Source organism: Tasmannia lanceolata, unplaced genomic scaffold (genome assembly GCF_043159265.1).
Source record: "Tasmannia lanceolata isolate RefF3 unplaced genomic scaffold, GAP_Taslan_0.1 ptg000016l, whole genome shotgun sequence".
Lineage (NCBI taxonomy): Eukaryota > Viridiplantae > Streptophyta > Magnoliopsida > Canellales > Winteraceae > Tasmannia > Tasmannia lanceolata.
The window spans coordinates 3,175,626-3,319,804 of NW_027518693.1; the positions used below are offsets into that span (position 1 = coordinate 3,175,626).

The window sequence follows — 144,179 nt, forward strand, 5'->3', positions numbered from 1 at the left end:
AACACGGCACTGCACGTTTTAATAATTGCCGAAGTCAGCTTGTCTTTTCCTTTTAATTTGGCTTCCAAGAGCTTCTTGGGAACTGTAATAACCTATGACTGCTGTTTAAATAATGGGATTTGCTAGCATCCATGCTAAAAGCATTTCGCGGATGGACTGTTGCATGTGAGCTGCCACCTCATGAATGAACACAAAATCTGCTTAAAAGCGACCCCATGTGGCTGCTCTAACATGCAATAGCCCATCCGAGAAATGCCCATCCACAAAATGCCTTTTGCGATGGATGCTAGCAAATCCCAAATCCTGTAAACAATAAAGGACAAAATTAGTGCAATTCTCAAAACATGGTAGTGCCAATATCAGCAGCCAATGTAAATTTTCAAAAGTAAATAAGGCCACGTTTGGATACCTCATGTATTTGTATTTGGATTTGGATTTGAGTTTTGGATACAAAACACATCAATCATGCTAATGCTCATGTAGAGAGAGAGAGAGAGAGAGAGAGAGGGACGTCTGGCTGTTGCTGCAGCAAGGTCGAGGAGCAATGAGGATGAAGGTAATTGCCACAATCATTGATTTCCAAATAATGTCTTGCAGAACAGATTTGAAAATCAGAATTTTTTTCACTGTCGTAGCCGATTTGGAAATATAAGGATCGATCTAGTACCAATCTCATATCCAAATGTGAGAAATCCAAATCTAAATCTTGTGGGTATCCAAACGTGGCCTAATGGAAGGGAGGTGATTTTTTTCACCCCTATGTTAACATGATTTGACGTCAAAAACCGTTAAAGTCTTCCAACAATTCATGTTAAAAGAGGGGTGCATTATCCTACAAGGGGGGACGAAAAAATCATCTCCCTAATGGCAATGTAAATAATGAGAATTTAAATAAACGAAATAAAGAATTTAAATGAAAAGAAAAAGTAAATAAAGGTAAAACAAAACGTTAGCGGTTGTAACTAGTAACGTGGGAAGGAGTCAGGAAGTTGCCCCTGAGCTTTTATAAGACACTATAATAGGCAGTTTTGCAGACTCATTTGGATCACTATTGGATAATATTGAAGAAATTGTTGCATAGTTTCGAATTGATAATGACAAGTATTTAGCGAAATTTTGACAGGGTTTTGCTTGATTATACATGAATAAAAATTAACAAAGATAAAATATGAGTATATGGACTATGGTAAATCCGCTATGTTAGACACTAACAAAAGTTTGTTAGCAAGTCTTCTAAATCTAATGAGAGAATAGAAAAACATGGGGATGGTTAGATAAGGATGGTCTTAAGGCCAATAGATGTAGGGGTAGGACTAATTATAAAGTCGGGGTCAGATGTTGTCTCCATTAACGAGGTGGGTGGTCTGACATGCGACAGACCAGCCGCGAAATGCCTTTTGTGATGGACCCTAGCAAATCCCACTTTATAATTAGCCATACCCCTTACTCCCTACATCTATTGGCCTTAAAGTTAATGGGTTTAAGACAAATCCTAAAACTATTTAGATGTAAGAGTACGCATTTAAGAATGGTCCTAAAGTTAATATTGATAAATTCAAAGTTAATCTTAAGCAAGACAATAGTCTAAGCCATAGGGTTAATATTACTAGGGTTTCCTTTAAATATAAATTTGAGTTTCTTTCCCGCCCAAAGGGATGAATTATATGTAGTAGGTGAGAGATATTTTGGGATTAGTTTGGAAAGAGGTGACGTGACAATGTGACATGCTGCTGCTATTGATTAGGATTTAGGAGCATGCGTGTGCTTCTAACTTGCTTAGGGGATGATAAAGAAGAGTAGAGATTTATTGCGAGTGACGTTTTGGGGGGGGGGGGGGGGGCGGGGGGGCGCGGCGGCCTTAACAACTTTTTTCATTAATAAAGAGAATAGAGAGTAAGGCGTATAGATTTTGGTTCTTTGGTTAGATATAAGGGGTGTGTCCCAAGGGTTCTTAATCTCGAAGTTGAGATATTGGCTTTTGGACTATATGGTGAATTTGTATAGACTAAGGCCATGTTCGTTTAAGATTATGCCAACTGATTGCGGGTCCAAAATCAATTATTGGACTCAAATTTTCAATTAATTTTGAGTCCAATAATTGGTTTTAGACTCACAATCGGTTGGCATAATCTCAAACGAACAGAGCCTAAGGTGGATTGTCTATGTTTTGCGTCTTTTAATATGGAATTTCAAGAGGATGTCTTGTCGATCGGGGGGCCGCCAGCTTTAGAAGGAAAAAAAATGAATAGGAACTCCAAGCTAATTTGTGTGAGCTCCATGTATTTTTGTTTCTTACTGTGTGCCAGTCTTTGCTTATCGTCGAACCTTTCCTCGATTGATTTTTTCTTTGAGTTTCGTCCAATTAGACACTTTCGGTGTTCTTGTTGTGTTTCTCAACCTCTCGATTAAGGACTTGTCTCTCTGGATTAGGGGTCGTTAGTCTTGATATTTGTGTTCGAGGATGGTCACATATGCATATAATTGAACGCAGTCGGGGTTTTTGGGTCTCCTGCAACTTCTTCATCTTATATATAGTTTTGGTCTTGATGGAGAGTGGGACCATGATTGATTTTATTTGAGCATGATGATTAGTGTGGGTCCTACTTTTTGAAGGGACATGTTTTAGCTTACAAAACAAGCTAGGCCACCGGGGTAAAATGAGTGGTGTCTACAGTTGCCCCTCTAAGGTACGAAGTGTTCATCAAAGTAAAAAATTATAACTCCTATTTTATTTGACCATACTGCTTACCGGAAGGAAATGATCTAAGAATGTGTATATACTACATGCAGAGATTTGGGGGTCTAGCTAAGACAAGATTGATGCATCTCCCAACGATTGCCAGCTCTTTACTGGAAGGAAAAGAGCCATGATTTTTGTATGTGATGTATGCTAAAATTCTAAATGGCAGAAACTGGGAGGTGAAGTGGATGGAGAGCTAAATATATTTTTGAGAAATGTAAGAAGATTCTTACTAAGGTCTTGAGTTACTTTCCCCAGATAGAGGCTCAAAAGATTGTTTATGTTTATGAAGGACAACGCAATCCATAAGTTTTCACTGACTACAATACAAAGGCTACTTAATGCCCTACGAGAGCGGTTGATTAGGCCCAGGGTTTTAGATTTCGACCGAAATCTGAAATTTCGGGTTTCGGTGGATACCAAAATCGAAATCGGCAAAACCCGAAATGGTAGTTTATTTCGGCCGAAATTTTGAAATTTCGACGTTTATCCTGAAATTTCGTCTGAAAATTAAGGGATTCCATCTAGAAATCTCGATTTATGATAACAATTTAATATTATCCCAAAATTTTGGTAATTTCGGTCGAAATTCTGTACGAGATAAAATAGCCGTTATTTGATTTCGTCCGAAATTTCAAATTTTCGTCTTCGTCCGAAATTTCAAAATTCCGTCCAAAATTTCAGTTTCGGTGAGGACCAAAACTGACATTTGAAACCATGATTAGGCCAACTTGAAGGTATGTTAAATACCCGTACCTGGAATTTTTATGAGTTAAGGGTATTTTCATCAAAAATAGAAAATCTGGATTAGGGCTTCCTAATCCCTAATATAAATATATGTTTCCTGCAGATTTTCTCTAGAGGATATTCTAAACACACACAGAGAGAGAGAGAGAGAGAGAGAGAGAGAGAGAGAGAGAGAGAGAGAGAGAGAGAGAGAGAGAGAGAGAGAGAGAGAGAGAGAGAGAGAGAGAGAGAGAGAGAGAGAGAGAGGAGAAGAGAATGGAGCCGAAAGAGGTTATGATCCCCTGGAGATTTCCTACATCGTAAGAATCATATTTAGATTATGGATTTGGTGTTAACTTTTTTATTATTTTGATTTCATAAAGATTATGGTTAAGAAAGTGGGATTTTTCCTTTATTTCATCTTTCCGGTATAGTTCCGGCGGATTCCGGCGAGTTTGTCTGCCTCTTTGGAATCTTTTTCACTCTTAGTTTTTCCGAGTAAAATCAGGTCGGCATTTGGGATGATTCCAATTCATTTTTAACAAAAGCTCAACCCGACCCAACCCAAATTGCACCCCTAATGTAATACTTCATTTCACTCTATCAAACTCAAAGACTCATTAAAAACCCACATAAATAGCATTCATTTCATAACTTAATGGCAAGGTCCCAACAACTTATTGTGCTCAAATGCTTATAGAATTTTTTGCTTGTTTCATCTAGAAAGAGAAAGAGAAAGAGCGAGAGAGAGAGGGATGCGGGAGGCTAAGATTTAAACCGTAGTAGAGTGTAGAGGTAGTGGAAAGTAGAGATAAACTGGTCGATGATTGGTTGGCTGTATCGGTCTCGCGTTCAACTTTGAATCCTATACAAAGCAGCAATGCAAAACATAAGAAGTCATGCAAAACTGCCCATATAGCATGTCAATACCCACAAAAAAAAATGTTAGCCGACGGATTTTCAAACTATTAGAAATCTTCTTATACAAAATGCATGTTTTAAGGGATGGGTCTACTCACGTCATTGACGGCGACCCTGAGGTCTACCACCTGCTCCAAAGAGACACTCTTCACCTGATAGTAATCAGAAAATTAAGTTATATTATACGAATATAAAGAAGTCGGACTCATATAAGATCCATCTATCTAGATATCATTATATACATTGTGCACTTTGGAAGAAGCTTGTAGAGTTATTGATAAAAAAGAAAAAGCTACTTCAACCGATAGGCCCTTACGCACGGCCATACATAACATAGAAATCAGGCCGAAGAAAATATATATTAAAAGGATTTGCGAGACAATTTCACCGGAAGCCATTTTGCAGCGCATTTTTGCAGGAGACAAGAGCCACCTCAGATGAATTAAATGAATATGACAAAATCTTCTAAAAAGTGAACATGTGTGGCTGTTGTCTCCTGCAAAAGGTGAGCCGCGAAATGTATTTCCAAAAACTTGGTAGCAAATTCACATATAAATGTTGATCAATAACAGTATATATTCATGGTAATGTATCAACAGGTCCCTTCTCTTTGAAACGGCAGCTCCTACTTTTATCAACCACTTCTCTAATTAGCTATGTGAGTATCTTTGGAAATGTTACAGCCTTTTTAAGCAAATTAGAAAGCTAGGGTAGAGTTATTTTGTCAAAACTAAAACGCGCTGGGGGGTGCCAAAAGAAGTCTTCTACTTTGCTTTATTTGAAAAAACAGTCTTCTAGTTTGATAATTTGTGAAGCTCATACCATTAATTTGTTATCACATTTGAGTGAATTTTGCAAATCGGATCAACCATCAATTTGTGACTAAAATACCCACGGTCCATTGTTCGACTCATAAAAGACTAAAGGGCAGTGATAAATCGACTCTCAAATATCTTAAATCGACTCCCCATGTGTCGATCTCTCTCCTCTTTCTCTCTCTAACCCAGAGGTGAGAGAAAGGCACATGGAGAGTAGATTTATCACTCTCCAAGACTAAAATGTCAAATGAAAAGGACTAAAATTACCTAGCTATAAATGCAAAAAATACCCGTGATGCTCGTAATATGTTTTGATAGGGTGGGTCCCACCAACTTAACTCAAATTCATGCATCGGGTGGGACCGTGCATCGGGTGGGACAGTGGGACCCACCATTTTACCTTTTGATTTCGTAAGTCCCACGATCTCCACCTGAGCTCATGTACAACTCGGGGCCCTCAAAACAAACAGGCCTAAATCTACCAAGATGAGATCCAAACGTACCTGTTTCACGATTGTCCAAAGAACGCCCTCGGTGCAAGGAGGAGCTGTTAGAGAGCCCTCATACCGATAATATTTATTGTTAACCATACTTACATGCATTGGATTTGGATCAACCATGCCCACCACTATCTCACCACCGTTTTTGTTGGCAATGGCCTTCATAGAACTCATCAACTGAACGTACACATAATATGGTTATTAGAATTTTATTAACCCTAAACTCAATCAGTGCAATATTGCATAATTTTTTACTAGTAATTTCTTGCAATCTGACCTTGGAGAGAAATGGATCTGGAAGGCCAATGCTGTACAAGATCCCGACCACAGCTATCTTTCCATCGATGCTCTGGTGAACCATATGCAATTCTAGATCGTACCTAAACAAGAATTAAATTAACTGTACATGATTACATGAATATTGGTGAACCATATGCAACTCTAGAGCATCGTTGAACGAGGTTTATATATATATATATATATATATATATATATATATGTTAATTATACATGATTATGTTAATGTTATAAAAACATCGGGGTTTAGAGTTTAGGGTTTGATGCTTCTTACACTTAATGTTAATTAAGTTTAACAACTTATATTACATGGGGTTGTGGAAGAGACAGAGAGAACATAGATTAGCCACCTTGTACCGTTGATGGTATGCTCCGATGGTGAGTGCCAATGACACTGTATGAGGTTGTATTTGTTTCCATTCACATAAAACTCTCCAGCCTGACCTGCCCATTTGAGCTGCAAAGTAATGAAAACAAATAAAAGTTTAGCAAAGAATAATCAATACATAGAGACGAGGTAACGACTGGATTACCTCTTTATTAACATCGACTTAGAGATGGGATTTCTGCATATTAGTTCCTAATTTGCAAAGGATATTCTAATTAGCTGTCGAAAATTGAAATTTCACTATAAGAAAAACCCATTATAGCGACAGACGAGAAAGCTATTCTAAATCATGGTTTTATTCCTAAATATCTACTTAAGTCATTATATTTTCCATATTCAAAATGATTGAAGTTTCAATGATGAATATAAAAACATAAAATTTAAAGGTGATTTTAGAGTTACACAAATGGCATTTTTACCAGGAAATATTCATTCTCTAGTGCAAGTTAAAATTAGTAATTCATTGGTTAAAACCCCATTAAAGAACCCATCAAGTATATAAGCATAATTTGGGTGGTTAAAAAGAAAAAGAAAAAGAAAAAAACTGGTGTTACCTTTATTGTATGACCTTCATTCACAAGAGATGCATTCAAAGGCTTGTAGCCCAATTGGCCTCCGTCCTTGACATCATTGTCGGAAAAACCAATGGGAGATTGCATATTCCCCTTACTACAAGTGGCCCATTTGTGGTCAAGTTCACCCCAGTGTTCAGGACCCTTAGGATCCCCTTCAATGTAATTATACTCAATCTCATTCTCTGTATGATAGTACAAAAAAATAAAATCAATTGACAAATAAACATCTATAAATAAGTAGACAAATAAAGTTTGAGATTTAGTTTCTCACTTTCTTTCTGGGATCTCACTTGCATCGAATGAAAGAGAAAGATAACAAGAAAAGAAGCAAGGATTATGGTGTTTTTAATCTCCATTTTTCACCCAAAAATGATATGTGTGAAGAAACACTTAAACATATAGAGATAAAAGAAACTCAAGAACACACAGAGATCACTCTCAATTTTGGGATATGAGAGTAAATCGTGTTTTATACATATTTGATAGATTACATAATTTTTCTTACTTGGAGGAAACTGATGAAAAATGAATGGAAAGAAAATATTATAATTAGGATGGTAAATATGTAAAAATATAAAACAGTTGATAAACTGAGGCAATCTTCTCACAGTTTTACCTTGGTCTACTTGCTATTTTGCTGAGAAGCTCCCCTTCTCTCCTTATTAGTTTCACTTGCTAGTCTGTCACCCCAAGAAATATAGAAACTGGTGAGGGATCACTAAAATCAGTTGCTAAAAACATGATTTTTTAATCTTTAAAATATTATTAGAGACAGATTTTAAAAAGGAATATGATTTGAGCACTCCAATGTTTTGATAAACATTCGCTCACTTGTTTGTCTTGTAGTATTTAAAGGGCTTTAAGAGCTTTTTGAGAACCGTAATATCCTCTGACATCCCTTTAAATACTACACGACAAACAAGTGGAGCGCTTGTTTATCAAAACACTGGAGCGCATAAATCATTTCCCTTTAAAAACCGTCGCTAAAAACATTATTTTTTAATATTAAAAAAATTATTAAACCATTATAGATTTTAAAATCCGTAACTTAAAATATAATTTTTGCTTATACAGATATTTTAAAAACATAGAAAATTATTATTAGCAAAGAAATTTGAAAAATTGTCTTATACTTTTTCAGTATTAGAGAAAAAACCAAATTCCATCACGAAAAATCTTTTTTTTGAGACGGATTTTGCAGTGGGGGGGGGGGGGGGGGGTTGGGGTTGGGTGGGTTTATAAATCCATTACTAAAAGGGGCTTTTGGATGCTTGAATATGATGGGATATTATGAGGGACTGAATTTCTTTACTTGAGTACCTTTTCCATTGATTAGGTCTATAAGGTCCTTACTAGCTGATTATACTAACATGTTTCTCAACTTGCATGTTGAGTTTGACCTCCATGCATCTCAGACACTTCAGTATTATGTTGGAAATTCTTTGTTCCAAATATGAGATTCTCGATTGATCTGGTACGTCCATTGCGGGACCTCTCCATCGGATGTCTAATCTCAAACCATCAAGAGAAGTATTGATGTTGAGTTGGAGCTACCAGTAGGCTTGCATGGTTTCCTAAATCACATTCACCAATTGAGCACTATTATAGCATTGGCTCAATTTTTATAGAAGATAGGATGTGTTTGTGTAAATATTAAAACATGGTTGTGTTGATAACATTTCCCAAAATCTAATGCGTTAAAATGAAAGCTGCCTACAGTCGCCCCTCTTTAGGTAGAGAGAGGCAAAGGTTGCAGAGCAACTGAATGGCAAAGAAAAAGCAAGAGAACTCCCATTTTATTTTGGCCAACAAGTCAATCAAATACCAATATTTTAAAAACCAGAACGAACCAACTAACCAACTGGTCCAACCGGGTTGGACCGGTATCAACCTAGCATGAGTGTTTGTGAAATTGGGATCCCAAGAATGAATTGAACACAAAAAATAACAAAAATATGGATACAAACACTATTCTGGTGATTTGAAACAAGTGGTTCTTTACGCGGTATCTTTAAGATCATTCCCTCTTATCCTCTTCCAGGTCCTCTTCTAAACTGAAAACATCTGTACCCCCAAGACTATATCTTTCTTCATTTGCTTGACAAAGCTCAAAACACCTTCGGAATATCACTATCTCTAAGATCATTCTCTCTTATCCTCTTCCAGGTCTTCTTCTAAATTGAAAACATTTGTACTCCCAAGACTCTTATCTTTCCTCTCTTGCTTGACTAAGCTCAAATCACCTTCTGATATTCCTCTAGTTAGAGATTGAGCTTCTTCATCGTCAAGCTCTTCTCCCACTTCATCTGAGTAGGCATACCTGGTTTGAAATGCAACCCAAAGTTATTGAACAGACAACCAAGGATTTTTATTTTATTTTTTACAATTCAAGTGCTTCAATTGTTAGAAAATCATTAAAGCTCTGTTTCTTTCAACGTAAAAAGGGCGGAAAACAAATTTTACATCCAAATTTAAGTGGAAAATGGGCATAAAATTTATTTTACAGCGTCTAAAGAAACGAGGCCAAAGTGATCATACCGTTGTGAGTTTTGAGATGGCGCCCAAAGATAGCAGATAACACAAAGCACCCCAAAGGCAAGCAAGTCCCAGAATGCAGTCACTATCCAAGCACTCTGCCATCGTTCACTGAATGGATCTGTTGCTTTAAAGTATACCTGCAATAAGAAGGATTGATTAAGATTGAGTTGCCTTGCATTTAACATTTGTGTCAGTCATCATATTGAGTAAATCTAAAGTATCTTCTAGATGCTTTATGAATATGATTTCAGCATGCACATATTTTTTTATTTTTTTTTAAGGGTATGGTGTGTCGTGATTGTCTCCACTAAAACACCACTGATTAACATGCTTTTTTTGGATAACATATTGACAACCACTCCAGTTGCACCTACTGTCTAAGGGATTCTGACCAATGGTTTGAGCTCCTCTTGGCTGGGCCAGACTACCCGATCCCGTCAAGAGGCCCTCTAAAGAAATATAAAGTATACTTGTGTTACTACCACTACCATCAGGTCACCCCACAAGTTATTGCCGTTCCCTTCAACACATCATCCAACAACAAAGTTGTAACAATGACTGATTGATGACTCCAAGCTACCAGTACACATGTACCCCCTGCCCAATCAATCCAGAGGCAATGTATTTGTTCATATGTTCACTTACATGCCAGTTATCCTGAACAAAATCAAAGCTGCTGACAATCTTTCAGTCAAAGTGATTGCATTGCAAATGTGGTGAAATGCCCCCGGCTAAACAGAGATGATTCATACCCTCAAAGCTTCGCCAGGAACCTTCCTTCCCCAGAGGGGCTCATATTATGTTGTGAGCCACATGAAGAAAATTTCAACCCTCATCTGCATGTTTGACATTGTGCACTTCCCATCCATATGGCGATATGCCAACAAGCAAGCTTTAGCTAAAATTGCCTTCCTCTACGACGATGTATGGGCCTTCAACATTCAGACTGATTCTCTTGATCATATATCTAGCAGCGTTTGAGTACGAATATATTTTGTTTTGGAAACTCAACTAGTCCGTTGGGATATATTCATCAACTTTAACAGGTTGTCCAAACTAACTCCTCATGGTGAAGCAACCTTTGTTATAAGTATCTTGAACACAATCACCTACGGTACTCAGACTTCAAGTTGCATGGGAAGGAGTCCACTGTGTTATAAGTATCCATGCCTCCAGGGGCTTCCATCAATCTCGTCCCACAATCCGTGGGAATCCATTATCTAAAGTTTTTTATATTTTTGAATGATAAACCATTATCTAAAGTGTGCACTAAACATGTTAATCACAGGAGTTTTATTTCTCTGAGCTTTATTTATGTTATGAGTTCTTATTGGAGTTAAGCTTTATGGGTAACTGAAGTATTAAAATAAGATGAAGATTGATCTAGAGGTTTTTACTTTTTAGTAAATCTCTGAATCTGGAAAAAATTGGCCATGAAAGAATGTGAATCTGGCTATGAAAGCATTCCTCAAAATCAGACAATCCAGTAACATGAACTTGGCTAAAGATAAATTTTTAACAATAGTGGTGGACTTTGAAGCATCAAAAGTATCTTTAGATGGTAAACAAGACAACTGTTCAAGGATTAAGTAAATTTAGAAAGAAGCAATCAGTGAAACGCTAACTCTAATAATGTCATCATCATGTCCCTTTTACAACAGCTTAGTTCTTTTTTCTAACCATTTTTTATGAAGCAGCAAGGAATTTATTAACAGAAAAGGAAGAAAACAGACATCACAGCAGAGCTCGCCCTATATAATCCATTTTTTAATAGCAATAAACTTTATGAAAAAGATCTCCGATTACACCCCCGATCGAGATGATAAGGCACCAAGCTATGAGTACTGGAAAAAAAAAACTGAAATAGATATAGATCAGAAAAAACATAGCACGGAAAGATGCTACAAAACAGCTGCTACTCCGACATAAAGTCCCCGATAATCAAATCGGCAGAAGATGTTCCTTTTGGTAATTTGTCAGCCTCCCAATTAGCTTTTCTTTTCACATGACTGAAATGGATTCAGTGATTTCAAAGGCTAACACTTACTCAAATATATCCACCAGTCTCCATGGGTATCCGCTCTTCTTCTTACAACATCTGATGACCTTCTAAGAGTCTCCCCATGACAGATTGTTCATCCAATAGCAGCAATATCAGTTTCATCCTCTGCCCAAGAGCTTGAGTTTTAGTCTCCAAGGTGTTTTTAATTCCAATTGGAGCAGCAAAAGTAAAGTCTAATGATGCCATTGCTGTCACTAACAACACCTTCAATACCGAAACCGTGTGCAACAGGAGACGAGTTCACTCATCCTGGTACGTTTTTTTTTTTTAATGGCACTCTCATCCTAGTACTACTCACACCCAAGCATACTTGGAAGTTTTGATGGGATCCAGTGCATTTGTACTTGTATGATTGCACCCTAAAAGTTTTCCCCGAAGGTATCTATCTAGTCTTCTTTAGATCCCAAAAAAGTTTCACCGAAAAGATAGCCCCCTCTCAGCTAAGTCATTAGCCACTCAAGGATACACGCATCACAATAAGCAATCTCCATAATCTCATTTTAAAAATTTCAAGGATCACTGCCATCCCCTTTAGCCCAGCCAACAGCATTCTTTGAGTGGCCCCTTCCACACAAAGATCCCATAAGTCCTTTATTGAACGAGTAAATTCCCATAAGCTTAGGTTGTTTTGCATGAATACGATGGCCCAAATATTGAGAATGAAGTTTTGATTGGAAATTTATTGTTGGACTTTATAAAATATTTTGCGCCCCTGACTTTGTATCTGGCCAGTACACAAGGTTTCCAATCAAAAGAGGACTTCTTGAGGACTATGTTCAATGTTTGTGGAAAGGAAATTGAAGAGTCGTTCATGACTTACCTACTGATCTCCTCAAGATTCTTGAAAATGATCAACTGTAGAGAATATGAAATAATGAATCTGGCAAGGGTCCTGCTGAACCACGAGCTACCCCCAAAAGTAAAAAAGATCAATAAGTACTAAAGGAATTTGTGAAGGTACCCTGCCTGCCTTGGTCCTCGGTGAACAAGATCGGGGACTGGATGTCTATAACTAAGGAATTTTTGAACTTCTTACCTCTTGGAACTTTAGACGTTCCTTATTACATATATATTACTACTTGGTTATTTCCTTGGGGTCAGCCAGTGTCCCTTGGTTAGTAGGATGTAAGGTTTGCAACACTGAAATCCTGTGTTCAGTTGGAGCACAGCCACCAAAAGGTCAGTTTCTTCAGGCCGCTGAAGAGTTGTCACATAACACCATCAATGAGGATAGACTCAACTTTCAAATATTGACATAAGAAACCCTCAAAATATTCCCAACAAAAATGCCCATGAATGTGAAGTTATTAAACAAGATCAAAGTACATATCAAATTTTTAAAAACAACGTAAGTGAAGGAAAATGCAATGAGCGTGTTCTCCTCTGGTGTGCGAAATAATAAATCCATGTGTCACAAGTTACATGAGGACAAACACAGCAAACATGAACTAAATGAATATGAAAAGAAGGAATCATGGACATACAGGGGTTATGACATCAAATTTGACCAAACCAAATCTATAAAGAAACATAAGTAAATACATACCTCATAGCAAATCCAAGCAACTGAAGCAATCACAGCCACGGCCAATGCATTAGTAAATTTTCTATAAATATCCAACTTGACAGAACTCTTTCTTGCCTGGAAGTTGCAAAATAAAATCAGCATTGAACCCTAAAAATAAATTATACAACAAAAAAAGAACTAATCTATTTATTTATTTTTTGAAATGGCAAGAACTAATCTATATTATCATTGAAAGTTAGAAACATGAAGAAAATAGTTACAAGTTTCTAGTTTCCTTTAGAAAATAGTTACTATTATTCACAAATCTCTTCACTAAGAGAACTTAAGGTACCTGCAGTTTCTCCAGTGTCTTAGAAAGAGAAGTAAAAATCCACAAAATCAGAAAGGCATCAAGGAATGAAACGGGAAGGACGAGGAAAAGTCGGGCTTTCCCTGAAATGTCATTGATGGTTCCCACATTCTCTGCAATATCCAGTAACTCAGATGCTAAGAAATATGTCACACCAAGAAGAAGCACCTTGGAGGTCAGACCACCAAGTGTAGGCCGTACAACACCATACCCCATAGATACACACAGTATAAGAAGACGAGAAACTGTTTTTCTCACTGCTCCAATTGTAACTACCCAAGTTGTAATTCCAACAGGCCTCTTTCCAGTTGTATTGAAGTTTGAATACTCAAAGTACCAAAGGGTCATTTCAAACAAACCAAGCGCAATAACAAGGGTGATGCAGTGCTGAATCTGCAATATATCCCTCCAAAATCTCATATACTGTGAAAACCAAACAACACTGAGCAGCACATAGGCAAGTGACATGAATATGTAAAATGTCATTAATGGGGCCATCCTTCCAGGCAAATAACCAGTAGGGTTCTTCCAGAGTGTCTTTCCACTCATCACTAGTCCCTTGAGTTTTGGATCACAGGAGATAAAGAACAAGCTATACATTCCGGTCTTCGTAATATAGACATCTTTAGGGTCCATTTTAGTAGACGAAAAATTCCCACTAAACTGTGTACTTATTATAAGAGGCCAATTGGGATCCTCAGCAGAAGGTCTCCTAAGGATTTCACCCTGTTTGCAGCCTTCAAGCTTTGCTAGATCCGGGGTGCAGCATATAGACCTTTGTCCACCATAAGCAGACCCGCCAATATTATCCCGATCAGCTGCCTCAAAAATAATAGCTTGGATCAACCCGGTACTGTGTCCCATACTTGAATGCAGGGCAGAAGCTTCTTTACTCCTCCAAAATGTAACATTCTCAAACCTGTTCATGCCACTATTAAATTAGCATTCGATCACTTAATAGTAAAATAAAAGCAAATCGGGAAGTTAAATGATTTGTTAAGAGTTATATACATAGCAAGAAGAAAGTACCCACAGTTAAAATCACATTTCATGGAGATTTATAGAAATCTCTAAAACAAGTGTCAATAATTGCAGAAAAAAAAAGAGATGAAGAGAGGCTTGAATTGAACCGACACTGGGTTTACCAGTTTCATATTGCCAAATGGTTTAAATCTAAAAAGTTGATTCTGTAACTCTTTTCATTAAGAAAAGTTGCCGTGAAAACTACTCAGTAGTTATGAACATAAATTCCCACAACCAAATAAGAAAAGTCGACGAATCCACGCCCAGTTTAGCAGTATGATTTCAATCACACTTGCCTATTTACAATACACGGTTACTTCGGCACTCCACCAAAAAAATACAAGGATAGAGTACATATCACATATGGACAACAATAAATGATATAATTGGGGTGAGTTTGAATGTTCCCAAAATCCCAAAATCATGATTTGACAGCAAAGTTTAGCCTTGTTCTTATTTATTGTTTCATGTTTGGAACTCATTTATTTTCCATATTTAACCGTTCTGTCTCTTTAAAGCCTCCAAAAATCAGGGTCTTATACTCTTATTATTCCTCGTCTTTTCTAGTTGGGCTTTTGATGAAGCTTGGTTCTTGATTTTGCATATACTTCCAGTGCATGCAAACGACCACTTCCATGGTCACACATAGGGATAAAGCACCAGTGGAATTTTTTTTTCTCTTTTTACTTGATTTTTTTATGGATGTGAAATTTGCATAATAATTTGTGGAGTTTTCTTGATTTAGGGTCTTTGACTGTGCCTTATTTTTTTCGTTCTTTTCAGAGGCCGTTCTTCTGTTGTGTTGTTTTTTTTTGTATAAAAAGGAAAGCTGTTGTTTCTTTAGTATAAAAAAGGAGAGCGCAAAGCCCCACATGTCTTCTCTTCCAACTATAAACTTGAATTCCTCTGTTGCTACTTATATCAGTGTTATTTTTGTTCTTGTTAATGGCTTATCTGCTCACTATGGTTATTCATGAAGGCTCGGAAATTCTTCTAATTGAAATAAGATTTATTGTTTGAATTGACATGATTCCCATCATTTCTCATTTGTTAGTTTTCCAGAAAGAAGGGAAAAAATATGACGCAATAAGATCCAGTACAGTCAAAATCATAAGCGGCACAATCAACTCCAGAATTGGCGATGTTATCAACCTTGTAGTTTGCTTCCAGCTCGAAGACGAAAATCTGATCTAACGAAGGTCAAGTGATGGATAAGAACTCTGTGTTATACACATGCATATTCAGTATATTTTCTTCAACAAGTTTTAGAAAAACTTTATCCAGAAAGAAGGAACAAAAAATATGACGCAACAAGATCCAGTACAGTCAAAATCATAAGCGGCACAATCAACTCCAGAATTGGTGACGTTATCAACCTTGTAGTTTGCTTCCAGCTCAAAGGCGAAAATCTGATCTAACGAAGGTCAAGTGATGGATAAGAAATCTGTGCTATACACATGGATATTCAGTATATTTTCTTCAACAAGGTTTAGAAAAACTTTATCCAAAAAGAAGGAAAAAAAATATGACGCAACAAGATCCAGTACAGTCAAAATCATAAGCGGCACAATCAACTCCAGAATTGGCGACGTTATCAACCTTATAGTTTGCTTCCAGCTCGAAGACGAAAATCTGATCTAACAAAGGTCAAGTGATGGATAAGAACTCTGTGTTATACACATGCATGAAAACTTCCACAGTTACATAGACACGCGTATCCAAGCATGGATATCAGGATCAAATAGTTTGAAAATCACATTTTGGTGAAATTGAATTGGCGTCAGTTTAGATTGAAAAGGGGGAAAGTATAAATATTCTTTTATTTTGGATGTGTGTGGTGGGTAAATGAGTGGCGTGGGGGCGGGGGATTGTGTTGAGAGTGATTAGTCGCATTAATGAGACTATCATCTTTGTCGAACTACCAGTCACTCCAAAAGCTTAAGGTTGTTGGAGAAGGCGTTATTTAATCTTTAATACTTTAACACTCCCCCTCATGGGTGGCCCCTTTTTTTAGGGTTGGCCTACCCGTGGCACATGTGGTCCCTCTTTTGGAGCAGGCCATTTCATGTGGAATTTTTAATAACAGGGAGTTACGAGATCTGAACCCAGGACATGGGCTCTGATACCATTTGAAACAACCAATTACTGCAAAAGCTTAAGCTCTTGGAGTAACTGGTAGTTCGACATGGTATCAGAGCCCATGTCCTGGGTCCAAAAGCTTAAGCTTTTGGAGTAACTAGTAGTTTCACATTGAATCAGAGCAAAGGTTCAGAGTTCAAACCTCCTTGAGCAAAAAAATCCACATGCAATGGCCAAACCCAAAAGAGGGGCCACACTTGAGGGAGAGTGCTAAAGTATAAAAGATTAAATAAAGCCTTCTCCAACAGCTTAAACTTTTGGAGCAACTGGTTGTTTCAAAGTCTTCATTATTTTAATGTAAGACTCAATACACCAGATGACAAGAATGCCTTAGAGAGACATACAAAAAAAAAACAGAAAAGAAAAAAAATATATGAAAAGATAATACTACCTTTACACCAAGTATGCAAGATTGTGCCTGTTAAGAGATAGAGCAGTTTAAGTAGTTACTCTACAATTCAAACCTTTTGTAAAACTACTTACTAGTACAAGAGGATAACATAGGGGCGGACCTTATCATTTTTGTGGATGCTGTTAAAAGGGTGCCAATATAAATATTGACATAGACCTAACAAGTACTTATGACAGAGTGACATATGTCACTTAAGCCGGAAAGAGGGCCCATTCAAATTTCGTGTGGATTGACTTGTTAGTTTCCTTGCTACAAAGGAAATCCTAGTACAACTAGATTTGTTAGTCTTAGTGTTGATGGGAGTCGATTGCTAGTCCTAGTTGAGTTAGGAGTTTTATATCAAGAAGGATGAGTAGTTCATCAATAGCAAGAGATTGAGGGTCCATTTAATGTTAGGGGTCTTAGTTGTAGTGTGAATTGTCCTTGAAAGAGTATCAATCTCACTTTGTGTTGACAAAGTGAGTGTGATCAGTCGCACTAATCAGACTCTATCGTCTTCACTGTTTTAATTTAAGCGTCAATACACCAAATAACTTAGCACACCCCAACTAGTTTGGGACAAAGGCTTAGTTGAGTTGAGTTGAGTTGAGTTGAGTCAGTACACCAAATGACTAGAATGCCTTAGAGGCCTGGGAGTCTCGAACCCACGATTTTGCTCTGATACCACCTATAGGATCGTAGAGCTACCAACTATCCCAAAATCAATTGGTGATGGGAAAGGCCCAACCATTATCTTTATAGAGTAGCACCATCAAGATGTCGGGGCCATGGTTCTGGTTTAGAAATCATGGGTCTTGGGTTGGGTCGGATTTGAAGTTGAAAAACCCGACCCGACACTTATAGGTGTGATATGATCTTCTTAAATATCTCTTAAATGACATTCCCAATTATTTTCAAGTATATTTGATATAATTGTTTCCACTGAGGTGATCAGGTTTGTGATGTGAATAAGTAGTTTTCTTCCTTAATTCAAAACAAGTGTAAGGTAACTTGCAATAGGCATTAACCCTTCCTATCTATTTAAAAAAGGTATAGTCATTCAAGGCTGCATACGCGTTCTCATTCGTAACGAATCTCTTCTCCTGTTGTATTCACTTCATACAATGATCTTTCAACAGTTATTTTTTTCAAATTCAATTCACAAAGTGACCATTCTCTCACATTTCATATACGATATCCTCTTTTTCTCCATAACTCTGTCATGAACTCTATATCTATCACAAATAATCCGGTTCCAATTCTCTCCCAGTTTCTAATTTTCAATCAACAAAACCAGTTTTCAATGTCAGTATAACCGATTTGCAATTTGGAACCCTAAGACAGAATTTAGCACTTCAGAAGCTGAATTCATCTCAAATCTACTTGAAATTGTTCGGATCTACTTCTAAACAAATCACGCAACATACATTTCATCCAATTCAATGAAAAAAAAAACACACACACCAAAACCCTAAAAAACAACGTAAACAACAGAAAATAAAACAGACAGAATGTAGAACGAAATTTTGGATCAAGAATTACCGGATAAACGAACGGCCATCACTGGTTTCGGATCCGATCTTGTCGTGAGCGGAAACACTGTCGGCAAGGATGCCCTCACTGCCGCCGGAGAGTAGGTAGGCATTGCCGATTTCTCTGAAGGTTTCTCGATCGTATATGTGGACTGAACATTCAACCCTAAAAACAACGACAAGGAAAAAGAGATATGAGGAGAAGAGCAGAGGGAGAGCAGATCTGGGGGCTAAATCCATGGGCTTGAAGAAAAGAAAGGAAAAGAACGGAAAAGAAAAGAAAAGGAGTCTCTCAATCAGAACTGAGAAGAGAGGACTTTATGGTGGTTTCTTTTTTCTTTTTTTTTTTACTGGTAAGATGGGGTTAGGCAGGACCCCCCACCAGATATCATTTTATGGTGGTTTGTTATGGAGAAAAGTGAGGGGGCGGGGGGGGGAGGGATGTCATTGTTGAGTGGGTTGGGATTTGGGAGTTACTGAGTTAGGGCCTTAGGGGAGGGCGATTTTGTGTGACTTTAATCATAGGGACTTTTTCACTTGGGAGGAACATATTTTGTCTTATTCATTTGATTCATGTGTGGTGGCTGTTCTCTCGTGCAAAAGTCAGCCTCGAAATTCCTTTCTTCGGATTTTCCTAGGAAATTCCTTGCATTTAACTTTTTGAGGAGTGCTAAAGTAAAGGACACCCTAGTAAAGACCAGCCATAAGGTGCCTCCATTGGATCCATGTCATCAAAGTTTATTGATAATAGCAGTCAAACATATTTGGTAGAGGAATGCTAGATTCGCATGCGCCCTTGTAAAAATACAGGGTAAAATGGCCCATTGCTCAATATCCATTTACTGTAGCATAAAATATTACAATCATAGCTGTCTTGAATGGATATTGACGAATGTGGGCGCCCTTATACCCTTTTTTGCAAGAGAGCTTGTGAGTCTGGCATTCCTCTAGTGTTATTATAAAGTTTAGAGGAATGCAAAACTCAAGGTCGCCTTGCAAAAAATACAGTTACATGATGCCTAAGGGACGCCGCGTTCGACCATCTCACCAAAGTGCTGTTATTATTCTTCCTAATAAATGCACTCTGGTGAGATGGTCTTATGAGGGTGCTGTAAGAACCGGTAAAATATATATATATATAAATATAAAAATGGCCTCATAGGTGGGTAATCATCGGCCATTACTCATTTTCCCCAAGTTAATCGGGCATGAGGACATCTGGCATAATGGGGCGTACACGATTCGAACCCAAGTCTAAGCTAAGATTGAACGGCTTCCTACCACTAAGCCACCGCCCCAGATGTCAACAAAAACGGAATAGATATATATATATGTTAAAAATTTCCAATAGTCACTATTCACAATTACTATTCACAATAGTCACTATGCGAGATTACTATGCAGAAATACTATGCAAGTTCACTATTGAGATACACTATTTAAAAGTATTATTCACAGTAGGACCCACCGAGTACTATTCATAAGCGGGTCCCACATCAGCGGGCCCCATACAAGCAGGCCCCACATAAGCGGATCCAACACCAGTGGGTCCCACATCAGCGGGTCCCACACGAGCGGGCCCCACGACCAGCGGGTCCTACCACCAGCGGGACCCATCCCTAGTGGAAACGAAAATATCATCGCACCGACGAAAATAATAATAAAAAAATGCAAAAATACTATTGACCGACAAAATTAATAATAAAAAAATATTATTAACTATGCAAAATACTGTTAACCGACGAAAATAATAATTTAAAATAGTAAATAGTTTTTACTATGCAAAAGTACTATGCAAAAATACTATTGACCGACAGAAATAATAATTTAAAATAGTAAATAGTCTTTACTATGCAAAAAAATGTCTATAAATAGAGGAGGAGGAGGAGAAGAAAAGGAGAAGAGAAGAGAAGAGAAGAGAAGAGAGAGAGAGAGAGAGAGAGGAAGAGAAGAGAAGAAAGAGAAAGAGGAAGAGAGAGAGAGAAGAAGGAAAAAGAAAATCCACTACCAAGTAAGTCTTTTATAATAGTCTCTCTTTCATGGTTGGTTCTACCACCTAAATTATTTAATGATCTCTTTCAATGGTTGGTTCTACCACCTAAATTATTTAATGATCTCTTTCATGGTTGGTTCTACCACCTACCTATATTTTATTTGAAGTAATGGTTGGTTTTACCACCTATATGGATAAAGTAATGGTTGGTTCTACCACCTATATACTTAACGGTGAAATACTAGCATAGTAACCGTAAAGTAAACTTTATCAACTTATGGTGAAATGAATAGTGACATGATGGGGCCCACATAAATAGTGACATGATGGGGCCCACATAAATAGTGACATGATGGGGCCCACATAAATAGTGACATGCGGGGCCCACATAAATAGTGACATGATGGGGCCCACATGAATAGTAGCATGTGGGGCCCACATGAATAGTGAACACAGGGAACCTTATTTTAGGACATAAATGGACACAAAAAGGACAAGTGTTGTCTGTGTGATATTAAAAGGACCTAGACTAAAATAAGTTGACCTATTTCACTTATTTGCCTACAGGAGCCATCTCGTCCTACTGCGACTATAAGAAAAGGCAGGTGACAGCTAGACCTTGTCTTGTAATGGTGTTCAATATAATTGTCTATGCAATGTAGCTCTGCTTATAAATTGCCTGATAAATACCTGCTTAGTGAATTTATACTCGCTTGCCTGGAATCAAATGAATTGAAATGAATGCTGGAATCAAATGAATTGAAATGAATGCAGGAAGAAAGGCAAAGGTAAGTAATTGCATACATGTTGCATACATGGGGGAAAGTGAAGGGGAACTTAAGGGTGTGGTGGAATCATCCTGGGACCTAAGGTCCAAAGGCCAACGCGAGAAGCGTGTACTGCCTTTCGTTGGCAAACCAACCAAAAAGGGAAAGTATCCCCGAGGGATAGTATCCCCGGCTCGGCAAATGCGAGACCGTAATCCAAGTCCATAACGTCACTACCTTCAGACAGGGGTAGTGGTTAGCCGTGCGGCAAGGACACCGGCAGAAAAAAATAAAAGAAAATGAAAAAGTCAGAAAAGAACTGACAGAAAAATAAATGGGGGAAAAGCCGGATGTACCTGGGGAATGTGCTGTCTCATTTTATAAAATTGTTGCATACATGCATACATAGCATACATTGAAATTATTGTCACTCCTTTGATTTATATTGCCATGGGCATTGTAATCTTTATTCTAGACATTATTGAAATGTGGATTTTATTGTATGCACTGTTATTATTGTCTCTTTTACTTTGCTCGGTCTTTGGATGACCCTGCTTTGACGTTGATTCCTCCACCACAGGGGTTGAGGCATTAGATGGTGGAGCATTTGCAAATGAAGGAACCATGGGATAAGGGACTGTGTTATCAGAGAGTTTGTTCCTGAGTTTTTACATTTTGACGCCTTGCGTCATTTACCATGTCTATCAATACTTTGTTATGATAAGACATCTTTCAGTTGTAATAAGATTCTATCGTGGTTGATGCTTGTATAAAAAAAAAATAGTTACATGATTTTTGCTTTCTTTTGCTCGTAGCGACTCGTCGGAAATCGGGTCGTTACAGTTGTGGTATCAAAGCTCTGGGTTTTTGTGAAATACCTGGACTTCGTGAGAGTGGGTAGATTATAGGATTGGGGTAGACAATTAAGACTTGTCGACCAAATTATATGCACTCTGATTTCTATATCCTTAATAACCTTAAAGGGAAGACACAGTACTAAATTTTAATATTACTCCATTAATGGCAACAAAGTCTTTTATTAGTTTGGTACTTCCTAGCAATGAAAAGATTATGTATTGTTCATTTTTGAAGATGTATCAGAGGAGGGGAGCTGCTAACCAGGCGAATGTCCCTACTAATGATGGACATGAACCATCTCAGCTCGTTACGCATGGCCACGTTCAACCTAATCAGGATAGTCTGCAAATGCTTGCAGAAATTCTTAGACAGAATCAGATAGCTAATCAGACCGCCCTTCAGGCCATTGCAGCCAATCTCGGGAATCGTCAGGAGTCGAGACCTCGTGAGGATGCCTCTCAGATGCATCGTCAGTTCCGAGACTACCATCCATCTGAGTTTACTGGTTCAGGTGATCCCTTAGCGGCAGATCATTGGATTACAGAGATAGAGGGGATCTTTGCAGTAATGGAGTGCTCAAGTATTCAGAAGATGCGTTTTGCTTCCTTCTTACTGAAGGGAGAAGCGGGTGTCTGGTGGCGGACTATGATTCAGAACTATCCCGCAGTCTTGTCAGGGACTTGGGGACAGTTCAAGTCTCGCTTCAATGAGCAGTTCTTTCCGGAGCGCATAAGAGATCAATTGGCGGGGCAGTTCGCAGAACTAAAGCAGGGGGCTTTGACTGTGGCTCAGTATGGAGCCAAGTTCAGAGAGCTGTCTCGTTTTGCACCTGGATATGCAGCAACAGAGGCAGATCGGGTTCGGAAATTTGTTAGCGGTCTTCGCCCTTCCATTAAGGCGAGTATCGTTAACCTTGGTTCTAGGACCTTGGCAGAAGCCTGTGAGAAGGCCGAGGTGGCAGAAGACTGTGAGAAGTCAGTACAGGCAGCTAGATCTCAATCTATTGTTAGCAGGAATCAGGGACCTCCACCCAAAAAGCAGAGGACGGATGGTGGTTCGCAATCCAAGACCTTGTGCCCCCACTGTGGAAAGATTCACGTTGGGCAATGCTGGAGAACCATGGCAGTATGTTTTAACTGCGGAGACCCTAACCACAAAAGAAGGGATTGCCCTAAGGCACCAGCCTTCATCCAAAACCGCCCACCTCCGCCACAATATCAACCGGTGCAAACAATCAGCAGAACCAGGGAAGAAGAAATCAGTACCGCCCTCTGACCCAAGATAAGAACGCACAGCCAGGAACTGAAAAGCGTTTCTTCGCCCTAATCAACGAGGTACAGGATGGGGCCTAATCAACGATGACAACGAGGTACAGGATGGGGCAACAGAAGGTCAGAAAACTTATTTATAAATTTTGGATTATGGGAAACAAGGGAATTCATAGGAGTAAAATGTCTGCCTAGAATAGAAGATTAGTAGTATTTAAGAGGCAGTGCAGATTATGATGGATTTCACAAGACGTTAATTTCTAATCAAAATTAAGATTTACAAAGTAAAGGAGATGATCTTAAATTATCATGTGTCGAGATTCTGATTATCAAGATATCTAGGTTATGGGCGTAGGAATTTCGGGGACGAAATTTTTTTAAGGGGGGTAGAATGTAAGAACCGGTAAAATATATATATATATAAATATAAAAATGGCCTCATAGGTGGGTAATCATCGGCCATTACTCATTTTCCCCAAGTTAATCGGGCATGAGGACATCTGGCATAATGGGGCGTACACGATTCGAACCCAAGTCTAAGCTAAGATTGAACGGCTTCCTACCACTAAGCCACCGCCCCAGATGTCAACAAAAACGGAATAGATATATATATATGTTAAAAATTTCCAATAGTCACTATTCACAATTACTATTCACAATAGTCACTATGCGAGATTACTATGCAGAAATACTATGCAAGTTCACTATTGAGATACACTATTTAAAAGTATTATTCACAGTAGGACCCACCGAGTACTATTCATAAGCGGGTCCCACATCAGCGGGCCCCATACAAGCAGGCCCCACATAAGCGGATCCAACACCAGTGGGTCCCACATCAGCGGGTCCCACACGAGCGGGCCCCACGACCAGCGGGTCCTACCACCAGCGGGACCCATCCCTAGTGGAAACGAAAATATCATCGCACCGACGAAAATAATAATAAAAAAATGCAAAAATACTATTGACCGACAAAATTAATAATAAAAAAATATTATTAACTATGCAAAATACTGTTAACCGACGAAAATAATAATTTAAAATAGTAAATAGTTTTTACTATGCAAAAGTACTATGCAAAAATACTATTGACCGACAGAAATAATAATTTAAAATAGTAAATAGTCTTTACTATGCAAAAAGTACTATGCAAAAAAATGTCTATAAATAGAGGAGGAGGAGGAGAAGAAAAGGAGAAGAGAAGAGAAGAGAAGAGAAGAGAGAGAGAGAGAGGAAGAGAAGAGAAGAAAGAGAAAGAGGAAGAGAGAGAGAGAAGAAGGAAAAAGAAAATCCACTACCAAGTAAGTCTTTTATAATAGTCTCTCTTTCATGGTTGGTTCTACCACCTAAATTATTTAATGATCTCTTTCAATGGTTGGTTCTACCACCTAAATTATTTAATGATCTCTTTCATGGTTGGTTCTACCACCTACCTATATTTTATTTGAAGTAATGGTTGGTTTTACCACCTATATGGATAAAGTAATGGTTGGTTCTACCACCTATATACTTAACGGTGAAATACTAGCATAGTAACCGTAAAGTAAACTTTATCAACTTATGGTGAAATGAATAGTGACATGATGGGGCCCACATAAATAGTGACATGATGGGGCCCACATAAATAGTGACATGATGGGGCCCACATAAATAGTGACATGCGGGGCCCACATAAATAGTGACATGATGGGGCCCACATGAATAGTAGCATGTGGGGCCCACATGAATAGTGAACACAGGGAACCTTATTTTAGGACATAAATGGACACAAAAAGGACAAGTGTTGTCTGTGTGATATTAAAAGGACCTAGACTAAAATAAGTTGACCTATTTCACTTATTTGCCTACAGGAGCCATCTCGTCCTACTGCGACTATAAGAAAAGGCAGGTGACAGCTAGACCTTGTCTTGTAATGGTGTTCAATATAATTGTCTATGCAATGTAGCTCTGCTTATAAATTGCCTGATAAATACCTGCTTAGTGAATTTATACTCGCTTGCCTGGAATCAAATGAATTGAAATGAATGCTGGAATCAAATGAATTGAAATGAATGCAGGAAGAAAGGCAAAGGTAAGTAATTGCATACATGTTGCATACATGGGGGAAAGTGAAGGGGAACTTAAGGGTGTGGTGGAATCATCCTGGGACCTAAGGTCCAAAGGCCAACGCGAGAAGCGTGTACTGCCTTTCGTTGGCAAACCAACCAAAAAGGGAAAGTATCCCCGAGGGATAGTATCCCCGGCTCGGCAAATGCGAGACCGTAATCCAAGTCCATAACGTCACTACCTTCAGACAGGGGTAGTGGTTAGCCGTGCGGCAAGGACACCGGCAGAAAAAAATAAAAGAAAATGAAAAAGTCAGAAAAGAACTGACAGAAAAATAAATGGGGGAAAAGCCGGATGTACCTGGGGAATGTGCTGTCTCATTTTATAAAATTGTTGCATACATGCATACATAGCATACATTGAAATTATTGTCACTCCTTTGATTTATATTGCCATGGGCATTGTAATCTTTATTCTAGACATTATTGAAATGTGGATTTTATTGTATGCACTGTTATTATTGTCTCTTTTACTTTGCTCGGTCTTTGGATGACCCTGCTTTGACGTTGATTCCTCCACCACAGGGGTTGAGGCATTAGATGGTGGAGCATTTGCAAATGAAGGAACCATGGGATAAGGGACTGTGTTATCAGAGAGTTTGTTCCTGAGTTTTTACATTTTGACGCCTTGCGTCATTTACCATGTCTATCAATACTTTGTTATGATAAGACATCTTTCAGTTGTAATAAGATTCTATCGTGGTTGATGCTTGTATAAAAAAAAAAATAGTTACATGATTTTTGCTTTCTTTTGCTCGTAGCGACTCGTCGGAAATCGGGTCGTTACAGGTGCCCTTTAGCTGCTTTTGCAAGGGCACCCTTCAATTTAGCATTCCTTGTTAGTTTATGAAGAATGTTAAACCCAAAGTTTCCCTTGCAAAAAATCAGCCATAAGTACGCCGACACTGGTTCTGCCTAATCGAAGTGCATTAATTATTCATTTATTGATACATGTTTCAGTGCTATAATTAATGCTCTTTGATAATTTTAAGTGCGTGTTTGGCGTACCGTTTAAAACACCGTTTGACATTTGAAACACCGTTTTGGGGCCAAACGGCCATTTGGGAGTGTTTGAGTGCGCAACCACCGTTTGAAACGCCGTTTGAAACACCGTTTTGGACCCTCAAAACGGCGTTTTGCAAACGGAGGGGGGAGGTCCGTTTGCAAAATGCCATTTTGAACGGAGTTTTTGGGTTATGGGTTTTTACATTTTTGCCCTCACCAAAACCCATTTTTACGTATATGCGTGCGATTTTATGCGTTACGTTAAATATAAAAAAAGTGTGGGTGTTAATATCATTCTTGATGACACAAATTTGTTAAATTGTTAATATTTAAGGGAGCTGATATTTCCGCTCCCCTTTTAGACCAATCCACTCCAAGTTAGTGGATTGGTCTAAAAGGGGAGCGGAAATATCAATTCCCATATTTAATTCAAAGCAAGGGGCTGCTGATATCATTATATGATCTCTTAATTTTAATATTTTAAAGACAAAAGAATTAAAAGAAACCCCAATTTCTTACTTTCTTCATCTACTTTGCAATGTTGCAAACCCTCTCACGCCTCACTGCCTCAACGCCTCCACTTGTCCGGCAAATCCGGCCGTTGAGAAGAAGGAGAAGAACCCCAAAGGTATAGCCATTTTTTTTTCTTTGGCAATGATGTTAAGTTTTAATAGTGTTTGAATGAGATCCTAATGACCTTTTAATATTGGGCCTAATGAGAGAGTAGTGGAGTTACATTGAAGCCAACCAAACAATGCCCTTTTTAGTTATTTTACCACTAAAACTCCGTTTTGGGGCATTTCCAACCAAACACACAATACCTTCGTTTGCCGTTTAAAATGCCGTTTTGATCTGGCTAACCAAACATGAAAATGCCATTTGGCAAAACACCATTTTAAACCAAAACGCTGTTTTGCAAAACAGCGTTTTAAACGCTATTTCAAACGGTACGCCAAACACACCCTAAGAAGCGTTCAAAGAAGACCTAAAACAAATGTTTTATTCCACTTGCCCGTTACCCCATTCATGCTTTGTGTCTGCTTTGAGATTATCTAGCAAGATGATCTCTTCTTCACGGATGAAAACAACCATGGTCCGTGGTCTAATGCGTCAGCCATGGAACGTTTTGAAGGGTGATAAGTTCCAAACGCATCTACATAATCCGAACGCAAGAGTGGAGTCGAATATATTCTTAGTGTTCGTCATACGGCTTCAAATGAAGAAAAGTCGACCACGTTGGCAAAAGGACCTTTAAAGAGAGAAGAAATATTACAGATTTTAAAAGGGATCTGTAATATTCTTGTTGTTCCATATGGATATTATTGGTTATTCTTAAAAGTATTCTTGTTTCAGTTGGATTGCATATGTTTTTTTATATTATGATATGGATGATTCAATATTTTGTTTGGCATCATATTATCTATCTATTAGATTGTGCTATATGTAGAACGTATGAGGAAATTATTGTGCATATAGTATAATCCTAATTATGTTCTAATATAAGCCCAATAAAAAAATGGACCGGTGTAGTGAGCCTGCATGGGCTATAATCCATTAACCGGTTAATAACCTTAGTGTATCTCTATATATAGGGGCTGGAGGCAACGAACTAGGTATTCCAAACTAGATACCTAAGGTGTAATGCTTCAAGCAATCCTTGCTTGATATAACAATATCTTCACCCATCTGACAACCCTATAAATGTTCTCTTTTCCAACCTTCTCAATGGTGAAAACTACTCCATATTGCAGTGGGCCGTGTCTACTGCACTTATAATTATGTTGATTGAATCCATACATGAGTGTGAACGGTCCGGATCAGCGATCCTTTTGTTGAGGGGTGTACGTCGAGTCGTCGACCTGTATCCTGCACGCACAGACAATGGTTAAGGACCACCAGGAGTCGGAACTCCTGAGCCCCCTTTGACACTCAAGTTAGATCAAGGAGCCAAGAGGAAAGGAGAACTGAAATGTAAAGGGGCGGTGGCACACTTGGAGGGGTTTCTTACCTTGGAATGCCATGGGTTTTCCGTGTTATAGAGTTCTCCTAAGTTTTCTTTTTCTCCCAATGGAATGTCGAAGTGTCATTGAATGGAGGGGTCCCCCTGTATGGGTGGGAGTTCCAGGTCTCGGGTGTGATGTTACAGTGGCGTTGACTATGTATCGCTGGAGATGTTGGCGTGGCAGTGCATGTGGAAGATGATTCAACGGGATAGCAAATGTGGTGGTGACAGTCGACAGGGATAACAAATGTTGTGGTGACAGATTAGCGGCTGGCTAAAATTGACTTTAGTACGGTGAAACAGAGATTTGGCACAGATCCAAGCGATGTCAATTCATGATGGTAGTGAGCTATCAAGGAGCTTTCTTGTGAAACACGCTATGCCACTTGGAAGAGGGGAGGGGAGGTCCAGTCAGAGTCGAGCTTGGCTGCGAAGGCGGTCGGGTGACTCGGTAGGGGCATTGGTACCACATGTCATGACCAGGAAACCTTCATCCTCACTACAGGTCTGGCATTGTGCTGTAGATTTTGCTGGCCTAATCTTGTGCCACATGTCATGATCGAATACATTTCCGCATGTACAGCGGGAGGGACCCCCTCCATTTAAAGGCACTTCCACATTCCCGTGGGATAAGAGGAAAACACATGAGAATTCTATTACACAAAAAACCCTCGGTATTCTAGGGGCAAGGTAAGAAACCTCTCCAGGTGCGCCGCCAACCCTTTACATTTCAGTTATCCTTTCTCTCCGGTGCCTCAATCCGACTTATGTGTAGAAGCCACCCCACCCCCCCAACACACACACACACACACACACACACACACACACGAGTTTCAACCCCGGTCAATCCTTAATCCTTGTATGTGGGTATATGATACAGGTAGCCGTACACCCCTTAGCAGAAGGATCGCCAATCCCGATTGTTCACACTTAGGTACGGATTCAATCAGGATCACTTTAGATCTTGATTTGAGGATGCATTTACCACGTCAGCTAAAGCCTAAGGTATAGAGGGAGGGTTAGAGGAGGTACCGAAGTACCAAGGAGGAGGCCATGATATGAGATCCATATGAAAAGGTGGAGAAGATGCATACGTAGGAACAACGGGCACTTTCGGTTGGAAAATTAAGCAGAGGGATTCCTGGATGAGGGTCCTATCTTTTCCACCATTCGTTCATGTGTTCTTAGCCCTATATCAATTAGATTAACCCTGCTGATCCAATATGTAGAACAGTGATAAATCGACTCCCAAATATCTTAAATCGACTCCTTATGTCTCTTTCTCTCTCCTCTGAGTGAGAGAGAGAAGAGAGGAGAGACAGAGACACATGGGGGGTTGATTTAAGATATATGGAGTCGATTTATCACTCCCCATTTTATAAGGTCTGATAAACTAGTGGGACTGGAAATATCATCACTTACAGGGGAAAGACAGTTTCAGTGGCAACCGAGGTAAATTAAAACTTATGTAGTCAACCGGGAGAACACAAGCCAAGCAGTCTCCTTGCAGACTTGCAGTTACGTTGCGGAGTAGAGGTAAATATTGTTTGGCTGTTAGCCCCGTACAGGGGTGCTATTATTACGAATATCGAGAAAGAGAGAGAAAAAAACATTAATCCCAAAATTTTAAGGGAGATGATTTTTTCACCCCCCAGTAGGATTATGCGCCCCCTTTGACGTAAAAAAGCGTTAAACTCTGCCCCAATTCCGTTAAAAGTGGGGCGCATAATCCTACGGGGAGTGAAAAAATCATCGCCCAATTTTAATAGCAGACTATCATTTTGATAGTTTTTTTGTGGTTAGATTTTACTAGTAATTTGTTGGTATGCCACAAAGCAAGGACGAGACAAGCCAAGCAGTGTCCTTATTCTCTGAAACTCTACATGCAACCAAAGAAGGAGATTTTATTTGGTGTAAGCTCAAATGGTTTGTATTTTTTCAAAAGTACTATACGGTTTACACCATAGGACGATCCCAACCGTCTATTTGATGGGCCACAGCTAGTATAGGTTGTGCCTAAAAAATTATTTCAATAAGAAGATCCTAGCCCTCCAATCGATAGAGAAATTAGATAGTATGAAAACCCGTTAGATCGGAGGGTTGAAATCATCCAATGGAAATGATTTTTTGGGCACAACCTAAATGCACTATGCCCCAGCAAACCGACGGTTTGGATCATCCTATGGGCAAAGCCGCAACAATACATGTTCACACCATATAAAAACTCACGAAACAGGATACTCTGCTGGCGTGCAATAAAAACCCACACAAAACCCCTATAAAACCCGGGATGCCATGCAACCAAACAGAGGCTAAAAGCATTCTGGTCATTTCACTTGCATTTCCCTCTCAAAAACAAAAAGTAAGAGTGTTCCAACTTCCAAGCTTCTCATTTTTCGCATTTCCCTTTCCCGCCCCCTAATCTCTCTCCCCTCCATGGATTCCATCACCGAGTCCTCTCTCATCTCAAGGCTACAGACCTCCGATTACGAAAACCTTCACTCCCAATTCTCCCATTTCTTCAAACCCTTCCATGATTTCATCGATCTCCCAAACAACATCACTGAGAAGAAGAAAAAGAAGAAAAACGATGGAAAAAAGACGGAAAGTAAAAAAGCAAAAGACCAGTCTCAAATCCGCCCCCTCGCAAAGCAATTTCTCCCATTCCTCTCTCGCCTCCTAAAGATTTTACCCGATTGCCTCTCAGGAGAAGAAGATCAAGAAAATGCCACGGAGTTATTCACTATTTACAAACTTGCCCTAGATTGCTTAACCTGTATCTCTCCTTGTTTATCTGGAAAACCCTATTTTGTCCATTTACAGAGGGTTCATCTTCTACATTGTCTTGAGGGTTGTGGACGGTACGATGAGGCCGAGCGAGAGGGTTTTTCTATACTTGATGAAATTAGGTCTGTAATCTCATCTCCTTTTGCTTTGAAGGCAAAAGGAAAGGTGGATTTGATCAATTTCTATTTGCCAGAGCTCACAAAGGAGAATGCTGATAGTGAGCTTGCGATTTCGGTTGTGAGGACTGTTGTATGTTTAATAAGATGCGCTTCGAAGATTAGGTCAAAAGATGGGGGTTCTTATAGCAAGGTTCTTGCTCTGGTCAATCAAGTCGCGCCTTGGTTAGGGTATGAGAAATAATTTCATAACTTTTTGCAGAATATTTTTCTTCATTTCCATTATTTCTTAGGGGTTTGCTTCACTAAATGCTATTGGAAACATCAATTTACACATTTTTTTGATAAAAAAAATCTCAAAACATGTGTGGATTGATGTTTTCAAGAGCATTTAAATGGTCCTTAACAAGTGGGGCACTTGTTAGCAAAACCCATTTCTTATTAATGTGTTAATGAGTTGCATCTTGCATATATAGTGTTTTAGATTCAGATGCATTTGATAAGTACCATCGCTTGCTCGTGGGGAATTTGTACCACTGTGCGCTGTTCATGGCAGGGGAGTCCCACTGCTTTGACGCAGATTTGGTACACAGTTTCTGTTTGACGACATTGGCTGAATGCTTGAAATCATCCAGGAAGGATTGGTTTTCAGAGGTGCATTTTCTTTATTGTTTAGGAAAAAAGACTCAAACATTGCGTAAAAATTCTGAAATTTTCAGTGAATGGCACCAAAAATCGAGGTGATTGGATTGTGGCGCTGTAAAAATTCTTTTCTTCTTATTCTTCCTCTTCTTATTCCTATTCTTTCAGAGTTGCAGGTATGAAAAAGTTGGAAAAAATGAGAGAAGAGAAGATGACATTTTTTCCGTGCTTTATTTGCACCTGAGGGCAAAACAATCTTTTGGACTGTTTGGTGCACCAATCCATTCACCTCAAATTTCGATGCCATTCACCAAAAATTTCAGAATTTTTACGCAACGTCTGAGTCTTTTATTCTATTGTTTATTTTGCTGAATTACATGTAGCTTTGGTAATTTATGGAGAGAAAATGTGCAAAATGCAGTTTGCCCGCAGAATTTGTTCTTCTCTCAGCTTGGAATGGGAGGGCAGGACCTCACTTGTCCTTGAGATATTAAGATGCACGCTGGAATCTATGGCTTGCGAATGCAAGGTTTTGTTACTCAAAACCCTGTAATCTCATATGTTTCAATGTTCTCTTTTCTACATTTTTTGCCCTGAATACTGAGGAAGGAAATCTTGTTCAGGAGATGATAGGAAAAAACATACAGTATGCCATGACCTAGTTGGCAATAGACAAGCTAAGGATCTAAGGAAGATAATTCTACCAAGTACACTCATCAACGATTTACCCCTCTTCATCAATTGGACAATTGACACTAATAACGAAACTTAATTACCTAACACCACCTTTTGCTAACAGATCCACCTCTGAATTGGCCTCTCTTCACATGATACATCCTTTCTTGTCGTGTGCATTGCGAACTCATGATATTCTTCGCAATTGGATTTGGGTCAGACTGGACTTGGATCGGATCCCATTTTACTTATTTACCGATCTAATACCTTGAGAGGGCGAGGCTTGGCGCAATAGTAAGGTTGCTCCATTGTGACCTGGTGGTCGCGGGTTCGAGTCACGTAAACAGACTCTCTACAAAGCAGGGGTAAGGCTGCGTACATCTAGCCCTCCCCAGACCTCGTGCATGCACTGGGCCACCCTTTTTTTTTTACCGATCTAATACCTTGAGCTGATGGTAAACGAGTTAATCATAATTCACGGGCCAAAACTTAACTTTCTAGAGATAGTTATCAGTGACAAATATCCAATAGTGGAGGGGAACTATAGGTGCACATCTAAATTATTGTGATTGTTCTCCAGTATGGCCAGCTCAGCCGTTTGTTTTCTTTTGTTCTTTTCATAAAACATACTCCACCATTCAAAATACGAAAAATACTTAAACATGTCAGGGTTTCAATCTTCTCCCACAAACTGATTTGTGGCTTCTCCATTTGCAGCCTAGTAGGCTAGTACCTTATAAGAAGCCAAAGAATAGCCTCTCAATTTCACAGCCACCACCTTGGTCTTCTTTTCGTTTGAGAACTCTGCGTATTAAGAAACCCTACCTCATTTACCTTTACAAGAATTATTTGGTGTGTTAACTCATCGTCCGATTCTCTTACATTAACTTTAATTTAGGTTTCTCACAATCCAATTCTGGCACATTCCAAAGTGGATGGACACCCAATATTCCATTGATCTTGTTCTCTGTTCCAGCCTTCCAAACCTTCCTCACTATATGATGAGTCCCAAGGAGCATGAAGAACTACCAGAACACGTGAATGAGTTGTTGAAGAAGGGAATGATACTATAATGTATATACCATGCCTGACTTATAAAGGATGACTCTGGCTTATATTTGTTGATTGTCAGGTGATCAATACTAAACACGTGAACTACTAGCTCACTAGGTCAATCATTCTGAATTCACCAAGTCAACTCGGATTTGGCCCTATCAAGTGTGTCAAGAACTTGTTTGGCTTGCCTCGGTCAATGGAAAACTCACCCTGTCAAACATTTAGTTACCTGAGCCCACCCAATTTGTCTTGGGTGAGTTCTTGATCACGTATGAGTTTTTAGAACATCGGCATAGAGGAACTGTTGTACTGCTGTATGCTCCTTGGTTGGATCTTTGCTTTTTGTAATATAATGACATTACTTGAAGAGTTGAGCTTTTATTTAATGAGGAAGTCTAAACTGAAGGGAGCCCTTGCAAAAAAGAGGTGAAAGGGCTCCCCCATTGGCTGCACATCACCATCATGTTTGACTTTTCAGCCGTTATTAATGCATGATGGTGATGTGTAGCCAATAGGAGAGCCCTTTCACCTCTTTTTTGCAAGGGCTACCTTCAGTCTAGAATTCCTCTTATTTAATAATGTTCAAAAGATAAGTTCATACATGATGAGAAAGATAACATTGGGTTATTATTGTGGCAGGTGAATATGGTATACGTTGTGAATGAATTTCTTGACTTTGTATGTTATTTCTCCAATAGCTGTCGAAGTGCAAGTGCATATGTATGTGAAGGTGTTGTGAGACATCTTAAGGAAATGACGAGTGACTTCCTGCAGGTACATGCTTCTTATTGTTCATAATATTGGGTATACTAAGGCCCTGTTCATTTGAGTTTATGACGACCGATAGTGAGCCCCCAAACCGATTATTGGACTCATCAGTTTGGGGGCTCACCATCGGTTGTCATAATCTCAAACGAACAGTGCCTAATAGAATCATGATCCGGGGTGACGTTGTAGAGCCATGGTAATCTGATTTTTTTGGCATTTGGATGTTGCGTGGAATTGTGATTTCCGGATGAAACCTGTGTTCATCTCAAAATCTTAATCAGTTCCATGTCACCCGACTAGAATTGTGGCTGTAGCATTTTGGGTGGGATTTCCTACAGTCCCATCCACTTTTGCCAACACCCAATTGGAGCCTAAGTCCTTGCTTCTTTTCTTTAATGCTATATGGATGTGCCTCCTTTTGGATGAAAGCTGAGTCTTATGTAGTAAATTGTGATTGAATATCCTTGTTTCAGGTTTTGACACCGCTTTCCTCAATTCTAAGCCTTTACACTGCTGGATTCTATTTTATGCATAGTGATGTTCAGGCTAGAGAGAGTAATTCTATCACTGGGGAGGGTGTATCTACAATTCTGATGTTACAAGACAATGGAGAAAATCTGCAATATTTGGCTGCTTCCCTTGGTTATTTAGCAAATTGCTTTCACAATTCTAGTAGTTGCAATGAAGCCTTGTCAAAGAATTTGAGGGAGGTATCATCTCTTGCCTTGGCATCTAATTTTCAGGTCTCTAATGCATGCAAGCGTGAGCACAGGGATATCTCTTTGTTGTCCTACATAAATGCCCTGCATTTCTTGTGCAAGCCTTTTGCAGAATATGTTAACTCAGCTTGGAAGCATATGGTTTCTGAAAAAACTGTTCCCTTTTCTTCTAATATAAGTTATGTTCGAGATGCATTCCATCAGTTCTGTGATGCGTTTCTAAGTGGTCTCAGGTGAGCTCCTGAGCTTTTCTTTAATAATAGGGCTACATACTTCCCAGCAGTAATTGTTTTGTTGCTCATGCACGTTAAATGAGTTTTATCCATGGTTTTAAATTTCGTCTGGAATCAGAAATCTCGGTTGGGACCGAAACCGAAATTTTGTAATTAATAAAATAATACTTTTTTTTTTCTATTACCAGATTTCGGTCCAAATTTCGGTTTCGGCCAAGGGCGAAACCGAAATTTATTATTCATGGTTTTATCTAGTCATTTTCCTACTTTCTGCTGTTATTAGAAGCCCATATCCTAACTTTTTACAGTTAAATGTTGCAATTGACTCACTACTGAATGTGCAGCAATACATCTGGAAAGGAGAGGGATAAGTTGCTCGAGATGCGCCGAACATTGTTTTGCGCAGCAACAGCAGCTTTCAGAATAGCCCTCAAGACGGATGGAAGCACCCAGGTTTTCTTTCTCATTTGGTGATGCTTTTGGAAGTCCTTTTTTTTGGATGTAGCATTTGGAAGGAGCATATTCTTTTTAGTTTCTTTATTTCCTGTGTGTTTTTGTATTTCTTATTTCAGAAGAGTATGGATTGCATTGATCGTGTTATTTTTATTTCAAGAGAATGGGTCCAACCCTCTGAGCTAAAATTTCTTATTTCATCCCTCTATAATGTTGGGGTATCATTATACAATATCAAGCTGTGGGAGCAGGTATCTATCTTTCGCTGATACTTTTGAGACTTTGTTGCTTGTTATTTCTCAAGTGTGAAACAACCAGTTACTCCAAAAGCTTACGCTGTTGGAGATGGCCTTATTTAATCTTTTATACTTTAACACTCCCCCTTACGTGTGGCCCCTCTTTCTAGGGTTGGCCTGCACGTGGCACTTGTGGCCCCTCTTTTGGGTTTGGCCATTGCATGTGGATTTTTGCTATCTGGGAGGTTTTTGAACTCAGGACCTTTGGCTCTGATACCATGTGAAACAACCAGTTACTCCAAAAGCTTAAGCTGTTGGAGATGGCGTTATTTAATCTTTTATACTTTAACATCAAGGAAGAATGAATAAAATTACTTTTGTATCTCTATTATCAATGACATTCTCCTCGTGTTACATGCGCGAAAAATGTGTAAAAACACCGTAGTAATCTGCCAACCTTTTTCCAATGGATCTTAAGATACATTTCAATAAAAATACTGTGAAGCTGTTTGAAAGTATGTTCAAAGAACTTCTGAAGAATCTGAACTACATTGCTTCATCTAGGGTTCAGGATTCTATGTCCTCTTTTCATTTTAGTTACCGAATCTTTAGCATATAACTTTAGGAAGGCCTTTGAGATTGACTTTTGTGAGGGACTGAAGTTGTTCCTAGAGTGTCATTGGGTGTCGCAATTCAATATCTTGAAGATAGATTATTGTCATTGGAGCTTTGACTTATCAATCAATTAATGTTAGTATTCTTCTGGCTTTCATTGATGAAACTACCAGGCGAAGGATTAATGAGAGATTATATGGTGCCCGATCGGGCACGTACACTAGTGGGCATCTGCCCTTGATATTTGATCCTACAGCAGCCCCTTAAAAAGTTGAAAAAGTGGGCTACTGTTGGATCAAATATCAAGGGTGGATGCCTCGCCAGTGTACATGCCCGATCGGGCACCGTATAAAATCTCGGATTAATAAGAGCAAGTTAGTATATGTGGCATTAATATTAATGGATTGAAGGTTCTTTTTGTCCCAAATTCTAGGTTGCAAGAGGTCATCTTTCCATATTGCGTAGTTGGACCCAATGTTAAAATTTTTGGTATTGGCTAGCATATCAGCAGAGGCCGAAACAATACCCCCATAAATAGAGTGATATGGATTCTTATTGTCTCAGAAATAGAGCGATACACAATGAGTCGGCCATTTAATTATGTGTACTATTTTTAATGTGATTTATTAAATTTGGATTGCACAGTTGAGCATATTTGTTTCTTCTCTATTTGCTTGTCTGTCAAGTTTAATAGTTACTTCAAGGAAAAGTTTGAAAATAATTATTTTAAGAAAATAAGTGATAAAATAAATAAGAGGTATGCTATACTCAAGAGTGTCCTTGCAAAAATCAGCTAAAAGAGTGCCCCCATTGGCTGCACATCACCAAAATGCACTTATAATGGCTGCTAGTCCAACATTATTAAATGCACTTTGGTGACGTACAACCAATGGGGGGCACCCTTTCAGCTGATTTTTGCAAGTGCGCCCCTGAGTTTAGCATTCCTCAATAAATAACAACAACATGTAAAAAACTAACATAACTAGACAAGTCATTAAACACTAAAAAGTTCCACAATCCCACTATAGGCGCACAATTGCAAAGTGCAAACACAAGTTACATTGTTTAATACATAATGATAGCAGTGCAAATATAGAAGGAGTCAATTGACTTTACTGCGTATTTGTTTTTATATTTTAATTTTAAATTTTTATGATTTATTGGATCATTTAATGCTTTTTTACAAAAAATTACCATTGTACAGATTTTTTTTGGACAATCACATATCTGTTATAAATGCTTAACTTTTTTTGGGAATTTATTCTTTCTTTTATTTATGAAAACAATATGCTAAATAACCATTATGCATATTTAGCGCCTTTGGTGAGAGTGGCTTGCTAGTTGCTACTACTATTTTCTTCCATGTGTTTACTACTTTACTGCTAAATGCTATTCCCTTCAGCCTTTAAGAACTCTGAACTTATAAGCAATAAGCACATGCTTATTAAGTCCTGTTCTTGATATTCTGCGTATCATTTCTTTATATTTTTCTTGCTTTTCAGGCATCAGTGGCTTTAGAGTTATGCTACAGAGCATTGTGGACTCATGTGCCACTCCTTTGCCAGCAATTCTCAGATAAAGCAGAGGGGATTTTTGATGACAATCTATCAGAAGATGCAATTATAGATTTTGTTACAGATGCGTGTGCAAAAACAGCTGTTTACCTTGATGTTCTCCATCATTGTCGCCATTCGGATATGAATAAAATTATTGTCAATAGTCTTCTAAATTGGTATGCTGCTAGCAACTTGTTCAAAAAATTGACTGGCCCTGTTGTGTTGGTGAAGCAATGGGTTAAGGTATGGTCTTTAAGGTCATTTTTGTTTAAGATATGACAACCGATTGTGAGTCCATAACCAATTAATGGACTCAACATCACTATGGTCTATTTCACCTATTTGTTACTTGTATAGTAGATAATCTGCGAAGATTTTGCGGATGATGATGCCGCGGATAATGCTCCAAGTCTGCATTCATTACTGTTGCCTGATTGCATAACATGGCCAAAAACAACAATGGGCGTCCTTTTGGAGCAGGTTGTTTTTTTTTTTTTTTGAGTGATTTTCATTTTCATAACTACTAATGAATTGTAGTAATTGTCCTTGTTAATAACAAACAAATTGTCAATATCTGTTTTTGAATTGTTTGCAGGAGCTTTTATCATATGCAGAAATGAAAGTTCGGAACCCTAGCCTATGTCAGAGAATGCAACTAAAAGTAATAAACATTCTCTTAGAAGATACATATGTTTCGAAGGATTATTTTTTACAGAGATCAAGGGTTCTTGTTAGAAAGGGCAAGATTCTTAGGGCTTGTGGGTTTGATGGCTTAAACGACTGTATTCAGTGTTTGTCTGAGGCTATTTCAGTACTTGTGAGTTAATTTTTTGGTTTCTGTCATTTCATCTCTTATTTTAATTTGAGATACTGCAATACTAATTTCTTGGTTTTATTTGGAGGTTGTCGCTTGGCTGACTTGGAATAACTAATTATACAGAAGGATCCACTGAGTGAACCCGCTAGCAGTACTGTTCTGTGCCATCAATTAGCCCTCACATATTGCTTGCACGCACTGTGTCTCCAGGAGGCTGATCCAAAGTCAGAGGTGGTATTGGGCAAGGGAATGCCTTAAGATATGAGTACTTACAATGTTTCTCATATTTATTCTAGTTATCTTAATTAATTTAGTTGTGGGCTGCCCCTCAAAAAATCATGTGGGCACACATTGTTTGGATGATCCAAAACATTCATTTGATAGGCCCTTACATAGATAGGGTGTGCCCAAAAAATCAGCTCCATAGGATCATCCTAATCCTTCCATTTGTGGAGGTTAAAAATGGACAGATTTGTGGAGGTTTATACCCATCCATTTTAACCTCCACAAATGGAAGGGTTAGGATGATCCTATGGAGCTACCCTGCAGAAACAGTTTACCGTGTGTGTGTGTGCGCGTGCGTGCATCGTCTGCAATCCCTTGTTTTGATAATAATACCCCTCTCACATTATAAATACTTTTCTGGTTGGCTGCTGACAACTTTTAGGAAATTACAACATCCTTTAATATCTAATTATAAAAGTGTGCATAAAAAGATGGATGGTATTATTAAAACAAGTGAGTGATCAGATATAATTTCCATATATGTAATCTGAATCCAGTCTTTTCCAAACCAGGTAATCTTGCATGATATTCGTTGTGCATTAAAGCTGTTGTCGATCATAAATACCTCAAGCGATCACTCTTCAAATGATCAGTCTGAGTTGGTGGCCAGAAATGCCATACTGTTGCTGTATCATATTGCTGATTTGTTATCACTAAAGGTAAATTGTGTTACCAGCTAGGGGTTATTGTAGATTTCGCTTTGTCTCCCTCACCAGTTGTTCTTTCCTTCACCCTGAATACTCCTGCATAGACGCGGGGCCCCTGATAACTGTTACTAAATTTGTTGGCTAATCCTTACTGTTCAATTTCAGGGGTACTTGCATTTTCAGTATGATATTTATAATCTGATCATCATTCTCTACAAATTGCAAAATGTTCCACTAGAGGACTGCTTGGCCATGTTTTGGAGAGACAGAAGGCTGAACCATGCCCTCTGCACCTCACCAATTGACGAAGATTTCATAATGACATTGTCTCAGCAATTTGGTGTTGATGCCGACTCCATTGATTACTGGATAAGTTGTATAGAAGGTTTTTCGGTGTCTTTACTGGGGTTTTGCCTCAAGTTTTTTCTTTCTGATTCCATTTTTGATCAAGTACGCAGAAACCATCTTAAAAGATCCGTTGCTTTTGAGTTTACTGTTGAAAAGATAAAGGAGGCTGCATCTGTTCTCATCTTGAGTGTAAGATTTCTCAGTATAAGTTTATCCAAGTCACTTCTTCCCGTTCCTTTTAAAATATGCTGATGCCTTTGATCGTTTGCTATTCTTTTCTGTTATAGGATTCTGCACCCAATCATTCGGCTTTCCTTGCAGGATACCTCTACTATGACTTGAGTGAAAGGCTTCTTTCAAATGGAAGACTATATGAGGTAACTTGCATTAAATTATACATGGAACTACAGCTTGTCTGTTGCCTGAATATATGGGTCAAGCTATCTATTTGTGGGGATATCTCGTAATAATCTGTACATAATGAAGGATAGATGCTGATAATTATGGATATCAAACCCTCAATATTATGACCCTATATTCCATCAAGCATTAAGATATTATTAGGCCAGTCACAGGCTGCAATTGAAATTGGCATAACAAAATAAAAATCGTTTGTGCTAGCTCATAGAGGAGATGACCTGATCATTTGGAGAGTGGTAGCAACGATATTGCACTGCTAATTAGTGCAGTCAAGGAGATTGAATTTAGACCCACTTGCATGCATGATATGGAGGGAAAATTATCCTGGATACTAAACTAACCTCATAAAACAAAATATAAATAAAATGGTAATACATGTTGAAAACTGTTTGTTCTTTTCATAGGTAATTCCTACAATAAAGCATACAGCTAATTTCGAAAGCATGCTATGCAGAATTAGGGAGTTTGAAAACTCATGGCCATCAACCTGCCCTTGTAAAACCTTGACGTTTTCTGAGCTATACAATTTCAGGAATAGGAAGAAACTAGCCACTTAGTGGCTTCGTCAACACTGACAGAAAAACTGTACTATTTGTTACCGATATTTAGCTAGGCTGCACGTCTATGATCAAAAGAATCTTTGCATTTCACCTTAACCGCTGTACATTGATTTAAAAAAGAAATGCCTCAATCAAGTTCCTGATGATCATGTAACAGCTAGTGGCTGATACAAACCTGATGTGAGCACAATGTAGCCAGCAGGAGAGTCTATGATAGGTAATGCTTTCTTGACTTTTTCCGCTAAAAGTTGCCGAAAGTATTTGGGTTTCCTCATTAGCTATGACTAAAGCCTACTCTTACGTGATTGCCCCAAAACTGGCAATCCACTACAGATATTTTGTAACTTTCTTTGAGAAAATCAATTGACAATATTTTTTTTTTCTATTTCCCGTACAGGGTCAAAATATAGTGACATGTCTGTGTCAAATGACCAATTACTCGAAAGGCTTAATCCATGGGAGATGGCGTATTTAATCTTTTACACTTTAACACTCCCCCTCACGTGTGACCCCTTTTTTTTTTTGGGTTGGCCTACACTTGGCACATGTGGCTCCTCTTTTTTTGGGTTGGCCATTAAATGTAGATTTTTAATATCAAGGAGTTTTGAACCCAGGGTAATTGCTCTGATACCATGCAAACGATCAATTACTCCAAAAGCTTAAGCCCTTGGAGATGGCGTATTTAATCTTTTATACCTTAACAGTCTGCAAACTGCTAGGGATGCTTTTGGTTAGCGCCTTTTTTTCTGTAACTTTTTCTTCGATTGTTATTGTATTATCATAATGAAAGTACATCTCAAACAATGGGAAACTGCAGTTTTTTACTGAAAGAACAGGCATATTGTCCTTCACTGTTATTCCATGAGAAAAAGGTTAACATAACTGTTATCATGACTCCTTTCCGTAGGTGATAAAATTGCTGACTAACTCACCTAATTGTAGAAGACGGATTCATGTTTCTAATCATCATGGTTGAAGTGGATTCCAGCTTATAAAGGGGACTATTGAAATGTGAATAGTCAGATAACTTGTTTTATTTCATGTGCAAGGATAGTAATGCTATTAGAATACAATATGCGGTTTATGGTATTAGCTGTTTCGTAGTATTTTGGCATTGACTCCATGGAGAAAATTCGTGGACTTGTTATAGTTGCTCTTAGGTCTTTTAGTTATTCCTTTACTGCTTTTCTTCTGGTTTGGTTCTTTCTTTGATTTAATTATCTAGGAGCAGCATAAAGTAGTGCTGGATCAAGTTTGGCCGTAAGGTAAATGTTTGATTTCTTCCTTTTTTCGTTTTGGGATTAGTTTTAGAACATAAAACCATGCATCATTCATTGAATATGCATGCTAAATTTGGTGGTTATTTATAGAAACTTTTCTCGTTTTTTTGTTTTACATTTATTTTTTCATTTTTGAACTTTCCATCATCTGATGTAAGTTTGTTTGTGCATCCATTTGCTTTTATTTTCTACTTTTCATTGTTTTATTTTTCCAATTTTTAGATTCGTGTTTTTGTTATTTTTTATTTAATGCACGTCTCAATGGACTAGATCAACATCTTTGAGCTTGATCCACATTTTATGGATCTATACGTTGTTTTTGTTAATACTTATTTGAGCAGCTGCTCACAAACCATTTCCTTTGATATATATAGACACACACACACACACACACACACACACACACACACACACACATATACTTTTCATATTTGACATTCTTTGACTAAGATTTAAGTGTTTATAGTGGTGCTTGTATTTTTTCGTTCATTTTTTTACTGCTGTCTATCTTACTTTTATTCTTTTCCTCACCGTTTATTTGAATTTGTTTCTTTCTCATTAATAATCTATTTCATGTCTATCAGCCTTAGATCAACTAATAGATTACTTTGATTAGTGGAAGATCAACTAATAGATCACTCTTCTTGTTTGTGCACACTGGTCAATCTTCCATTTGTTTAAAGTTGGTCTCCCTATTGTTTCGCATGGAGGTGACTCGAATAATGATGAAAGAATAAAAAAGTTCTTCGAGTTGGATCCTGAAATATTTCCTTCAAAGAAGCCCAAGTTCTTTACAATGACATTTTCCCTGATTTGAGTGAAAGCACGACACAGTAGATCCTACAATTTGTGGGTCTATCTGCTACCATTATTGCTAGAGATGCCTTATTAAGAGATTGACTTTGTGGGGGATAATATTGACTCATTCTAATTTGTGCGACCTGTGGAAGATCTCCACATGGTCTTAGGTTTTTTGAGATTACTTTTGATGTAACGCATGGATTTCACTCTGTGTGGCACATCCAAAAGGCAATATTGGGTCTGTCCTAGCATTTATAGTTCTACTACTCTGTGCATATCAAATTAGAGCCTTCAAACTCGCCGTCACTTACTGATCAATTCTTTATCCATGCAACCCTTGATCAAGATTAATGATCATTGTTTGGATATCACAACTAATGGAGAATATGATCAAGTTTTTGTTGAGCCCCCATGCTACATGTATCTTGATGTTGTGATGGATAATATCCTCATGATTGTATTCTTGTGGGTTTTGATGAAACATCACGGATAAGGATCCATTTGGTGGATCATTTTCTTAGGATCGTAACCTTCATGATTTTGCAATGATGGAACCTGTGATTGATCAATTTCCTCTCAGGAATCTAGTGAGACTAGTTGAGACTTATTCCCAATATAAATTCCACATTTTACGTTTATTTATCATTTGATATTTTCTCTCTTATATTTAGTATTTTTTTTGGATTTTCTTTTTCAGCTTAGTGATTGACACAATTTTTTCGACCATGTGTATATTGTTCATTTCTAGTTGAACACTTGTTTCTAGGCTTTTAGTTCTAGTAGTAGAAAGAAAAATTAACCGACCAGCAGCAAATAAGGGTTGTTTATAGGTTTCTAATATTGATACGTGGTATGAATCCTATATTACTAATATGCTAGTCATGCACTCATTTCGTAATCATACACTAGTGCAATTGACGTGCGTTGTGGCTAAAACCCAAATATTGAAAATTCTTTATAAAGCCTTCTGTCTTTCATTTCCCATTTATTGTTGTACCTCACTGCCTTGTTATTTTTTTGTTTTCTATTTACATCTATTGAAAGATATTTTATTCCCCAAATAGACCATCTTTTCTACTGACATGCGTAGTGGCTAAAACCCATATATTGAAAATTTCTTATACAACGTTTTGTATATTTCATTTCCCATTTGTTGTTGTGCCTCCCTGCTTTATTATATTTTCATTTTCTATTTTCATCCATTGAAAGATATTTTCCCCAAATAGACAATCTTCTCTCTCTATTTCATTTCCCATTTGTTGTTGCGCCTCCCTGCCTTCATTATATTTTCGTTTTTTATTTTCGTCCATTGAAAGATATTCGATTCCCCAAATAGACAATCTTCTCTATTGGTCTATTTTAATGCTGATGGTTGAGTCATTAGCCTGATGACCGGAGGTGGTCGAATCACATTTTGCAATCTTTGACCTTTACATAATGTGCGACCTTTAACCGATTCTTCTAGAACACAGCTTGTTTCAACTTAAAAATGGGTTAATATCTTTTTGGGTAAAATAAATCGCAAATTGTGTTGGAGAAGTACTGCGTTGGTGGTTACCCATCTCAGAGACCCATTGAGTCATGTATTGGTGCGTTCATTTCTCGAAGAAGCATTAGCAAGTTTAATGAGTTTTCTTGATCTCATCATCAACTTTATGCTTTTATTCCGAAGCATCATCTACAGATTTTCGTATTTATGCGTGTTTCTCTTCTATTTCCATTTGATCTTCGCTAAATAGCTTACTCTTAATTTTTAGGCACTTTCATGTGCAAATGAGGCTCTCCGGCTGCGTGCGAAACTCTTAAAGAGGAAGTTTATATTTTCCTATGGGCAGCAGTCTGCAAAAGGCATTGAGACTACAGAAACTACATTACAGAACGAACGTGATCATGTACATCTTGAGGCAATTGGATCAGTAATTACTGAAGTTTGGCCAGATATCACTAAACCACAGGACTTAGAAGTCTCAATTCTTAGTCCATGGAATGTACTTAAATGCTACCTTGAAAGCACTTTACAGGTTTATTATTTATTTTCTTTTTGCCTTTTTTTGGGTAGAGGTTCAATGGGTGTTAAGGAATTCTATTTTTCATTATCATTTTATCTTGTCATTTCCATTTATGGTCTAATATTAAGGTTGGAATCATTAATGAATCAATTGGGAATGGAGCTGAGGCTGAAGCTTTTTTGCTGGTGGGGAATAAGATATCCTGTTTGCAAGATTTACCACTTTTTAGAGTTGCTTTTGCATCTTCCTTAGGTATTGCCATTCACTCATCTGTCTTTTTAACTATTGTTGTTTTTGCACTTACTCCTATGGCCACAAAAAACATGTAGCGGCTCAGAACTATTTGATTTACTTATACTATTTTCCAGGGCGTATATATTGCAAGAAACAACTCTGGGATTTGGCGGAAAATGAACTAGACAATGCCAAGAAAATTTTAGCTGGTAGCGACACCATTATTTCATGCAAGCGGTGCAAATTGACATTGGAAGTTAATATAGATCTACAAAAGGGAGACCTGGCTAGAACCAGGTTTGACATCACTAAAGGAGACCAGTCTTTAAAGAACTCGTCTTTTGCTGTGGACCTGTACAGGTCTGCCCTAGAAAAACTGAATCTCGTTGATTTGGGAAATCCTCTCGCCATCTATGAGGAGAGTAACACTGATAGTTCAAAGTTCAGCAAGAGTTTTGTCAAAGAGGCTGATTATGGAGTCAACAACACTTGCGAAGGAGTGCAGAAGGCTGTTGATGATGGATCTAAGAAGCCTAAAAAATCTAAGAATGCATCTACACATGTACCACAGAAAAAAATTTGGAAAGCTGAACGTAGTTCGAGGACCACTCGTTCCACAAATCGGTCTTGTCATTCCAACTCACAATTGAGTTCTGTTGCTGATTTTGGATGTGATGAGATGAAAGCTGGGTCCATGCATGACATTATCTATTTGAAATGGGAGTTTTACCATAGGCGTCTTGCACTGAGGCTGCTCATGAAGATAGGTATGATGTGACTGAGCACTTCAAGCCTTTGAATGTAAGATGGATGAATTATATGGTGATCTGCTGGTTACTCCAAAAGAATAATATGGACAGTTTTAAGTAAAGGTGTAGACAAGGATTTAAATTTCGGTTACGGTTTCGAAATCAAAATTTCGGCCAAAATTTGGTAAAAAAAACAAATTTCATTAATGTACCGAAATTTTGGCAGAAATTACCGAAATTATAGAAAAACGCTTAAAAAATCACATTTTCCTGAAAATTTGGCTGAAATTTGGGATTCTGGCCGAAATTTTGGATTTTGGTGAATTTGATTTCGGTCCCAACCGAAATCCGAAATTTCTGTATTTCGGCTGAACTTTTAATACCATGGGTGTAGACCATCCTTTTGACGATCTGAAGCGAATCTTTTGGTTTCCATTATGGATGGGCCATGCTCTAGAAAATTTCCCCATCAAATGTTGAAACTTTCTTGCTTTACTTAAGATCTGAAAGCTTTTTGACAAAGACAGGAATCCATTTAACTTCATTATTTCTGTTTGGTTGTCAGGAAAATGTACAGGACGTCATGGTGAAATTCACGAAGTGCATAAAATATTTTCACAAAGCATCTCTCTTCTCTTCAATAGAGAGCCATTGTGTCAAATTTCTTCTAATATTGTTGACATGCTGGAGTTGATTGGGAAGGAAAATCCGGGGGACATCTTTGCTGTTGAACGTGCAGCAATACTGTACAATTTGAGTTGGTTTTCTGTAAAGAACTGTCTTTCGGTGCATTCCAGGTGATTTTAAATCAGCCATATGAGGATTGGTACATGTTTCAGGCGTAACACAACTTTTTTTCTTTTTCTTTTTTGTTTTTTTTTGAACAGCTGCTATTACATATTGGAACTCATGAACTTTTATGTTTGCTTTTTTTTTATTTCAATTTTCTTAACCAGAATCCAGTGCTGCTGTTTGTCAGACATTCAGATACCAAGGGTAGTATCTTGGCTATTACGTGCCTTTATCCTCTGCCGTGAGCTCCCCTTACTTTTTCAGAAGGTTGCATTTTGTTCGGGCATATTTTTTTATTCTGTACATAAAAACGATTGCTATATTTTTTTTTGTCATATATTCAACATTTCTCATGATATTAAATGCTTTATAATCTTCAGTAACTTGTACAATTATAATTTAGCACTTGAAGATGACTGTCTTTTTAATTTTCATGTTGATAACGCAGGTATCGAGGCTACTTGCTGTCATATTTTTACTTTCCACCTCAGCTGGACCATTTTCTTTACCTATTTATTCTGGTAAAGCACTATCTGCGAGTCATTGGGCTGGATATTTTCATCAAGCTTCACTTGGAACTTATCTGCATCACCAAAACCTTTTTAGTACGAGTGGAAAATTTAAGTCCTACAGCTTTATTGCCTTTGAGGTTTGTCCTTTCACTCACTTCAGAATCTGTTTTACCAGTGCCCCATTGTGTAGGTCTTGCTTGTGCAAGTATTCATACAATCGCCAGTGTATTTTTGTATTTTGCATTCATTATTTATTGAGGTTGTGTTACCACTATTGTTTTGAGAAAAGTTATATGGTTAAGAACAATTCAAAGGGTTCTGTTGATCATTAAAAGTTCCATCTTACGCAAGCTATCTTTTTCATGTGCACATCTTCCAAACCTCTTGAAATAGGACTTGAGTTTGTGATCTCAAGACAACCCAGTTAAGAACAAAAAACCTAAAGGAAGAGAAGAGCTAGCCAATTTGTCATCTTCTATTGATCGCAAAAAGGCTTGTAAAGGTGCAGGTTTCTTAAACCACTGAGTATTTTGGTCGCATCGATGTGCCTTCCTCAGGGGTTTAGCCAGGACGCCACAATTCTATTTTGGTTGTTGTGAATAGATTTTCTAAGATGGCACATCTCTTTCCATGTTACAAAACTACAGATGTCACGTGACCAAGTTATTCTTTAGGGAGGTTGTGCGTCTTCATTGTCTATTGAAGACCATAGTGTCCGATAGAGATGTTAAGTTTGCTATTTATTTTTGGAAGACGCTTAGGAAAATGATATGCACCGAGTTTCAGTTTTCATCTGCGTTTCACCTCCAGATAGTTGGCAGACTATGATTGTCAATTGGAGTTTAGGGGATTTGCTTAGATGGCTTGTAGGCGACCATACATCTAGTTGGGATCAAACCCTTCTTGTAATGGAGTTTGCCTACAACAACTGAATCAATTGGTCCACACGTCTTTCACCTTTTGAAATTGTTACTGGACAACATCACAAAATTCTTCCATCACAGAAGCCAAAGCAAGAGGGACTTCATTTGGGACTTTAGGATCTTTTCCAATCAGGATAATTTAAAATTATCCTGGTTTCTTTAGCTTCATCACAAAAACTAGTCTTGGAGAGTAGGTTAGCAACACGTCTTTCTTTAGCTTCAATTGGTCCACACGTTTCTTTAGTTCAATTTTCAAAAACTGCCCTGGACAATGCAAATTATATTTGACATATTGGTACGAAGCTGCTCTTCTTCCGCATATGTTGAGGAATCTCCATTAAACCCATCTCTCCCGGTATTGGAAGGTTTGGTTATCCATCAAAAAAATGAAGAGCTTCTTGTTCTTCCACTGCCAACTCAACTCAACTCAACAAAGCCTTTGTCCCAAATTAGTTGGGGTCGGCTAAACGAATCCTTTAGAAAAATTTCATGAAGAATGTGAAAGGAATCTATCCGTCTCTAATCCTGACTCTAGTTGCGTTCTTCTGCGTGGATCATTTTCTTCCCTTTTATTCTATCCAAGGTCATGTTCTCTATTATGTTCCTAGCTATCAAGTCTTTCCTCATCGTTTCTACCCAAGTTGTTTTTGGTCTGCCCCTACCTCTTTTTACTCCATCAATTTGGCACGAGTCCCCAATTGATGCAATTCGATCATGCTCTTTGTTCTTCCACTGCCAATTTTTTTTTTTTTCCATATTTTCAGGCATTATCTACAGATTATGTAATTTGATTAGACCGTGTATATCTGTGGTATTTTAAAAAAAAAAAAAACTGTGGTATTCCATGCCAGTGTATGTAAGCAGTGTAAAATTGATGGGTAGCCATGCTTACAGTGTATTTATCTTCTTCAATATTGAGGGGCTATAAGTTAGAATTAAGATATTAATGTTTCTGTGTTCCATCTTTCAGGGCTCACATATTACTGGTTCAGCTGACATTGTTTTGGAGGAGCTCAACTCCCTCAGGTGTTCTTGGTTATACCCGATGACAAAGATATGTCAAACTAATATACTTTTCTAACCAGATTTCTTTCCATTTTCTGCTGTTGCAGATTTGCACCAGAGAAACTTGAAGATCTTGAAGGATTTGTGAACAACTTTTTTGCAAGCCTCCCTAGTGTAACGGTCATCTGTTTAAGTTTGCTTGGAGGTGCTTACGGGAGTCTTCTTGGGGAAATTTTGCTTCTATCTCCAGATTCTCCAGCATGGATGCTACTTTCACGCTTGAATTCGAAGAGGGAACCTGTTGTGATGATTCTGCCTGTGGATTTTATTCCTGAAGGTGCCCTCATTTTTATTTGGCAGAAAAAATAGGGGAAATTTTAAATTTGCCTCTTTTCTTTTCATGGGACAGCCAGCTGCAGTGTACGTGGCAATCAAGTCCGTTGAATTCTTCCCACGTGAAGTACATCTGCCTCTTTGCAGTCATAGATATACTGCAGCTAGCTGTCCCAAGTAAAAAAAGGGGGGGATATATCACTGCCCAAAAACATAGTAAGATAGTCAAGTCTAAATGCTAAATTATCTTACTGTTCTTCATTAGAAACTGAGCATGACGATTCAAGTTATGGCATGGGATCTGTCTCTGAGTGGATAAACTCAACTGAAAAGTGGATTTGTCCTTGGGGCTCCACCGTGGTGGATGATGTGGCTCCTCAGTTCAAATTGATATTGGAGGATAACTACCTGTCACTCAAGACCTCTCCTCCCTCTGATACACAAAAGAACAGGTATATCTGGTGGGTGCGGAGAACCAAGCTCAACGACCGTCTTGATAAATTCTTGAGGTAGGTGTGGCATAAAATCAAAAGTACATGAAATTTTCATAAATAGCATTTATTGAATCTGGTTATTAACCTGCAGTTACTACTTTTTTTTTCCTGATCCACGAGTGTAAATCTTAAATTGATTTTTGCTTGTTAATTTTGTTCAATTTTTGCTGATGGTTTTATGGAGTAACGATGTTACTGCTGTTGTCTAGTATCAGCTTAGCTTTAGACACTTTTGTGGGTCAAAGTCTATTTTCTGTAGTGATGCTTTTTGTTAAATGTGCCCAGGGATATGGAAGATCTGTGGTTAGGGCCTTGGAGATGCTTGCTTTTGGGGGAACGCTCAAACTCAGAATACCTGGATGCAGTACTTGTAAAGTTGATGGATGATTTGAAACGTAAATGTAAGTTTGATGCAAATGAGAGTCATCTGAAAGTTATTATTGGTGGCACCACATCTGTTGCAGAATCAGAAGAGTGTGTTGAGCAGTTGCTTCTATACAAAGGTTATTTTGGTAGAGGTGGGTGTTCTGGGAAGGCAAGATTTCGGTCCTCATCTTCTTCTCCTGATGGAGTCGCCGATGGTGTGTGTGGGTTGCCTCATCAACTGATACTAGAAGCAATTGGTGAACTTGCAGAAGAAGTCGATAGAGAACCAATTGTTCTGGTGCTGGATGCTGACATACAGGTAGGGTTTCGGGTTTCTTACCTCTCATTTGGTATCTAAGGTTCGAAATTTTGGTTTCAGTTTGGTTTCGGCCTCAGCCGAAAACGAAAATTCCAATTTCGGAAGCAATTTCGGCTTCGGTGGAAATTTCGGCCAAAATTTTTAAAATTCGGTTTTGGTTTTAATTCCGGTCCTGGCCAAAATCTGAAATTTCAGTATTTCGGCCGAAATTTAAAACCATGTTTGTATCTCGGGGACAAGATTATTGTCGATCTACAAATTGCATTATGTTGTCGTTCCCATACTTACATATGCTATGGCTAAAGAATAATGAAATTTTGTGAAAACCTTTACTGCACTTGCTGATGAAGTGGCCAGAGTTATTTGGGCTTCAAAAGTTCTGGCAAGGTGAAATGTCTACCATTCAAGAAAAAAAAGCGATCGAAATGTTCTCGTTTCCATCCCCACCGAAATGAAATCTCAATGAATTCCTTCCATGTCATTATTTCCTTCCGAAATTCGACCGAAATGGTCGGAAAGACAAAAAATGGAAAGATGTGATGATTTGCATTTCATTTCATTTCATTAACCTAGAAAATGATATTTGGTAGACAACAATAAAAGTGTAGTAACATGTAATAGATCTCGGGAGGAAAATGGTGGAATGATTTCCAAGGCCGGGGGACTAGACTTGTAAAAGATGCAGGTACATGAATTTCAAATGGCGCAAGGTGTGTAGACGATGTAATGGTAAAAATGTTGGAGAAATATTCGCTACTACTAAAGGTGAACCCAAGACTCGCCGACGACGGGAGGAAATAAATGTCTGGCCAGACTCTTGAAAGACTTCACTTACTTACAGAAATGGAGCCCTAATTATAATGGTTTCTGGAGAAGAAATTGATGAGAGAAAGCAGATTTTGCGATCATGCTTAATAGGGAGGACCAAACATGATTGGAACCTGGAAGACCTGTGGAGATGGGCTAAATGGTTCTAGGATGTCCCATCTCTCCCGAAATCTTCCATACTTCGCTTCTAACGAGGTTCTATTTATGCTTGAAGAAGAGAGTATGGCTTCCAGACTATTGCAAATGGGGGGGAACGCATGTGGAAGCTTTTTGTCATCCCTTAAACCTTGGAATAAGAATTATCAACAGGGATCTAGAGCAACCTGGGTCAAATTCCTGGGAATCCCTCTTCACGCATGGGCCATCTCAACAGTTGAAGCTCCGGGGACGATGTTTGGTGAAGTACTTGAAACAGACATGAAAGGGCAACACTCTGATTGTATGAGATACGCGTCGGCAAAAATTCTCGCACCAGAGTGGAAGTTTTGCCGTCTGTTTGTGGACCTCCAGGTACAGGACTCACTATTTAAAATAGGTTTTGAGGTTTTTTCCCCTCAAAGTATGGAGAAAGACGAGATTCGAGTCTTTGAAAGGAATACTGGAATAGATCGGGTAGTTCCTACCCAGTTGTTAGACAATAATCGGCCATCCTCAAGCCGTTTGAAGGTGCCGCAACAAGCTAAGATCTTAAAGGATTATATGTTGTTGGCAGTATCTCCCTCTGAAGACTTGCCGGCCGTGGAGAAGACTGCAGTTAGATCGTTGGCCACGTGGCAGCATGATAATGCGACTCAGACTGACCTAGACACCACCTCCCTTATGTGGGCCAGCAAGAGCTTTCAAATTTCAAATTTCAAAAATACTTTGACAGAACCGGTTAAAGCGGCCTCTAGACCGGATATTACTAGTAGGACCTGGAAGGAGGCATTGAACAAGGCAAAGGTGAGTCATTTGACTGGTGTACCCTTACCTGTGGCCAGTCTCCAGGAAAAAGTTGTTAGGGCATTGCGCATATTAAAACAAGGAATGAAAAAGTCAGATGCCCTGAGGAACAGAGGAAAGGGCTATTCACATAATTGGAGTCCAGCTATTCTGGGGAGGTATCTTATGAAACACGGGGGGAGACTTGTGCCAAGGAAGCTATTAGCAAAAAGGCCACAATCGACATTCGAAAAGTGGATGCTGTTCATTTGGGCGGTAACCACCTGGAAATCTTTGCATAAGAAACATGGTGAAGCTTTTGGGAGTTCTAAACTCTGCTCCCTATGAAGCTAAGATTTTGGAAACATATGGGTTTAAGGAAGGATAGGAAAAGTCGGATGGTCAAAAACCTCGTTTTTCAAAATAAACTTGAAAAATAAACTTGAACACCTAGGCCTCAACTTAAACCCTCTAAAGCATGGTGCCGGCTTACTTTGGAGCAAAGGATTAAAAATGTCGTCTTATCTGAGGTCAGGGTCAATCAAGTTTAGGAAAGGTGGCCCGGAGTCCTAAAAGTTTCCCTTAACCCTATCTGAACACGGGGCTGGTCCGGTCTAGGGTTTTCCTTATAGCCGTCAAAAAAAGTACGCTGGTGCTTTACGGATACCAATGATGTATGGAACGATCTGACTAATAGAGGAGCTATACAAATAGTTTTTGCGTGGGAAGTTATACAACTTTAGTGATTTTTAGGGCTTGGCGGTTATATTAATGCGTAACCCTGTAAAGGCAAGGAGGTTTGCACGCTGAGAAGAGTAAATGACACTTGCTTTTTCAGGATTGGCGAATTGGTTACGTGTAGTAGGAATAATCGTAGAAACTGAAAGAAAAATTAATGAAGAATTTGGGAAGCGCTGCTTCGGCACAATTAATGTTGTTTCATGATAGCAGGAGTTCCTTCTCCATTTGGTTAATTGGCCTCCCCTTAGCCTCCACTCCGAGACGATACGTTTCTTCCTGGGTGATTCCCTCCTCTATTTCCGGTGAGTTTGGGGTCTGGGTTTTGAGATGGAAAAGCGGAGCGGCTTGTCTTCTCTTTCCTCTGGCCTGTCTTCTTCATCTTTTGGCAGAAAGAGGAAGTTGCCGGTGGATTTGCTAGAAATGAAACCTCCCTAAAAGTTTTAAAAAGGATGGCATACTTGGAGGAATATGCTTCTAAACACTCACCCACTCAAAGGGAACTCACCTAAGACTTCTTAAAACAGCAATGGAAGGCATTTGAGAAGGAAGCCAACGGGATGCAGGAAGCGCTTTTTAGGCTGACTGGTAAGTGGACCATTAAAGAAACTTACTCTCCTCTGCACAAGCACATCTTATTCATCAAACTATTGGAGGAAGAACAGACCTCTCGGCGCCTTCGTTGGGAGGAGGATAAGAAGAGGGGGATGCAGACATTAGAGGCAATGATTTCTAGAAAGAAAGCTTCAGAGGAGAAGGATCCATCGGACGAGGAGCTATCAATCTTAATTCTGGATGAGGAGGTGTTCGTCTCTGAAGTGGTGGGTCTCATTCTGGAATTAAAGAATTCCTCAATCTAGCTTGCCTCTATGGGATTTTGGTGCAGAGTTAGACATTTTTGAGGATATTCCATGTTTTTGGTTAAGTTCGAAGTACTCCACAGGGAAAACCAATCCTAGGACCAAACTGATGGGCGGCAGAAGTTGTTTAGTGCAAAGATTAATGAAGCAGAGGTGTAGTTATGGGCAACGGGTTGCCCAAGTTAACGTCGTCTTTCTCTGTTCATATGATACCTTTAATCTCTAGGGTCAGAAGTATACTTCTGACTGACCATCTTCATTGAGCCTATGTAATACTTGATGGGACCTCTGGTCCCCAGTGTATAACTTACAAGTATCAATGAAATTTCAGTCACCTTTCAAAAAAAAAAAACAAAGTTCTGGCAAGGCATTGTTAATCTTAATAGTTGTTTCCATGGGAAGGAGGCAATGCGGCTTCAGATCTCTTCGCAGGTCATCAACTTCAACCTCTCCTGACAATAAGTTAATAGAATGACTGTTGGCCATATGACAGAGATATTTTTCCATAATATGGAATCATTCCATGTTATGAAATCATTTAAAGCTCTTTTCACCATGGCAGTTCCTGGCTTCTTACAGATAATGATCATATCCTTTAAATTGCCAAGCATGTTAATCACAGAGAATGTTTGCAATATTTGAACTTTTGTTGATTTCATCTAAGGCATTACTATGGTTGACTATTTTTTGAAACAGATGCTTCCTTGGGAGAGCCTACCGATAATAAGAAAACAGGAGGTTTATCGCATGCCATCTGTGAGCAGCATTGGTATGACATTCAACAAAATCAGCCTCCGTCAAGAGCGATTTGGACGGGTTGTTGATAATTTTCCGTCAGTAAACCCCTTGGATGCATACTACTTGCTGAATCCTAGTGGTGACCTCAGCGACACCCAGGTTGCATTTGAAGAGTGGTTCAGAAATCAGAAGTGGGAGGTAATTTCTGATTTTTGTTCTTTTAACTAGGAGAAACAAAGACGATTTACATAACTAGGAGGAAATGAAGGGAATAACCATGCGTCTAAACCTGTAAATGAGATTAGAGCAAGCATAATCTGCACACGTATCTCCTTCTCCAGCCTTGCACTCTCTTGTTTTGATAAGGGCACCCCTCTTCCTTTTTTATGCTTCCCCACTTTTCTTTTAGAGGCTGTTACAACTCCCTACAAGCTATCAACAGTTACTCAGAAATTGTACGTAAAGAGAGTACCATTTCCCTTGTTAGGAATATTGAGGAGTGCCATTAATGGTTGGGTTTATTGAGGAGTACCACTAGTGAATTAGAAATTCCATTAACAAGTGTCACTATCGTTTCCCTTGTAAATCACAGTATTTCTAAGTTTTCTTCTGTAATGCCTACTTGTTCAATTGTAGAAACTGAGGTGGATTTTTTGCTTTGTGAAGAAATAGGCAGTGCTACTAATTGACTAGAGCGTATGCTAGTCAACTTTAACTGGCTAACACCAACACCATTTGGATTGTTATCCGCATTTCTAACTTTTTGTGTTATGTTAAACTGATCTGGAAAACTTATGCCTGGATATGATTCTCATGCAGGGAAAAGCTGGAAACTTTCCCACAACTAAAGAGTTGGCTTTGGCCTTGGAAAGTCATGATCTGTTCATCTACTTTGGCCATGGCAGTGGTATGGATGACTACAACTATTACCATTACTGTTTCTGGTTCCATTGTTGATATTCCTGTTGCTTTTGCTCCAAGTTAGGGGCCCAACTCAGGTCGATTTTTGGGAATTTGGGTTGAGCCTTTACCATAAAATGGGGCCCGGTTTGGGTTGATTCCAATTCATTGTTTAGCAAAAGCTGTTGTCACCATGGTTTTAAATTTCGACCGAAATACCGAAATGACCGACACTGAAATCACGTAAATCTGAAATTTCGGTAATTTCAGCCGAAATTTTGGCACAAGTTTGAAATTTGTTTTTTTGACTGAATTTCGGCTATGTCCGAAATCAAAATCAAAACTGAAAATTTAAACCTTCACTACCACGACAGCCAGATAACTTCAATTTATATGCATTTATGGTGATGCAGGGATGCAATATATATCCGGCCGTGAAATTCAGAAGCTTAATCAATGTGCTGCCACTCTCCTCATGGGCTGTAGTAGTGGAACTCTCTCTTTTACTGGGTGTTATGCTCCAAAAGGTGCACCTCTCTCCTATCTACTAGCTGGGTCCCCCGCGATTGTTGCCAATTTATGGGAAGTGACAGACAAGGATATAGATCGTTTCGGTAAGGTCATGCTTGATGCTTGGCTACAAGAGGGATCAACTCATTGCTCTAAATGCAATGAGATTTCCAAAGAGTTAAAGTGTATGAATATAAGGGATGAAGGGAATGTGAAGGCCCCAAAAACGCGGAGAAAGGCCCTCGCAAAGGGGAAGAAGTTGCAGGAAGTTTATAACAGTGAGAAGTGTAAGGATTGTACTGATAAACTACGGATTGCGACGTTTATGGGTCGAGCTCGAGATGCTTGTAGACTGCCTCTCTTGATTGGAGCTGCACCAGTATGTTATGGTGTGCCTACATTTATAAGAAAAAAGGTATTGTAATATTGATTGGTTATTTTTTGATGAATATTAACCTTGATTACTAATAAATTAGATTAACCATTTGTTCGCTTTGTTGTCTTAGCAGGGAAATGTTTTCAAGATCCTAGATCCAAACCCCCTTATACTACAATCCTAATCCACATTTAATTAGCAAAAGCTTTTTGAATAGATAATTACAATCATTGGTTGGATTTAACTTGTGCACCTTTGTTCATTCATTTGGTCCTGTCTCAACTGAAATTACAAAATTCTTTGAATAGTTGAAAATTTCTTGAAAAATTCCCAATTTCTTCTGCCACATTTGAAACTTTAAAAAAAATTAAGTAGTTACAAAACTATATGAATTTTCATTAAACTTAATTTTGTTTTGAATTAAGTGCAATTTTTTCTATTTTGTATTGTAAAATTGGTTGTTGAGAGCATTTTTGAAATTGCAACCACCTTTTAAAGCTTATTAGAAAAGTAAGCAGTGTCATTACTGAATCAAATGAATGGGAATATCATTTTTTTCCTAAAAATTATTTGTAAATGAGAATTCAAAATTAATGAAACAGAATGACTAGGCAGAAAGTCACCATCACCGTTTATGGTAAAAGGAGTTTTTTGAGTTCCGTTGCGGAAGTGTAAGTGAAATCAAGACCATTTGGTTAAGTGAGAAGTAAGGCCCATTATCGAAGCCCATAGTCTTCCACAAACTGAACTGATGCGTAGCTGCATGTATGTTACCATACTTAAGAGTTAAGACTACAGATCCATACTTGCAGAAGCCCAGGTCCAGACCCAAATATATGCTATAGCTGAAGTGTGATAAGCAGGCCCATCCCAAATATCCATGTAGTCTAGGCCATGTCCTTACTCAATATGAAATACAGGCCCAGTCTCAAGAACAAGCTTTTTTTTTTGGTAGGTAAGTTGGGATTGAACCTCCGACCCCCATGTTGGAGAACAAAGTCTTCACCATTGAGCTAGAGGCTCCATCCCCCTCAAGAGTAGACCTATCAAGCACAAGCTCACTCTCAGGCCCAAGTATGACTTAAACCAATTTGAAGTCCACAATTAGGCCAAATTAAGGTTTTGTTTTATTCCAGAGAGCCCACGTTCATTGCTAAGCCAAATCCCATATTTAGCCCAAGTCTGTCAAAACTTTTAACCAAATCTCAACTATCTATGGAGCGTACATTTTAAGGCAACTCTAAAAGCCCAGCCCAAGAGCTCAAATAGCATGCATATAAAGGTCTAGCCCAAGCGTGAAGAAAGTCCAGAACCCAACGCATTCCTATATCCTCAAAATCAGGCCAACTCCATGCGAAGTTTTAGCCAAGGCCCACATTCTGGTTTAGACCCATTTGAACTTTAGTGGCACAGGCCCAAGCCCAAGCATCACCTTTACCGGTAATTCGGCCTAAGCCCAGGTCCAATCCTTTTTGCCTCACCCCAACTTCCGAAATAAACACCACATTGCAAAACTCTCCCTATCTATCTCTTCATTTATACTATCGATCCTTATGTATGCGTATAAGGGGAAATGATTGGTGCCTCCCAAGGTCAATTAAACCTTATAAATGTAAATTTCCCTTAGCTATTGAATAAGGGATTTGCTATCGCAAAAGGCATTTTGCGGCTGGTCTGTCGCTTCCCAGACCAGCCACCTCGTGAATGAAGACAACAGCTTTTGTCTCCATTCACGAGGTGGCTGGTCTTACGTGCAACAGACCTGCCTCGAAAGGCCTTTTGCGATGGACGATAGCAATTCCCATCAAATAAATTGTATCTATCTTCTATATTATAAAAGATGGGAGTCATTTAAAACCTTGTAAGCATTGATTTCCCATTAGCAATTAAGATGTGTTATATCTACATATAAAATATATAATGTAACTATGCAAGAATTTGGGTGGAAACCTCCGTCATTTAAAACCTTATGAATGTAAATATATGCCTGCATGATCTTTTGATTATATTTGCAACAAATCAACTAATAAAAGCCTCAGATTTCATTGGTGACCACATGAGAAAACGTAGGCCGATTGAATATAATTTATTAATATATAAGTTAATTAAAAATAAAATTTAAATATTTAATAAATAGTAAAGTAATTAATCAACTGGTTAAGTAATAAAATGAAATGTATGGACTCAAATGAGATATATGAGGTTGTCCAAACTTACATATATTGTATGATTCCTTATGTAAGTAGAGAAATTATATGTTGCACGACCGTCAAATCCCTTATGAGCGGTACGATAAAAGTACCACCCTTGATATTTGATCCAACAACAGCCTCTTAAAAAGTCTGCTGTTGGATCAAACATCAAGGGCGGTACCACCCACAAGGGACTTGATGGTCGGGCACCGTATAAAAACTCATGTAAGTAATATGGCAATAAAATAAAATATTCTGCGAAAATTTTCAATTTGAATGTAGTGAATTTTTTTAACAGATATAAATAAATTCGACTGATGCAGTGATTTACAAGTGATCAAGAATAAATATAATTAAGCAACAAATATAATATAAACAATGAGTAAGAGAAGATTAATGAGATAACTAAAGGAGTAATTTTGAATCAGTATAAAATAGTATGTAAGAATCAATTAAATAAAAAACAATAAGAAAGAGGGTCAGGTGCAATTCGATCATTGAGGGATGATTCATTGCTAATGGATGAAGAAGTGGGGGTGGAGCATGCAGGCCAGAAGTGTCACCCCAGTTTGAGTCTCATCCTCTTTTTACTATATAATGAAAGAGCGACTTTGGAGGAGTCAAAGAAGGAAAAGATTTTCCTATCTTGAATTTTGTGTAGGTGTCTCATTTTTGGAGAGAGAAAAATCTTTTCCTTAGGCTCGATGTGCATCATGCTAACTGTAGACATTTAAATCTTTTGATTATATGTGGGTTTAGGTATTTAATTTTGTTTGTTACCATATGAAACATATGTGGTTAGTTTTCTGTGTTTAGATCCACTATTTTCATGAGTTCACATAATGAAAACTTTGATTGGTGCTGAGTTGAACCTTCACACTCTCGCCATGGCTTTTCATTGCCATTCTTTATTGACATCCACTTCGGGTTATTACTAGCAACAGTGGATGTCAAACTCTTCTATGGAAGTTTGATTTGCTTCACAGATATTGAAAGGCTGATTTTAATGCGAAGGGACCTTAGATCACCTCAAGATACGAGTGTAACTTGGGGTCAGATTGGATTAAGCTCTTGTATGAGAATTGGATTCAACCAAACCTGACCCAAATTATTTACCAAAAAAAAAACAAAAACAACCCAACTCAAGTTGCACCCTAATCAAAGACCAATCATTATATTCAAAGAAGAAAAAACTCGGATATCAATCCCACTAATCTCATAAGAATCATGCCAAATTCCATAAACTGATCAGTTTTACGAAGAACGTGTGATATATCGATCAAACAAAAGAACTATTCATTGATAATAAAAAGATAAAGTAGACATCAACTTGATTGGTGACAAATAATCTTCATCCACAAAACAATGATTCCTCTGATGAGGAACTAATTTTGAACAAAACTTGAATAGTGTGGATAAATTAAGCTTTAACTCCTTGAGAAGCATTCCAGAAAGCTACAATAATTTGATTGTTTTTTTTTTACAGAAAAAGAGACATTACACACACAAATCAAGAAAATCAAAACAGTTTCACTGTGCCTTCTTTTCACCGGCCGTCCAAAGTGAGTTTAATGCAAGTTCTCTGAAGGCACTACAATGCACGGGCCAACTGCATTTACCCCTTTTAAAGCATACCTACACTCTTTAGCAGACCCCCGACCCAATCAAACACCATTATAATCACCTCTCTTCGATTGCTCATAACATGGCGAACTATGAACCGAGCAGTTTCTTCCATCTGGCATAGGCTAGGATGACGAGGAAAAGTACAATACATGAAGAGGATGTTCCTGCAACAAAGGGGAGAAATATACCATTTATATTGTACAAGGAGATATTAATGTTCATACCAAGCAGACCAGCTATCAGTGTTTCAATAGTAATGGAGAAGGATGCAATGGTTAATATGAGCTGGAGCTGAATGAGTTCATTTCTCTGGTTGTCAAGTTGGATGTTGACATAGTCCTCCGTGTCGTCAATATATTCACGCACCTGTTATTTTCATAGGAAAAAAAAAATGATAAGGAGATGAGCACGAGACAGAGAAAATGTCATATTTGGAAGTAGGGACAAGTTTGTTACCCTTCCAAAAGAACAATATGAAAGGATCCGTTTGGTTGACCAAAGATAGGGAAAATCAAAATAAAAGGACATATTTTCTTTTTTCTAGCATTGTTTGGTTGCCGTTTACTATTCACATGATAGCCCTTGTCAGTTGTATATTTTCAAAATGCAACCCATTTTTTACTGTTTGATTTTCCTCTCAAATCAGGAGAAAAAGGAAAGTAAAAAAATAGGAATCCGTTTTCCTTCTACTTTTATATTTCACGTCTGTGAGCCCTACATGTCGGCCAGACCGTGCGTCCTCAAATCGTGTTCCTGATATTTAAAGCTTAGTGAACCGTTCCATGAAATTCTTTAATATATAAAGCCCACTCCATACATGTGAGTGAAGCCGCACAACTGAGCCCACATGGAAGTAAAAAACTAACATGGGTGCTTAGAACTTACCCCTTAGCCAAAAACTTCAAATTGACCCAAGATTGGTCCCATTTTGCAACCCACTGATCAATATGGATGGTAAGCATACATTATTGACCAATGACTGAAAAAATGGATATAATGGAATGTTGCAATCTAATGATGTCAGATGGCATAAATAGGGGTGACATAGCACCTAAATTAAAAAGCGGCCGAACATTAGCTTTTTAGGGGTGGTTGTGGAAGGGGTCTAAATTTGGATGCGATAATCTTGATATAAAACCATATGCCCACCTCTTGGAACTAAGTTCATCTTATACTTAAATTGACAACAGAAAAGAAGAACGAGCTTTCAAATGATGTTAAGCATTTTTTAATTTGCAATATAACATTTTATTCTATACATACTACCAACAGAAAATGCAAAAATATAATCTTTAGTTAAAAAAAATAAAATGTTTATTATGTTAAATTTGTCCGAAAGCAGGACTTACCGACAAGATTTTGTTACGGGTCCCATCCAGCTGCATGAAATAAGCCTCAAGCAACATCTCCAAGTCCTCTACATCATGATCGTCCGAATGTGCACTAGTAACGAAACTTGCATTGCTCTGCATATTAAAATTAGGCCGAGCCAAGTTGGGAGTAATAGTCATGCTATTTGCAGCTCCTGCCGCAAGCAAAGCTTCAAATTGCTGGTTCTGGATCTGTTTCCTCGTTAAGTACAAATGCGCCATATCTTCATTGTCATCTAAAAGATGTTCAATTTCATCCCTAACCTGCTATTAGACAACCATTAGTCACTCACCTAAACAAAACCCTCACAAATGTGAGGTAAAAATATACAAGCTGGTTCAGGGAGTACGAGTTTTGATTTTCAAGTTCATTTTGACATGTATGGGATACATGCTTATACAAGAACTAGATAAGCCAGAGAGACACAAACAGCATGAACCAATTCAGAGGAACTTGAAGTTCTCAAAAATTCACAAAGAAAGAAGGCCAGAGAGCAAAGGGGAGATGAAATTAGAAAAGAAGATGAACTGCATTTACAGGAAAAGAAGATTTAGCCTAGAAACTTCACACACAAAATTATGCCTTCTGGTAGTAGAAATATTGGGAGAAGAAAATATAACCAATATCCTATGAAGGCTGCTTCTGAGCATGGTTTTAAAATTCAGCCAAAATACCGAAATTAAAAACCGAAACTGAAATTTAAAAATTTAGGCCGAAATTATAAGATTTTCACCGAAACCGAAATTGCCACCAAAATTTCGTTTTCAGCTGAGGCCAAAATCAAAACCGAAACCGAAATTTCAATCCTTGCTTCTGAGTGCATATGCTTGGGTTTGTGTTGGTCCTTGAATACATATGTTGTGGCTGTGTATATGTGTTATGTGTGCACATGTGCACGCAAGTGACAAGTGATTTTATAACAAACAAAAAAAAGGACTAAGGTATCCCCCTATGACTTAAAAGGACTTAAATAATACCCCAATACTAAATAAAAGGCTCTTTCACATCATATTTCCTTTTTATATCTTAACTCTTCTGTGGCCTGTTTCCTATTTCTGGGACATCATATTTTTTTTATCATCTCTCATGCCTCCTTTGCCTCTCTTCTTTCATCATCATCCTCTTGGTCCTCTCCTCTCCCTACTAGTTATTATCAAGCCTTAAAGCGATAATTTCTCCTTTGGGAAGGCTAGATTCACCCCTTTTTGCATGTCCAAGGTATCCTTGATCGTCTTGAAGTCTTGGTGGTACCCCTGAGTGAGCTAGTGAAAGTAGAGGGAGCAATTGTCATACTGGAAGAGATCTGGATCTGCATTGGGAGTGCAAAACAGTTATGATTATTGGACCCCTGAGTGAGCTAGTGAAAGAAGAGGGAGCAATTGTCATACTGGAGGAGATCTGGATCTGCATTGGGAGCGCAAAACGGTATATGATATTGGTATGCCAAGGATCAATTAATTGTGGCATGGATTAACCCCACTCTCTACCGAGGCATGTGCTCAAGTCCTCAATGCGACATGTGCTCATGATTTGTGCAAGGTATTCTGGACCTTCTACACTGAGCAAGTTGAAACTCATATCATGGAGTTATAGATTGAGCTTTAGAGCGATAGGATGGATCCATGCAATGTAAAATTCAACTTTGATTGGTTTAGTTTTGGTGGTCTAGCCGGCATAGGAGGTATCTTAAGAGATGAGCACATTGCCACCACATATGGACTTTCTCTAGCCTGATTGGGATAAAGGACTCCAATGAAGAGGAGATTAGATCAGTTCTTCAGGGAATAAGACTTATCCAAAGTAGAGAGACGGATAGTTTGATCGTCGAAGGAGATTCCTTGAATGTGATCAGGTGTCTTGAAGGGAAATGCTCCTATCCATGGAGGTTCAGGGATTTTGTAGAGGAGATACAGGACCGAATGGAGGGGTTCCAGGTTACTTAGTGGCAGGTTAGGTGATTGGCTACTCGGAAGCGGATTGTTTAGCCCGGATGGGGTGGCCAGAGCTAGTCTTGATATTTTCAATTTTCTCCCTCCCCGATATGCAGCTTTATGGTTGTTTTCTTTATTGTCTGTTTCTTTCCTCTTGTATCTCTTTTCGACCATTTCGGTCTTTTCTTCTAATGAAATTACCACGATTCAAAAATAACAATAGAAAAGGAAAATTACATCTTTAGGGGTATTTGATTAGTATGAGAGGCCTCTTCAATCAATTTGTTGTCATACAACAACCTCTTGATGAGCATAACAAGATCCACTACACTACAAGGATTTGGTGATGATTATGTTATGTTCACCACCTCTATTCTCACTCGCACAGTTTGTGTAATTTTTTGAGCTCTGAGTATTACATTTTTTTTTTCAAATGGCAGCTCTGAGTGTTACTTGTTCGACATGATGGTCTTATGTCTACAACTAATGCTTGTTCCAAGATTCCCCCCATGCCTCATGCACCTTCTATTGACACCTTCAAGGTGCTCAACTCGTCCAATGCCATCTAGACATGGATGTGGTCGAGGTTGTGGCCTCGGACACAATTTTCGGCAGTGCTAGCTACAATCTCCTTATTATCAGAGCTAACACATAGGTACCTATCATGTTAGACCAGTACAAGGTGAGCCACAATGTCCCCAAGGAGGCCTTAGTCCTACACTGCCAACTCATCCAAGCATAGCCTAGCCACAACATATCCTCAAGCCCCAAACACTTCTACTTCTTATATTTTCAATTTTCTCCCTTCCCGATATGCAGCTTTTTGGTTTTTTTCTTTATTGTCTGTTTCTTTCCTCTTGTATCTCTTTTTGACCATTTCGGTCTTTTCTTCTAATGAAATTACCACGATTCAAAAATAACAATAGAAAAGGAAAATTACATCTTTTTTTTTTTTTGAAACAAAGGAAAATTACATCTTTAGGGGTATTTGATTAGTACGAGAGGCCTCTTCAATCAATTTGTTGTCATACAACAGCCTCTTGATGAGCATTACAAGATCCACTACACTACAAGGATTTGGTGATGATTATGTTATGTTCACCACCTCTATTCTCACTCGCACAGTTTGTGTAATTTTTTGAGCTCTTTGTATTACTTTTTTTTTTTCAAATGGCAGCTCTGAATGTTACTTGTTCGACATGATGGTCTTATGTCTACAACTAATGCTTGTTCCAAGATCCCCCATGCCTCATGCACCTTCAATTGACACCTTCAAGGTGCTCAACTCGTCCAATGCCATCTAGACATGGATGTGGTCGAGGTTGTGGCCTCGGACACAATTTTCGGCAGTGCTAGCTACAATCTCCTTACTATCAGAGCTAACACATAGTTACCTATCATGTCAGACCAGTACAAGGTGAGCCACAATGTCCCCAAGGAGGCCTTAGTCCTACACTGCCAACTCATCCAAGCATAGCCTAGCCACAACATATCCTCAAGCCCCAAACACTTCTACTTCTTATATTGCCGCCCTACTCCCACCCCCAACCTCGATTCTCACTCGTAGTGCCATTTTCTGAGCTTTGAGTGTTTCTTATTCAAAATGACGACTTTATGTCTACAACTAATGCCTCTTCCAAAAAAAAAGGAAAAAAAAAACTAATGCCTCTTCCAAGTTCCCCTTGTCTTATGCACCTTCTACTGACATCTTCAAGGTGATCGAGGTTGTGGCCTAGGACGCGGTTTTCATTAGCACCAACTACAACCTCCTCATTATTAGAGTTAATATCTAGGTACGAATCATGTTATACCAGAACAAGGTGGGCCAGAGCATGCCCAAGGAGCTCTTCTTCCTGCACTGCCAGCACATCTAGGCCTTGCCTGGCCACAACATATCCTCTCCATAAAAATAAAAATAAAATCCTCAAGAGCCAAACACTCCAACTCCTTATCCTGCTGCCCACCCACCCACTCACACCCACCACCCTCACCCTGATTGCCAGATTTGTGGATGTATTTATATTATAGAATTACCACTATTGTGATGCAATGTGGTTAAAGAAGCACAAAATTGGATCTAGGAATCCTACTTGCAAGTCTCAAAGAAGAAACAAAGAACTCAAAAAAATAAAATTATATCTCTCTCTCTATTATTCAAAATAAGTGTATACACCCCAAGAATCATAACAAAACTAATCTCAAAATCCTAATTTGTGCATGGTTTTATAATAACAACACTTAAATGCAAAAAAGAACCCTAATCCAACAAGAAATCATCTAGGAAAAGAAATAAAACAAATAGCTTTTGTAGTTTTTGTTCTGCACATCCCTCAATCAATGGTTAGGCCCTGCTACATCTCTAATTGCAGTAAAATGTGGGCTTCTCCTTATTCCCTTGACAGGTTTCTTCTTGGAATGATCTAGAATGCCATGTAATAGGGTGCCACGTGATCTACATCATTCTCCCTGGGTTGCAGAGAACTCAAACTCAAGTTCAAGTCTGCTTCCTCCGAAGAATCACCATGATATGGAGCTAGATGCTTGACTTTGAACACATCATGAGTAAGGATTTCGCAAGGATCAATTTTATAAGGACTTGTTATATTCATCACTCGAGAATAATCTGTAGTAAGAAGACTCAAACGAAGTCTCCAACATCAAACACTACCCTCCGAAGATGTTTATCCAAATGAAATTCATACATTCTTCTCTGAAGATTTATGCTTTCCATGTTTGCTAGAGGAGCAAGATCAAGGGCAGTTTTAGGATTAAATTCGAACACCATGGGACTGAATCCAGTAGATCTGTTTGTAGACCTATTGAAATCCAATTCAGCGTGGAATAAAGTGTTGTCCCACTACTTAGGATTGCTTCCAATAAGGCCACAAAGAACATTGCTAAGACTTTGATTCAAAACATCTGCTTGGCCATCAGTATGCAGATGATAGACTCTACTAAAAGATAGTGGTACCAGTGGTACCAAGAAGTTTCCAAAGACTGCCAAAAATAACTGATAAATTTGTGATCAAAGACGTAATGGAACTTGGCACTCCATGTAAGAGAACAATCTCACCGAAGTATGAAGAAACAATATGTGACGCACCCATTGTTTTCTGACAAGCTACAAAATGCATCATCTTAGAAGATCGATCCACTACCACAAATATCGAATCCACACCTCTTTGCGTCGTTGGAAGACCTGAGATAAAGTTCACACTCAAATCTGTCCATGGAGCTTGTGGTATAGGTAACGGCATATGAAGTCCGGCATTAGTAGCGTTTCACTTAGATGTTTGGCATATATGACATGTCTCAACGAACTACAACACTTCCTTGCGCATAGATGGCCAAAAAGTCATTCGAGATATGTTGTAGTCTTATCTTTTCCAAAGTGTCCTCCATGGAGTTCTTGAATGATTTCAAGTCGAAGTCGAAGAGAGGATAGAGAGGATTCTGACATGCATAGTTGATTTCCTTTGACAAGCATAACATATAGAAAGAAATCATATCGCTTTCCTTCATTAATTTCATATATCACATGCTCAAAGTACCGATCAGAAATACATAAATCACGAAAAGTCTCAAATCCAAGCACCTTTGAGCACATAAGATTTAGTAAAAACACTCTCCAAATTAAAGCATTGACCATGCAATTTTCAACTCCTGATTTGTGTTTCAATATGAAGTGATCTTTTGTAAATAAGCGGCCCACTATGCATGTCTAGAACTGAGCTTTTATTGGCTATTAGTATATTTCAAGGATTCATGATTGGGATACAAGACACTCCCAACTTTCAAGTTTATTTCTGCTTATGCTCTATGGGAAGGTTGGACAGAAGTATGTTCAAATGGTGAGAGGAGTGTTAAGCCAGTGCATGATTGGGTTGCTCCCCCATCTGGTTTCTTAAAATTCAATTTTGATGGCTCTAGCTTTGGTAACCCCAGCCCGACTGGAGTAGGCAGAGTATTGTGAAATCATCTAGGGGAGGTTTTGCGGGCGTTCACAGGTCACATTGGAGTTGCGGATGCATCAGAAGGAGACGTGCGCACGGCTCACCAAGGTTTGAAGATCTTGAAGAGAGATGTGCTATCCAATGTGATAGTTGAAGGGGACACTTTAAATGTAATTCGCCGGTTAAACGAATCTACGAGTCACTCATGGCGTTTTGATAGGTGGTGGTTTGATGAGATTGGCGACTGGATAAAGTCATCTTCTATGGTCTTCCACCAAGGGTCGGCATTCGGCAAATTCAGTAGCAGATGGCTTAACTAGAGAGGGGGTCTCTAAAGAATCTCTTGCTATCTATGACTCTCTCCCCCTTTGATTATTACAATATCTTGTATTTTATCTTGGTTTTTCAGTTTGTACTTGACCATCTTGGTCCTTCTTTAATAATATGGCTACCATTTTCAAAAAAAAAATGACCGGGATACAAGACAAAGTTCCTTTGGATCAAGTAGTGTCTCGAATGTCAGAGTACGAACCACGACGTGAAACTCAATGTCATATGTGGAATAACGTAGCTTGGCACTACTAAACTTCTCACTATAATAAGTAATGGGACGACCTTCTTGATTGAGTAGAGCACCAAAACCAACAGTAGAAGCATCACAACCAACCTCAAATGCTTTTCAAAGTTCGGTACAGTCAAAATCATGGCAACCACTGAACGAGCTTTGATCTCCACAAAACCAAGATCCACTTCCGGCGTCCATGTGAAATTGTGACCATACAATCTGTGATAGGTGCCCTGATAGAACCAAATTGATTGATGAAATGCCTATAAAACGAAACAAGGCCATGGAACGAATGAGCCTTGCTTAAGGATTTTCGTCTCAGCTAATCCATGATTGCTTTCACCTTGGATTGATCCACCTTAATGTCATTTTTTGAGACAACAAAGCCTAATAAGAGGACTTTTGGGAGTCATGAAGCCTGTATTTCTTTAAGTCATACTCTTTGGTTGAGTGTAAAGTTTCTCCTTGCATTAGGTGATTCGAATCTTTATATGGTATTGAACATAAAAAATCGGATTTGTACTATTGATCAAAATATTGCCATTCAAAAAAACTATAGATCAAAATATCATCAAAATAAATGACACTGACAGGCCAAATCCAATCGGATCACAAACAAAGCAATGGAAAGAGGCAAGTACACAGAGAAAATACAACAAATAGATAGTTCAACATAAAAGCCTACACGCACGAGGCGAGAATCGATTTCCACTTTAGAGAAAATAAACAAAGATTACAAAGGGACTAACTGTAGAAAAACTGAGAAATACCTTCATGACAAGGATCAACCACGATGTGCAGCAAAATGCCAAAAGAATGATGCAAAGAAACACAATCACAAAAGAAACACAAGATTTACGTGGTTCGGCACTGCCTACGTCCACGGGCGAAGATTTTCCACTATTTCAGTCTAGGGTTACAAAAACTCTCCTTGGCCAAGAGAACACAAAGAAAAACAAATCTCAATCCCGTAACCCTAACATGTGGCTTATATATCAATACCACTACTTAGGAGAAATTTACCGAAATACCCTTGAGAAAACCCTAACTTGCATCGCGCACATTAGTCCGTCAGGTCCTGTATAATGCCAGAATACAAGACATCTGCACAACAATCTCCACCTTGCCAAATAATGTCTCCTTGTTATAAGAGAAAAATATTCTCAGACAACCAGTAGATGTCTGAAACATCTTTTTCCATAAAATATATCTCCTCCATACCATTCCACGCCTATTTTTCTATGTCTAGAACATGAAATTTGTACTAATTGAGGGCTCCATACTATTTCAAGCCCATGTCATAACTAAATAACTATCACACATCCAATCATCATAATTGGCATCGGATTACAACATTTTTTTTTGTCGGCGGGGGAGGAGGCAGCATTAGAGGTATACTTTTATCGTTACAAATTTTCAATTTACCCTTTGCACCAAGAAACAATTTTATTGATTGAGCCCAAATCAGATAATTACCTACATTTAATTTAACTTCAGTAATCTGCATACAAATTCCATTAGAGGTAGTCAAAAGAGGACTTTGTCTCACCATTACTTTTTTTTTTTGAGAATTTTGTCTCAACACTACTTTTTATTGTTACTAATTTTCAATTTACCCTTTGCACCAAGAAACAATTTTATTGATTGAGCCCAAATCAGATAATTACCTACATTTAATTTAACTTCAGTAATCTGCATACAAATTCCATTAGAGGTAGTCAAAAGAGGACTTTATCTCACCATTACTTTTTTTTTTGGAGAATTTTGTCTCAACACTACTTTCTATCATAGTACCACACAAACAGAGCAATAAACTGTATTGGTTGTTGCACTGCACAAGATTGATAGAAGAGGGTAGACCAGTTGATCAAATCCTAGAGTGATCTGTATCAAGAATACAAGAGACAAAGAAAAGGAGAATGGACGAGAGAAGGATCGGTCTACAGGAGAAACGGTTACAGGATCTGCTCTGATACCATGTTAGGATCTGACATGCAAAGAGAAAGACGCAAAAGAAAAGAAGAAAAAGAAGAGGAAGAGAGAAAAAAAGGAGTCAGAACCCTAGTAGACCAGACATCCATTTTATTAATAACTTTGTCGACAAATACCAAAATACCCCTTAGATTAGGTACACAAGAGAATTATAACATAAATTAGCTAAATTATCATAGCAATCAATACACCACAATTTAATAATATGTTGAACCACTACTAATATTGTGTACTCTCCAGAAATATTAAATGGACAATTAACATACAGATAATAGGCGAAATATACGACAAAGGTAAATAGTAACCACAAACCATACCTTCTGTACACGTGCAAGAAGACGTGTAAGGTTGCTTTTCAGACTTCGGACACGCTCAAGATTCTTAGTACTAACATTCCTGGCTAGTTCATCCAACACAGGGTAAGCATCTATTTCAAGGTCGGCCACACTTGAGTCCAAATATGTACAGACAACCTCCAATGCAATCTCCAGGACTTGGAATTCAAATGGAAGTTCAGACTGCAAACCTTCAGCTGCCTCAGGAACAGGCAACCATTGTCCATCACTTGATTTCTTTTCTTTATCGGACGTGTCCACAAGACCTGGTTCTTGGATCCTAAATGGGCTTTTAAGAGGAAGTTGTTGCCTAAGTTGATCCACAAAAGGAAGAACTTCCTGGCACAAAGGATCTAGCAGCAACACTTCTTCAGCAGTAATTATGGCCTTTATAAATTCCAAATTAACAACCATGGCTTTCTCTCTGGCTGTAGTGGATACAAAGTAACAAAAAAAAGTGAGAATACTTTCATTATTGCCAATATGAAATAAAAAAATCAATATATTTACTAAGAGCCCTAAAGGTATTGGATTACTAAAGAACCTCAGTTAGTTTTGTGTATGCTTTATTCTTTAGCCATTATTATCAGGGATTTGCTAGGCAATTTCGCGGAAAGCCATTTCACAGCTGGCTTTGCACGTGAGAACAGCCACACAGGTTGACTTTTTGACAGATTTTGTCTTATTGATTTAATTCATCTGAGGTGGCTGTTCTATCATGCAAAGCAAAAGCCCGCCACAAAATGGCTTTCTGCGAAATTGTCTATCAAATCCCTTATTATCAATTATTTATGAAACACAAGCTATCAAGTACAAAAAAAATAAAAACTGCTCCAATGTGACAACAGAAAAAAAATTACAGGCTACTGCGGAAAAACTATCAGTGGGTCATTTTCAACTTTGAAAGTCTCTGTATATATTGGCAATCATCAAAGAACAGAAGAAATCATTCCACAGTGTTTTAAAATGTTACCATTCCTGCACTAGGCAACATAACACCAAATACACTATAGGCACAATGGTGCAGAATGAAGTGCCAAGGATGGCAAACATTTGAAAAGCAGAATGCTGATACACCCATGCAGACACATTACAATATTTTAAATTGGGAGATGATATTTTCACCCCCTCTGCAGTACACATTCGTCCCCCTTATAACGTGAACAGTGGGCAACTTTTACGCTATTTGACGTCAAATCATGTCAAAAGGGGAGCGAATGCGTAATGCCGGGGGGTGGGGGGGGGGGGTGGGGGGGGGGGGGGGGTGTTGGGGTTGAAAATATCATCGCCGTTTAAATTATACTGATAATTTAACAGTGCATTCAGTGAAACTTGTTAATCAATATTGGAACAACCTTAGTTGTTCAAATGGCATTGGCATATCCAGTATACTTGGTAATTTATCTCTTAACAAACTCGTTAACTATAAGATATCAATAATAGTTATTTCAGTGCATCAAGTAACGATCTTGATGTATTGTAAGCAACAATGATTGCACATTCTCCTTAAAGTTTTTAAAATCTAAACTAGTCACCGTAATAATTTTTTTTTTTTAATCCATTTCAAAAACTATATATATATTTTTAATATGAGTGGTTTAGTTGAAAAGGAAAAGACAGCAGGGAGATGGAGAGGGGTATGTTTTTGGTGGATCATTGCTCCCTTTGTTTGGAAGATGGAGAGCCAGCTTGCCATATTTTTATTCACTGTAAAGTTGCTAGAGAAGTATGGGGGTAAATTTTGGGAGATTTGGGATTTGTTGGGTGTTTCCTTTCTCTATTTCGGATGTCATTTCGTGTTGGGAGGCGGTGCCATGGAAGAAAAATGGTAAGATGTTGTGGAAGATTTGTCTCCTTGCTACATTGTGGGTCCTTCAGAAGGAGCGAAATGCAAGGGTTTTTGAGGGGTCTAATAGATCGCCTTACCGGTTATACATCAATATCATCGCTCTTACCATTTCTTGGGCGAAATGCTTGCCTCCTTTCCGCTTTGTCTCTGCTTTTGACTTGTGGGAGGGTTGGAGGGTGGTGTGTTTAAGTGGAGAATACCGATCACAGGTGGTTCAAGAGTGGGAAGCTCCACCCATTGGATGGATGAAACTTAATTTTGATGGTTCGAGCTTGGACAATCCCGGACCGGCGGGTATTGGTGGTCTCTATCGTGATTTCAGAGGGGCTACCTTGTGGGCTTACTCGGGGCCATTGGGAGTGTGACTCAAATGAGGTGGAAGTCAAAGCGGTCCATCAGGGTATTAAAAGAATTGCAAGAGACCATATCGACACTACTATAGTGGAGGGGGATTCACTAAATGTGGTCTGGCTCCGTGGGACTGCGGCACCCTCTTGGAGATTTTGGCTGTTTTTTTACGAAATCTTTGATCTTGTTACCCTTGTAAAGGGCTCATCCATTGTTTTCAACCATGTTCGCAGATCTGCAAATTGTGTGGCGGATTCTTTGGCTAGATCTGGGGTTGAGAGATTAGAGTTGGAGAGTTTTGATTTTTTGCCTCCTTGGGGTTATTGTATTTTTATTTTCTATATTTCCTTGTAATCCTTTGGGAGACTTTCTCGGTCTTCTCTGTTTTTAATATAGTTGCCTTGACATTTCACAAAAAAAAAAAAAAACAGCATAATCACTGGGACGATCATGAACAAAAAGGTATAGAAAAAAAAAAAAACAGTTAACCAATCGCGGGCAAAAACACCACTAATTTACTTCATCTACAATAGCCAATAGGATAACGAGTAGAGGATTATTGCTTTTGTCAAAATTAAGTTTCATCCACCAAGAGGAGCTACCCTTACCTCGGGATATCTGACTAAGGGCACTTTGCACCGATCAAAATCCAATTATTAATGACGACTTGTATAGCAACCAAAAAAGAATATGTTGTTTTGATGCATGTGCAACAACTTCCACAACGATCTATTTGATATATTGCCCAAGGTTTTTGCCACTTACTTTATAGGTATGATAATTTCAATCCTTCTTGATTATCCATAGCAGTGAGGGAAAGGGAATTCTACACAAACATTATAGCCTCTTATTAAAGATGTTCTTATGCCAACAAGAAGAGGTGGCAAAAGATAGCACATTTGTATTAGGTAATGCATTAGAAGACTGAAGAAATAGCTTCATATCTGCATCGTCGATGGACGCTAAATAAATTAGTGCACAAAAAACGTAGTCATGACTCATGAGAATAACTTATTTTTCTTTTCATTAGTTCTCCAATGAGGATTTTTCCATAAATAACACACCATGTGGAGGCAGTGGCCCTGGGAAAGCCAAGGATTGGCAAATATTGGGGAACCTTGTACCAGATGGAAAGCTCGGAAACAGATAAGACTTGACTGAAAATATCTTGCTTTGCTCAGGGAACCAAATTAGATCGTCGGTCTAATCATTAATAAAAAAGTATGGGTCATTGAGCTCCACGGATAACTAAAGAAATTTGCTAGAAGTTCTTAATGACATCCCACGACACAATGAAGGTCAGCCCTCATGATCAAGGTAATTAGCAATCAAGGCCCAAGGATTGGCAGCTTTTGCAAACAGGTACGGGAATATTAAAGCTAGAGGCTCGCCCTACCATTTATCCAATCAAAAATAGGTGTTCACCCAATCACTTATGCAAAAAGGCAAAGGGGAGGTGAAGGACCAAAATTATGATTTCCAATAGTTTTAGATGGGAAAGCCATTGGCCATCCATTCACCCAAATGGATAGACATCCGCTTACTATGGTAATTGGAGACTTTAAACTATAACTCACTTATTATTGAAGCGTCTATGCTATCAGTTAGCTAGGAGAGACATTTTGGTTCCTGATATGCTTTATGTCAGGCCCCCAATCAATCTTGGTTGACATATGTGCTTCCAACTGTTCAGGTGTACTCCATTGAATGTAGTATCATCGTTTTAGAGATGTAGTTTCCCAATCCCGTTCGCAACTGGAGGGGAATGGTATATATAGATAAGAAAAAAGGTGCTGGTATTAGATAATGAGGCCTTCAGGAGAGTGAAGCCTTGATGAAATTGATTCTCCCAGGGGCCTTGTCCGTTTTTTCAACTAAATAAGACTCTGTATACCTCCTCTTTGGAGAAACTTGGTTCAAGGATGAGTATTTCCATTATGAGGAAAGATTCCCATGGATCCATGGTCAAGATACCCAATTGGAATGGAAAAGGGAAGAGAAATGGTTACCTACTTCTTACACAAGATGATTCTTTGCTTCATAAACCAATCCCATAACCTTAGGCTCATTGACCCACCTATAAATGTGAAGTGTGGTGGACATAACATGAGTTTCAACAACGAGCCATAGTGCTCTTGATCGTTGTCTCCAAAAGATCATCTCCTAATAATTATTTTTAATCCACTCAATTTTAGGATCGATCTAGAGATATGATCAGACTCCGACAATTGAGCCTCCTTTTCACTTGAATCAAAGGTCTCAATCTCCTGCTCACTCAGACCTTTTCGAACTTTGAGGTTTTTGTTATTGACCACATTCGGGCCTTCTTTAGAGCTTTTAACTTTCAGAGTAAGAGAATGCTTGGGCTCCCATCAACATTATGGGCCTTCCACCAATTACTCACAAAGAGTCTGAAATCATCACTGGTAAGATAGATCTACTCCAATCTAACTACAGATGGCCATCGCAGCTCATCTCATCAACGATACCAAATAGGATGGTAGCCTCGTCCAAGATGGGTCGAGGGAGGATCCAATCCTCTTAAAAGGAGGAAACATTCCTCGGTCCATAGAGAGGAGAAATTTGTCAAGTCAATACAAGATCATATTGGACTCTCACCACTGGAACAAATAAACTTGCCCCCTTGCAGCAAAAGCTCCAAAAAACCTAGACAATTCCCAATGTCCATAGACCTAGTAATGCGTGTGCTTAAGAGGGAAGAAGAAGAAAATTAGAACACAAGAACACAACTTAAAGAAGAAGAAGAAAATGGGAGCAATGCTCAACCCAATTGATATTCCATCAATTACATAAGTTTCTCAACATCCAAAATCCCCTCTAAAGATGGATTCTAACTCTTTAAATAAAAGAAAACCAAAGCAAATTCGTTCCAGCTCCTCCACTAGCTAGCTTAGGGACTAATATAACATTAATTACATTGGAACTCACTAACTTCGACTATTTTGGGAACCCACAGACACAGTCCACTAAAACTGCCATAACTTTCTACCCTCTTGTCCAATTTCCGAGCACAAATACTCGTTGGAAAGATCTCAAAGAGACCTACAACTTTGTAGTTTACCACTTTCCATGATTCTTCCATTTAGAAGCTCTAAAATCAGGTTCAAAACGGGCCAGCAACATCAATGAGGGACTGCACCTTGGAACTCCACCAAAACCACCTAGGCATGACATGGCTGCCATATCGGCACTGCATCACCTAGCATACAAGTAAATTTGGTTTAAAAAAAGAAAAGAAATTGAACTTGAAAAACGCCACAACGTATCCAAATATGAAGCAGCAGGGTTTTATCATAAATTGGATCTTCTTTGTCTTTCCATGTCGAGTTACTCAAATTCATCCATCAGATAGTCGAATGTTACGTACCTAGATTAGCTAGGGTATGATTTTATAGTTTATAGATTTGATTTCTTAGTTGTTTGGTATGGGTAGGATTCTTTGAAATAAGGGTTAGGGTTAGGGTTTCTAGATTAGCTAATCTAGAAACCCTAACCCTAACTGAATACAAAAAATCGAGAAAAGGGATATAAATTGATACCGAGGATATTGGAGGAATGTGAAAAAACAGGGCCGAGGATTCTCAAATCACGAGCGGGAATTGAGACTCGTTTGACGATCGCGCTTTTATCGCATTCGATGACCTCAGATTGACCGGACCGGTCGAATCTCATCCATAATCTCGAACCGGTCTTCTTTTTTGTCTTCACGGGAGGTGCCGGAACTCCGGCGAGTTTGCCGTCGGTGGTTTTGTTGGAAGAGGGTTCCAGAGGTTGCATCTCGGTTTTATTTACCGGAAGGAATTTCCGGCGAAACGAGAATTTCCTTTTCCCCATTCCTTCCCACCATCGACACTACGACACACACTCTCTCTCTCTCTCTCTCTCTCTCTCTCTCTCTCTCTCTATCCTCGTCTGCTTTCTCTATTGTCAACGGAAAAAAAAATTAAAACAAACGTTCCGGACTGCGTAAGAGAGAAGCAGGGGTAAGGATGGGGTGGCAAAATTGGCCGAACCGAACCGAAATCGGTTCTGTTTCAGTTACCAAACCGATCAAACCGATTCAATTTCCGTTTGATTCGGCTTGGGGCTCAAACCGAATCAAACCGATGCTCTGGAGGTGGAAAATTGGCCGAAACCGAACCGAAAATTCGGTTTCGCTTTGGGGTCCCCTTTCTTTCCTTAGGACACCCTTTTAGTCCAAAGGGTGTAAGGGAGGAGTCGTGACTCGTGAATTCACTAGAGGGGGTTGGAGGTGGACCCGAGAAGAAAGGGGGAGAGTATATCACTTCCCGGAAGGAAATCACACGAGTGTGGGCCCTCATTTATGTATTAAGTGAGTGGGACCGCCCAACTTGACTCCTCGTGATTGGATTACTCTAATGATCTGAACCTATTAAGTGCTAAAAAGAAAGTCAGTTTGATACTCCTCTATAAAAGACACTTATCGGGTCCCACTTCTGCCTCTTTTACATTATCAGACTTGTTGGTCTGTACGGCAACTGTAAGGCCACCCATATGATGTTGATTGGCTGATCCTAAACCCTTGATCTATGAAGCCTCTTTCAGGGTTCCGCCGATGAAAGCTAGACCGTTGATAATTTTTTGCTCATCTATCCTATTCATGCTGTTTCTAAAGGATTTAGCCAACCCCAACTAGTTTGGGACAAAGGCTTAGTTGAGTTGAGTTGAGTATGTTATTCATGGGATGGGACGAAGACCATTTGGGTTGTCGCTAGCTTAAGTTTTTCCTATTTTAGAGTCTTCTATTTTTACAACGATACAGGATATTGAAATTAATTTCTTCATCCCCTTGGTAAGCTCAGAAAAAATGTGAATACAGAACTGCTCAGCTCCACAAAGATGAAGAGGCCGACGAGATAGGATTAGATTACATGGATGTAGAAGGGTTGAAAAGGTTCTACATGAATAAATAAAAAGAAGAGAGAGAGAGAGAAAGATTACATGACGTAAAAGGGTTGAAAAAATTGTGCATGAATAAATAAAAGGGCGAGGAGGCGGGAAGGGATTAGTTAACATGGATGTAAAAGGGTTGAAAAATTGTATATGAATAAATAAAAGGGGGGAGGGGATTAGATTACATTGATGTAGAAGGGTTGAAAAAATTGTGCATGAATAAATAAAAGAGTGAGGATTGGATTACATGGACGTATAAGGGTTCAGAAAAATTGTGCATGAATATATATATATATATATATATATATATATATAGGGAGGAGAGAGAGAGTGAGAGAGTGAGAGAGTGAGAGAGAGAGAGAGACCACAAAATCAGAGGCATGGTTTTAAATTTCGACCAAAATCCGAAATTAATTTCGGATTTCGGTGGAGATCACCGACACCGAAATCGACCAAAACCGAAACGGTCATTTATTTCGGTCGAAATTTTGGTTTTTCCGAAATTTGACAAAAAAAACTCTTTTTCGAAATTTAATATTAAATAAAATATTGGTTTCGGGTTATGTACCAGATTTCTACCGAAATTTTGAAATTCCAGGGTCCGAAACCGGTACCAAAACCGAAATTTTAAACCTTGGTCAGAGGTAGGAGGAATGCTTTGATAAAACTATTTAATTTCAAATAGTGCATGATGGTGATGGTGCAAAAATATTGATTTAGATGGTTCAACCCTTTGTGCGAATGGTGATCTAACTTCAAGTTGGCATTTAGCGCTAATGGCAATTTAATTTAAATTCTATTGTGAAAGACTTTTAGTGTATGCAATCTATGATAAAAAAAAGGTTGAAATGGTTATTTAATTGAGATTAACTTAAGAGAATTAGTTCTTTCCAAACAGTGAATGACAGTAATTAAACTAAGAAGCTATTGGTTGAAATGTGCTCAATCTTCTGTACAAATGTTGATTTCTCTAAAATAATATTTGTCTGGGAAATGAAAGTAAAATGACATCATTATCTCTTCAGAAACGTTTGGCTGCCATTCACTGCTCATTCTACTTTTTCCATTTTCAAGGAATTTCCCAAATAATAGCATTTTGAGTTTCCTCCCAGGGAAAGAACTGTGTTTTAACTTCTAGTTTGGATGCACATTGAAAGTAGAAGGAAAGGAAAATAGTTTCCCATTTTTTTACTTTTCTTTTTCTCTTGATTTGAGAGAAAAGTCAAACAGTGTAAAGTGGCTTACACTTGGAAAATTCACAACTACGAGAACTGTCATGTGCATAGTAAATGGCAACCAAACAATGCTAGGAATATGTGTCCTTTTACTTTGATTTTCTCACTTTTTGGTGCATCCAAACAAAACCAAGGAATATCAATTTACTTCATTTATAACTCAAAAGTAGTTCAAATATCAATGTAGTTTAGAAAATATTAAAAAATACTTTTTTTCCAAATAATTTATGATGACGAAGCTAGGGAATTATTGATCAAATGATTAAATATTGTTTTAGATTTCTAATTTATTCGATCTATGCCTTGAGTGAAAATAATAAAAAATCAGCTATTTCCAAATACTATAATATGATGAAGCTACAACAGCTCTACAAGATGTAGGCAAAAAATCTCTCGACACTACCAGTAAAATCTCTGTATGGTTCTCGACCTGTAATAGCATCAAAGAATGTGCTAAACTATTAGCATAAGTAAAAACTGCAACAGTTAAGAAATTGCAGCCTTCTAGATAGGAACTTCTCCTAACATTTGAAGGTTATACTCTATTTTCATTAGTTGAAGTTGAGAATCCCAGAGAGAGACTCTTGGCCTCGAAATGGGCGGGACCATAGAGCTAGTTCCTTCATACTTGGCCAGTGAGGCAGGTGGTTTGTTGTAGGAGAATGGGGCAGCATTTCAAGGCTGGAGACGAAAAGAAGCAAGATAGCTATTTCTTGTATACAACTCTACTTAAGCTCAAATTGGATTATATCAAAATCAACAATAAAGGTATATGGTAAGTGCAAATTTACAATCTAAATGAGTAGAAACATTTTGGGCAAAAACAACCGAAAAGAGGGCTACAATTTTTCAATAAAATGATTTGGAGCATTTTTGAATAATAGATGACCCATAATCCACCAATGATCTATATTTAAAGGGAAATGTTATCAGCACTACTTTATTTTGATGAGGGCACTCCTCACTTTATTAAAAGTACGGTATGGCCCACACCATAAGATGATCCAAAATGGGCCACAGCCTAATTAGGTTGTGCCCCAAAAATTATTTCCACAGGCTGATCCTAACTCTCCGATCTATAGAGGGTTTAGGATCAACACTCTAACATTTAGATCGGAGGGTTAGGATCAACCTATGGAAATGATTTTTGGGGCACAACCTATTTAGGCTGTGGACAATCAAATAGACGGTTTGGATCATCCTATAGTGCGGGCCATACCATACTTTTAATAAAGTGAGGAGTGCCCTCATCAAAATACAGTAGTGCTGATAACATTTCCCTATTTAAAATGCCAAAGTTGCAATATCATCTGATTTGTGCAATATTTAGGGTTGTTTGGATGCATGCAAATTTTATTTTCAAAATTGTATTAGATGGAAAAATGAATTTTCTAGCACTTTGGTTAATTCATTTTTCAAGATTTTTCCAATATTAAATTTTTTATCCATTTTGTAGAAAAAAATGCAACCTATGCAACCCTTCTGTTGTTCTTTCTCCAATTAGATTCATCAAACAGCTCTGCAACTAATTTTAATAAATCTGATGAGCAAAATTAGACATGATCATGCGCAAAGTAATAGAAAAGAATAAATCACAACATGTACACATTGAGATTTTACGTGGTTAGACCAAGAAGCCTACGTCCATGAGCGAGTACACAGTCTTGCTCTGTGAGAGAAATAAAAAGATTACAGTGGGATATACCTAAAGCCCACAAACCACAACCCTTTCATTGTCACCAAGACTAAACAAAAATAAGAGAAAATCTCTTCTATATCTCACTACAAGAGAAAACCCAATAGAATAAATCTCTCTCTTCTTTTGCTCTCACCCACTTTTGGTTATTGGTTTCTTCCCACAACTCCTAAAGTATGGGGGCAATGATAAATTCGCACCCCTTTAAAGGAGGGTATGTACGAATTATCCTACAGGGGTATTTGTTAAAGTATAAAAGATTAAATAAGGCCATCTCCAACAGCTTAAGCTGTTGGAGTAATTGGTTGTCTGACAGTATTCAATACCTTATAGCTAGGCCTCTCTAGTCAAACCATAAAACCATGCAAGCAAATTTTATTTTCGAAAAATTTAATTCAAAGGAAAATGAGTTTTCTAGCGTTTGGTTAATTCATTCTCCACTATTTGTTTTCCAAAATTGAAAAATTTTCTCCATTTTCCAGCAATTGGTTGTAGTTCAGTAAATGCATTGGACCCATGTCTTCAAGAGGGAAAAGAGTTGGAGAATATAACCTTGCAACATGTACAAAAAAAGCAAAAGAAGATTACCTGAAAAATAATTGCAAGTTGCAAAGCAAAGTAGGAAATGAATCAGTCTGGAAAACATTGTAACTGTCCAACACTTCTATAATGCCCAGGAACAAGAAGGGCTATATGGCATGAATATTGATTAAAAACACAATTATTTGACATTGCTATGGCATGGATGAAGAATGATACAACACCCATTTGATGTATCTTGAGATGAACCTTGAGATGTATCCATCTCTGAAAAAAATTGCAGGGACTAGACTAACAAACTACGAACTAGAGAGTGCTGGAATGGGCACCTTCGGAGTTGACGGCATAGGACCGCTATCCGTCCAATTGGTTTCCCCCCAGTGCCACAACATACTCTCCCAGAAACAGAAATCCTCGAAACATATTTTCAAACGGGGATCGGTTATTTTCCTCCGCCAATGCCCATCCGAATAGTTCCCTTTCTCCGCCTGTCTCCTATCCCATTCCAACCCGGCTTTCTGTTTTGACCTCAGCAAACAGAACTTCTGCAAATTTTCTGGCATGGTGTCGTGCACTTTCCACCATCTCTCATGTGCAACATCACTAGCAAACTCTTGTAATATATCGACGTTCCAATTGCAATCATAGTCCCGGAAACAAAGCCACGGCTTGTTTCCCAAATAGTGAAGAACATAAAGAATAGGAGGATCAGCTCCAAACAGACGTGTTTTCTGCTCTTTCTTTTCCTCCTCGTCGCCTACCCAAAAATGCTTTAAGAAATTCATGTGTTTTGGAATACGATGCCACCATGTAAAAATCTCGTTCAAATACCCCTGATCACCACCATTATAGGATTCTATTTCATTGATGTGGTCCATTAGCAACTGAAATGTGCAGTTCGAAGGCTCGATTACCATAACCCCCGAGTTGAATAGTGTTGCATTATTTCCAGTGGCTGTTATCTCTGGCATCCCGAATAGAAAATCGATGTTTCTCAAGATGAGTAAATCTGCATCAATGAATATTATCTTATCGTAATCCGTCAATTGCCAAAGTCGAAATTTACTGTAGTTCCATTCGTTGTAAGCATCTTTCTCAGCTTTCGGATTTCTGATCCTCTGAATTGTACGGATTTTCCACCCTGCAGCTTCAAGTCCCCCTCTGTGATAATCACTGATTGTTTCGTCGACAAGAATTACAAGGTCTCTTGTAGAACCTGATAAACGGATACTCTGAGCTGCGGCTATTGCACCACAGACATAAAAATGGGCAGAATGTAGTAACGTTGCATATGCTTCCCGGTGCACAGTTCCCGAGTAAGATCGCTCTGCAGAAATAAGTGGAGTTGAATGCTTTAAGAAAGAGAATTTTTGAGTTCCTGACCATGAACAATAAACTTCTTCCCGGGGATAAAGAGATAAAAAAATGTTATGAAAATACATTGTTATTTAGCCACTGACAGATTTGGGTAGCTAGAATATGAAAAAACAGTGAATTAATCATCAAAGTGAATGTCAATGGAAAGCAGAAAACCAGAAGAGAGAGAAATAGAGAGAGATGAAATTAGTATCCAAGACAGCTGATTTCCTTCTTTTTCTTTTGTGGTTACAAGAAAACAGTCCAAGGCATAAAATTGATCAAATCATTATACTGTGGGGAGAAAGAAACAGAGATGAGTTTATTAAAAAAATGAAAAGAAAAGAAAAGAAACAGAGATGAGTTAGCTAAACAGGGAAGGATTAGATTTTCTAGGTTCTTATAATATGAAAAAAGGAAATGCTAAAAATGCTATATGGTTGTGGAAATATTGATTAAGGCCAATAGTAATCCTACTTTCTAGTATATTTAGTCACATGGAAGATGCTGTTTTTTTGTTTTTCGCAACATACACATCACCTCTGTATAAATGTGGGCTTTTATGGTCAAGGTTGTATCTTGTGGCCCTACCATGAATGGCTCAAAATCACAACTGGATGATTTAAGCATCCAAACAATCGCTTTCAGAAGCACAGTTGAAGAAAAAAAATGGTAAAAGGTTCATTTCAACTTGAAAAAGTTCATTGGACGGATCGTTATCATTATCCAACTGACATGATTTTCCACTCCCATGGTAGGACTAACAAGATTGACAGTCTTGGGTTCATCCCACCGTACATCCACTTGTAAGGTACTAAATTCTGATCAATTAAGATGGGTTGTTGCAAAAGATGTGAAATGAGCTCAACACTGAAATCAATTCGAGTTTCAATTAAGAAATTGAAAAAAAAAAAAAAAACCAAAGAGCAGACAAAGAAGGACAACTAACCTTTGGCTTTGAGTGGGAGTGCAAGTTTACAAGACCCAACTGGAAGCCGGAGCTTATCCCTTATCGCTCTCAAGTTTGGCTTGTAGAGCCATGCATTTTCTTTCTGTACAATAAGTTCCTTGCATGTGAATAGGTTTGGAAGTGGGAAACATTCAGTAATGAAGAGAACATGCACTGGGTTTCCTTTTGTAGAAACCGCAAGCTTCGCAGCCGCAAGCTGTAGATGCAGCCGAGCAACGTCTCTCGACCAGTTTCCTGCCCTACGACACGGAAGCTTAACAGCAATTAGGTCAAGTTGTGATTTATTTGGGACCATTGGATCAGGTAGAGATGGACAAACAGGTACTTCAGATTCTTCTTCCTCATCAATCCATTCAGGATATAGAGTCTCCCATGAAACATTGCTCTGGGCATAGTCTAGGTCTGGGAGAACAAATTTTGCACCTGGTATTAGCTGCTTCCAGTGGCTTGTCTCGCTACCATTGAAATTTAATAAGCCAATTTCCAACTTAGCTTTGTTTCTGTCATCCAGTTGCTCAATAATGTTTGAAATTTGAACCCAATTGATGTCTAGATGTGATATGTAGAGTGGATCTGAAACAGTCCTCTCCCACATCCAACCCACATCTTTGATTCCTGACCTGCTTGTGAAGTAATCTTAGTAGATTCTTATGCAGGAGTGAATATTATACAACAAAAAGATTAACTGTGAAATTTTCAAGTAAATTGTGGATATATTGAGCAACTTTATCGTCACGGAAAGGTAGATGGTAGTAAATAAGAATGTTTATATATCAGATATAAATGATGAAATTTTGATTCTTAAGAATGTTTATATATCAGATATAAATGATGAAATTTTGATTCTTACTTTGCAGAAGAGCCTGCATTGCTACTCTCTTAATTCATAAATCCATCATCATTTCATAATTCATTCATAGACAATGGATGACTAAATGGTGACAAGGCTTATAGTTGTCACACTCTTTGAGTTAAATATTCAAGATTCATTCGAGATTAATTCTGGTGGCAGAAGCAATATCAAGGTAAATTTTTGCTAATCTAAAGTCCACTCAGAGAATTTATTTAGGACAAGAAGGGCTTAGGATATATCAGTAAATTCCTAGAAAAATAAGGGGAAGCAAGGTTGTTTATGAAATATCAATTCTATTCAGGTATCGAAACCAATCAGGTATTTTGATCCTTTTTGCAAAACCAAAAACCTTACGCAGTAGCAAGTTAAAAGCGAGACATGCAGGACAATGAACTTACCGAGAACCATAATTCAACAGATGCTCAGTCTGATACACTGTTGGAGAGTGGAGGAGTGTTATGAAAGTGCCACATATAATAAGGACTAGGACAATTTTTAAAGAAAGAAATTTGCAGCTTGAGCTCCTCTCTTGAGTGGATGTGCAGACCTTATCAGCATCTTTAAAATCTCTACTTTTTTGAGACCTCCTTTTGTTTGTGTCATCTCTGAGTCAGGCAGGTATGCAAGAACCAAATTAGTGATTGAACCAGGCAAACAATAAAGAACCACACTAACAGGAAGTGAAAATGAAGTGGATGCGAAATGAGAAAATGATACAAAATAAACAAAGAAATATGCAGAAAAATTACTCTTGCAGCAAGAAATTGTAGACCAAAATGACAAACATGTAACATAGAAGAAAAAGAATTCTAGAAGTTCAGAAACTGAGTATGGAAAGGGCCTAATAGATATATAAAATAGAAAAAAAATGAATAATTGATTACCAAATGCGCATTGTAATGCAGGATCTTATGTTGTGCTCTAAACATGGAAGCAACACTTCTTTTCTTTTATTTTATTTTCCCATTCTCTTAAATAACATGTAAGAAGCAACTTCTTTTCTTTTCTTTTATTTTGCCATTCTCTTAAATAACATGTAAGAAGCAATATTGAGATATAAAACTCTCCATAAGTATACTTGATTATTCACACATGCGCTACAATGCAAGGCCTTAGTATAAACCTTGGAAGCCCAATGCATATACAATCTCTCCATTGATAGTGGAGAAAACTTCACCACATGCAAGATAAGAAATATGTTACAATCCTAAGTGAGGGCCTGCCTAGGTATGGGACTAGGTCGGGTCCCGCCTGGTATGGGACGGGTTTAAAGGGCCTAGTTTAACGTGTTCCATCAGTTATGGAGCTTTTAGCATGTTGGTTAGGTACCTAACATTTGATATCAGAGCAACCACAACGTCACGTGCCTGAGTCACAGAAGGGGCGATTTGTGGACAGGAATACCTGGGAAGGGCTACATGGTAAAGAAAGGCTAGAGTGAAGTTACCACAAAGTGGGCCTCTGCGAAAGGGGTGAAATGTAGAAAGGGCTACTTGGAAAAAGGCCAAAGTGAAAGCTGCCACGGAGTGGGCCACCAAGGATGGCGAATGCGAAAGAGTGGTGGAATGTTACGGTCCTAAGTGGGGGCCTAGGAATGGGACTAGGTGGGACTCAGCCTGGTATGGGACATGTTTAAAAGACCTAGCCTAATGTATTTCATCAGGTCCGGATCTTTTGGCTTATTGGTTAAGTACATAACATTTGGTACCAGAGCTGGTGGAACTATTAGGCTAGGCCCTTTAAACTTGTCCCATACCAGGTTTGGTCCCACCTAGCTCCATACCTAGGCAGCACCCCACTTTGGACCAATGTTACCCTAGGTCACCATCCCACCCTCCGACCCGCAATCCGGGGTCACACAATCCCAAACGTGGGTCATTTGCGACCCGGATCACCAAAAATGGCGAACCAAAGCATTAGACGATTATACAGATAAATATGATGAAACATCATCCTCGCATGCTTCGATGCCGGCTTCTAGTACAAGACCCGCTCCTCCAAGTTCAACTCCAAGTTCAACCAGGCCATCAATTCGTGGACCCGGACTATAATAAATTCGCACATCCAGCTTTGCAAGAGGGAACACCTTGGTGGACTAAGAAAGAGTGTTGCACAATGGTTTATTTGTTTGATCATTAATCGTATTTTTATATTTTTATTTCAGAACTGAGTAGTTATTTTCTGTTTGCTTTCATTTAAGATTGAGAATGCAATACATGCTGGTACTTAATTTAGTGAAATTTGGGGATTTAAAAATTTTATACATTTTGGGTTGGATTGAAACTGGAATTGAATAAATATGAATGGCATACATGAGGTTTTTTATTTTGTTTATTAAATATATGTAGTATGTACTATGGAATGATATTATTGTAAAAATATATGAAATTATATAGAGAGAGAGAGTGTGCGCATCGGAGCGACCCCAATTAGAGCTCCAAATCGACCCGCTATCCCAGATAGCAAACCAACTTAACCTACTCCATTGTACCGCATACCAGGCTACCATCGCACCCCGTACCGAAACGAAGGTGTTCCAAGTAACAATGCTTATGACCATAAAAAAAATACAATATAAAGTGCACACATATTTTCTAACAACTGAAGGAGCACACACGTTACTTTTTACCCCTTTCTTCTCTAAATCTATATATCCTTACCATTTTTATTTATCGTTCATACTAGCGGTGGTAGTGCATAGTTATCTTTACTCTAATGCGTGTTGCATACCTTTTGTCAAAATATGCACGGTAGGTTGACAATATGTGTAATACGTAGCCCAAAAGGGTTCCCCATCCTTCTCAATAACTAGCTCTCACCATTGAGATCATAAGCTTATTCCCGGCATTGGAGCTATCAAAATCACCCTCGTGTCGAAAATCTAAATTCAACTTTGCATGGGTTTTCATCAGTCACCCAGTTTGAGGGAGAACTAAAATACCAGAGATGACAACACCTAGCATCTCACTGAACCGATTCAGGATGAAAACCGAACTTTGTCAAGCTTATTGCTAGCTACATGATATTTGAATTTTAAAACCGAACTCTGTCACTTGCTTCAAGCCATAATATCCTTCTTTAGACTGCATTTGAATATGAGGATATTCGCTACTCATAAGCCAACAAGTTGCCGCATGGATACTAGTTCTAATCCACCACACAGGAGGTGGCTGCTTTCCACGTCAAATTGAGCAAGGACCAATTTTGAGATGATCATTCTAATGGAAGTAGATTTACTATGGGAACTAAAGTTTCATCATAAACCCTAATTTCATCCAATACTGTGAACCTTAGTTTGACCTCATAAAAACCACCAACAATGAATGGTATTCTTTTCATTAATTAAAAGGATCACCAAATCCCGCATATTATTTTGGATTCAATCAGTCATCTCCCATCATATCTGCAAGCCCAATTACTGTTAAAAGACACCGATTTCAGGTTTGAGGCTTCTTATTTGAGAAACTCAGGTACAAATGTGGAAAGCTAAGTCAAACAATCCATGGGAAACAACACTCTCAAGTCACAATAAGCTATCAAATTCCATTTTGATATCTGTACTAGTAGGTAGTAACAGAGAAAAACAATGCTCAACATGACAGTTCAAGTAAATTATTGGGTCCCGTTGGTTATACAAGCATTCTAATAAATCCAAGGCCAAAGAACTACTTACAAGTCTACGCATTTTTTTCGTAAGGAGTAGTTAAGGAGATTATGAATTGACAGTTACTCTTCAAATATGATTGCTTGGTCAGTTCTTCATTGTTTACAACCTTGGTGGCTTGCTCACATTATTTGATGAGATTGTAAATGTGTAGTGGAAATAACTTTTCCTTTTTTTCCATATGCTTAGAGGTTCATGATGTTCGACTCTCCTGCTAAGAAAAGTTCTACTACATGTTTTAGCTTTTGGACAATCTATGCCCCTCTTCTAATTTCTTTTCTTTTAATAGAGCTTTTCTACATTAAAAAATCCAAGCAATACTGAAAAATCATTATAACCAAGATTATGTGAGAAAAGCCAAGCTACAAGTCCAAAAAGGAAAAATAAATATGATGAAAATTTTCCAAATGCACAGATTATAAGATATGATAAATTCCATGAAATATGCACAATCCACTCTTCCTATGCCTGGAAACAAAACAAATCAATCTAGTTCAAAGGACAATAGAGAACAGCAATCAACCCAAACTAATAGCAGACAATTTCTCAGTCCTAAATTTGGTGGTTCCTCTGTAAAATAGGATGTGAAAAAAAAATACCAAAACTAATAGCAGAGCAACTCTCAGTCCTTCTAAATTTCGTGGCTCCTCTATAAAATTGGATGTGAGAAAAACGATCCAACTAAGCACCAGACCAGAGAAAAGATCCTCGAACTAAACTAGAAACGCCAATCAATTTCAACCAATACTGCTGAGAACATCCTAGCTTTTAAACAATGTGAAAAAACATATAGCAACCCCAATTCTCCTTGATAATGAACCCCAATTAGAACCAAGACAACAAAAAATGCAAATAAGATATAAAGGTAACAAACATAAAAAGTTAAAATCCAGAATGGGAAGAAACTTCAAGACACATTATGGTCAATATCACAGTTTTGGCCCTAGTTCTAGCTCAGGGATTATGTGCTATATAACATCCCAGAGGTGGGATTTCAGTTAGGACAAAAAAAAAGAAGACAACATTAAATTTGAGGAATTAATAATATAAGTACGAGGATAGAACAGAAGAATAAATCAATGAAGAAAGAAGAATCTCACAATGCTCCAGATGACCGATGCCTGGCTTCGGCAGGACTGGTTAACGCTCCGGTAGCCCCTCTCATATTGATCCGCTGACAACAAAGTAAGACATCATCTGATCTACAATAAGTAGGAAACCAAGCTAAAGTGAATAAGAAATGACGGAAGAATCAGTCAGCCAAATATTTAAAAAATGGAAAAGAATAATTCCATATTATACAAAGAATCCACAAAGAGAATACTATTTTTTAATAAAAGTTAAAGAAAAATAATGCCCAACTGCCAGTAAGACTCAATCAAGAAAATGATACTAAAATCAGATACCAGAATGAACACTCAAACAAAAAAAAATGACATAAACATGCTCAGACTAAAAAAATAATGAAGACACAGTCAATTAAATATTAAAAAAACAACAATAGAAAAGAAGAAGTGCATATTACACAAAGAACCCATCAAGAAAACATTATTTAGAAAAGATTAAAAAACAAAGTAACAGAAAATAATGTCCAACTGCCAGAAGAAGAAAAAAACCCAATCAAGAAAATGACACTACAATCTGTGTGGCAAAGAAAAAAGAAATCACATACCCGAATGAACAATCATGGGAAAAAATTAACACTAACACAAATTAATGAACAGATATGAACCCTAAAAAGAAAGAAAACGAGAAATGAATGCTCAAATGCCAAAAAGAATCAATGATAAAACAACATACAAATGATGAAATTCTAAGGTAACCAAATACAAGAAAGTGAATGAACCAACAAAACCCAGTTGAATTAAGAGGAAGAAAAAAAGACCCAGTAGCCCAAATGCAAAAAAGAATCACTATCTATAAAGATTCTTAGATACCCAGAAAAAAAAAAAGCAGAGAAAAAAGATTAAGGACAGACCAGAGATGTTTCTTTCATTGGGTTTTGAAGGTTTTGCTTCAAGGGTCAAAATAAAATGTCTGGGAGAGATTGAATAAAAGTACAAAGGCGGTGGAGTGTTAGAAAATTGGCAGAATTCTGGTGAGCGTCTAGACAGAGTAAGTAGCTTCCTGATTTCGTTTTCCTTTTTTAGTGTTTTTCTTTATTCATATTCAAAGATTTTTTGTAATTTATTTTTTTATGAGCCTTAATGTTTTGAATTAAATTTGACAGTGATTGAATTAATTGTAAATGGGCGGACCATGTGGTCCATATCCTTCTATGAATCTGGGCGAATGAGGAAAAAGAATTCCACCTATTATACAGATCATGTAAGAAATTCTTTTCTAAATAGTTGAAATTACTAAAATCTCCCTTGACTTTAGTTTGTCTATCTTTTTAAAACCTATTTAAATGATCTAAACCATTTATTTATTTAGGTTTTCAATATATTCTCCATGGAATTATCTTAATCCTTCAAGTAAAATGGGTGCTCAGAGAGCATGTTTGGCAACCATGGAATATCGGGCCAGGGCTCAGAGAGCATGTTTGGCAACCGTGAAAAAATATTCCATGAAATATTATTGGGACCAGTTGTGAGAAATGGAAGAAGGATTGGGGGGAAACTAAAACTATAGAGGGTAGAAGTGAGGGGCCCATGAAAAGCCCGTTAGAAATTTGAAGCAGCATATTATTTTTCGAGATTTTCAAGGGATTACTTACTCTCACCCCATACTTTCTCTACCTGTGTCCCATCAAGTCGCTCTCCATTTGCTTCTCACCTCTTTTACAATTGGGCCCACAAATATTCCATAGAATAATTTTTCATGGTTGCCAAACATGGTAGAAAGTTTCAAAAGTGACCATAGAAACCTCCATAAATCGAAGGGTTAGGATCATCCTAAGGAGAAGATTTTTAGGACAAGGCCTATCAAGCTTCTAAATAAGATGATCCTGACCACTTGACCTGTCTATTACTGGACTAAGTGGGTGGTTTAGATGGTGTTCTTCAATGCTTCTCATTCTCTGTTATTTAGGCCCAGTGAAACTTGCAAAATCTCCAAGAATTTATCACAAATCACTGCCAAATATGGCTTGAGATTCCAAAATTAAAGTAACGGGTGGAATGGGTTTGATTTGTAAAACATCATTCTCATTTTTTTTAATTCATTTCCCTAAACTGAAAAAGAGAAGAAGTGCTGCTGAGAAAGGTTAGAGAACGTGAACTCGGGTTCTCCATGTAAGTGGCCCCCTATTGGAACTTTTGAACTGACATTATTTTTGTAGAACATGCACCCATTGCCACATGTACAAAGTCAAGTAGGAGACTATTTTTGTCCATATTAAGTTCAGCCTATTACCCTTGGTCTCAGCCTCATTGAATGATTCAAGACCTTTGATCAAGCTTAAGAAAAAAGAAATACTTTAAGCCATTGATTTTTTTTAATGTCTCAATCTTGCCAATAACAATTTGGGTCATGATATTTTCACTCCCCTGCAATACGTGCACACCCCCCTTATAACCTGATTTGACGTGAAAAGTGGGCAACTTTTTGTCAAATCATGTTATAAGGGGGGTGTGCAAGTACTGCAGGGGTGTGAAAATATCATCAGCCTAAGAATTTTTGCTTAATATAAGTTTTTGCTTAATAATTAGTCGACCCACTGTGTTGGATAATCATAAAGAAAATGGCATTGCTTGTAAGAGTAAAAGTGGAAGAAAAAATATTTAGAAGAGATAAGAGGTCTATTATTAAGTTATTGGACTATTTTATCTAAGAGAATTTTTATGATGGGTGGCCGTGAAAACACGTGAAGTCTAAAAAAAGTAGGTACGGCCCACCTTTTTTGATGATCCAAACCGTTCATATGTTTGGGCACAACGTAAATAGGCTGTGCCCCAAATATCAGTTCCATAGGATGATCTTAACCCTCCGATCTGTAGAAGATTCCATAAATGATTTTTGGAAATTTCCATATTCAGATCAGTTCAGATCAAAGGGTTAGGATCATCCTATGGAACTGATTTTTGAGGCACAACCTATTTATGTTTTGCCCAAACAGATGAACGGTTTGGATCATAAAAAAAAGTGGGCCGTACCTATTTTTTTAGACGTCACGTGTTTTCACGGCCACCCATCATATAAATTCTCATTATCTAAAACTCATAAAGAGGGATCTCAGTTCACAAACTTATATAAGGTGGGTTTTTGGTAGTTTTCTCTTTTAAATAATATTTTGCTTAGCTTGATTTTTTAATGAAAAATTGAACATCAAGCGTTCACAAATTTTGTAAAATAAAGCCATAAATTACTTCTTCTTGCTCTACAAATTTAGCAAGAATTTCATAGGCCGTAAAAGGACTTGATCTTGATGTTGGGTCTCCATTCAGCATGGGAGTTTGATCCAATGGGATGGATGATGATGGCCCATCAAATCAATGGTCCAGATAATTAGTAAACTTATTTTTCATGGATTTTTCTTTCAAAATTAAAAACTTTCCCTACTGTCAAAATATTGCAAACCTACTAGACCCTGGAATCTTAGTTTTTAAACTAATAATTTCTAGTTTTAGCAGGGAAGTGGTTGAGTTACTCTCTTTTGGTATTTGGAGATATGAAAGAAAGAGAGGTCCTTCTCACATTGGATATGGTGGACTGCCCCTTCTCACTTAACAAATGGAAAATGGGACGTTGCATCTCACTTACAAAAACAAAACTCCAATCTTTTGAGCAATAATTAGTGGTTAGAAACCTAATTATGCATGATTTTTACTGAGGCCAAGAGAAGATTGATATTTAAGATTTTTTTTCCTTTTTTTAGAAGGTGCAAATCTGCAAATTTTACTACCTACCAAGTTTTATTAAATCCCATTACCATTCCATGGCTTACTTTGTTATGTTAGTAGTTGGCCAACTCCAAAGTCCAAAAATATGAGAACCAACTTCACTTCTAGAAATATAGGCAACGAAAGAAACACATGGTATGGATAGGGCTGCCAATCTGCTATTTATGAAAAAGGGTATTCTAGAATTGAATGATATCAGTAGCAAATATACAATCTAAATAATTACTAACTAACAACTACGGGTGATTGCGTGCATCCATAGGGATTAGCCCCGCCCTAAAATGGGGTGGGGATACCCTATGTCATCAAGAAAAAGAAAAACTATAACTAACAACTTAAATATAGGCCGACACGACCCTAGCAACTTCCTGTGGTGTCTTGTTAGCACTTCTCTATATCGAGAGGGCAACATGAAAACGTATTACCTAACTAACGTTGTTGTGACAATATAGAAAACTACTGTTAGGGTTGTCAATGGACTCTCATGGTCATGGATCTAAAGGATTCGAACGTTAATGGACGGGATTTGGGCACGACTGCGAGATCCGAACCTAAGAGACATGTATGGGTCGTGACTTAGACTGACAAAGTAGGACGCAAAAAGAACTCTGGAAAGGATCGACCGAAAAGGGATCCGGATACAATCCGAAGTGGATCCACTGATACCCCTAGCTAATGTGAGCCCAAGTTGAGGTCTTATTGGGTGTTTCACCATATTAAAGTGCTGATTACCATAAAAAGAATATGATTAGTAAACAAGTTTTCTGTTGGGCCATTCAGACAATAAATTGGGTAAATGCTTAAAGCATAATGCAACCTAAAGAGTTTTGTGTTTATTTATATATTAGTAATTAAAATATAAACGTGGCCAGAAAAATATAGAATTTATTTAAGGGGAGTGATAAATCGACTCCCAAATATGATAAATCGACTCCCCATCTGTCTTTCTCTCTCCTCTGGGTTAGAGAGAGATAGACACACGGGGAGTCGATTTATCACTGCCCTTTATTTAAAGGGTAAATTTCAATTGTACATGTTGTAAAGCAAGTATAGAATTTGATACTCATTTTTTTGAAATTAATCAATAATCCAAACTAAAAACAAAAGGTCCCAAAATTCAGAAAGGAATATTTTTCTAGCAAAATTGGCTACTTTGTGAATTAATTATGATTAATGTCTTGACTAGCTATATCCCAACTGGTTTTTCTTATCATCAAAGTAAGATTTGATTAATGAAAAGCTATTATCAAGTTATCCATATCTTTGATGTGTGAAATTGGTTGTTAGTTACATTCCGACATAAGCAAAAGCTCTAATCAAGAATAAGGGGCTGTAATGATACCTCTAAGAAAAGAGTTGCAGAATAGTTTTGAAGCTAAATATGATTATTAGCAAATAATGGCCATAATTAATGGGTCCAAAGAGGTCTTTATCATGCCACGGTAGCGATGAAATCATTTCCCTAAAATAATTATTTCTACTATGCGTCCTCTTGTTTACGAAGCCTTACAGTTGATTTGATGGCTAGTACCACGGCACCATCACATAGTACCATGGTCACAGATTAGAGGCTTAGAAATTAGAATAGTCTAATTGTGTTGAATTTCGGCGCAAGCATAGTAGATAAATGGTTTTGATCATTGACGTCAAATCACGTTATAAGGGGGCGCATGCGTACTGCAGGGGGTGAGAATATCACCGCCATTGAAACAAATCACGTTATAAGGGGAGTGCATGCGTACTGCAGGGGTGAAAATACCATCGCCCTTGAAAAAATGCCACCGGCTAGTGCTTATATCTATTGGGTCTTATTGCTTGCATGAATGGAAATGAGGGAGCTATAATTTGGGGAAATTGGCCGGGCTGAGTAATACCACAAAAGAAAGAAGAAAGAAAGAAAAACAAAAGAGGTTGAAAAACTCAACTATTTCTCCACGTTTTTACGTAGGGATGAGAACTTCGTCCCCTTTACCTCCGATAAAAAAAATTGTTACTGACCAAACAAAGTCACCGATGTCTTTGCATTCAAGTTAAATATATGTGAAAGACAAATTAAGTAAAACATTAGAAATGCATGATAGGGAGATAAATGCGGTGGGAAAATTTATATCCACACTCTACCTCTATTTGTTGATGGCTTTTCAGGACTGGTAAGCCTTCAACAGCTGATGAAAAAAAAAAGAGTATAAAATGAAGAGAAGAGTGCCATTATTAAAATATTGGAGTGTAATTATCATTATAATATATTAAGAAATCACATTTGTAATCTAGCCTTTTCAAGGTCTAGAAGATGAGTTGTTCACCTACCAAAAGCATGACACTTTGCATCACCCCTAGTCTCACATTTGCATCACCCCTACTTCTATGATACTTCTATGTAACATTTCCTTTTTTCCATCGATGATGAAGACTTGCACCAATGGCTACGTCTCTACTCTCATGCAAATATAAATATCTATATAACTATTGGGTTCTGATATTGACACTACCATGTGTTAGTAATTGCACAAACTCACCTTGTCTTTTCTGTTTTAATTGCATTCCAAAAGCTTTTGGGAATCATAATAACCTTTAAAAGCTGTTTAAATAATAAAAGACAAAATGAGTTAGTGCAATTATCAAAATATGGTTTTCCAATATCGTATGGATTCGAACTCACTTCCTTGTCTTCCTACGCATGTCTCACAACATAGGATTCGTCTTTTATTTTCCTAACGAAAGCCTGCTTTGCTAGCATCCGTTTCTATAAAATAAGTTACCAGAGAGGGACAGATAAGGCATTTACAAATTTGTAATGGATCAAATGGAGAGTGCAAATATCAGTGCAAGTAGTGAAAGAGAGAGAATGTAGGAGAAAAAGAGGGAGAAAAAATCCTTACTATATTAAAAGCGAGAATCATATATTTTTCGGCACGTTTATGCATCCCGCCTTAATTTCCGTCAAAGTCCCACGTATGTCCTTTTTCACTACTTTTTCGTAATTTCCGCTTCTCATATGCCCTTGCACATGAGTTAAAAAAAAGACGCCAACAGTCTCCTTTTTATGCCTCTTTTCCCTTGTAATGGAAGCCTTGCACCAATTTCTACGTCACTTGTTTACTTTCATGCCTATGTATGTATACATATTTATTATTAGAAAACAGTTTCTACACACATGTGTAGACAAGTTATCTACACACTACCTTAAAATACAGTGGAGGGCATATTGTTTGAGTGATCTAAACCATTCATTTGATTGGCCCTCACATAGATTGGGTGTCCACAAAAAAATCAGCTCCATAGGATCATCCCAACCCTATGATTTATGGAGGTAAAATGGACGTGCATAAACCTTCACAAATCTATCCATTTTTTGCCTCCACGGTTTAAAGGGCTAGGATGATCATATGGAGCTGATTTTTTGTGGACACCCTATCTATGTGAGGGCCAATCAAATGAATGGTTTGGATCACCCAAATAATGTGGGCCTCCGCTGTATTTTAAGGTAGTGTGTAGATAACTTATCTACACAAGTGTGTAGAAACCGTTTTCTCATTTATTATATATAACTAATCATTCCATTTTAAAAAAAAAAATTGTAGTATCTTTGCTATCAAATTTATATAAATTAAAGAAAGTGGCAACAAGCATAAAAAGGGAAAAAATAAGGTTGGGAGGCGTAGAAACATGAAAATGTATGTACTTCTATTGAAAGCAAAGCAAAGCAAAGACAAAGTGGAAAGCGTATCATGCAACAGTTGTTCTAATGTAGAGGAGGTGTTCGGTTCTCCTTTGTTTCTACTTCTTATGGAATGATTTTTCTATATTTTACTGTTATAGGAATGCAGACATTATTTACCGTGAGGGGTAAAGTATTATCAAGAGTCCATGTAATTTGGTTCAAGAGTTGGGACCCATCCATGTCTGGATATAGATAACAGATCACCCCTCATTTTGTCACCTGTGGTCTATTTATTTACACCAAAAAGGAATTTTAGGAAATTAAGGCGGACCCACATCCAGCACTAGTGCAAGAGGGGACCACTATTTCGAGTTGTTCATCTAGTGGGACCCATCCTAGATGGCATGTGTCATAAAGCCTCCCTAGGATTTTTTTTTTCATGATAAATTAGTTCCTCATTTGGAGGCTACTAGTTTCTTGATCTTTGTTTCCTGATTTTTAGCCACTGCACCCACGCGACCCCTGACCCCTCACCCGTCTCTCACCACTTGGAGATACTAGTTTATCATGAAAAAAAAATTCATGTAGGCGAACGTGCCCTTAAAGAAAAGATCCCAACCGTTCGATCGATAGAGTAGAAAATCACCCATTGTGGACCATTGCCTATTTTCATTTTAAGCATCCATTTTCTGGCCACCACCAACGGATGGTTAGGATCATCTAAAGAAGTCTGATCTTTAAAGACTGGCCCATCCAAGGAAGGTCCCGGGACGACCCATGGTCCGCCAATTAATCTGGAACAACAAAATCTGAGATAAGGACCCAAGTAACAAGGCTTCCTGGATTGTAGATACATGAAAATATATAAAAATATTCTTCTCATTGATGATGATTGTGATACATGTTTCCAATATTTTTTTTACAAAGTGTATCACCCCGACAATTTTCTGTAAGATCACAAGTTTCAGGAAGAAGATACATGGCATTGCCAAGAAATGAATTGAGAGACATGGGATGAAATTCCCAAGAGAAAAATACAACACCAACATGACAGCCATACTTCCTCCCCTCTAGTATCTGGTTTGTTCCTGCACCAAGTGTCTCATGTTCACATTGAATCACCCTGTTTTAGAGGCATGCCCTCCGTCCTTTTATAACTGTACTATACACGCCGAATGAAACCACAACATCTCAGGAAAAAAGATTTGACAGGATCAAATATGGACCTGCAGTTCAAGAACATGATTGACACGGCAATAAAACTGTATTAGGAAGATAGAAAAAACTTTGGTCGAGAGAACAATAGAATAACTCATGAGGTTCTCTTTGAATGCTGAGGCCATGTTCGTTTAAGATTTTTTTTTTTTTTTTGAATGGTAGATAATATTAAAAATAGCGAAAGAAGACCGAGATGGTCAAATACAGATAATACAAGAACGAAAAAGGAAGCAAAAGAAATATCAAGGATGGAGATAATCAAAACGCTCCAAACTTTCTCTGGATACCCCATCTTTAGCTAGCTTATCCGCTACCTCATTTGGGCTTCGCTTGACATGATAAGCAACTATTTGGGATCCTCCAATATTATCCTGAATTTCATCAAAAAAAGCTGCAAATCTCCAAGGAAATGAATGAGTTCCATTGAACGACCTAATTACATTATTTGAGTCTCCTTCTATCTCCACCTTTTCCAGTTCAACATTGCTTAGAAGTTTAATTCCATGGTGTATGGCCCGCACTTCCGCCTCATTTGCATCCGAGATACCTATTGGGCCCGAATAAGCCCAAATCACATTTCCTAATGAAGAGAACATGCACTGGGTTTCCTTTTGTAGAAACCGCAAGCTTCTCAGCCGCAAGCTGTAGATGCAGCCGAGCAACGTCTCTCGACCAGTTTCCTGCCCTACGACACGGAAGCTTAACAGCAATTAGGTCAAGTTGTGATTTATTTGGGACCATTGGATCAGGTAGAGATGGACAAACAGGTACTTCAGATTCTTCTTCCTCATCAATCCATTCAGGATATAGAGTCTCCCATGAAACATTGCTCCGGGCATAGTCTAGGTCTGGGAGAACAAATTTTGCACCTGGTATTAGCTGCTTCCAGTGGCTTGTCTCGCTACCATTGAAATTTAATAAGCCAATTTCCAACTTAGCTTTGTTTCTGTCATCCAGTTGCTCAATAATGTTTGAAATTTGAACCCAATTGATGTCTAGATGTGATATGTAGAGTGGATCTGGAACAGTCCTCTCCCACATCCAACCCACATCTTTGATTCCTGACCTGCTTGTGAAGTAATCTTAGTAGATTCTTATGCAGGAGTGAATATTATACAACAAAAAGTTAACTGTGAAATTTTCAAGTAAATTGTGGATATATTGAGCAACTTTATCGTCACGGAAAGGTAGATGGTAGTAAATAAGAATGTTTATATATCAGATATAAATGATGAAATTTTGATTCTTACTTTGCAGAAGAGCCTGCATTGCTACTCTCTTAATTCATAAATCCATCATCATTTCATAATTCATTCATAGACAATGGATGACTAAATGGTGACAAGGCTTATAGTTGTCACACTCTTTGAGTTAAATATTCAAGATTCATTCGAGATTAATTCTGGTGGCAGAAGCAATATCAAGGTAAATTTTTGCTAATCTAAAGTCCACTCGGAGAATTTATTTAGGACAAGAAGAGCTTAGGATATATCAGTAAATTCCTAGAAAAATAAGGGGAAGCAAGGTCGTTTATGAAATATCAATTCTATACAGGTATCGAAACCAATCAGGTATTTTGATCCTTTTTGCAAAACCAAAAACCTTACGCAGTAGCAAGTTAAAAGCGAGACATGCAGGACAATGAACTTACCGAGAACCATAATTCAACAGATGCTCAGTCTGATACACTGTTGGAGAGTGGAGGAGTGTTATGAAAGTGCCACATATAATAAGGACTAGGACAATTTTTAAAGAAAGAAATTTGCAGCTTGAGCTCCTCTCTTGAGTGGATGTGCAGACCTTATCAGCATCTTTAAAATCTCTACTTTTTTGAGACCTCCTTTTGTTTGTGTCATCTCTGAGTCAGGCAGGTATGCAAGAACCAAATTAGTGATTGAACCAGGCAAACAATAAAGAACCACACTAACAGGAAGTGAAAATGAAGTGGACGCGAAATGAGAAAATGATACAAAATAAACAAAGAAATATGCAGAAAAATTACTCTAGCAGCAAGAAATTGTAGACCAAAATGACAAACATGTAACATAGAAGAAAAAGAATTCTAGAAGTTCAGAAACTGAGTATGGAAAGGGCCTAATAGATATATAAAATAGAAAAAAAATGAATAATTGATTACCAAATGCGCATTGTAATGCAGGATCTTATGTTGTGCTCTAAACATGGAAGCAACACTTCTTTTATTTTATTTTATTTTCCCATTCTCTTAAATAACAAGTAAGAAGCAACTTCTTTTCTTTTCTTTTATGTTGCCATTCTCTTAAATAACATGTAAGAAGCAATATTGAGATATAAAACTCTCCAAAAGTATACTTGATTATTCACACATGTGCTACAATGCAAGGCCTTAGTATAAACCTTGGAAGCCCAATGCATATACAATCTCTCCATTGATAGTGGAGAAAACTTCACCACATGCAAGATAAGAAATATGTTACAATCCTAAGTGAGGGCCTGCCTAGGTATGGGACTAGGTCGGGTCCCGCCTGGTATGGGACGGGTTTAAAGGGCCTAGTTTAACGTGTTCCATCAGTTATGGAGCTTTTAGCATGTTGGTTAGGTACCTAACATTTGATATCAGAGCAACCACAACGTCACGTGCCTGAGTCACAGAAGGGGCGATTTGTGGACAGGAATACCTGGGAAGGGCTACATGGTAAAGAAAGGCTAGAGTGAAGTTACCACAAAGTGGGCCTCTGCGAAATGGGTGAAATGTGGAAAGGGCTACTTGGAAAAAGGCCAAAGTGAAAGCTGCCACGGAGTGGGCCACCGAGGATGGCGAATGCGAAAGAGTGGTGGAATGTTACGGTCCTAAGTGGGGGCCTAGGAATGGGACTAGGTGGGACTCAGCCTGGTATGGGACATGTTTAAAAGACCTAGCCTAATGTATTTCATCAGGTCCGGATCTTTTGGCTTATTGGTTAAGTACATAACATTTGGTACCAGAGCTGGTGGAACTATTAGGCTAGGCCCTTTAAACTTGTCCCATACCAGGTTTGGTCCCACCTAGCTCCATACCTAGGCAGCACCCCACTTTGGACCAATGTTACCCAGGTCACCATCCCACCCTCCGACCCGCAATCCGGGGTCACACAAGCCCAAACATGGGTCATTTGCGACCCGGATCACCAAAAATGGCGAACCAAAGCATTAGACGATTATACAGATAAATATGATGAAACATCATCCTCGCATGCTTCGATGCCGGCTTCTAGTACAAGACCCGCTCCTCCAAGTTCAATCAGGCCATCAATTCGTGGACCCGGACTATAATAAATTCGCACATCCAGCTTTGCAAGAGGGAACACCTTGGTGGACTAAGAAAGAGTGTTGCACAATGGTTTATTTGTTTGATCATTTATCGTATTTTTATATTTTTATTTCAGAACTGAGTAGTTATTTTCTGTTTGCTTTCATTTAAGATTGAGAATGCAATACATGCTGGTACTTAATTTAGTGAAATTTGGGGATTTAAAAATTTTATACATTTTGGGTTGGATTGAAACTGGAATTGAATAAATATGAATGGCATACATGAGGTTTTTTATTTTGTTTATTAAATATATGTAGTATGTACTATGGAATGATATAATTGTAAAAATATATGAAATTATATAGAGAGAGAGTGTGTGCGCATCGGAGCGACCCCAATTAGAGCTCCAAATCAACCCGCTATCCCAGATAGCAAACCAACTTAACCTACTCCATTGTACCGCATACCAGGCTACCATCGCACCCCGTACCGAAACGAAGGTGTTCCAAGTAATAATGCTTATGACCATTAAAAAAATACAATATAAAGTGCACACATATTTTCTAACAACTGAAGGAGCACACACCTTACTTTTTACCCCTTTCTTCTCTAAATCTATATATCCTTACCATTTTTATTTATCGTTCATACTAGCGGTGGTAGTGCATAATTTTCTTTATTGTAATGCACAGTTATCTTTACTCTAATGCGTGTTGCATACCTTTTGTCAAAATATGCACGGTAGGTTGACAATATGTGTAATACGTAGCCCAAAAGGGTTCCCCATCCTTCTCAATAACTAGCTCTCACCATTGAGATCATAAGCTTATTCCCGGCATTGGAGCTATCAAAATCACCCTCGTGTCGAAAATCTAAATTCAACTTTGCATGGGTTTTCATCAGTCACCCAGTTTGAGGGAGAACTAAAATACCAGAGATGACAACACCTAGCATCTCACTGAACCGATTCAGGATGAAAACCGAACTTTGTCAAGCTTATTGCTAGCTACATGATATTTGAATTTTAAAACCGAACTCTGTCACTTGCTTCAAGCCATAATATCCTTCTTTAGACTGCATTTGAATATGAGGATATTCGCTACTCATAAGCCAACAAGTTGCCGCATGGATACTAGTTCTAATCCACCACACAGGAGGTGGCTGCTTTCCACGTCAAATTGAGCAAGGACCAATTTTGAGATGATCATTCTAATGGAAGTGGATTTACTATGGGAACTAAAGTTTCATCATAAACCCTAATTTCATCCAATACTGTGAACCTTAGTTTGACCTCATAAAAACCACCAACAATGAATGGTATTCTTTTCATTAATTAAAAGGATCACCAAATCCCGCATATTATTTTGGATTCAATCAGTCATCTCCCATCATATCTGCAAGCCCAATTACTGTTAAAAGACACCGATTTCAGGTTTGAGGCTTCTTATTTGAGAAACTCAGGTACAAATGTGGAAAGCTAAGTCAAACAATCCATGGGAAACAACACTCTCAAGTCACAATAAGCTATCAAATTCCATTTTGATATCTGTACTAGTAGGTAGTAACAGAGAAAAACAATGCTCAACATGACAGTTTAAGTAAATTATTGGGTCCCGTTGGTTATACAAGCATTCTAATAAATACAAGGCCAAAGAACTACTTACAAGTCTACGCATTTTTTTCATAAGGAGTAGTTAAGGAGATTATGAATTGACGGTTACTCTTCAAATATGATTGCTTGGTCAGTTCTTCATTGTTTACAACCTTGGTGGCTTGCTCACATTATTTGATGAGATTGTAAATGTGTAGTGGAAATAACTTTTCCTTTTTTTCCATATGCTTAGAGGTTCATGATGTTCGACTCTCCTGCTAAGAGGAGTTCTACTACATGTTTTAGCTTTTGGACAATCTATGCCCCTCTTCTAATTTTTTTTCTTTTAATAGAGCTTTTCTACATTAAAAAATCCAAGCAATACTGAAAAATCATTATAAGCAAGATTATGTGAGAAAAGCCAAGCTACAAGTCCAAAAAGGAAAAATAAATATGATGAAAATTTTCCAAATGCACAGATTATAAGATATGATAAATTCCATGAAATATGCACAATCCACTCTTCCTATGTCTGGAAACAAAACAAATCAATCTAGTTCAAAGGACAATAGAGAACAGCAATCAACCCAAACTAATAGCAGACAATTTCTCAGTCCTAAATTTGGTGGTTCCTCTGTAAAATAGGATGTGAAAAGATAAATAACGCCTTTCTCCAACAGCTTAAGTTTCTGGAGAAGTTGGTAAGTTAACATATGATCTTGACCACTTGACCTATCTATGACTGGACTAAGTGGGGTGGTTTAGATGGTGTTCTTCAATGCTTCTCATTCTCCGTTTTTTAGGCCGAGTGAAACATGCAAAATCTCCAAGAATTTATCACAAATTACTGCGAAATATGGCGTGAAATTCCAAAATTAAAGTAACGGGTGGAAAGGGTTTGATTTGTAAAACATCAATCTCATTTTTATTTTTTTTTCATTTCCCTAAACTAAAACAAGAGCAGAAGTGCTACTGAGAACGGTTAAAGAACGTGAACTCGGGTTCTCCATGTAAGTGGCCCCCTATTGGAACTTTTGAACTGACATTATTTTTGTAGAACATGCACCCATTGCCACATGTACAAAGTCAAGTAGGAGACTATTTTTGTCCATATTAAGTTCAGCCTATTACCCTTGGTCTCAGCCTCATTGAATGATTCAAGACCTTTGATCAAGCTTAAGAAAAAAGAAATACTTTAAGCCATTGATTTTTTTTAATGTCTCAATCTTGCCAATAACAATTTGGGTCATGATATTTTCACTCCCCTGCAATACGTGCACACCCCCCTTATAACCTGATTTGACGTGAAAAGTGGGCAACTTTTTGTCAAATCATGTTATAAGGGGGGTGTGCAAGTACTGCAGGGGTGTGAAAATATCATCAGCCTAAGAATTTTTGCTTAATATAAGTTTTTGCTTAATAATTAGTCGACCCACTGTGTTGGATAATCATGAAGAAAATGGCATTGCTTGTAAGAGTAAAAGTGGAAGAAAAAATATTTAGAAGAGATAAGAGGTCTATTATTAAGTTATTGGACTATATTATCTAAGAGAATTTTTATGATGGGTGGCCGTGAAAACACGTGAAGTCTAAAAAAAGTAGGTACGGCCCACCTTTTTTGATGATCCAAACCGTTCATCTGTTTGGGCACAACGTAAATAGGCTGTGCCCCAAATATCAGTTCCATAGGATGATCTTAACCCTCCGATCTGTAGAAGATTCCATAAATGATTTTTGGAAATTTCCATATTCAGATCAGTTCAGATCAAAGGGTTAGGATCATCCTATGGAACTGATTTTTGAGGCACAACCTATTTATGTTTTGCCCAAACAGATGAACGGTTTGGATCATAAAAAAAAGTGGGCCGTACCTATTTTTTTAGACGTCACGTGTTTTCACGGCCACCCATCATATAAATTCTCATTATCTAAAACTCATAAAGAGGGATCTCAGTTCACAAACTTATATAAGGTGGGTTTTTGGTAGTTTTCTCTTTTAAATAATATTTTGCTTAGCTTGATTTTTTAATGAAAAATTGAACATCAAGCGTTCACAAATTTTGTAAAATAAAGCCATAAATTACTTCTTCTTGCTCTACAAATTTAGCAAGAATTTCATAGGCCGTAAAAGGACTTGATCTTGATGTTGGGTCTCCATTCAGCATGGGAGTTTGATCCAATGGGATGGATGATGATGGCAACATCAAATCAATGGTCCAGATAATTAGTAAACTTATTTTTCATGAATTTTTCTTTCAAAATTAAAAACTTTCCCTACTGTCAAAATATTGCAAACCTACTAGACCCTGGAATCTTAGTTTTTTTCACTATTAATTTCTAGTTTTAGCAGGGAAGTGGTTGAGTTACTCTCTTTTGGTATTTGGAGATATGAAAGAAAGAGAGGTCCTTCTCACATTGGATATGGTGGACTGCCCCTTCTCACTTAACAAATGGAAAATGGGACGTTGCATCTCACTTACAAAAACAAAACTCCAATCTTTTGAGCAATAATTAGTGGTTAGAAACCTAATTATGCATGATTTTTACTGAGGCCAAGAGAAGATTGATATTTAAGATTTTTTTTCCTTTTTTTAGAAGGTGCAAATCTGCAAATTTTACTACCTACCAAGTTTTATTAAATCCCATTACCATTCCATGGCTTACTTTGTTATGTTAGTAGTTGGCCAACTCCAAAGTCCAAAAATATGAGAACCAACTTCACTTCTAGAAATATAGGCAACGAAAGAAACACATGGTGTGGACAGGGCTGCCAATCTGCTATTTATGAAAAAGGGTATTCTAGAATTGAATGATATCAGTAGCAAATATACAATCTAAATAATTACTAACTAACAACTACGGGTGATTGCGTGCATCCATAGGGATTAGCCCCGCCCTAAAATGGGGTGAGGATACCCTATGTCATCAAGAAAAAGAAAAACTATAACTAACAACTTAAATATAGGCCGACACGGCCCTAGCAACTTCCTGTGGTGTCTTGTTAGCACTTCTCTATATCGAGAGGGCAACATGAAAACGTAATACCTACCTAACGTTGTTGTGACAATATAGAAAACTACAATTAGGGTTGTCAATGGACTCACATGGTCTGATGGATCTAAAGGATTCGAACGTTAATGGACGGGATTTGGCACGACTGCGAGATCCGAACCTAAGAGACATGTATGGGTCGTGACTTAGACTGACAAAGTAGGACGCAAAAAGAACTCTGGAAAGGATCGACCGAAAAGGGATCCGGATACAATCCGAAGTGGATCCACTGATACCCCTAGCTAATGTGAGCCCAAGTTGAGGTCTTATTGGGTGTTTCACCATATTAAAGTGCTGATTACCATAAAAAGAATATGATTAGTAAACAAGTTTTCTGTTGGGCCATTCAGACAATAAATTGGGTAAATGCTTAAAGCATAATGCAACCTAAAGAGTTTTGTGTTTATTTATATATTAGTAATTAAAATATAAACGTGGCCAGAAAAATATAGAATTTATTTAAGGGGAGTGATAAATCGACTCCCAAATATGATAAATCGACTCCCCATCTGTCTTTCTCTCTCCTCTGGGTTAGAGAGAGATAGACACACGGGGAGTCGATTTATCACTGCCCTTTATTTAAAGGGTAAATTTCAATTGTACATGTTGTAAAGCAAGTATAGAATTTGATACTCATTTTTTTGAAATTAATCAATAATCCAAACTAAAAACAAAAGGTCCCAAAATTCAGAAAGGAATATTTTTCTAGCAAAATTGGCTACTTTGTGAATTAATTATGATTAATGTCTTGACTAGCTATATCCCAACTGGTTTTTCTTATCATCAAAGTAAGATTTGATTAATGAAAAGCTATTATCAAGTTATCCATATCTTTGATGTGTGAAATTGGTTGTTAGTTACATTCCGACATAAGCAAAAGCTCTAATCAAGAATAAGGGGCTGTAATGATACCTCTAAGAAAAGAGTTGCAGAATAGTTTTGAAGCTAAATATGATTATTAGCAAATAATGGCCATAATTAATGGGTCCAAAGAGGTCTTTATCATGCCACGGTAGCGATGAAATCATTTCCCTAAAATAATTATTTCTACTATGCGTCCTCTTGTTTACGAAGCCTTACAGTTGATTTGATGGCTAGTACCACGGCACCATCACATAGTACCATGGTCACAGATTAGAGGCTTAGAAATTAGAATAGTCTAATTGTGTTGAATTTCGGCGCAAGCATAGTAGATAAATGGTTTTGATCATTGACGTCAAATCACGTTATAAGGGGGCGCATGCGTACTGCAGGGGGTGAGAATATCACCGCCATTGAAACAAATCACGTTATAAGGGGAGTGCATGCGTACTGCAGGGGTGAAAATACCATCGCCCTTGAAAAAATGCCACCGGCTAGTGCTTATATCTATTGGGTCTTATTGCTTGCATGAATGGAAATGAGGGAGCTATAATTTGGGGAAATTGGCCGGGCTGAGTAATACCACAAAAGAAAGAAGAAAGAAAGAAAAACAAAAGAGGTTGAAAAACTCAACTATTTCTCCACGTTTTTACGTAGGGATGAGAACTTCGTCCCCTTTACCTCCGATAAAAAAAATTGTTACTGACCAAACAAAGTCACCGATGTCTTTGCATTCAAGTTAAATATATGTGAAAGACAAATTAAGTAAAACATTAGAAATGCATGATAGGGAGATAAATGCGGTGGGAAAATTTATATCCACACTCTACCTCTATTTGTTGATGGCTTTTCAGGACTGGTAAGCCTTCAACAGCTGATGAAAAAAAAAAAGGAGTATAAAATGAAGAGAAGAGTGCCATTATTAAAATATTGGAGTGTAATTATCATTATAATATATTAAGAAATCACATTTCGAATCTAGCCTTTTCAAGGTCTAGAAGATGAGTTGTTCACCTACCAAAAGCATGACACTTTGCATCACCCCTAGTCTCACATTTGCATCACCCCTACTTCTATGATACTTCTATGTAACATTTCCTTTTTTCCATCGATGATGAAGACTTGCACCAATGGCTACGTCTCTACTCTCATGCAAATATAAATATCTATATAACTATTGGGTTCTGATATTGACACTACCATGTGTTAGTAATTGCACAAACTCACCTTGTCTTTTCTGTTTTAATTGCATTCCAAAAGCTTTTGGGAACCATAATAACCTTTAAAAGCTGTTTAAATAATAAAAGACAAAAATGAGTTAGTGCAATTATCAAAATATGGTTTTCCAAAATATCGTATGGATTCGAACTCACTTCCTTGTCTTCCTACGCATGTCTCACAACATAGGATTCGTCTTTTATTTTCCTAACGAAATCCTGCTTTGCTAGCATCCGTTTCTATAAAATAAGTTACCAGAGAGGGACAGATAAGGCATTTACAAATTTGTAATGGATCAAATGGAGAGTGCAAATATCAGTGCAAGTAGTGAAGAGAGAGAATGTAGGAGAAAAAGAGGGAGAAAAAGAGGGAGAAAAAATCCTTACTATATTAAAAGCGAGAATCATATATTTTTCGGCACGTTTATGCATCCCGCCTTAATTTCCGTCAAAGTCCCACGTATGTCCTTTTTCACTACTTCTTTTTCGTAATTTCCGCTTCTCATATGCCCTTGCACATGAGTTAAAAAAAAGACGCCAGCAGTCTCCTTTTTATGCCTCTTTTCCCTTGTAATGGAAGCCTTGCACCAATTTCTACGTCACTTGTTTACTTTCATGCCTATATATGTATACATATTTATTATTAGAAAACAGTTTCTACACACATGTGTAGACAAGTTATCTACACACTACCTTAAAATACAGTGAAGGGCATATTGTTTGGGTGATCCAAACCATTCATTTGATTGGCCCTCACATAGATTGGGTATCCACAAAAAATCAGCTCCATAGGATCATCCCAACCCTATGATTTATGGAGGTAAAATGGACGTGCATAAACCTTCACAAATCTATCCATTTTTTGCCTCCACGGTTTAAAGGGCTAGGATGATCATATGGAGCTGATTTTTTGTGGACACCCTATCTATGTGAGGGCCAATCAAATGAATGGTTTGGATCGCCCAAATAATGTGGGCCTCCGCTATATTTTAAGGTAGTGTATAGATAACTTATCTACACAAGTGTGTAGAAACTGTTTTCTCAATTATTATATATAACTAATCATTCCATTTTATAAAAAAAATTGTAGTATCTTTGCTATCAAATTTATATAAATTAAAGAAAGTGGCAACAAGTATAAAAAGAGGAAAAAATAAGGTTGGGAGGCGTAGAAACATGAAAATGTATGTACTTCTATTGAAAGCGAAGCAAAGACAAAGTGGAAAGCGTATCATGCAACAGTTGTTCTAATGGAGAGGAGGTGTTCGGTTCTCCTTTGTTTCTAATTCTTATGGAATGATTTTTCTATATTTTACTGTTATAGGAATGCAGACATTATTTACCGTGAGGGGGTAAAGTATTATCATGAGTCCATGTAATTTGGTTCAAGAGTTGGGAACCATCTATGTCTGGCTATAGATAACAGATCACCCCTCATTTTGTCACCTGTGGTCTATTTATTTACACCAAAAAGGAATTTTAGGAAATTAAGGCGGACCCACATCGAGCACTAGTGCAAGAGGGGACCACTATTTCGAGTTGTTCATCTAGTGGGACCCATCCTAGATGGCATGTCATAAAGCCTCCCTAGGATTTTTTTTTTCATGATAAATTAGTTCCTCATTTGGAGGCTACTAGTTTCTTGTTGTTTCCTGATTTTTAGCCACTACACCCACGCGACCCCTGACCCCTCACCCGTCTCTCACCGAGATACTAGTTTATCATGAAAAAAAATTCATGTAGGCGAACGTGCCCTTAAAGAAAAGATCCCAACCGTTCGATCGATAGAGTAGAAAATCACCCATTGTGGACCATTGCCTATTTTCATTTTAAGCATCCATTTTCTGGCCACCACCAACGGATGGTTAGGATCATCTAAAGAAGTCTGATCTTTAAAGACTGGCCCATCCAAGGAAGGTCCCGGGACGACCCATGGTCCGCCAATTAATCTGGAACAACAAAATCTGAGATAAGGACCCAAGTAACAAGGCTTCCTGGATTGGAGATACATGAAAATATATAAAAATATTCATCTCATTGATGATGATTGTGATACATGTTTCCAATATTTTTTTTACAAAGTGAATCACCTCGACAATTTTCTGTAAGATCACAAGTTTCAGGAAGAAGATACATGGCATTGCCAAGAAATGAATTGAGAGACATGGGATGAAATTCCCAAGAGAAAAATACAACACCAACATGACAGCCATACTTCCTCCCCTCTAGTATCTGGTTTGTTCCTGCACCAAGTGTCTCATGTTCACATTGAATCACCCTGTTTTAGAGGCATGCCCTCCGTCCTTTTATAACTGTACTATACACGCCGAATGAAACCACAACATCTCAGGAAAAAAGATTTGACAGGATCAAATATGGACCTGCAGTTCAAGAACATGATTGACACGGCAATAAAACTGTATTAGGAAGATAGAAAAAACTTTGGTCGAGAGAACAATAGAATAACTCATGAGGTTCTCTTTGAATGCTGAGGCCATGTTCGTTTAAGATTTTTTTTTTTTTTTGAATGGTAGATAATATTAAAAATAGCGAAAGAAGACCGGGATGGTCAAATACAGATAATACAAGAACGAAAAAGGAAGCAAAGCAAAAGAAATATCAAGCATGGAGATAATCAAAACGCTCCAAACTTTCTCTGGATACCCCATCTTTAGCTAGCTTATCCGCTACCTCATTTGGGCTTCGCTTGACATGATAAGCAACTATTTGGGATCCTCCAATATTATCCTGAATTTCATCAAAAAAAGCTGCAAATCTCCAAGGAAATGAATGAGTTCCATTGAACGACCTAATTACATTATTTGAGTCTCCTTCTATCTCCACCTTTTCCAGTTCAACATTGCTTAGAAGTTTAATTCCATGGTGTATGGCCCGCACTTCCGCCTCATTTGCATCCGAGATACCTATTGGGCCCGAATAAGCCCAAATCACATTTCCTTGGTCATCTCTTAATACTCCCCCTATTCCGGATGGACCCGGGTTTCCCATACTAAAGCCATCAAAATTAAGTTTCAATAGTCCCTGGACGTGGACGGGTAGCTCCCACACTTGATCCACTTTGGGCTCTTCCCTAGCTCCATTGCAAATTACTGTCCAACCATAGCATGGATCATATGCAGAGACAAATGCAAAGCTAGGGAGGGTTCTCACCCAAGATATGGTGATTGCAATCATCTTATTGAATACGAACAGAGGTCTCTTTGATACTCTTTGAAAACCCATGCGTTTCTCTCTTTCCATAGAACCCATAAAGTAGCAAGAAATGCTACCTTTCATAGGATCTTTCCTTTGCCCTTCCACGAAGTCCATTCCCAATTTTCTAGCAATTCCACTAGTTTGGCTGGGAAGACCCACGCTATACCAAATCTTGATAAGATTATTAAAACCTATTGTGAGTGTCAAACCTATTATTGGACTGAAAATTACATTTGAATTTCAGTCCAATAATCAGTTTGGCACTCACTATGGATTGTGATAATCTTATACGAACAGGGCCTAAGGCCATGTTCGTTTTAGATTTTGACAATCGATTGTGAGTCCAAAACCGATTATTGGACTCAAAATTAAATGCGGTTTTGGGTTCAATAATTGGTTTTGAATTCACAATCGGTTGTCAGAATCTAAAATGAACAGGGCCTTAGTGTTATTAACAAAGAAGTTCTACTAAATGTGCTACCAAACATAAGCTCTCAAACATGGTAACTGTTGAGAATTGCTTAAAGAACTAGAAATTGGCAATAGACAACAATAAGACGACTAATAATATTCAATATCTGACCTGATCTTCGGATATGATTGGATACGACTCATATCTGACCATTATGACTAGGGGAAGCTGACTGAACAGCTTTCAGTGGCCTCATCACAAATGGATGATCTAGTAGCTCAGAAGCAGAGGGCCGATTATCTGGGTCAACTTGAAGGCATTGGTTGATGAAATCCCGTGCATCTTTTGACAAGTTAGTAGGAATGGATGGTGGTTCGCCCCGACCGATCTTAAATAATGCCTGCGTCTGTAACACCAGAAATTTTGATATATAAGTCGAACTAAAAAAATATATGACTCGCCTAACATGAAAAACATAATATCGAAATTTAACGGATTTAAAACCTACCCATTCCAAAGTAGAGTAAGGAACCTGACGAGTTAACATCTCTAATACAGTGCAACCAAGGCTCCATATATCAGCCTCAAGCTGATAGGTTTTTCGAGGATTAACAACCTGCGACATGCAAACGGGACTTGATATTGCAAAAAAGTTGCAAAAAGCTATGCAAATAAAAGAACCTGATAAACAACAACACAAGTTACAAAAAGCTATGAATATAAAAGACCCTTGATAACGGAGAAACAACACCACCAGTGATGGATAATTAGCCTCTTACTAGGAAAACTGGGAATGCATAAAGGGTGACCTAATGGGAGTTATAGGAGAATTTTTTACTCGAGGACGAATTAAAAAGGAAGCAAAGGCAACGTTTGCGGCACTTATCCCCAAAAGAACCAAGATAGTGGAAATTGAAGATGTTAGGCCTATCAGTAGCGTGAGACGCCTTTATAAGATAATAGCTAAGACTCTTGCCAAAAGAAAGAGGATGGTGGAGCAGGTGTGCTTGTGAGGGTAGGCAAATCCTTGAAAGGGTCCTCATTGCTGATGTGTCTAGAATTAAATACATGAAAATGAGGGAGAAAGTCGTCTTGTATGAAAGATTATTACGGAAAAGGGTTATAATCACGTGGCCTGGGAGTTCTCGCTCTACATGTTGCAAAGAATGGGGTTTGGGGAAAGGTTGGTGCAAACCTAGGGGTTCGCAAGTAAATTTCTAGGATCTTTGGAGCATAAAAGGGTGTCTAGACTTAATATACATTCCCAATTAGATTAAACATAACATAACAATCAGTGACAATTAGAGTTTGAAGTCATTCATCAAATAGAAAATAACTCAGCCATAACAGATTCAATACATCAAATACATAAATTAAGGGCCATTGAATAATAGAAAAATATCAAACCTCAAATAGGTGCATCATAAATATCAAATCCATGTAATAAGTCTATCTATGGCTCAAACAATAGCTAGGGGTGGCGAGAGAATAGTAATAGGTAGGGGAATCAGGGTAATGTGATAATAAGGCAATGAGTATGTGAATGGTTATGACTTATGGTTATGTCAAGGGGTGTAAAGGAAGAGGAGAAAGATTGAGCAGTGTACTGGGAAAAAATAAAAGAAAGGAAGAAGGAATCAAGAAAGGAAATATAGGGTCATGGTCCACTGAAACCGACAGAAGATGGCCGAAATGTTCCCCTTTCCATCCCCACTGAAACGCATACCAAAACCAAAACCATAAGTGTATTAGTAGTATACTATATTACTATGTGTTACATAATTATATTTAAATGAATTGCATGGGAAATGGAGTGTATGGATTATGGATAAATATGTAAATGAATAACATGAGAAATGGGGTATGTACCGAATTATCAGACATGTGCGACAGCGCATGTCATTATGTGTTTGATGTTGTTAAACCATCATGGATGGTTGTCTTGCTTATGTGATGGTTTCAATGTGTGTATTTGTGCTTCCTCTAGCATTTCCTGAAGTTTCATGTAAAAAATCTATCATTTGCATATGTTTCCATACATTTACGTGATTTTACAAGATTTCCACCCGAAACCGAACGTTTCCATTTCCGTGGAAACCGATACCGAAATTTAAAACCTCGTATAAGCTCAGGATGTAAAAATAGAAAAGTGAATAGGTTGAAGGTTACAGCCATGACGGGAGGGAGAAAGAAGGGAAAGATAGGAGAGAAAGAGGAGAAAATAAGATAAAGAAATGGGAGGGGAGGAACCGAGAAGGGTTATCACAACAAAAGTTTCAAAATTTTGGTCCAGTGTTCATAGTGTTCAGAAAATTCAGGCCAAAACACCATTTCAGCTAGAATCGTGCGAAATTTCCAAAAATAGAAAAAAAATAAAAGCACATATTTATGGTATTATTGTGGTTTTTTTTTTCCAATTTTTTCCCCTCTTGACAACACTAAAATGTGATTGTCTTTAGGTTGTTTTACGGGAATTTGACGTCATTTACCATAAAGTGTTGAGTCCAAGCTTCAAGTTCTCAACGAAGGAAGTGATACACATCAGCCACGAATAAACCCAAATACTAGAATAAGTAAAATTTAGGTTTTTATTCCACAAAGCAACTTTTCAATACGAATTATATTGGATCTCAGACATCAATAATGAAACTATCAAAACAATTTCCTGGTATCAAAATTCCAAAGAAGATGTCAAGCAATCATAAATAGAAACCTATATCAAAATTAAGAGACTACTGAAGATAGACATTCTAGAACAAAATACAGCTAGCCAAATTAGAAAAAAGGAAATAATTTAACTAAGTCATTCATTAAATCTAAATATAAAAATATCATCTTTCCTAGTGGAATTGACATCTTAAATGGCTGAATATGACTGAATCAATCTGTGTAGGCTATTGCTTCATGACGCAGGATAACTTATTACATAAAGAGAAGATACGAACCTCTGGAGCCATCCAGTATGCACTTCCTTTGCAAGATTTCAGCATATTTAATTTGCTAGTCTGTAAAAGTGCGCAAGAAGAAGCATAAGATTAAGAAATTTTTTGCGCACGTGAAAGAGTTAATATGCTAAGAAAGAAAAACAAACCTCCTTTGCTAATCCAAAATCTGCAAGCTTCACAGATCCAGATGCATCCACCAATATATTGGCACATTTGATATCTCTTGAAGATAAAAAAACAGGTGTGATTTAATTCCAAGCAAAAAAAAAAAACAATTTACTCAAACGATAAATATAATGATTAATGAGATATTAATATATTATGCCAAACTGGCAACACTTCTGTAAATATGAACTTAGCAGATTTACTCAAACAGCCCAGATTGATGAAAAATGATTTTTGTATGAAGGTTCATGTAATTGAGATTGACCATCTCTCAGCTAGTTGTTTTAAGAAGGTTCTGCACATATTCGTTCATGATCCACACGTGAATGGAGCAGTTCACACTTTCTGGGTGCATTTTGGTTGGTTCCTTCCACAGGCAAACAGATTCTAGCACATCCAAACATGTGAATTTTTCACTTGTGTGATACTGATACGGACATTTTTTGTGTCATTTAGGGCACATTTGGCTTCCAGGAATTCTTTTTCATGATAAATCGGTAGTCTCCAAGTAGAGATAAGGGTGAAATTACTGAAAATCAGGAAAGCAAATCCAGGAATGGGGTGTCTCGTGCGATGAGATGCAGCTAAAAATCAGGAAACAAAAAACTCCACTCAAAATCCGACTGATCTTTTCCTGATTTCTAGCCGCATCTCATCACGGGAGACACCCCATTCCTGGATTTGGTTTCCTCACTTTCAGCAACTTCATCCTCATCTCCACTTCGAGACTACCGATTTATCATGAAAACAAATTCCTGGCGGCCAGACATGGCCTTATTCTTCCCAGGTTACGCTACCCACAGGAAGGACAGTTCCCAATGGAAGTTCTGAAGATACCGTGTAGCAGTATACATGCTGACACGTGACTGTAAAAGTTTGCATTTGGAACATTCATGATACCCTAGTTTATTTATACTGGTGGTACACAAATGATATTTAATTAGTGAGCTATCAGTATTTTTGGAGCAAACCCAACTTGTTTAAATTCATTTAATCCATGTGAACCAAAGATATTTAATTAGTGATAGATTGCAGCTGGAAATCAATAGTTCTCATTCGAACAAGTCAATAACAGAAATTTTGCAAGTGAAAAGCGGGAATGATTAGAAGGGGAAAACCCGACAAGGCCAAACAAAGTCCAAATTGTAACTCAGGCACACATTGCCAAGTATTATGGTTTATTTGTGGAAAACCTTCACAAAAGAAAACCGGTCATGGAACAACTGAATGTAACACCAAAGAAGGTACCATATTTTCCTCAGGCAAGCAACACTCCTACACCTCACACGTGTATGCAGCATTTTAGTTATTCAAATTTAAAATCTTGGAGGTAGTTCGAAGGAAGCAAGATTCGTTTCCTGGACTTGGGAATCGTGATTCCCCGGTACGCGGATCCGATTCGGGAATCGGTTTGAATACCCGAAAATTGGGAATCGAGGTTCGGATTCGTCAGAATCTCGATTCCCAATTTTTAGAACCGTGATTCCCAGACGATTCCCCGGCGAATCCCAACTCCCCAGCGACTCCCTGCGAATCCCCGGCAAACCCACGATTCCCGCTCCCAACCATCCCCGGAGCCTTCGATTCCCGCTTTTGAATCCCGAATCGAATCCCGCTTTCGATTCCCGCCCTGGCAACCTTGGGTAGTTCTATAATGACTTACTGGAAAGCAACAAAGAACTCACATTTCAACAGTAGCACACACTTGCAATGCTGAGAAAGAACCTCTAGTGCTACGTAAATGACCTTTTATTTGTTTTTTCTTAGGGGGAATGCTACATAAGTAAATGACTTAAAATTATAAAATTCATTCAGTACCTGTGCATCACATTTCGATCATGGAGATACTTCAATCCATTCAGAATCTGTCTTGTGTATGCGGAGACTTGGGAATCTCGCAAATGGTATCTTCGATAGAGAGATGACAGAGAACCTTGCGTTACTAGCTCAAGGAAGATGTACAATTTTGCTTCCTCCTGAACATTTCATTGTGTAAACATTTATCTTTATTTACAGTTCTCATAAAAGCGCAGTAGTTGAAAAGCGTGTATAGATATGCATAGATCTACAACAAATTGGAAATATGACAGAACTGAACAGTTACCACATCCATGCACAACCTAAAGCCAATTAAGAGGCATAAAAATAAAAGGCAGAATATTTGAAAAAACAAATCAGAAGCCCTTGACCTTTGGAGAAAAAGGATTCTTAAAATTATTATTATTATTATTAGGGGAGTGATAAATCGACCCTCATATATCTTAAATCGACCCCCTATGTGTCTATCTCTCTCCTCTTTCTCTCTCTAACCTAGAGGAGAGAGAAAGACACATAGGGAGTCGATTCAAGATATTTGGGGGTCGATTTATCACTACCCTATTATTATTATTATTATTGTGGCAAAGCAATTCATTGATAAAAGACCGAGATGGTCACAGAAATTACAGGAAAAGAATAAGAAAAATACAAAAAATAATAAATAGCTTCCCCAACATCAAAGGAAGGACCTAGCTCAAGACGGAAGGAAATCCAAAAGCTCCAAGGCCTCTTTAGAGACACCTTCTGTAGCAAGCTTGTCGGCTTCTCTATTGCGGACCTTCTCACATGCCGATAAGAGATATCATGACCACTAATCAAGTGTTGGATCTCGTCAAAGAAATGGGCAAATCTTCAAATGATGTTTGATGATCCACTAAGCCAATGGATCACATTAAGGGAGTCTCCTTCCACCACAACTTTCTCCAAAGATTCTCGCACCAAGAGCCTAATTCCTTGATAGAAGGCTCGCACTTCCGCTTCACTAGCATCAGATGTCCCTATAGGGCCCAAAAAGTACAACTTACCGATCCCATATTTTAACAAGTCTCCACTTGAGATCCTTTTTGGTGGATGGTATTCCGGAAAGGATTTGGGGAAAGACAACGACATCACATGTATGCTAATCACTGATCTGCTACTGGGACTAACATGTAGAACCCATCGGTCAAAACTAATGAGGTCCACATGTATAGTAATTAGTAAGATGCTAGTGGACCCTACATAAAGGGCCTACAGGACAAAGAAGTAATGGACCCCGCATGTATACTAATCACTAATCTATTAGTTGGGCTAAGATGGAGAGCTCAATGGCAAAATTCTAATGGAGCCCATATACAGTAACGAGTTACATGCTAGTGGTGCCCACATAGAGTATAATGACTAAAAAATAATGGACCTCACATGTACACTAATCAGCTATCTACTAGTTGGGTATGAAGACCCAACTAATGGACTCTATATGTATACAAATCAGTTATCTGCTAGGGGGGTACGAGGACCCAATGGCTAAAAACCAATGGGGACCATATATAGTAAAGCCTTTACATACTAGTGGAACCTACATAGATGGCCTTATGGCCAAAAAAAATATACACAGGTGTACAATAATCAATGATCTACTAGTGGGGCTAAGATGGAGGGCCCATCTATAAAAAAAACAATAGGGACCACATATATCAGAACAAGTTATATACTAATTACCAAAACCAATGGACTCCACCTGCGCGGATTTTTCCCAACACTTCTTTCCAGATGGAAAAGAAAGCTGCATCCGAGTTTCTAAGATGAAAAAATTTACGATAAAAAATAGGTATTTTCCTTTCAAATGGAAAGATCTTTCCGCAGTGCACAGCCTTTCCTTGCGCAACCAAACAAAGAAAAGTGTGAAAACTTGGAAAAGGCTTTCCTTTCCACTAGTTTACACCACTTTCCTCCAAACCAAACAGGCCCTTACATGCTTAGGAGATACAGCAAACACATTAAGCTGTGTGTACATGTATGGGAGGTTAATGTAAACATGGCCGAATGGCCCAGCTCTTTTTGTTGTTTTTGTTGTTGAACACATTAGGCAATGGAGACTAATGTAAACATAGCTGAATAGTCCAACTATGTGTTGTTGTTGCTGCTGCTGCTGCTGCTATTGTAGCTGTTGTTATCGTTGTCCTTTCGAATTTTCGATAGGTAAGGATGCTATTTTTTTTTCTTGAAAAGTATGAAAGGATGCTATTTTTACTGTACTATTATTAACAAACAAGATTTTATATTACCATTCAAAAAAAAAGATTTTATATGGTGTGTGGGTGTAAGTCTAGTATTTTTCAAAAAGTACAGTGGGGCCCATTTCATAGGAAGATCCAAACAGCTGATTTGTGGGTCCACAACATAAATAGGTTGTGCCCTGTAAATCATCATCACAAGATGATCCTAACCCTCCGGTCTATAAAGACAAACTAGATTTTATATGGTGTGGGGAGTAAGTCCAGTATTTTTTTTTTAAATTACAGTGGGACCCACTTCATTTTTCTTTTAACGGCAATGAATTGGATTAATAAAGAGAGAAGACCATTAAAAAAATAAAGAAAGAGAGGAACCTGATGAAAAGACGGGTTGCGTAGCGGAAGATAAGGCTAAGGTGCGTGATCGCCGATCTGACGCATTTGATCATCAACCTGGAGATTTCTAATTGGACAACCAACGATCAGAGATTTCCGATCGGATGCACCTGCATCAGAACCCCACGACCGTGCTGGTCGATACAAGAATGAAGAAAAAAAATGCAACGATCAATGAGATGGAATGCCACAAGTCCTCAAGGGGGAAGAAAAGCATACAACACTAAGGAATCCTTCTCCACATCTTCCCCCGCAAGTATATCGGCTTCCCTATTCCCCAGTCACTTCACATGATGGAAGGAGTCTAAGGTTCCCATCACCTGATCCTTGATCACGTCTATCCAATGAGCGAACCTCCAAGGGTAGGAGAGGCTACCCTTCAACCATTGTATAACATTAAAGGAGCTGCCTTACAGAATCACTTGATCGAGGGTGTTGGACTCGATTAATCTAATGCCTTGTTGGACCGCCCTTATTTCTGCCTCATTGGAATCTGCAATCCCATTACGCTTTGAGAATGCCCATTTCGTATTTCCGCCACCATCTCTTAAAAGCCCACCTACTCCCACTGTTCCTGGATTCCCCAAACTTGATCCGTCAAAGTAACTTTAGAAATCTCTGGTGAGGAGGCTCCCACTCTTGAGAGATGGGCTCCCTATGTTCACCACTAAAGCAAATCCCTCTCACAGTTGTGCCAAAGATCATAAACTGACACAAACCTGAAGCTGCAGGGCCCTCACCCATGATATGGATAACGCAATTACTTTTGTGGAAATGTATTGAAGGCTCTTGACTAGCCCCTTAAAATTCTTCATTCCTTTCTTTCCTGAGCACCCAGATAACTATCAAGATTATGTTCCACAAGATCTTCAATAAATTTTATAGGATGATCCAAACCGCTCATTTGTTGGGCTACAACGTAAATAGGCTCTACGCTGAAAATCATCTCCATAGGATGAGGTTTCCATAATCTGCAGTCCCTATACAGATCGGAGGGTTAGGATCATCCTATGCAGATGATTTTCAAGAGGAGCCTATTTAAGTTGTAGCCCAACAAATGAGCAGTTTGGATAGTTTTATGAAGTGGGCCCCACTGCACTTTTTGAAAAAAGCTCAACTTTATGCCCACACACCATATAAAATCTCATTAACAAACAATAAATGACTTAAAATTTAATTTGGTTAAAAAGGCTCCTCCATCTTGTAACTTAGTGAAAGCTCAAAATTGGAGCACTAATAAAACCACTATTATAAAGGATCATAGAAATGAGAGTTCTTAATAAGATAAAAATCTTATTAAGAAGTTAAAAAGAAAAATGCATCCAAGAGATAAACCCCATATTACCAGGCAGATGGCAAGGCAAAAGTCCATTTCTGATAAACATGAATAGTCAAAAGATAACCTGACAATTCGACACCTCCAATATATATAATGCTATTGTCCAAGACATTCCTATACAAGAATTAGGTAACTTTAAGCATATTTCTCTAAATCCACGTACACTATATGATATTGAGAACAAAAGAAATACATGCAAAAGCATGAATAGCCAAAAAATAACCTGAAACGGGTTGTATAAAAATCCCACCTTCAATGGAATCCTAACTTTGATGGGTGCAAATTACAATACGATATAACACAGCTGCAGTTGCAATAAGTATTGGCCCTCGTATAGAAGTGCCAAGTATGTCATTACATTGCAGGACCAAACAGAACTTATGGTTTGCTGTCAATTGAACTCTTAATCCCAACACTCCAAAGTTTAATATAGCCCTCAAATGACACAGGGCACACGACACATGACAGTTGAGGTAGAAATTTAAGATGGGCATGGAAAAAGAAAACCACAAGCAAAGTAGATAAAAGATAATAAAGGATCTCTAAGATAAGGATTCTTATATGATGGATGTGCATATCTTTCTAAGGATTAATATTAGCAGGCAAAAGTACAAGTATGGCACACTTGTTCAATGTACCAACCATTTGTTTTCTAGGCCTTGCTATGGATGGGCCATGGAGTAAAATCCACTCCTGTTGGAAGATTCTAACCCTCTAATTTGTGGTCGTTAAATGGGCAGTGATAAAACAAAGAAACAACTGTCTGTATTCATGACCACAAATTGGAGGGTTAGAACCGTCCAAAGAGAGTGGATTTTGATGCATGGCCCATCCATGGGCAAGGCCTAACAGATGAATGTTTAGTGGCTCATTCACTTTTGCCCGCTCATATTTTACCATGGAAACATATGTGCATTCACCACATAAGAACCACTAAGAAGAAAAAACAGGTCAACCAACAACATAAAGAGCTTGGTCACACAACTGGAAAATTCCTTCACGCTCTATGAAAAATAGAAACTATATGGAGTTCATGGATTTCACCGCAACACAGCACCCATTCATAGCATAATATAAAGGTCTTGCAAGGGTAATTGCAAAACATGAGCAAAGTTAATCGCAATAAATAAGTGTGCATTTCTTCTCATTCCGAATCCCACCTTTGAAAAAGAAAACCAGTGAGGGAATGCACCAACTAATTCAACAAAGACTAAGTAGCAGTACCTTGTCTGTACCCAAGTATTGGACAATGTTCTCATGTTCGAACTGACTTAAAAGTGCAATCTCCTGAAACAACAAGCCCAAATTAGATAAGCTATCTCAGAAAGGAAAATGACCATCAACAGAAAAAATTCCAAAGTTAAAATTTGACAAAAGATCTCCAGTAAAAAATCCCAGAGCATACAGTTTAGATGAAGAGAAAATTAGAATCTTGACAATCTCATTGAAACCCCAACATATAAATAATGATATAAAGAGAACCCAATGATGACAAGAATTGACAGTGTCTCACCTGCTCAAGTTGAATAATGCATTGCTGGGCCTGGCTACCTTGATCAAGCAAAGAAACCTCTTTTACAGCGAAAAAAAACCCATCACTACAGAAGAAAAGGCTTAGTGAGCACAGGTGAGGTAATCATATGAGTTGACAGATTTTATTTTAATGATAAAAAGAACGTATTTGTTGTTTGAACAGAAACAAACTCCCAGAAAAATTAGATCAATCAGAAACATCAGACGTCTATATCCATTTTGACAATCTTTGATATTGGTCTACAATTTTTTCATTGATTGGAGCAAATCCAAATATTTCAGAAGGTGTTTCTTACTACTCTATGTAAATGTGCTTTTGGTTGTTGATTTACATTAAAATAAGTAGCCAGGCATCAATCAGTGACACAAAGAACTCATGTTCTTTTCCTCTTCCTTTTTTTCTTCTTTGGCGATAACAAAAGAACTTTCATTAAAGGGATAAAGCCAGCACAACCAGGAAGGGGAACGCTGTCCCTCAAAGAAAGGAATACAAATGTGCTTTTTTTATCTGAAAAGTTGGATGTTTCGCATATTTCGACCGAAACATTAACAAAATCCTCATTTTCAAAAAAAAAAAAAAAACATTAACAAAATTCCGAAATCTTATACGAAATTTGGTATTTTTTTGAATCCAAGTGGATTTCATTTCGGTAGCAGTCGAAACTGAAATATTTCATTCGAAATGAAATGGTTTTGCCGAAATCCAAAACAATGTATGGATGTTGACTACTGCTAAAGGGATTCCCCTTTCAGTGATAAATTGAGGAGGAATTGTGACCTACATGGTTGGGTACTGCCCTATGCAAGGAAGGTCTAGTTCATGGAGGTTTTATGGTGTTTGTGTGAGCTATATGTTGTATAATGCCCATATGCACTGAAACAGATAATTCATGTGTCCTACATACTGAAGGGAGGTTTATACATACTGAAAATAGTAAGTCCGCACTTAGTGAAAATAATAAGTTAGTATTATGAATTAGTGATGTGTGCACCTTTGGTGATGTGGACAACCCCCACATCTAGGATAATAAATACCATAAAATGAAAGTAAATTCTAGTAAAAATAAAATAAAATAAAACCTATCTAGAATGTCTAATGTAACTGAATGAAGAAAATAGAGTCCTCAAGTGAGCCATGTCACATCAGTTCCCCCCGTGTGGGAAGAAAATAGAGGTCTGCTAAGTGATGAAACATGACATCGCAAAGTCGACGTATTCTGTACTACACCTAACCACGAACCCGATCGTCCTCGCCAGCGAACTAAGTATCTCCAATAAAATCCTTGGCAGGTCTCCATCATTGTCCAGGTGTCTATGATGTAAACTCTAGAAGATGTCAAAACGACGAGGAAAGGCTCTGGAGAACCTCCAAAGAGTGTAGGATGAGTGGCTCCAATCGCTAAATGGTCATGTCGAGATAATGCCATCATCAAAATCCCCATGCTGAAGGTGTGGCCTTCCCCGAGCTGGTCAACCATCACCATGAACTTCTCGTTGCTTGCCCGCAGCCACTATAACATCTCTTGTTGTACCTTTTTTATATGATGAACGAGATCCTCGGCCTCAACACGACACCGACCAAGGCAAGACAAAAAGGTACAGTCCAAAAGGTGAGGAATGGGGCATCTACAAATGGTTTTAAAAGGTGATTTGTCAATGGGATGATCGATTGAACTATTGAGTGAAATTCTACGGGAAAAATTAAGTCCCATTGATGATATTAATAAATGCCATTAGCTAATTCTGTAGAAATGACACATTGGAGAACCTAACTATACAAATCGACATGAAATGAGACACATGGGAGAACCTAGCTATACAAATCGACATGCAATGAGATAAATCGAAGAACTTATCAATGGTAACAATGATGGGCTCAAATCTCCTAGCAGTCCTAATTATAGGGAATACAAAATAGTGTTGGGAGTTTGACTCGTAATGGATTGACTTACCCTGCTCTAAGTCCTTTTTTTTTTTTTTTTGAAAACCCTGCTCTAAGTCATACAAATGTCCTCACATGATCCTCATAAAGTGCGGTTTCATCGTGTTCACCATCATGAGATTGCTCATTTCGTATCATTGAAAACAAGTTCTATCCTCATCATCTACGGGTTCTACTAGATTGGTTCGAGGATTGAATGTCCCATACAAACCATCTTATGACATGTGACCTAGTTCAACAAGTGAAGTATTAGGAGGGGTATCTTATGGTTATGGTCTAAGAAGTCCACGCCCTACATTCGTCTCACTTGCAGGTGGCAGCGTGATCGTACTCTTAGGAGGAAGAGTGGGGTTCGAGTGACTAGTCACGAGACCTTTGTTGGTTGAGGTATAAGGGAGTCTGTCAGTGTCCTTTAACTTCGCCTTGCCTTGCACATGTGGATAAGATGTGCATGTATTCCCATGAGTCATGGCATTCATGGGGGCCTTAAGCCCAAGATATTAGTTAACACAACTCAAGTTACTTTAATTTCAGATATCACATCGGAGTGTTGGCCTAATGTAGCCTGAGTGCTTCATTAGCATGCCCTCGAGGCTGAACTCGACCATACTCTTGTTGTGGAGCATTAACCTAGCCAGCTATAGTTTAAAGTAGATAATTTGACATGCAGGACAATCCTACGGACTCTGGAAAGTTACTAAAAAACCTAAACACAAATATAAAGACACTATACAATGTAACTGACACCAAGATAACCTAAGATAGACTCTAAAACCGAGAACAACGCTAAGAAACTCAATTACTATCTAAATATCCCTTAAAAGACAAAAATCACTAACCTTGACTCTATCAAGAGTTTTACCAAACACCTGGAGGGCGCTAGATGAACTACCTAAAACATATAACTAAGGTAGACTCGAAGTAGACTTTTACCGAAAACTTGGGGGCTGAAAATGAATGACACTACAAGAGATCTGAGAGCTTTGAGATAAAAAAAAGTTAATTAAAAATAGAAATAAATCCTAAAAACTAAATAAGTTTGTCATGAAGAAAAACTGCAAAGGCTGATGTATCACAACAGTCAATGCATTCAAGTATCTCCCTGATGGCAGGGTTGTGAGGCTAAAAGCTAGAATAATTGATAAAGAATATATTCAAACCTTTGGCATTGAATATTCTGAGACTTTTGCTCCTTTTGTTGAACTTGATTCAGTTATGTAGTGTTGATAATATATATTGGTCATTGTGACAGCTCCATGTTAAAAAATGCTTTCCTAAATGGTGTCTTTTTGTGAATGGCACTAAAATTTATTAAAAGCAAAAGAAACTAAACGACTGAAGGGGGTCAAAAAAAAAAAAAACACAAGATAAACCATAACCTCTAAACAGAAAAGAAACATGCATACCAAAACTACAAAGATTCAAGGAGGAAGAAAATTAAAAACACTACTATCATCTCTATCGATCCCCGGTCGGGCAAGATGGCCCACTCCACTTTTAACAAAACGACAAACATTACGTGACCCTCGATCACATCTAAAATTTCTTCAATGGCATCTGCTGATTATTAATGATAGCAATCACTGTCCCTCGCACATCTGATAACGTTGAGGAAAACACCCTCTATAATGAGACAATCCAGCATATTTTGATAAACCAGTTTCATGCAAAGAAGAACTTGGACTTTTACAGAAGGAATTGTATATGGAGAACAAAAAGAATCTAAATGATTAAGGAATATGAGGGTTGTCAACAAGAAGACACAACACAAAAATTCCAATCACCTGCACAAGCTAAAATACGGCAAGTAAACGAAGAAAAAGCAATCAAGATGACGAACTAAAAAGTTCCAGTAAGCAATCTACTTACTCACTGATCCCTTCATAAACAGTTCCAAACGACCCACTCCCAAGAAGCCCGCCACGCATCCAAGACTTGATATTCCTCTTAAACCTCCCATTAGGCGATATAACGAACATCGCCTCTGTAGTAGTACTAGAAGAATCATCATCATTCGACGTCGAGAATGAACAAGACCCAGTAAGATCCACGGCCGTTTCTCCCAATCTAGTCCCATTTCCCTCTTCCCCTCTCACATCTTCTTCAATAACTTCATCATCTTCTTCCTCACTTCGCTCATCCTCGCTCTCTGTATAACTCTTCCCTTCATTATCTTCAGGTGCTAAAGATCTCAATAAATCCCAAGTCGAAGACATAGTATCGACAACCGGCCGTAACATTGCCGGAGGCGGAGCGAGAACCGGCGGCCGTACGCCATTAATTCCACCTCCAGAATTTCCAATTTTCATGGAAGACTGAAAAATTTTCGACCTAGAAAAGCCATTCTCAATTGAAGATTCCAAATTATCCGTAACCCTAACCCTAGAAACCCTAACCCTAGAAGTAAAATCAGCTGAAACCCTATCCTGTTCTTCATCCTCGTTGCTTTGCTCTTCAATCTTCAACGAATTGACGCTATCCGAAACCCTAACCCTAGAACTAAAATCAGCCAAAACCCTAGACTCTTCTTCTTCATTGCTTTGCTCTTTGAAGCTATCCAATTGTTTCAATCTAGATCTTGGAAGGAGATCAGAAGAAGACCTAGCTTTCCTGGCTTCCCAAGCAGCAGTCGGAATCGAGAAATCTTCAGGGCCAGAAAGCCCTAGGGTTTTGCAAATCCGGTCAATTTCACCATCGATTCCGTCCACGCGAAAACTGGTCTGACCGGAGTAAGGAGGGAGGTCGAGGGATCGAGTGCGAAGAGAAGATGGAGATGAAGAGGAAGAAGAAGAAGAATCTCGGGGGGCGGGAGAGGAAGAATCGGGGGCGTAGTCTATGTTTTTTATGGCATTTCTACGGTCAAGTTTCGGCTTTCTGCGTTTCTGCTTCGGATCCATAGGTGGTTTTTGTTTTGGTTTTGGGTTCTTATCGAGGTGGAAGAGGCGAGAGAGATGCATCTGGTGCCATTAGCAGAGAAGAGAAAGAGGGGGACGAAAGAAGAAGAAAAACAAAGGCAGTTTTTAGTTTTTACTGAGAAGAGACGTTGACTGAGTTACATGATTGTGTCCTTTTGTTTTGTAAGAATAGTCATTGTCTTTTTCTCGCGTGGACTGCTAAAATACGCGGTCAAGTTCGGCGTACCGCCATCTGGCGCGTGATATTATCTCTATGTAGAAACTATATAGTACACGGCCGTGCGCAAACTTGCAGCCAAAAAAAAAATAGCGGGAACCACATTAATTGGGCGATCCAAACCATCCAATTGTTGGATCACCCAAATAATGTGGGCCCCACTGTTTATGTTTATGGGTGCTGAACGTTCGTGCACGGCTGTCAACCAAATAAATTCTCCTCTCGATCGGGCGTGTGTTTTTTTTCTTTTTTTTTCTGAAGATTTTCAGCCGTTCGATTTGTGATGTTGATGATTGGGCGGACGGGGCTCTATATATTGTTCAAACAGTTCAGTCTTTCTTGGAATTTAAATTAACCTATCTGGATTTTCTTGTTGCAAGTCCAAATTTTAAGTTGAAGCTTTGCACTTTGCCATTTGAACAATACGCATACTTGTGTAATTTGGATCGGATCAAATTCTTAGATTTCTAATTCGGCAGCTGTTTTCAATTAGTAATTGAGGTTACACAAAATTGGAGCTAAAAGGGGAGGTAGGTTTAATCTGAAAAGTACTCTCTGCCACTGTCGAAGTAACTATGTTAATTGTGTATCGTACAATAAACGAATGCAATTTGTGTATGTGCTACATGTCTGCTCTAGTTTTTGTTTTTTTTTATTTTATGTTGAGACGGTCTTTCTTTAACCATGGGCAATAAGTTTCGATGTACTAGGTAGCAGCTGATAGTGAAAAAAATCAGACTTCTAAGTTTGCTGTGGAAATAAGAAATTGAAAATCCAAAGATGTGGCAGTTTCCTTCACCCTCTTTGCTCCTCAACCTCTCCCCTCCACTAGGAAGTACCCCTGCCCTCTCTCTCTCTCTCTCTCTCAACATGAGCTCCCGGATCTATTCATTTTGGACTCAAACCTCAATTCCGAATCCAAATACAAAGTATGAGGTATCCAAACGGGCCCTTAAGGCTACTGTAACAATCATTATAAAACACCCTTTCTTATCTCATTTTTCCATCATTATCTGTATGTTGTACTATTTGCTGCAGAAAATATCTTTTACATACCTTGGCTGCTTGCATAATGGGATAATTATAGCATCAGATTGGTATATCTAGCCATCTACAGTCATCTTTGCAATCAAGGCCATCATAGACATTGGTTGGGTCGGGTCGTGCTTTTAATGTGTTGACTTGTTTCACACTATTTCCCTAGGTTGTGCTTGGGCTAGAATTTCTTTGCTATTTATCCTGCCAAGATCCTTGGGCACTACAGCAGGACACGGCGCGTGGACTCCAGACTCCAGTTGATCCCTTCACTGCGAATTGTAAAGTTTGCCAAGATAGCCAAAGAAACTCCATGTGCCACCATAGTATCTCAATCAGTTGCAGCTTGAACCTTGGCAGTCACTCAAATTAAACAATATAATCAGACCATAGATCTAAATTTCCAAACATTCAAAAGTTTAAAATTTTTATAAGTTGAAATTCGAATATTTGAAAATTTAAACTATTGACTAGTTTTCAAATAGAATTCCTAGCTGCTTGCTGTATCTTAGCTGTCTAATCCATGCAAATTACCTAATCTGCCACACACCGAATCAGACAGTCAGATCTAAATGAAGCTCACATATTCTAACAAAAATGGCATTTAGCTCCGATGACTTGTGGGACTTATACTATGATATTTTTCAAAAAATGAAGCTCATAAGAAACATGATATTTTCTTCTTTAAGGAATGAGAAAGAAGAAAGATTAGGGGTAATTTTGGAAGAAAAACATATTTAATTTGTTGAAGAATGTTAACTAACCAACTTCTTCAAAAGCTTAAGCTGTTGGAGAAGTTGGTTAGTTAACATGGTATCAGAGCTAAAGGTCTCGAGTTCAAACCTCCCGGATAACAAAAAATTCTACATGCTGATGCAATAGTCGACCCAAAGTGGGACCATATGTGCCATGTGTTTGCCAAGTGGGCCACACGTGCGGGGGAGTGTTAAAGTATAAAAGATAAATAACGCATTTCTCCAATAGCTTAAGCTTTTGGAGAAGTTGGTAAGTTAACAAAGAACACCATATGATATTTAATTAGTTGAAGATCGCCCAATAATGTCAGCCTCACTGTAATTTTTTTTTTTTTTGCTATACTTGTTGTCTAAAAACTCAATAAAGCATGTTATAAGGCCAGTGTGGAGAAGTCTTGATTAGGATTTAAACACGGACACATGCACGTGATTAAGCTGTTTGATTTGGTGGACTGTCAAAAATTAGACACGATTTCCAGCATCATAATGCAACTTGTAAGGTTTTTGCCGAGAGAAGCTAAACAAATGACTTTTGTTGGGTTGTATCTTGCTGGTTGGAGTGTTGGGATGTTCATTTATCACATGATTTGAAGTATGGAATTGATATATTTGTCCCCTTTCTTTCCCGAGCCACCCTTTTAGTGTATTTATGACTACTCTTTTAAGTTATAACACTAGAAGGGGGTGGCACGGGGAAGGAAAGGGAGCGAATATATCATTTCACGATTGTCCATCCTTCTTGGCTACACAGGCTAACTTTTAGCAGATCGGAGCTCATTCATTTAATTCATATGAGGTGGCTATTCTCTCCTGCAAAAGTGAGCTGCAGAAAGGCCTAGAAATCCCAAAACTTAATCATAAAAAATAAATATTTTCGAGATTGGCTTGTAGGCCCCATCAACAACAAGATTCCAGCTAGTTGATCATTTGTAAGTGGGTCCCATGATCGAATAAATGTTAGAATAAAATTGTGTACAGTATTCATATGATAACAATCGGCAGTCTAATATTGTCTACAATTCGATTTCGTGACAAAAATGTCATCCACAGCTGGGACCCATCAATTACTTGTGGAGTTGTGTTCTTTGTTTAATATGATTTTTTTTTGGGAAAAGACTTTTAAAATAATACTTAAAATGACAAAAATAACCTTAATAAGATGACAGCAGAGTCATTTTGCCCCGTTAATAATACGGAATCTAAGAAGAATCAAGTTGGTCATTTTGTTTGATGATTTCGAGGTGTTTGGATCTAGTTTAAAAAAACACATTGGAAAAGGAGAAATTTCCATGGAAAGATCTCTTGACGAGTAAGTTTGCAAATTCTGTATGAAATTTAGAGAAATTTTCCAATGAAACATAAGTTTACCAAGTGATGGAGTTCGCCTTTCGCTATTAGTAAGAACTCACTGACTTTCTTTCGCCTAAATGCCCAGTAGAGTCCAAAGTTCGTTCAATACCAAGTTGAATTGAGTGAGTTATGACCGTTCAATCGCCGAAACATACGAATCATCATTTCTATCATAACTCTTAAAATACTTGAAAATTTTCAATGCCGTTTCTTTCGCTAGAAACCAGACCTCAAGACGTTTGATTGTGCGCTTCATACATCCTCGTGTCCTATTTGAATTGCAGGGAAAATATTTACTGTGGAATTTTTTCCATCTCCATATATTAGAGGGAAATGATACAGTTACAGCTTATTTGGAGAGATAATATTATTATAAAATAAAGAATAAAGGTCCCTGAAATAAAACCTGAACTGCCTTGTTTCAAGTGTAAAAAAACAATGGAAAAGACAAAAATAACAAAATCTGGAAAAGTTTTTATTTTCTAAATTTCTTAAAAAAAAAAAAAACTCCTGCAATCCAAGCAGGGCATGGAAATATTTTTCAAAGAAATTTGTTCTTAACCTCAAAAATTTTCCCTACTTTTAAGGAAAATTACAAAACGACTAAACCCAGGATTTTTTAGATGGGAAACTTTTTCACTTTTTCCTTTTTTCCAACTGTGCACAACCGTCTGGGTAACGTGAAATTCAATGTCCAAACAAAACTTTCCGGAGAAGAAAAAAAAACCGAAAAAAAAAACCGAAAAGAGTAGAAAACAAAACTTTTCGAGATACTCCCGACAAAAAACCGCCGAAGATTTCCATAAAAAGTTGACATGCTTGTTTTTATTAAAAAAATCGCGTGCGAAGATCGCGGACTTTTTTGTAGCTTCTTCTACTCCTTATCTGCTCTCACTGAAAGACCAGAGAAAATCTCTCTCTCTCTCTCTTGATCGATCTTCGATCTTCGATCTTTTCATGCTCTCGTTCTGGCGGGAAGAATCAACGGCTCAGATGCCACGATCGCCAAAATCCGCTGATTCCCCAGAATCAACGGCTCGGATGAGCGGTTCATCTCCTTCCTCTGCTGAGACCAGCTTTAGAGAACTTGATGATGCTTTCTTGCAGGTAAAATAACATCAAAACTTAAAAAAAAAAAGATCGAAATCCCCTTTCTCCCTTTCCAAGCTTGATTTTGTCTCATCCTCACTTCGAAGTTCCAGTTTTTGCAGAAAATTAGGGTTTATATCTTGAAATCTTGGTGCGATTTGGATCTTTCACTCCTTTTCTTTTTCTTTTTTCTTTTGGTTGAAGTCTTTAAGATCTTTTCCATTTTATTGAATGGAAAATATAAACATTTAAGATCTTTTTTTTTATAAAATGTCTGATTTGATTTTTTTACACTGTACAGACTCAGACAAGAATATGGCTTGGAGAAGTTCTTCATACAAGATTCGATGATGAGATGCCTATTGCTGACTTACTTGCTGATGGAGAATTGCTGTACGTTTTTTTAATTTTAATAATTACATCTGATTTCATCATTTTTTATCTCTACACATGGATGCTAGTTTATGTTTCAGTGTTAATCAGTTTGTCAGTGTTAATCAGTTTGTCTAAGACAAACTGATTTGTCGCTTCATGTGATGTATTTTTTCCTATGATTTGTGGACACGGACACGAGTGTCGCGTGTTGACACGGACACGGAGTTTCAGACACGGCTGACCCCCAAAATTTAGAAACGAGGACACGGCTAAAAATAGGAAGTATACATAATACGATATCAAATATTAGTTAAAGAAGAACTAAAAAAGAGTTTATAATAAAGGAAGAGTTAATAATAAAGGAGGTAAACACAATATGCAATAATAAAACATAGTGTCACACTCGACACACCACAAAAACTTGTCCACACACCCACATTAAGTCTACCACTTATAGCAGTACATTTAAAAGTGTCCAAAGGAGTGCCGACACTGGTGGACACGCGTGTTGTGTCGGACATGGCAGGACACGTGTGTCGGCAATAAATTCAAAGTGTTGGCTAAATCATTGCTTGTTTCTGATAAAAGGGCTCTCACGTAAAGGAAACACTGCACTTTGAAACAACAATTACTCCAAAAGCTTAAGCCATTAGAGTTGGTGTTATTTAATCATCTATACTTGTCTTCAACACTCCCCCTCATGCGTGGCTACCCTTTTTTGGGTTGATTTGGATTTTTAATATCTAGGAGTTGTTGGGTTTGAACCCAAGACCTGCCATGAGGCAATAACTCTAATACCATTTGAAGCAGCCAATTACTCCGATACTTAAGCTGTTAGAGTTGGTGTTATCTAATCATTTATAACACTGATAAAAGAGCTCTCACACAAAGGCAACACTGCACTTCCTCTGGCTTTACGCTGTATAGTTTTTAATGGCATGTGCCTCCATGTATTTGGGGAGTTGAATGCCTCCACCTTATCCTTCACAACATTGCTACTGACATTACCTTATATTACAATTTTATATATTTTGTATACAGACATGTAACATTTCATGCAGCATGCACTATTAAATACTTGTTAAAATAAGATGTTGTACGTTGTGGTTGTATAATTGCATGATTTCTCTTGTGTGGTGTAAAGTGATAGACATGGGTATCCAAGTTGACGCCTACTGACCCTTAGATTTCGAGTGTTTAGTTAGCATTAGCTACTGATGGTGAACCAATGGGCATTAATGGCTGAATACATGAACACTGTGCAAAAGATTAACAAACATTAAACTTGTTTTTTTATGTATATAAAAGAGTATTATTGTTTATTTGTTGATTATATTCAAATTTTTTAATGTATACTACAGGTTTAAAGTGTCTAAAGTGGTTTGGAAAATGCTCTTGTCAAAGTATGCAGAGGTAAAATACTCAAAGGGGTATCCTACTGCGTCTGGGAAGAGTGGTGGGAGGTACATGCCTTATTCTAATGTCGACTCATTTTTGAAGGTAATGGTCTATAATTTTTTTTTTCTTTTTTTTTTTCCATAAGAAAAAAGTGGATTGAACATTTATTGTTACAAAGAGAAAATAAAAAGAACCAAACACGTAATGTGTTAGGTGGGTGGCAGATGCCTTGGTTTATAATGACAAAGGAACATGCAATTCTGAATTTTGACTGAATTTTTTCATTTTTAATTCTACATCTTATGCTAAATGTTGTGCTTTCTTCATATCAAGAAGGAAATTTAAAATGTTTTTGTATATTTAATTTAATGAATGATTTTATTATCCTTTGCATTGTTCTGGTTATAGGCATGCCAAAGTTTGTATATTAAATTAATGAATGATTTTAATGATCATTTGCATTCTTTTGGTTAAAAGAAAGCGAATTTTCCTCTACAACACGTACTTCCCTTCCATGGGGGATCGGTTCGAAAACTCGGTTGGATTGCCACTGAATATATTAAAAATCATCCAGCAAATTAAGGGAGTTGCTAGGGTCCATCTCAAAAGGCATTTCGTGGCACCTCTGTTGCATGATAGAGCAGCCACGTAGGCTCACTTTCCAACAGATTTTGTCATTATTCATGAGGTGGCTGCTCTCTCATGCGACAGAGGTTCCATGAAATGCCTTTTGCGATGAACCCTAGCAAATCCCGCAAAATAACGAGTGCACTTAAAAATTGAATATTATAAAATTCATGAAAGAAGAAGGGGGGTTGCTATCTGGATATTTTTATGAACCTACCCTTTAAACCGTTTATTTGTAAATAATGGTTATATTCTTATAATGATGAAAATAAACCCATTTTTTCAACTGCATGCATGAGAACCAAAATGGAGAAGGGGGCAAAAAATGGGGAAAAAGAGAGGTGGAAACATGAAGAAGAGAATAACACTTTGATTGATGAGGAATGTGTCGTTGAGAATGTTGGCTATGGACCACTGATTCTGCCATAGAATTTGTATCACTTTGGAATACATAGATCGCCATCCTCTCTCTCTCTCTCTCTCACCTATGCTTCTTTTTCTCTTTTGTTCCCTTTCTTCTTCCTCTTTTCACGTCCATACCTCCCTGCTTTCTCTCCTTTTTCTATGTTCGTTTTCATTCAAGCAACTAAAAGTAGAAGGGTATTTTGTCATTTCAAGAAAACAATCCATCATTTACGAATGACAAAATAGAAGGGTTTGATTCAGAAAAAGTTGGAGGGGGTTATGTTAACTCCTAAAAGGAATTTCTAGAAGACTAAAATGTAAAAGAAAGTTGCCTAGAAAGTAAGAAAAAATATGCATATTATATACAAAGGTGTATGTAGGATATTGCCACCCTTAATATTATACATTCCGGATAGTTCTTTTATCCTTTGCCTCTCTCCGATACAATGCCCAAATCGTTACGCCTTTTGTGCGGGTCAGAACTTACCCGGCAAGGAAATATACAGTCAGTCTTTCTTTGGGATGCTCGGTTGTAAGGATTCTCCAAAAATTAAAAAAAGAAGCACGGACACGATTTACAATCTTTCTTTCTCTTTCTCTTCTCTCTGTACCTAAGCGATGATTTGTCCTCATCTTTGAAAATTTTTTCCCTCCCCAATGGCATAGTTCCAAAAAAGAACACCAACTCCTCTCCTCCTCAAACCCAAGGAAAACCTTCCACAAATAACATAAGCCCAGTCCCACCCCTTCCCAACTTTGGTGTCAGCCCCAAATGCTCCAATGATGACGACAATGGAGAGGTTCTGATGATGACAGCCACCACCGCTTCAACATCAAACCTTAATGTGGATGCTGATTAAAACAAAAACTACAATGATGATAACAACAACCACCTCAACATGACGCTTGCCAACCAAGGAGGAGTTCAAATCCATTTCCAGCTTTGTCTTTGAGTCCGACTCCAAATTCTCTCCATAAAATCCCAATACCCATTACCAAGCTCAGGCGGCAATCCCACGATAAAACCCATCAATTCTGAGCCCCTAGAAAACAATCCCAAGTCCAGTAATAATAGTATAATCTCCTGGGTACTTATTGGAATAGGTTTGGTTGGCATGGCCCAAAGAGGATGATCTTCTGTCAGTGCTTATGCAAGTGTTTACGTGTGGGTTGCAGTCCCAACTGTTGGCTCCTTGACTCTCAACTATTTTCCCTGTGTACATTTGAAAGCTCAATTTTGAGTGGCAGTTAGTCTGTCTCATTGTTTGATGTCTCAGTGTTTCTCTTGTGTTCTTTTGTTGATTGATCATTATTTTTCAGCAAATGCAGAACCCCACATATATTATATATGTATATACCATATATCATAATTATGCCCCTAGAATTCATCATCCATATTTGCTTACATGACATACAAATGACACTAAACAAAAGGATGTGCTGTTGTAAAATGTTACCAAGAAATTGCAAAACCAGTCCCAGGGCTTCTAACTTTTGAACATATTTCTTTTTTCTGTTTTCCTTTTCTTGTTTGCAGATTTGCCAAATCTTGGGATTGACGGGTATTGATCTCTTTTCCCCATCAGACGTTGTTGAGAAAAGAGATATTCGTAGAGTCTGTATGTGTATTCGTTCCCTGTCAAAGAAAGCCAGGCTGAAGCATTTAAATGTATGAAACACTGGACCCAGTTCATTATGCATATGTGAATCTGTCTATTTGTAGGCTGTTGAGTTTTCCAAATACAACTATGATTTCGGAAACGATTTCTTAAGATTTCACTCCATGCTGAAACCATAGTGTTAAATTCCATCCGAAATTCGAAATTTCAAGAAATTCATTTTTTAAAAAATAATATTGTTACGAAATTTCGGCCTAAATTACTGAAATTTAGAATGATTAATTAATTATTTTTTTACCAGACTTTGGCCGAAATTTCGGTCTTGGCTAAGGCCGAAATTGGGACCGAAACCGAAATTTAAATCCATGGCTGAAACCACATCATGACCACTGACTGTTCCTGTGGTAGGTTCCAGATTTTGATGTTGTTACATATACAATAGCAATGTCTAAAGATATGGTAGGCTGTATCCGCAGAAGCTTGGAACAATCACGGTGTAACTCTTTCAGTTCTAGTCCACGGACAGGCTCAAAAGAAATGTGCAGACAGGTAACCTCTAATGTTTTCAATCACCTGGCCCAAGAGAAAACATTTCTCTCGATTATGATGGTATTCATAGTTTGTATGGTAGTTAATTTCAGATGATACCATGGGCATTTTATTGGACTTCTCTTCCTCTTTATTGAAAAATCCAACCATGCTTTGATTTTCTAATTCTTCATGTCATCACTGTAGAAAATCGAGGGTGCGGACTCTCCCAGACCATATGATTTATCTTCCGTAGAGTCTGATGAAGCAGAAAGCAACTTGAGGATATTTGAATGTCAGAGTCCAGCGTCATATACTCTGTATGATGATGCAACACTGTCTGACTTTATCGGAGAGAATTCACCTCGGGTAGATTTAGTAGTTGAGGAAAATTTGCATGCAGCACCAGATAAATTCCTGTTGGATGGCCAGGACCAACATAGAGAAGCGATGGAAAATGGGCAATTTGGGGCAACCTGTTTAGCAGAGTCAATGGATTCTTTTAGCACTATGGGATATTGTACTCATCGATTCACAAGTTCATCTCTGATTACTCCATCCCCATTATGTCTTGATTGTCGAGTTGATCTAAATTCAAGGACTTATTGCACACACTGGAGAGAGGTGAAACGCCCCATAAGAACAGCTGAAGATTGCGGGAATAGTTGTGACATGGACCATGACTATTTGGGAACTGTTTCATCAAATAAATCAAATGGAATGCCTATAAATGATTCAAAAGAAACAATTACATGTGAAATTTGTAACAATCCAGTGCTCTATGATGAGAGCGTGAGAAATTCTTTGCCTATACTCACACCATCTGATTCTTGTGAAAGTTTTGATAAGATGCAAGATGAAGTAACAATATCATTTGTGGTTCCCTCAGGTTCTGCATTGGTTGGAAGTAGTGCCACAAAAGGTACTTATTGTGATAGGACTGGTTCCACTTTTTTGTTAGAGGAAACCCTCAATTCAAGTTGCACATGCATGCCAGATCGGGATAATGGAAAACCCAAGTGCAATGAATTCATGAATCTTTCACACAAGGCATGTAAAAACGCCGCACTGCTTGCTTGTACGGATTCTACAGAATGTATGGAAGGAACAAAAGGCTGTATTAATAGTAATGCCTCAAGTATTGAGGCCGATAATCCTATGATTTGCAACACATTGTCAGGAAGTTACAATGATTTTCAGTCTGGCACTTCAGAGTCTACCCCTCACAGAGTTGGCACTGGTATTCCTGTTATCTCTGATGCAGCGGTAGTAGATGGCGTGTTAGTTGTACAAGCAGAGACTGATTTTTCTGGGTTGAATTTGTATTATGGAACTTCAGAATATAAACATGCAGGCATGTTCTCTGATGAGGTAGGAAGCGCTATAGTGTACTCTACAGCCAGCCCAAACTCTACCTCAGGTACGGGAGCAGCACTAAATTGTCAAGATCAGTTTGATGTAAATGATGATTTTTCCGATGTGAAAAATGAGGATATTGAATCCACGCGCTTCCTATCAACAACAAATTGGGAACCAAACTCCGTGGAAATTCAAAATAATGTTCTATTGGAGGGTCATTGTATCCATCCGTCTCGTGCAGATTCAGCTTCTGTAAAATTTGACTTTGATAATTCAATATCTGCGTGCAGAGATTTAAAATGTGAAGACATCTTTGGAAATATTAATGGGAACCAACTTGATGGGGATTTAGTGGGTTGGTCTGAATTATCATGCAACTTTTCAACCCAACATAATGAGAAAACCAATAATGGCTCAGCAGCTACGGTGTCAAATCAAAATGATGAGGATGGATCTTCTACCAAGTGTGTACTGTTGGATGAAACTTATCGTACCCATGTTTGTAATCAGCTTTCCAAACTTTCAAAAGATGCGGGAGAGCTTAAAGATTTTAACCCCACAATTAAAGATAACATGGATGTCTCGACTACCATAGATGAACCTAATATGTGTATGAAAGAGGATCTGAATGACTCATCTGTGTCAACAGCTTGTTTACAGGATATAGAAATTACCCATGAAGATGAAAATTTGGTTCCTGAGAACTCAGCAGTTAATACGGACAAAAAATGCAGTAGTAGTACCATTGAGGATCTGTGGGAGGATAATATGAATAATGGGGTCAAGCCCCTTCTCTGGGCAGGGAATTCAGAGTATATAATTGAAAGGGAAGTACAAGAGTTGTTTGTTACAGCGAAGAAATCAAGCCATACTTTTGGATTGTGTCAAGATATGGAAGGGACAGTTAAACAACTGTTCACTGAAGAAATGTCTGCAGAAAACGGTTTCAGTTATTCGTTAAAGAATAGTCTTATAGATAGTATTGACTGCAAAAGTGCCTCAGAACCAAAGATTGACAAAGAGTGCTGCAAAGACAATGGCAGAATGAAGTATCATACTTATTTAGATGTCTCAGATCAAGACCAGACGCACCAATCAGATCTCAGTAAGTCAGATTACAAACTCATGCCACTCTTGGATGGCAATGATGAAATTTCAGAATCAGGGAGAGATAGTAAAGATGAGAATCATATGTTGGAGATTGGGGGGTTGGAGTTTTCTAGTGATTCTAGGGAGGTCTGCTTAGATATTCCAGCTACTAGTAACAGAGATCCAGAGGCGCCCAATAAGGTCAATGCTCACGATGGTTTTGCTCCGGAACTCGGTTCTTTTAGCAACCTTGCTCATAATAATGTTTGCAGTACAAGCATAAAATCTGAATGCCTATCTTCACTAACTGTGGGAAATCGGCCCTGCTCAACGCACGCATTTCTAGAGAACTCGAGCAGTGCAAATCAATGCTCTTGCAGGATCGAAAAGAATAATCGGCATATTGTAGATGAGATTGACTATCAAGTTCATGGAGTCAGCACAAGTCATGAGGATGTTGATTCTACAGCAAACATGGCTAAGGTGAATCTTCACATCTCATCCAGTCATACTTCTTCTTTTCTAAGATTTAGCCCTCACTTTGAATATATTGCCGACACACTTGTCGTGCCGTGTTTGACACGACACCCCTGTCCACACGTGTCGACGCTCCTTTGGACACTTTTAAATGTACTGCTAGAAATGTTAGCTTAATGTGGGCTTGTGGACACATTTTTGTACCGTGTCAAGTGTGGCATTCTGTTTTATTATAGAATATTGTATTTGCCTCTTTTATTATAAACTCTTCTTTAACTAATATTTGTTGTTATATTCTCTCCCCTAGACCTAAAACCCTAAACAAACTTTTGTTCCAATACTATATTCATTGTATTGGTCTCCCTTTCTTGTTGTATATTGAAGTTGGAAGAGAACTAGATTAAATTGATGAATATGTTTTTATTTGATTATCTCATGTTTGTTTTAGAATTTAGTTGATTAATTCTAAGATTTATTAATTTGTTAAATGAATATGTTAAAATCAGACTTTCTATTATTCTTGGATGATTAGAAGGAGCCCTAATGTGTGTTTATATAAACACTGATAGGGATAAACATGGAAAGGGATAATGATAAAAAGGGAAAGAGATAAACCTAATCTGATTGAGTTACCTAATCAAATCAGTTGCCTAAACTATGCCTAATCTAAGATCTCACAAGATCTGATATTTTATTCTCTAATAGAATACCATATTTAGATTGTTACAATTTATGATAGTAATCAGTAACTTTATATGTATGTGTCACCATTTCTAGATTTTTAAATGTTGCCATGTCAAACAACTCGTATCCATGTCGAAACTAGACACACGAATTCATGTCCACAAATTATGATTATGTAAACTTTCTATTTTAGCTGTGTCTCCGTTTCTAAATTTTGGGGGTTTGCCATGTGCAACACTCGGTGTCTGTGTCAACACGCGACACTCGTGCCCATGTCCACAAATCATAGCCTCTTTTTGATGGATAGATTGATCATAGATGTAATCTGAGTACCTTTTATGTGTTTAACAGTTTATAGTCTGCCTCTAAATAATCCCAATTCTGTTGATGTAAAACAGGATAGAGAAAAGCATGTACTAGACCAGGGGGCGGCACTCACTTCAAAACAGAGAGATACAGAGACAATTGCAGGATCGGATCGCAAGCCAAACAAGAAAATACTGTTAAAGTCAGTAGCTGGGGGAGTGACTCTGTTTGGTGGTCTTTTCCTATTGCTTCACCTCAGGTATGGGATCATGCAACATGGGGGATTTCACAGACCAAGAATGAATTTCTTTTTTTTTTGTTCCAACCTCTGAATGGATTTTTTTCGCCATATTTTACAGTAGGAAAGGAGGAGAAAAAGAGAAGTATGGTAAAAAACCTGTAGAGAAGTATGGTAAAATACCTGTATCATCACAAATTCGAAAGCCGAGTCAAGAGAGACAACCAAAGGTGAAGGTTAACATATATCCTGGAGAAAGACTTAACTTGAAAGATTAGGGAAACAGAACTCGCTCAAGAGAACTTGCAGTTAAGGTAACCACATACATATCTATTTCCTTATATCAACCCTGTAGCTCAATTTGTCAAGTGCTCTGTATCACAACCTTGAGCTTACGGATTCGAACCTAGCTTACACACCTAGAAAAGAAAAGGAAAAGGAAAAGGAATACTGTTTCTTCTCCACAAGGTTCTCAGAAGGTGTTCTTGCCTTTGCATTAAGTATCTCCAACATGTAAAGAATTACAGTAGCATACAGAGTATGTAATCCAGGTCAAAAGTGAAGAAACAGGTCCCAATATTCATTGTATGAGCAGCATTGTTGGTATTATAAAAGGCTAAGATTAAAGACATACAAAAAAGAATCAGGATCATACATACAAGATATGCTCAAGACTGCTTTGAAAGAGCAAGATATCAAGATACTCAGTGAAACATGAAAGTTGGTCACGGATCTATGTTGCATGAGCCTTTTTCGTATTCAACCTTAAGTCTTTCATAAGCCTTTTTAAGGGATTCAAACACAGTTTTCTTTGAATGCGAAAACTCTAACAGGTACATGCTTCGGGTATGGGATATGATGTTTTTGCCCCTTTTTTAACTTGGGACACCCCCTTCGAGTGTATTTGTGACTTTTTTTACACTAATGGGGATGTCCCAAGCAAAAAAAGGGGGGCGAATGTATCATTTTCCATTTTGTATATATATCTATATATATTTGGCGGATGTGTATACAATACTTTGTTTAGGATCTTCAATGATCCAGACCGTCCAGCTGTTGGCCCGGCAATGGATGAGCCATTCTGCAAAATCTTCCCTCATCAATTGATCCTGACCGTTCAAATTGTGGAATTTTAATGAATAATAGGAGAAAAAGTGTTGGTCCACATTTATGGGAAAATATTCATAAATTGGAGGGATATGGAATTTTTTTAGGCTTGACAATATAAATAAAAAATATAGACATTTATGGATACTGAGATTATTACAAGCAGAAGGGAATCCCGTGTGTACAGAATATGTGTCTGCAAAAAGACATTACATATCAACAAAACAGCCAAAACTTCATGAAAGACCCACTCTCTCCACATCAAAGACCTACTTTCTCAACACTATACTCCCATGAAATATATGTGCATCTAAAGGTCTCCACAGGAGCTGTATTTCACATTAATTACCCTCTCCATAGGAGACCTCTATCCTGCCTTTTTTTAGCTTATCCCAAAGTCTCCCTCTCTACAAGACCTACAAAACATATCACAAATTACTCTATGATACTTTTTTTTTGAAAGTTGAGAAAATGTATTGATAATCATACGAAGATTACATGATAAAAAGGGACCAAGAGTCCCCTATGAACCATCATATGAGGTCCTAGGAAATATGTTCAGAACCCTGGATAGGTCCAGGTTTTTACATTCCTCTGTACCGTAAAATACTAATAATTCAAAAACTCTAATCTCCCCATAGGACCATTCCTACAAGCACCACTTGTTAAAACAACACAACATCTTTGCAATCTTCAAACGAAGATCTTGAGAGAACCCTTCAGAAGTTAAAGCTAGTTTTCATGCGACCTTCCACGGAGATCTTGACAACCGTGTCCATGCAAATGAGAAAGACATCACCCAATCTAAGAACACTTCCTCAATTCTGAGAGAAAATAATCGATCCCAGCTTGCAGCTCCTTTTCTTTAGGGAAGAAGACAATTGCGAACTCCGGTACGGGTACTTCCTCCATCGGCTCCGAGTTGATGGCAATAAGTTTCTCTAACTTTCGGATGCAAAGCAATCGGTTGACCTCCCAACTGAGCTGACACTCCCTTTTCTCATCCGCAAGACTGTTCTTGAAGAAGTGAAATTTGTAAACTGGCACACAAATGTCCTTAATGTTGCGGGTGCCTGTGAGAGGGAAGAGCTCCTCCATATTCTGTAGAAAATCCACTCTGGACTGGTTCCACCGTCTTTTTAGGGTTCTTTTAACGATCTCTCTAGGAGTGGGCGCTTCAATAGAAGCTTTGGTTTCATCATACCGTAAGAGTTGCACCTCATTTAAAAGCTCAATCCAAGGGGAACAATCCATTGGTTGCAACCTTTTGCGTTTAAATGTTCGAACTCGGGGGAGAAAACGCTGCTGCCTTCCATTTTTTAGACTTAACAAAAATGATTTCCTTTCCTTTTCCTGAAGATCCATGAATCTACCTTATAGGTACGAACCGTCTAAACTACCAATTAAAGGGCTCCACCGAAACGTAAACGTGCAAAACAAGAAATGCTATTAAATAGATGCCACCTCCCAAATAATATAAACGCTAGCAATGGGCCATTTGTCACTTAAAACACGAATGTATTTATATCTCCTCAGAGACACGATTCCCAAGGTTTGTATTTTGCCTAATCTATTTACATCCCGGCCTAGATCCCTCATTTCCATAGCTTGTAGTTGATTCTGCCAAAGAAGCACAATTTCGAAGAGACCTCGATTTTGCTAAGAACAATCTGTATTCCACCCAGAGCCACCGCTTTCGAAAGGTCCTTTTCCTAAAATTATGATAAGAGAGGAGAGTGGAGGATTCTCCTCCAGGTTTGGCGACCCAGCAATGTTGTAGAAACTTACCAGACCTAGGGCCTCCAAACTTTGAAAATGGGGCCAGATAGCTCAAATCTTATACTGGTTGACTAGGGATACAATTCATTAGATTACCCAGGATTTTCTTGGCTTTAATGTTTGATTTTCCGTGTCTCGAAAAAGCCATCGTTCGGTGGTAGCTCAAATCGTTCAACGGTACATTCTTGGGCAGCCCAATATGAGGATTTGATTGGTTGTATTTAAAATTTGAATCCCCTACGGGGCCCAACGGTTCAACAGGCAAAGGCCTTTTACTCGCCGGAGATCGATCCGCCGGCGAAGAGGGATTTTACTTCGAGAGTTCAACCCCAATGTCATAGATTTGGTCTAAAATCCTAAGCTTAACACCAGAATTAGGGAAAAGCCAGCGGGGGGCTAGAATCTTGGCTGAGACGTAACTCATGTAATTCTGGGGGTTGCCTTCCATCTTAGTTTCTACAACCTTACAAAAAAGGCCCCCTAACGCCTCCACCGTTGAAACAGCCCAGGCGTGCAGTGGGATGCCATAAAAATGAACCCAGAGAGCTTCCTCTCCTTGAATAAATTCATTTTT

The 144,179-nt window shown here is 38.1% G+C and overlaps 7 protein-coding genes across 11 annotated transcripts; 2 read left to right on the plus strand and 5 right to left on the minus strand.

Moving 5' to 3' along the window:
* Positions 1-4,100: 4,100 nt before the first annotated feature.
* On the minus strand, positions 4,101-7,988 carry LOC143848379 (alpha carbonic anhydrase 4-like). The gene is made up of 7 exons (XM_077357312.1): positions 7,582-7,988; positions 6,945-7,147; positions 6,353-6,459; positions 5,983-6,085; positions 5,709-5,882; positions 4,486-4,539; positions 4,101-4,331 (listed from the first exon to the last, which is right to left on the minus strand). Exons 2-7 carry the CDS (start codon positions 7,047-7,049, stop codon positions 4,239-4,241), a joined length of 636 nt encoding a protein of 211 aa, XP_077213427.1. The 5' UTR covers positions 7,050-7,147; positions 7,582-7,988; the 3' UTR covers positions 4,101-4,238.
* A 756-nt stretch (positions 7,989-8,744) lies between these two features.
* LOC143848378 (Lung seven transmembrane receptor family protein) lies at positions 8,745-18,945 on the minus strand. Its single transcript, XM_077357311.1, has 5 exons — positions 18,538-18,945; positions 13,425-14,361; positions 13,112-13,207; positions 9,504-9,640; positions 8,745-9,285 (listed from the first exon to the last, which is right to left on the minus strand). Exons 1-5 carry the CDS (start codon positions 18,765-18,767, stop codon positions 9,108-9,110), a joined length of 1,578 nt encoding a protein of 525 aa, XP_077213426.1. The 5' UTR covers positions 18,768-18,945; the 3' UTR covers positions 8,745-9,107.
* An 11,903-nt stretch (positions 18,946-30,848) lies between these two features.
* Positions 30,849-57,261, plus strand: ESP (separase). Of its 2 annotated transcripts, none has more exons than XM_077357573.1 (27): positions 30,849-31,659; positions 31,905-32,082; positions 32,492-32,599; positions 34,441-34,575; positions 35,043-35,521; positions 35,866-35,974; positions 36,094-36,225; positions 38,328-38,624; positions 38,742-38,861; positions 38,977-39,198; positions 39,322-39,432; positions 39,996-40,142; positions 40,296-40,667; positions 40,766-40,855; positions 45,297-45,560; positions 45,677-45,800; positions 45,917-46,549; positions 47,097-47,328; positions 47,488-47,590; positions 47,772-47,972; positions 49,729-49,784; positions 49,871-50,100; positions 50,362-50,605; positions 50,876-51,275; positions 55,319-55,558; positions 56,180-56,267; positions 56,674-57,261. In XM_077357573.1, the coding sequence occupies exons 1-27, from the start codon at positions 30,962-30,964 to the stop codon at positions 57,192-57,194; spliced, it is 6,534 nt and encodes a 2,177-aa protein (XP_077213688.1). In that variant the 5' UTR covers positions 30,849-30,961; the 3' UTR covers positions 57,195-57,261. The 2 variants fall into 2 exon arrangements, with proteins under 2 accessions (XP_077213688.1, XP_077213689.1); XM_077357574.1 differs by having other exon boundaries at positions 39,322-39,429.
* Positions 57,262-60,727: 3,466 nt separating this feature from the next.
* MGT6 (magnesium transporter 6) lies at positions 60,728-77,555 on the minus strand. The gene is made up of 4 exons (XM_077356956.1): positions 76,869-77,555; positions 71,094-71,539; positions 62,314-62,598; positions 60,728-61,330 (listed from the first exon to the last, which is right to left on the minus strand). Exons 1-4 carry the CDS (start codon positions 77,161-77,163, stop codon positions 61,052-61,054), a joined length of 1,305 nt encoding a protein of 434 aa, XP_077213071.1. The 5' UTR covers positions 77,164-77,555; the 3' UTR covers positions 60,728-61,051.
* Positions 77,556-81,758: 4,203 nt separating this feature from the next.
* Positions 81,759-90,722, minus strand: LOC143848454 (putative UDP-glucuronate:xylan alpha-glucuronosyltransferase 3). Of its 3 annotated transcripts, none has more exons than XM_077357407.1 (5): positions 90,536-90,722; positions 89,658-89,731; positions 85,292-85,498; positions 84,020-84,660; positions 81,759-83,041 (listed from the first exon to the last, which is right to left on the minus strand). In XM_077357407.1, the coding sequence occupies exons 1-5, from the start codon at positions 90,551-90,553 to the stop codon at positions 82,014-82,016; spliced, it is 1,968 nt and encodes a 655-aa protein (XP_077213522.1). In that variant the 5' UTR covers positions 90,554-90,722; the 3' UTR covers positions 81,759-82,013. The 3 variants fall into 3 exon arrangements, with proteins under 3 accessions (XP_077213522.1, XP_077213524.1, XP_077213523.1); XM_077357409.1 differs by having other exon boundaries at positions 89,658-89,754; positions 90,536-90,721; XM_077357408.1 differs by having other exon boundaries at positions 89,658-89,759; positions 90,536-90,721.
* A 19,567-nt stretch (positions 90,723-110,289) lies between these two features.
* On the minus strand, positions 110,290-127,310 carry LOC143848042 (mitogen-activated protein kinase kinase kinase 1-like). The gene is made up of 9 exons (XM_077356822.1): positions 126,123-127,310; positions 122,292-122,376; positions 122,003-122,065; positions 116,828-116,985; positions 114,991-115,066; positions 114,845-114,904; positions 112,408-112,515; positions 112,071-112,305; positions 110,290-110,652 (listed from the first exon to the last, which is right to left on the minus strand). The coding sequence occupies exons 1-8, from the start codon at positions 127,208-127,210 to the stop codon at positions 112,099-112,101; spliced, it is 1,845 nt and encodes a 614-aa protein (XP_077212937.1). The 5' UTR covers positions 127,211-127,310; the 3' UTR covers positions 110,290-110,652; positions 112,071-112,098.
* A 4,032-nt stretch (positions 127,311-131,342) lies between these two features.
* Positions 131,343-141,362, plus strand: LOC143848480 (uncharacterized). Of its 2 annotated transcripts, XM_077357435.1 has the most exons (8): positions 131,343-131,632; positions 131,916-132,007; positions 133,351-133,489; positions 135,957-136,088; positions 136,447-136,587; positions 136,774-139,497; positions 140,574-140,740; positions 140,841-141,362. In XM_077357435.1, exons 1-8 carry the CDS (start codon positions 131,483-131,485, stop codon positions 140,995-140,997), a joined length of 3,702 nt encoding a protein of 1,233 aa, XP_077213550.1. In that variant the 5' UTR covers positions 131,343-131,482; the 3' UTR covers positions 140,998-141,362. The 2 variants fall into 2 exon arrangements, with proteins under 2 accessions (XP_077213550.1, XP_077213551.1); XM_077357436.1 differs by lacking the exons at positions 131,343-131,632; positions 131,916-132,007; positions 133,351-133,489 and having other exon boundaries at positions 135,966-136,088; positions 136,515-136,587.
* Positions 141,363-144,179: the final 2,817 nt, after the last annotated feature.

Excerpts from the sequence above, each read along its gene's own strand:
- LOC143848379 (XM_077357312.1), bottom strand. The coding sequence starts at position 7,049 with ATGCAATCTCCCATTGGTTTTTCCGACAATGATGTCAAGGACGGAGGC. Across the intron at positions 6,460-6,944 it reads ATGAAGGTCATACAATAAAG|CTCAAATGGGCAGGTCAGGC; the intron begins GTAACACCAGTT and ends ATTACTTTGCAG. Across the intron at positions 6,086-6,352 it reads CATACCATCAACGGTACAAG|GTACGATCTAGAATTGCATA; the intron begins GTGGCTAATCTA and ends ATTCTTGTTTAG.
- LOC143848378 (XM_077357311.1), bottom strand. The coding sequence starts at position 18,767 with ATGGATTTAGCCCCCAGATCTGCTCTCCCTCTGCTCTTCTCCTCATAT. Across the intron at positions 14,362-18,537 it reads GATGGCCGTTCGTTTATCCG|GTTTGAGAATGTTACATTTT; the intron begins GTAATTCTTGAT and ends TGGCATGAACAG. Across the intron at positions 9,641-13,111 it reads TTGCTTGGATTTGCTATGAG|GTATACTTTAAAGCAACAGA; the intron begins GTATGTATTTAC and ends TTCTTATTGCAG.
- ESP (XM_077357573.1), top strand. The coding sequence starts at position 30,962 with ATGGATTCCATCACCGAGTCCTCTCTCATCTCAAGGCTACAGACCTCC. Across the intron at positions 46,550-47,096 it reads GAGGCTGCTCATGAAGATAG|GAAAATGTACAGGACGTCAT; the intron begins GTATGATGTGAC and ends TTTGGTTGTCAG. Across the intron at positions 55,559-56,179 it reads TCAGAAATCAGAAGTGGGAG|GGAAAAGCTGGAAACTTTCC; the intron begins GTAATTTCTGAT and ends ATTCTCATGCAG.
- MGT6 (XM_077356956.1), bottom strand. The coding sequence starts at position 77,163 with ATGGGGAAAAGGAAATTCTCGTTTCGCCGGAAATTCCTTCCGGTAAAT. Across the intron at positions 71,540-76,868 it reads ACATTCCTCCAATATCCTCG|CCAGAGAGAAAGCCATGGTT; the intron begins GTATCAATTTAT and ends TATCCACTACAG. Across the intron at positions 61,331-62,313 it reads CCCGTAACAAAATCTTGTCG|GTGCGTGAATATATTGACGA; the intron begins GTAAGTCCTGCT and ends TGAAAATAACAG.
- LOC143848454 (XM_077357407.1), bottom strand. Across the intron at positions 85,499-89,657 it reads CATCGGTCATCTGGAGCATT|AGATGACACAAACAAAAGGA; the intron begins GTGAGATTCTTC and ends TGCCTGACTCAG. Across the intron at positions 83,042-84,019 it reads ACTCCCACTCAAAGCCAAAG|AGCGATCTTACTCGGGAACT; the intron begins GTTAGTTGTCCT and ends TTATTTCTGCAG.
- LOC143848042 (XM_077356822.1), bottom strand. The coding sequence starts at position 127,210 with ATGCATCTCTCTCGCCTCTTCCACCTCGATAAGAACCCAAAACCAAAA. Across the intron at positions 112,516-114,844 it reads CATACTGGATGGCTCCAGAG|GTTGTTAATCCTCGAAAAAC; the intron begins GTTCGTATCTTC and ends TGCATGTCGCAG. Across the intron at positions 112,306-112,407 it reads CTTACTCTACTTTGGAATGG|ACGCAGGCATTATTTAAGAT; the intron begins GTAGGTTTTAAA and ends CTGGTGTTACAG.
- LOC143848480 (XM_077357435.1), top strand. The coding sequence starts at position 131,483 with ATGCTCTCGTTCTGGCGGGAAGAATCAACGGCTCAGATGCCACGATCG. Across the intron at positions 136,089-136,446 it reads CCAGGCTGAAGCATTTAAAT|GTTCCAGATTTTGATGTTGT; the intron begins GTATGAAACACT and ends TTCCTGTGGTAG. Across the intron at positions 140,741-140,840 it reads TTCCTATTGCTTCACCTCAG|TAGGAAAGGAGGAGAAAAAG; the intron begins GTATGGGATCAT and ends CATATTTTACAG.